At 45.3% G+C, this 144,179-nt stretch overlaps 2 protein-coding genes across 7 annotated transcripts; both read left to right on the plus strand.

The window, feature by feature from the left end:
- Positions 1-1,114: 1,114 nt before the first annotated feature.
- On the plus strand, positions 1,115-49,250 carry ACHE (acetylcholinesterase (Yt blood group)). Of its 6 annotated transcripts, none has more exons than XM_077261775.1 (5): positions 1,115-1,231; positions 29,947-31,479; positions 31,569-31,738; positions 33,285-33,350; positions 41,539-42,667. In XM_077261775.1, the coding sequence occupies exons 2-4, from the start codon at positions 29,969-29,971 to the stop codon at positions 33,344-33,346; spliced, it is 1,743 nt and encodes a 580-aa protein (XP_077117890.1). In that variant the 5' UTR covers positions 1,115-1,231; positions 29,947-29,968; the 3' UTR covers positions 33,347-33,350; positions 41,539-42,667. The 6 variants fall into 6 exon arrangements, with proteins under 6 accessions (XP_077117890.1, XP_077117887.1, XP_077117889.1 ...); XM_077261774.1 differs by lacking the exon at positions 1,115-1,231 and adding an exon at positions 3,364-3,518 and having other exon boundaries at positions 41,539-41,792; XM_077261773.1 differs by lacking the exon at positions 1,115-1,231 and adding an exon at positions 22,378-22,513 and having other exon boundaries at positions 41,539-41,792.
- Positions 49,251-102,424: 53,174 nt separating this feature from the next.
- LOC143773279 (P2Y purinoceptor 4-like) lies at positions 102,425-104,324 on the plus strand. The gene has a single exon (XM_077260764.1). The coding sequence runs from the start codon at positions 102,425-102,427 to the stop codon at positions 103,499-103,501; it is 1,077 nt and encodes a 358-aa protein (XP_077116879.1). The 3' UTR covers positions 103,502-104,324.
- Positions 104,325-144,179: the final 39,855 nt, after the last annotated feature.

Genomic DNA, 144,179 nt, shown 5'->3' on the forward strand with positions numbered 1-144,179 from the left:
GTTACGAGAGATGAAGGAGGCTGGGGTAATCAGAGATAGTTGTAGCCCCTGGGCAGCTCCATTAGTTCTCGTCAGGAAAAACGATGGTAAAATGAGGATGTGTGTTGATTACAGGCAGACAAACCGCATTACACACAAGGATGCATACCCACTGCCAGAATCGAAGACTCATTAGCTGCTTTAAAATCTGCTATTTCTCCACCTTAGATCTCACTAGTGGGTATTGGCAGGTTCCCGTCGCAGAGGCGGATAAGGAAAGACTGCCTTCACGACACCAATGGGCCTCTATGAATTCAACTACATGCCGTTTGGACTGTGCAACGCACCAGGAACATTCCAGAGGATGATGGAGTGCTGTCTCGGACACAAGAATTTTGAGACCGTCCTGTTGTGCCTGGATGATGTCATCGTCTTCTCCAACACATATGAAGACCACCTGAAGCACCTGGCCGAGGTGTTTGAAGCTCTGTCTAACTTTGGCCTGAAGGTAAATCCAGCAAGCTTCTTCCCTTTGCAAAGCTTGGACCTAAGTGTATGATGTTTCCCGGCGGTAAAAAAAATTCTATGCTTTAAGAGATGCCAGCGGTTTCTTTTTGATTTTTTCTCCTGGAGAGTTTTTGCAAATGTTTTTGTTTGGCGTTCTCTTTTTTTTTTTTTGTGGTGGAAGGAGGAGGATAATTTTTGGATGTTTTTCTCAAATATAGTAACCATTTATTAATACTAGCATTTTTCGAGGCATAAACACTCGGGCATCTTTTGAGCATTTGTTGTAAAAAAAAAAAAATGGAATGCCTTCATAGCAGAAAACCTCTGAACAGGGGTCATGTCGCCTCTTTTAGCCCCTTGGCATTTTTTGGAAGAACTCAACAGCTTGAAAGTATAAACAGCTATGTCCATTCTCACTAGAAATGAATGAGAAGATTATTTCTGGGCCATAGTACAGGCGTTCTTTGGTGCGGATTTGCTAAAAAAAAAAAAACCTGCAAAAAAACCATAAAAATTATGAAAAAAAAGCATTTCCTAAAAATATTGCTTGAAAAATCAGTTATTTAAATTAAAAAAAAAAAACAAAACTTCTCAGCCTAAACATAGCCGTGTGGCCGCTAGTGAGTGCAGGGGGCAGGGGGCCGCGCAGACGAGGTGCAGCTGTCCTGACTCAGGAGCAGTGAGGAGGGGGTATAATTGGAGTGAGAGGGCATGTTGTGCTGAGACCTGATTTTCTGTAGGACTGGTAAGTAGAGCTGCAGGGTTTTAATGTTTGAGGGAAAAAGGCCTGGACTTTGGAAGCTCATGTGTCCTTATCAATAGCAGGAAGTATCAAAAGCAATGCAGCTTTATTTAAAATTATGTTAACGAGAGATGAGAAAAATGCACCAAACTTGATGGGGGCAAAAAAAATAAATCTGTGGGATCGGTCAGACATGTGGATGTGTGAAAAGCACCTGCTGGCGTGATCCAGAACAAGGGAGGATCGAGGGTCTAATCATGGCGGGTCGGCGCTGATTATTAAAGGGACTGTACACGGCTAATGCAGATTGTACGGGGAGCCAGTGGTTAACCCCTCTGTGATAACTGATGCCCATTCTATACCGCCATACTGGGCCGGTCTCAGCTGTGTCATACAGACAGCAGCCACTACAGAGCGCTCTGATCACTGCTGGTTAACCGTTTAGCTGCTGTTGTCGACGCTAACCGCATTAAATGTGGCACTCGCCCGTGTGTGTTCACTCTGCCGCTCACCTGGCGCAATGCAAGGTACTGACGCCCTGCCATGGACTGGTTGGAGCGCCCTCTGGCCGCCATCTTGGTACCCCCTTTTGACAGCAGCTGACTTACTGTTTTGTACAGCCGACATGTGCGCACAATGAGCGCTGAGCGGAATCGCGATCCGCCCGTGTCCTTTAACTAGTTAAATGCCACTGACAGCAGCATTTAACTAGCGCGGCCGAAAGTGCTCGCACCACTGACCCCCGTCACATGATCAGGGGTCATCGGTGCATTGCCATAACAACCAGGGGTCTCCTTGAGGCCTCTATGGTTGTTGATGGCTGATTGCTTTGAGCGCCACCCTGTGGTCGGCGTTCAAAGTAACCCAGCATTTCTGCTACATAGAGGTGATCTGTGCTTCACCTCTGTGTAGCAGAGCCGATCGTGTAGTCGTGCATGCTTCTAGCCCCGTATGGAGGCTATTGAAGCATGCCAAAATTTTTAAAAAAGTGTTTAAAAATATAAAAAAATAAAAAATATATAAAAGTTCAATTCACCCCCCTTTCGCCCCAATCAAAATAAAACAATATATTAAAAAAAATCAAACCTACACATATTTGGTATCGCCGCATTCAAATTCGCCCGATCTATCAATAAAAATAAAGGATTAACCTGATCGCTAAATGGCGTAGCGAGAAAAAAAAATCAAAACGCCAAAATTACGTTCTTTTGGTTGCCGCAACATTGCATGAAAATGCAATAACAGGCGATCAAAAGAACGTATCTGCACCAAAATGGTATAATTAAAAACATCAGCTCGGCACGCAAAAAATAAGCCCTAACCCGACCCCAGATCACAAAAATTGGAGAGGCTACCGTTATCGGAAATTGCGCAATTTTGTTTTGTTTTTTTTCTAGCAAAATTTGGAACTTTTTTTTTACCACTTAGATAAAAGAGAACCTAGTCATGTTAGGTGTCTATGAACTCGTAATGACCTGGAGAATCACAATGGCAGGTCAGGTTTAGCATTTAGTGAACCTAGCAAAAAAAAGCCAAACAAAAAACAAGTGTGGGATTGCACTTTTTTTGCAATTTCATCGCACTTGGAATTTTTTTTTTCCCGTTTTGTGTTACACGACATGGTAAAACCAATGGTGTCGTTCAAAAGTACATCTCGTCCCGCAAAAAATAAGCCCTCACATGGCCATATTGACGGAAAAATAAAAAAGTTATGAATCTGGAAAAAAGGGGAGTGAAAAACAAACACGGAAAAAGCTCCGGAAGTGAAGGGGTTAAGGATGTCGCCCCACCAGAAACCCTCAATTTTTTTTAATTTTTTTTTTTTGCTGCAAAAAAAATGGAAGTCGGCTAATGTCACAAGTACTATACAAAAGAATCCTGTAACCTGGCTGCATTCCCCACACACTGAATACAGCCCAAAAAAGCAGAAGTGCAGAATGAAGGGGGGAAGGCTCAGGTGTCCCGGAGCTGAAGGAGTTAATGCCGCCCACATATACAGTAACGTCCCCAGCTGTGTGATCAGTCACTGGGAATTCCCACTATCGCAGGACACTAGTACTGACTGAGATCTCTACTAAGAACACCCCCCTCTTCTATGGAATGGTCCAGTCCAAAAGTTTCTGATTGGCTAGAAAGTTGTAGAAACTTTTGTGACAAGCCCAGCAGAGAGTAAAATGGAGCCGGTGAGACCTAGGGCAGCAGCCAGTCCAGGGCCCCCGTGTGTGGGAGCAGGCAGGGGGCTGGGCTGGAGGACCCCCAGTGCAGGCTGCTGGGAGTGACCCCGCCACAGGTGAGGAGGCTGAGCTCTTCTGGTTCTTCATTTACTGAGAACAAGCTCCTAGTTTGCTCTGTAAAGAGGTTCTGCAGCAGCTAGTACCTGCCTTAGTTTAGTCTTAAACATCTGAATTGGACTAACTCTGAGTAACTTCCCTCAGCTGCTTCAGAGACTCTCTAGAATCAGTCACTACACTGCAGCTGCTGCAGAACTTCTTGCATCCCTTTTTTATAGTGAGACCTCTCAGATATAAATCTAATATGGGGGTGGAGTTATAATAAAATTCCTTTTAACCCCTTCACGATGCGCGCCGTGCATGTCTGTTCAGCTCCTGACATTTGCCTGTAACAGCTGCGGGTGGAATGGCGATCCACCCACGGCTGTTATCATGTTAAATGCCGCTGACCATCTGAGAGCGGCATTTAACATTCACACCATGGAAGCTCGTCAGGTGACCGCAGGTTGCCATGACAACCCGGAGTCTGCAGGAGACCCTTTACAGCTGGATAGCTATGAGCGCCACCCAGTGGCCAGGGCTCATACAGGTGATCATTGTAGCTACACACAGCAGGGCTGCCGCTCTACGTGTAGCACAGGCGATCGTATGATCGCAGCTTCTGGTCTCCCATGGAGACTATATTGTAGCATGTGGGGAAAAAAAATGTAAATATTTAAAAAAAAAAAAAAAAAAAAAAAAAAAAAGTTAACCCCTTTCTGACATCGGGCGTAATAGTAGGCCGATGTCTGACTCCCTCCCTTTGATGCGGCCTCCGGTGCTGAGCCCACATGTTTCCCAGCACATGTCAGCTGTTTTGAACAGCTGACATGTGCCGCTAATAGCCATGGGTGGAATCGCGATCCTCCCGCGGCTGTTAACCCGTTAAATGCCGCTGTCAAACTCTGACAGTGGCATTTAACACGCGCTTCCAGCAAGCGCATGGGAAATCCCACCCTTTGGCTGTCACATGACCACGGGTCGCCGATGGGTCGGCATGACAACCAGACGTCTCCAGCAAACCTCTGTGGCTGTCACTTGGATTTCTATGAACGTCATAGGAAGTGAAGAATTCTGCTACGTACAGGCAGGGCTGGTTTTGGGCAAAGTGGGGTCCTCGGCAAAAAGTTTAAAAAGGGCCCCAAATGCTGACATATTGCAGATCACACAGAAGCATTTCTGCTGTATTTACAAGCGCTGATCTCAGGCCGCTAAACGAGTGCGATCGACAATAGTGAAGCCGTTCGTTTCCCGGCCTCTTTCCACCATCTGAGGAAGAATGATGGGACAGAACGATCACTAATAGATCACTAACAGATCCCCATACAGTATCATGTTATCAGCAGCACATCTACAGTTTACACCGGCGGTGTGCTGCCGAGAACAAGGATTTCTGTTCCAGCATAACCAATCCAATCACTCGATGAATAGGCAGCATTTTACTTGTTTAGTATAATACACCCCATAGTCCTCCATATATTATAATGCACGCCCCGTAGTCCTCCACATTGCATAATGCACTCCCCGTAGTCCTCCACATTGCATAATGCACTCCCCGTAGTCCTCCACGTAGCATAATGTAGTCCTTGATAGAGTACAATGTAGCCCCCTCAGACTATAATTCAGCCCCACAGTCCAGTACTTAATCACTGATATATTTAAAACAAAAAAACCCACACAATCCCCTCCTCTCCTCCTCGTTGCCTGCTCTGCTCCCGGCTCGGCTTTGGGCTCAGCATCTGCAGGCAGATGGGAATGATGGGAGAGGGAGCGTCATCTGGTGCTCTCTCCTCTAGCATTGAATGCGGCACCGGGGGGGTAATCGGTGCTGGGCGGGCCCCCTGACTGATGGGCCCCAGAGTGGCTGTGTGGTGTGCTGCTATTAGCAACACGTCACTGGCTGGGGGCCCTAGGCAGCTGCCTAGTCTGCCTGCCGCTAACACTGGCCCTGCATAGAGGTGATCTGATCATGGCCTGATTGCCTCTGCTACATACAGGCAAAGGCACCTTCTAGTCTCCATGGAGACTATTGAAGCATGCCAAAAGTGAAAAGTTTTTAAAAATATTATAATGCAATAACGGGCGATCAAAAGAATGTATCTGCTCCAAAATGGTATCATTAAAAATGTCAGCTCAAAAATGGAGATGCTACTGGTATTGGAAAATGGCACTATGTGTTTATTTTTTTTTTAAACGAACTTTGGAATTTTTTTCACCACTTAGCTAAAAAAAGAACTTGGACATGTTTGGTGTCTATGAACTCGTGATGACCTGGAGAATCATAATGGCCGGTCAGATTTGGCATTTGGTGAACATGGTGGGGAAAAAAAAAAAGTGGAATTGGGCTTTTTTTCTTTGCAATTTCACCAAACTTGGATTTTGTTTTCCCATTTTCCAGCGCATTATGTGGTGTTGGTCAAAAGTACAACTCGTCCCACAAAAAATAAGTCCTCACATGGCCATGTTGGTGGGAAAACTAAAGCTATGGCTCTGGGAAGGAGGTGGGGGATGGGGAAAATAGCCCTGAAGTGAAGGAGTTAATCAGGCATCTGATGATCCGGTCACGTCATCAACCTGCACCATCTTGGATTTCTCCAAAACTGGACCTGGCTAGATTAAAACTATGGCCATGCCTTTAATCCAGAGACTCCGATCGGACGGTGTGATCTACAAGTTCTCCGAACTAAACCAAGGCCCAGATTCAAAGAATAATTTCTAAAAAGAAATAAAAAAAAAAAAAGAACCTCCACTAATCCATAACACATCATTTCCAAATAATCCCAGTTGGCTCATTTCCTATCCCTGTAACCGAGGCCTGCGCACACGTTTGCCCAACAGGGAGCGATGGTGAGCGCAGAGGGAAGCTCCTCCTCCTGCCCAGACGGTATGAAATCTCCACTTCCTGAGGTATGCTGGGAGTTCTTTAGGATGAAAAATAATGGCGTTTATGGCGTTTAGCGGATCTCCTCATTAAACCGATGTTTCATTACTGCTCGGAGATGATTCCTGCAACAGCGGTGATGATATGAAGTGCGGGTGGAGTTGCCCTTTAAATTAGTTTGCGCTGCTCTGCTCAGGACGTGATTGTTGTCTGTTTATTCAGATCCGTCATTGGGGGCTTTATTCTATTGTTTTCTTTCCTTGATGTGAGACTTCTGGTGATTTACGGCAGATTAGGTGTTTTGCTCTTCGGCCTGGTGGATTTCTTCTAGGTGTCTGCCCTGTAAATCTGGTGATTAGCTGTACGGTCTCATACAGGGGTCTATTACCGGCCTCCCTCATTCAGGGGGATTCACTGTCCGCACATCTGCACCGCCAATATTGGCTTAAACATTGGTGTGTGTGTATACTGTATATATAACATATATATATATATATATATATATATATATATATATATATATATATATATATATATATATATATAGTACAGACCAAAAGTTTGGACACACCTTCTCATTTTAAAGATTCTTCTGTATTTTCATGACTATGAAAATTGTACATTCACACTGAAGGCATCAAAACTATGAACTAAGACGTGGAATTATATACTTAAACGGCCACTGTCACCCCCTCCAGCCGTTATAAACTAAAAGAGCCATCTTGTGCAGCAGTAATGCTGCATTCTAACAAGGTGGCTCTTTTAGTTTTTGGTTCAAGTATTCCCAAAATAAAGCGTTTTGAAACTTATCCAAAATACCTGTCTTTAGCCAGGGAGGCGGGTCCTCACTCCCCAGCTTGAACCGCTACTCTGCCGTCACTCAAATCTTCAGAGGCTTTCGGCGCCGCCCCCTCCGCGCTTTTTTCGCTTCAAAACCGGCGCCTGCGCTGTGTTTAAGCTCTGGCCGTCTGACGTCCCAGCCAGGCTTGCAGACTGCGCCTGTGCGGGCAGTGCGGTCACCCTGCTACTGAATCCCCGCCCCGCAGTGTGTTATACATTATGCACAGTGCGGGGCTGCGATTCCTAGGCACGGCACAGGCGCAGTCCGGAACCCGGCATGTGAGCTGACGGCCAATGCTCAATGCGCCTGCCCCAGGCAGAAGAGCACAGCGCAGGCGCCGGATTTCAGAGGTAAACATCGCTGAGGGGGCGGCGACCAGCGCCCCAGAAGAGATGACTGACGGCAGTTGGGCGCTTCAAAGAGGGGGGGGGGTTCAGACCCGCCTCCCTGGATAAAGACAGGTATTTTGGATAAGTTTCAAAACGCTTTATTTTGGGAATACTTGAACCAAGTATAGTATCTTTGAACTAAAAGAGCCACCTTGTTAGAATGCAGCATTACTGCTGCACAAGGTGGCTCTTTTAGTTTATAACAGCTGAAGGGGGGTGACAGTGGCCCTTTAACAAAAAAGCGAAACAAATGAAATTATGTCTTATATTCTAGGCTCTTCAAAGTAGCCACCTTTTGCTTTGATGACTGCTTTGCACACTCTTGGCATTCTCTTGATGAGCTTCAAGAGGCAGTCACCGGAAATGGTCTTCCAACAGTCGTGAAGGAGTTCCCAGAGATGCGTAGCACTTGTTGGCCCTTTTGCCTTCACTCTGTGGTCCAGCTCACCCCAAACCATCTCGATTGGGTTCAGGTCTGGTGACTGGAGGCCAGGTCATCTGGCGTAGCACCCCATCACTCTCCTTCTTGGTCAAATAGCCCTTACACAGCCTGGAGGTGTGTTTGGGGTCATTGATCTGTTGAAAAATAAATGATGGTCCAACTAAACACAAACCGGATGGAATAGCAAGCCGCTGCAAGATGCTGTAGTAGCCATGCTGGTTCAGTATGCCTTCAATTTTGAATAAATCCCCAACAGTGTCACCAGCAAAGCACCATCACACCTCCTCCTCCATGCTTCACGGTGGGAACCAGGCATGTAGAGTCCATCCGTTCACCTTTTCTGCGTCGCACAAAGACACGGTGGTTGGAACCAAAGATCTCAAATTTGGACTCATCAGACCAAAGCACAGATTTCCACTGGTCTAATGTCCATTCCTTGTGTTCTTTAGCCCAAACAAGTCTCTTCTGCTTGTTGCCTGTCTTTAGCAGTGGTTTCCTAGCAGCTATTTTACCATGAAGGCCTGCTGCACAAAGTCTCCTCTTAGCAGTTGTTGTAGAGATGTGTCTGCTGCTAGAACTCTGTGTGGCATTGACCTGGTCTCTAATCTGAGCTGCTGGTAACCTGCGATTTCTGAGGCTGGTGACTCGGATAAACTTATCCTCAGAAGCAGAGGTGACTCTTGGTCTTCCTTTCCTGGTGCGGTTCTCATGTGAGCCAGGTTCTTTGTAGCGCTTGATGGTTTTTGCCACTGCACTTGGGGACACTTTCAAAGTTTGTCCAATTTTTCGGACTGACTGACCTTCATTTCTTAAAGTAATGATGGCCACTCGTTTTTCTTTACTTAGCTGCTTTTTTTCTTGCCATAATACAAATTCTAACCGTCTATTCGGTAGGACTATCAGCTGTGTATCCACCAGCCTTCTGCACAACACCACTGATGGTCCCAACCCCATTTATAAGGCAAGAAATCCCACTTATTAACCCTGACAGGGCACACCTGTGAAGTGAAAACCATTCCCGGTGACTACCTCTTGAAACTCATCAAGAGAATGCCAAGAGTGTGCAAAGCAGTCATCAAAGCAAAAGGTGGCTACTATGAAGAACCTAGAATATAAGACAGAATTTCAGTTTCACACTTTTTTGTTAAGTATATAATTCCACATGTGTTAATTCATAGTTTTGATGCCTTCAGTGTGAATACAGAAAAATCTTTATAGATGCATATATCCATCCAGTTATTAGTTGTATAGTCTCATACAGGGGTCTATTACCAGCCTCCCTCATTCAGGGGGATAATGATATTATATATAATACACACATGCAATATATTTTTTTTCTTTTTCCCTCTCCAGCGCTGATCTTCCTTATCTGCCCCAAAGTGGCCAGTAATTAATGCCCACCTCGTAGCAGTAATAGCCCCCTGAGGGAGCTGATGGACAGATCCTGCATGGCCCCTCAGTGACTGAGAGCTCAGATGTGCGAGACGCTGCCTGTCTTTGTCCTGCAGAGGGCGCTGTCATCTTTTCTATAAAGATAGAATATATTTTCCTTTTGGATGAGCCGGATCCCACGCCTGTCCTGGTAACTGACCTGCACCATGAGATCTGCCCTGACGAAGGCTTCCTGGGGGGAAAAGGGTCAGATCAGAAGAACCCACCTGAATATGCACAACTGTGAGGAATCACCCTGGGGGTCTAGAGGTGCCTGAATGCAAAGTATAGCGAGCCAGACCGACAGATCTATACTATGATCCTTTCTGTCTAGAATCTAGAATCTATATTTACACACAGATGAGCACACTATAGATCTCGGTAGGTCTGGTCCACTACCCCGTGCACCTCCACCTATAAAATATTCCTAATCCGTTTAGTGATGGGTAAAAGTGTGTGCACCCCTGATCAAAATTACTGTTGTGAACACTTGAGCAAGCTGAAGATGAAATGATGTCTGACAGGTCTAAAGTTACAGATGACACACTTCCTCTGTAACTTGGCAAAAAAAAGTTAAGAAAAAAAAAAAAAGAGCCGATGCAGAAGTTTTGAGTAAAAATTGGCGATATGGGCACCAATAGGAGGAGGTAATGACTTGCGTCCATGTCAGTCTGACAGCGGCACTTAACATGCCAACAGCCGCAGGTGAATCAGGATTCCACTCCCGGCTGTTCCAGGCACATGTCAGCTGCCATGTGCCGGAAAAGGTGCAGGCTCAACACCGGAGCCCACACCAAACGGGGGAGGTGTCCAATGAGGGACTCTGTCCATCATAGGACATCAAGGGGTTAAGTGATGTAACAGCTCAATATTACTTTGTTTTTAATGTAAAATTTGGCTGGTTTTTAAATAACATCATTAGTAATACTCTTATACATAGGAGTAGTATTATAGTAGTTATATTCTTGTACATAGGGGCAGTATTATAGTAGTTATATTCTTGTACATAGGGGCAGTATAATAGTAGTTATATTCTTGTACATAGGGGCAGTATTATAGTAGTTATATTCTTGTACATAGGGGCAGTATTATAGTAGTTATATTCTTGTACATAGGGGGCAGTATTATAGTAGTTATATTCTTGTACATAGGAGCAGTATTATAGTAGTTATATTCTTGTACATAGGAGCAGTATTATAGTAGTTATATTCTTGTACATAGGGGCAGTACTATAGTAGTTATATTCTTGTACATAGGGGCAGTATTATAGTAGTTATATTCTTGTACATAGGAGCAGTATTATAGTAGTTATATTCTTGTACATAGGGGCAGTATTATAGTAGTTATATTCTTGTACATAGGGGCAGTATTATAGTAGTTATATTCTTGTACATAGGAGCAGTATTATAGTAGTTATATTCTTGTACATAGGGGCAGTATTATAGTAGTTATATTCTTGTACATAGGGGCAGTATTATAGTAGTTATATTCTTGTACATAGGGGCAGTATTATAGTAGTTATATTCTTGTACATAGGAGCAGTATTATAGTAGTTATATTCTTGTACATAGGGGCAGTATTATAGTAGTTATATTCTTGTACATAGGGGCAGTATTATAGTAGTTATATTCTTGTACATAGGGGCAGTATTATAGTAGTTATATTCTTGTACATAGGGGCAGTATTATAGTAATTATATTCTTGTACATAGGGGGCAGTATTATAGTAGTTATATCTTGTACATAGGAGCAGTATTATAGTAGTTATATTCTTATACATAGGAGGCAGTATTATAGTAGTTATATTCTTGTACATAGGGGCAGTATTATAGTAGTTATATTCTTGTACATAGGAGCAGTATTATAGTAGTTATATTCTTGTACATAGGAGCAGTATTATAGTAGTTATATTGTTGTACATAGGAGGCAGTATTATAGTAGTTATATTCTTGTATATATGGGGCAGTATTATAGTAGTTATATTCTTGTATATATGGGGCAGTATTATAGTAGTTATATTCTTGTACATAGGAGCAGTATTATAGTAGTTATATTCTTGTACATAGGAGCAGTATTATAGTAGTTATATTCTTGTACATTGGAGAGAGTATTAACCCCTTACTGACATCGGACGGTATAGTACGTCCGAGGTCAGATCCCCTGCTTTGATGCAGGGCTCCGCGGTGAGCCCGCATCAAAGCCGGGACATGTCAGCTGTTTTGAACAGCTGACATGTGCCCGCAATAGCGGCGGGTGAAATCGCGCTTCACCCGCTGCTATTAACTAGTTAAATGCCGCTGTCAAACGCAGACAGCGGCATTTAACTACCGCATCCGGCCGGAAATTACGTAATCGCCGACCCCCGTCACATGATTGGGGGTCGGCGATGTGTCAGGACAGTAACCATAGAGGTCCATGAGACCTCTATGGTTACTGATCGCCGGTAGCTGTGAGCGCCACCCTGTGGTCGGCGCTCACAGCACACCTCATTTTCTACTACATAGCAGCGAACAGCAGATCGCTGCTATGTAGCAGAGCCGATCGTGCTGTGCCTGCTTCTAGCCTCCTATGGAGGCTATAAAAACATGGCAAAAGTAAATAAAAAAAAAAAAAAAGTTTAAAAAAAAATATAAAAGTTTAAATCACCCCCCTTTCGCCCCAATCAAAATAAATTAAAAAAAAAAAATATATCAAACCTACACATTTGGTATCGCCACGTTCAGAATCGCCCGATCTATCAATAAAAAAAAGCATTAACCTGATCACTAAACGGCGTAACGAGAAAAAATCGAAACGCCAGAATTACGTTTTTTTGATCGCCGCAACATTGCATTAAAATGCAATAACGGGCGATCAAAAGAACATATCTGCACCGAATTGGAATCATTAAAAACGCCAGCTCAGCACGCAAAAAATAAGCTCTCAACCGACCCCAGATCATGAAAAATGGAGACGCTACGAGTATCGGAAAATGGCGCAAATTTTTTATTTTTTTTTTGCAAAGTTTGGAATTTTTTTCACCACTTAGGTAAAAAATAACCTAGACATGTTAGGTGTCTATGAACTCATAATGACCTGGAGAATCATAATGGCAGGTCAGTTTTAGCATTTAGTGAACCTAGCAAAAAACCAGTGTGGGATTGCACTTTTTTTGCAATTTCACCGCACTTGGAATTTTTTTCCCGTTTTCTAGTACACGACATGGTAAAACCAATGATGTCGGTCAAAAGTACAACTTGTCCCGCAAAAAATAAGCCCTCACATGGCCAAATTGACGGAAAAATAAAAAAGTTATGGCTCTGGGAAGGAGGGGAGTGAAAAACAAACACGGAAAAACGAAAAATCCCACGGCCATGAAGGGGTTAAAGGAGCATTCCTCAAAGTTCTCTATACATTGCAATCCTATATGGCACTGTGCACATACAATTGCTCATTTTGCAGTAAAGGGGAACCTGTCACACCCCCCCCCCCCCCCCCCCCCCCCAGGCGTTTTTAAGTGAAAGAGCCAGCTTGTGCAGCTCTAATGCTGCATTCTGTCAAGGTGGCTTTTAGTTCGGGGCCCTGCAAACGCTGAAATGATCGCTTTTATAATTTGTCCCTGATTCCTGGGCATGTCTTTTCCCTCGGACAGAAACTCTTCCCAGCTGTCACTCAATACTCTGTGCGCCAGGCTCCGCCTCCTCTGCCTTCATTAACGTCCCACTGGGGCTCCCGGATTTACCGCCTTGTCGGTGACCACCGCAGTGCGTCCCTCGCTTCCCTGATGACCTTTCGCGGAGCAGCAGCCTCAACAGCTACCACTTTGAGGAAGTCAAAACGCAGCAATCGCCCGTGTGTTCTGCTGTGACCCCAGCGCCTGCGCTGTAAGTTCGAAGGGCAGCGCAAACTGCGCATGTCCTAAAAAAAAACTTACAGCGCCGGGGCCGCAGCAGAACACACGGAGGAAAAGACCTGCCCCCAGGTCTAATTCGAGGAATCAGGAAAAATACTGAAAGAGCCACCTTGACAGAATGCAGCATTAGTGCTGCGCAAGGTGGCTTTTAGTTAAAAACGCCTGGGAGGGTGACAGGTTCCCTTTAAGTAGCTCTACTGCAAACCTATATCATAGTGATTTCTGGATCTGTTCACAAGGTGTCTAGAGAAATGTTTTCTAGACCCTTAAACAATGACTTATCTCCAACCTTTCCTCCTTGAGTTAGTTTTGGCAGGACCATGTGTGTGCAAAAGGCGTCCTACAGTGCAGAGCTGTACAGAAGCTTATTTGTATAGTAATGATGGGTGCCGGGCCCAGTGTTGCCTCTGACTTCTGTGTGGGTTGGCTTGGTGTCCATCCTGTATTGGGTCTGTTAACTCTTCCTTGTCGCTGTCCAATAAAGACATGGCCAAATAAAGGGGCACCAAATCCTTACACTAACACTGGCATCCCTGGCAGGGAGAAGGAAGTGGCATGCAGGGATGTTGGCGTTGGTCTAAGGTTTTGGTGCCCCTTTAACCTCTGATAATGTGTATTTCTTTATTGGACCACAATAACAAGGTAGAATGTATGACCTACTCTCTTCAGCTCTCCTTGCAACTCCTGGGTCTCGAGTGCTGCACTGGTCTCCTGCCAGCACAATTTGGGAACGTGCCCCGCTTCTTAAGAGTAGCATGCACTCAAGTGTCTCCCAACTATTGGCTGGGGGACTCAAGTATTTAAGGCACCTTCCCCTGTAGGGAGGTGCCTGAGAAACATTTGTGTCTAGTAAGTTTTCAAGCTAAGACCCTGAGCCCGTCCTACGGTTTTGAACAAGCTCCAGCATTTTCTGGCCATGATACTGTTCCTGCACTACCAGCTACTCCGGGCCTGTACCTTTTTTAGCCCCTTGGGGTCAGCTGTTGCAGTTCTGGGGTCTGTCCTGGACTGGCACCTGTCAACCACCTAAGTCTAACCACAGTATCAGGAGCTCTAGTGAAGAACCAGGTGGTCACTTGGTTATGCCCCTCCAGGCTCTCCCCAGACTGCAGCGCAGTTGGTCCACACTTACCAGCGCGACACACACACTATGAGCATTGCAAAGGCACTATGTCTCACGAAGTGTTCCTGAAACTTGCATCCATCTTGGCCTCCACATGCTGCAAGTTTCCATTGCAAGCTGAAGCGGTGTTCCCAGTGCATAATCAAGCCACCAGCATGCTTCACTGAAGGCAGGGTGCTCTTTTCAGCGTTTGCTTCATTTCCTGCTCCAGACATACTGCTGATCCCTTGACCCTAAACATTAGTTTTATTTCATCACTGCATAGGATCCCAAAACTTCTGTCAGATTTCATATGAATTTGATCTTACAGGAGGCTTTTTTTTAATGCTTCTAGGTCAAGGTGATTCTTGAATAACTTCAGCATTTTAGTGTGTGCCTGACTGTGCGAAAGGAATCCTCCAGTGCCCACTGCCACCATCTGCTGTGGGTGTTTCTGATTATTTAGTAATCCAAGAATTGTTGGCCATGACAATTGAGCTAAGATTCCTCCAAAACCTAATGAGCTGGTGTGAATCAGGTTTGCAGCAGGTCCTAACAGCTAGAGGGGCTCTGCTAAGTACTAGAGACTGTAGTCACGAAGGGGTGAATCTCAGAACTGTCAGTAATGGTGGTGAACTTGGAGGAACCACTCTTATTTATAAGAGGGAGACCTCTTCCACAATGAGGAACACATAGACGAGCTCTCTAGTGTTCTGCTGAAACATGAATATTTACATTGAGTTCACATCTTGTTTTGTGGAATTGCCCAGAGTGGGAGGGTCATACAATAAACCGTGCACCTTATTGTGCAAACTAACACGGTGCCATTTGTGCACAGATTAATGTGTGGGCTTAAATTAATCGGCATGAATAAATGAGGGGAGAATTGTCATAAATGGCCTGGTCCTCGGTTTCCAATGTCCATGCATGCAGCCCGCCAGTATAGGGGCACAGAGCTGCGGTTCTAGTGCCGGAATCTGCTCTGCTACATCTCCTGCGGTTGCGTTTCTTCTCACTAATTCTGATATTGCAGCGCTGACCTGCAGTGCACTATGGTGCGGTGTTATTTTTTGCAATGTTGGCTGCGGCTGCTCCTTATGAATGACCCCTGCATTGCAGCCTTGGTAACAAATCCTCCACATGGAGGTGAGCTCATTACCAGAGCACTTTATTAAATTACTGCAGCAGAGAGGTCTTGTTGTGTAGCGGATGGTGGGGGGGAGTGACACGAGGCTGAAATAAGCGATGCAGGCCGCAATGCTGAATGGTTAGATGCACAGAGATAAATGAGGATGTCTGTCAGCGGGAGGGAGGCCTTGTACAGACGCTGGGGACGCTCCTCATAAACTGACACAGAAATGATTCTCCTAATATGCAGCATATAACAGGAGCTGAGGGGAGCTCCAGAAGCCATTTTGGGTAGATGCGGTTCACTCCAAATTTTTCTAATATTTTGTTCTGCCCCCTGTTGTGAGGGGCACAATGTTGGTACAGAGCACCCTGCAGGGATGCCGAAATTCTAGGAGAGTCTCTGAATATGGGGCCACTCTTTGCCCTGTCCATAGAATAGATGCAGAATGTTTGTTTTTTGCTGAAGAAACTTGTACAGATTCTTAACTGTAATTATATTGCAGCGGATCACTGCAGATCAGAATTATGGGCTTTAGTCATGGATCACTGAGTTTATGGCTTTTCAATGTGTGATTTGATCAGATAAGATGAGGGAGGAAAAATAAATAAAAACAAAGTTTGTAACTGTGCTTCATTATTCCCTGACACTCACGTTTCTATGGATACACCAGAGTGGACCATATATAAAGTTGGATCCAAAATGGCCGACTACAAAATGGCCGCCATGGTCACCACCCATCTCAAAGTTTTCCCCCTCCCATATACTAATGTGCCACAAACAGGAAGTTGCTATCACCAACCATTCTTATTTTCTTTAGGCCCACCCTGTACATAAGATATGCATGTATAACCTTTACTGATGCGCAAATGTCCTCACATAAGACGTTATCCAGCGCTCATATTTTACGAAGACACTCGGTCAGCACCCGAGCATGCCGGGTAACACATCATTTCCCCCCAACGATTAAGCCCCTTCATGCAACGATGAAGCCCATTCATGTTCCCATTACTACTCATACCACCCACCCTATACATGGTTCCATGCCCCACTATGACACTTGCCCCTTTTAGTCTATCCTATTAACCCTTATACTACCATTTCCTCTGTGTTGGGATTGTTTCACCAAGACACAAAAAAAACTATAAATGTGATCAGCGTAAGGAAATCTCCAGGAGATTCTGAGGGGAGTGGGCGCTGTGTGTGTATATATAGATGACGGATGGAGTCTGTAGGGGAGATGCTTTCTATATATAGACTGTAGTAATGGCAGGAGGTTATATAAAGACGAGGTGGAGGAGATGCCGCGCTCCGGTGTCCTCCTGGGGCTGCTCCGTATCTACCGCTCGGGCCTAGATCTACATTAGTGAATTAAGGACATGACCCTGAGGCTGCAGCTTTGGTCTGAGGATGTATAAACCAGTCGAATAGTGGGGGCACTCAGTGACCTGGGAGTCCCTCTTTGGTTGCCCTTATGTTCCTTTATTGTACTGTTATAATGCATAGGGGGCACACCGCTCCACTGTGGGGGCTGTGTACTAGTGGTTATATATGGGCACTAGGCCGTGAGTAACCGTAGTGATACTACAAACATGGCAGCACTTTAGTGGGTAATATCGAGGGGCAGCGCAGCTCCAGGATTACAAGTTCCATGTGTGATCCTGTCAGTTGTTGCTGAGTCTCCTCACTCCTTATTCTGTGCCTCCTGCTCCTGTATTGGCTTGTCCTCTCCATTATGTTATTAGGTTTTTAACTGATAAATGAGATTGAAGTCAATAATACAAATCGAAGGATAAAATCCCATAAGTGTGTAAGTTAACGGACCATTCCGATCAATGGCGACATTCACTCTAGTGGTAACATACAGGGCAAAAACTGGGGGCCTTGGATTCGGCAAATGGACCAGGGGGCAGAAAAAGTTCCAGTGAAGGGAATTCTTAATGCTTACAGGAACCAAGATGTCGCAGCCGAGCCCTGATAACAAGTCCAGAGCATTATCCTCCTCCACCATCTGTACAGCGAGCACAATGCAGTCAGGGGGTAAAATTCTCCAGAAATCTCCAAACCCTGACGCCACATGGCGAAGTGTGATCCGTCCCTGCACAGAACACTCTCTCCAGAGTCCAGTGCTGATGTTAATACCAGAGTAGGTCTGGACACTATAGTTACTATATGTGGTCAGTAAAGCGGTGGTGACTTTTCTGCCCTCAGAATATTGACCCTAAACCTGGTAACTGGCTATGCCACCACTGCCATAAACTGCGATAACCGAGTCTTGCCTCGCTATGGAGGAATTTCAGTGACTCTTTGCAGAGTATTTGGTCTATCTACAGTTGGTCTCTTGTAGCTCTGGATCTTTTCGTACCGTGTATGCTGTCCAAGCTTTGTCAGACTGGTGGGTGGACATTGTCACTCCGCAATTTCTGATCTCCATAGCGCTGACTATACAGCGGTGTTCCTCCTGATGTATCTGAGCAGCCTTCATTCCATTACAATAATTGGACGCAGTGCAGGCTCTGGATGGAGTCGCATCAGCAGAAGAGCAGGCGGGAGCCTCCCGTTAAATCACACGCCTGGCATCAAGGGTCCGTAAATCTAATCTAGAATTACATGAAGTATCGACCAGTGTCCTGACACTTCTCCAGTATGAGGCTGTGTGGGGAGTCTTCTCCTGTCATCATACAGGTGAATAATTTACCAAATTGAACACTCTTATTTACACAACCTTTATGGACACCATTTCCTAATGCATCATGGCTCAATTTTATATAGTTTTGATTGCACTTAGACTTCCTTGAACCATTCCTCTCCTGAAAATTTGATTGTGTCTTTAGTGCCGCAGAGTGGTTCCCACAGTAAAAACCTAAAATTGACCATTTCTGGCTACAAAACCACCCAAGAATAGGCATGTGCTGTCCTTAAGTTTTCCCTTGGAGGGTTTCCAACTCAAAAACCTGGCCTTTCATCTGAAGTGTTTTGCTCGATCAAGACATCAGTGCCTTTCGATGTTGACCCAAGCATATGTAGAATAGTGGTCTTCATCATTGTTACAAGGGACAGCCAGGAATGAGTTCACTCCCAAGATATTCTACAGTCATGGACAAATTTTGAGAATGAGACAAATATTAATTTTTCCAAAGTCTACTGCTTCATTTTTTCTAATGGCAATTTGCATATACTCCTGAATGTCAGAGTGATCAGCTTAACTGCAATTACTGTACTTGCAAAGTCAATATTTGCCCAGAAAATGAACTTTAACCCCCAAAACACATTTCAACATCATAGCTGCTCCTTTTAAGGCAGGACTGCAAACATCGTTTTAGTGATTGATCCATTAACACAGGTGTGGGTGTTGATGAGGACAGGGCTGGCTATCAATCAGTCATGATTAAGTAAGAATGACATCACTGGACACTTGAAAAGGAGGCTGGTGCTTGGTATCATTGTTTCTCTTCAGTTAACCATGGTTATCTCTAAAGAAACACTGCACTTCATTGCACTGCACAAAAATGGCCTAGCAGGGAAGAGTATCGCAGCTACAAAGATTGCACCTCAGTCAACAATCTATCGCATCATCAAGAACTTCAAGGAGAGAGCTTCCATTGTTGTCAAAAAGGCTCCAGGGCGCCCAAGAAAGACCAGCAAGCGCCAGGACCGTATCTTAAAACTGTTTCAGCTGCGGGATCGGACTACCAGCAGTGCCGAGCTTGCTCAGGAATGGCAGCAGGCTGGTGTGAGTGCTTCTGCACGCACTGTGAGGCGGAGACTCTTTGAGCAAGGCCTGGTTTCAAGGAGGGCAGCAAAGAAGCCACTTCTCTCCAGAAAAAACATCAGAGACCGACTGATATTCTGCAAAAGGTACAGGGAGTGGACTGCTGAGGTCTGGGGCAAAGTCATTTTCTCTGATGAATCCCCTTTTCGATTGTTTGGGACATCTGGAAAACAGCTTATTCGGAGAAGAAGAGGTGAGTGCTACCACCAGTCTTGTCTCATGCCAACTGTAAAGCATCCTGAAACCATTCATGTGTGGGGTTGCTTCTCAGCCAAGGGAATCGGCTCACTCAGTCTTTCCTAAAAACACAGCCATGAATAAAGAATGGTACGAGAATGTCCTCCAAGAGCAACTTCTCCCAACCGTCCAAGAGCAGTTTGGCGCCCAACAATGCCTTTTCCAGCATGATGGAGCACCTTGCCATAAAGCAAAGGTGATAACTAAATGGCTCATGGAACAAAACATAGAGATTTTGGGTCCATGGCCTGGAAACTCCCCAGATCTTAATCCCATTGAGAACTTGTGGTCAATCATCAAGAGACGGGTGGACAAACAAACCAACAAATTTTGGCAAAATGCAAGCATTGATTATGCAAGAATGGAGTGCTATCAGTCAGGATTTGGTCCAGAAGTTGATTGAGAGCATGCCAGGGAGAATTGCAGAGGTCTTGAAGGGTCAACACTGCAAATATTGACATGCTGCATTAACTCATTCTAACTGTCAATATGACCTATTGGTACTCATGATATGATTGCAATTATATTTATGTATGTGATATAAACATCAGACAAACACTAATAAAAACCAGAGGGCAGCAGATCATGTGAAAATATAATTTTGGTGTCATTCTCAAAACTTTTGGCCATGACTGTACCTATGGAAGGGTACAGAGATGATAGTTTAGACGCTGCCTTAGAAACATAATTCATGTTTAACTTTTCATCTTTGTCTAAAAGACAAAAAAACCTGACCCTAACCTGAGGGCATTATAAAGGATGACCTGCAGAGAATAATCTAATTGACCACCAGCATAGATTCATGAAGAATGTCATGGCTAACACAGGGGTGGATGATTTCCTCAGTACACAACATTGTGGGCTATCATTATTTTAGTGACAAAATGAACAATTGGAAGAGAGGTTGAACTTGATGGACCAAGGTTTTTTTTTTTTTTTTTTTTGGGTTGGTTTGTCTTCCCCTGACCTGTGTGAACATGCCTTACCACCCACCCAAACATTGACTGTACAAAGAATTTCAACATGGGTAAGAACAAGAACCTAGAGTTGGGCCAAATGGCAAAAACACTGTCTGGAGCTGTCCCTAGTGCTGAATGCTCCCTATTTCTTGAGTTTTGGATGGTTAAGATTTGGAGACCTTCCTCCTTTCTTCCCTGTTATTATATTTGGGCCCTGACCCCCACACTGTTATACTGGAGGTCTCTTAACTCATAAATTCAGCACTTCGAGAACTTTTAGGACCTTCATAAAGCTAAAAAGAACCTAGTAAGTGTAGACTCACTGTGTTGGCACTCTTGGGATCCACTGAAGTACCATTATGGGACAAGTAATTCCCAGATGGGTTAACAGTGAGCCTAGATGAAATCTTACTGAAGGTTCCCAAAAAAAAAAAAAGCTTCATTACTGAACACGAGAATCCTTTCTTTAACGTGACACCATATACGACCCCCCTCTTGTTAGGCGCAGTCCATCCGCCTCAGTATTCCAGTGCTCATGATTTATAGCGGCACATGGGAGCGCAGGAACCATTACTCATTATTCATTTTGCCATCCCTCAATTGCTTTTTGCTCACATTGATGACACCCAAGACAGTTCTGTGACTGACAATGCCGGGAGCTCTCTTCCTGTCTAAATCAGTATACTATGAAATTCATTTCTCAGTAGAACGGTCTCTAAGGAAGATGTCTATCTTCAGCTGTCTAACCAAAGTCTACATCTGTCTATTTTTTTAGCCATCTATATCAGACTACAGCAGTCTCTCACTTTGGCAGTCTAGTGTTGGCCCACTGGAATATGAATGGTCTCTTTTGTCTGTCCACACACGAGCGCTCTGTTCTATTCTAGCTGTTATATAGAAGAGCACTCTCTCATCCTGCAAGACTAGCTGTCCAAATAGAAATGAGTGCAACAGACACTCGGTGTGGTGTCTCTGAGATGGCGGTCATTATATAGTGGCTGTTCGGCTGTCTGCCTGTCTCTCTATTGTCAAGAACAGTCCTGAATGCAGTGTCTCAATACAGAGGTTCATTATTTTGCCGGCTTTTTGCATCCCAGTCTTGTCCTGAAAAGATGGCATCCTAATACTAACAGAAGTTGCACTTTAGACCTCTCCGTATCAAAAGCCCCAAATCATTAGCTTGGGGTTCTGTGTGGGGTTTTTTTCTTTAGGGATTTTGTACTAAATTAATGGTTATGGTTGAGACATGTAAAGCATTGTTCAAGACAAGTGAAAAAAAAAAAAAATAATTCTGACCCATTTTGTAACTGTAGCACAAACATAAGGCCAAAGCTGGAAGAATCTAAAATAACGCCAGGAAGGCCTGGAGTATAGTCGCACTAAATTTTTAAACTTTCCTTTTGACCAAATGGTGACACATTTGGAAAATACAAACTGATGTAAAAATTAAAACTAAAGCAAAGATGCTGTAGCTCTAAAAGAAAAACTAATAAACACTAAAATGACCATCGAATGCCATTAAGACAAATTAGAAACAGGTCAATTTTGTCACTAAGATGCATCCTTGCTGAAACATGTCTACGGTGGACCTGATGACTGCACTCTTGGTGTCCTATAGAGGAAGGAGGCCATCGAGCCGTCCAGACTGCGGTGTCTATACTCTGCCTCTCTATCGGTCTTTATACCGGAAGGTGCTGCGTCCTCCTATGTGCTCTATAGTTGCCTGGCATTTTGTGTGCGGCTAGGTGCTCTAGCTGTCTTTCTGGCTGCTGTCTCTTCAGCCACTGCAGGGAGGGAGCGATGGAGGCAAAGGAGGAGTTATCCAGAGGCTGGAGAGAGTAAGACACAGAGATAAGCAGAAGGAGGGATAGACTGAGGGAGGGAGAGCAGATGCAGAGCTAGAGAACCATCCACAGGCAAGATCTGTTCAGATTGTCTCAGGTAAGAACGGACTATAACAGTATGTATTGGTATGTGGGCATCTTAACTGGTTCTTCGGACTTGTACGCGATGGTTTAGGTTGTTAAGCTCTGTGGAGTTCTTATATTTCATGTTAAGCCTTGATCAATGTGTTTGGTCATGCATGGGGTCATTATTGGGTCATCCGTTGACCAACATCTGTTGGACACGCAAGTGTTTTTCACTGCAAGTGTCAACAATCAAGGATGACGTGCCTACATGATGGAAATATAATGGAGGCTCTCCAATATATATCATCTGGGGGTGTGGAGTTGCCCTGTAATGACAGTGACTTGCATTATTTGTGTGCCATGATGGACAGCTCCTGGGGGAGAAGGTGGCATGGATGCTGAGCATCGCTGCTCAAGTGACATTGATGGGCAGCGTTTTGATGGAAGTGTCATCTATTACTACTTAGTTTTTGTACTGGAGATCTTGGCATAGAAGTCGCCTTGATGTTTGATACTGCGTATGCATACATATAGGATATCGTGTGGCTACATGTTGGTTAGTGGTTTCACACGTAAGATCAAAATAGTATAAACCCATGTGTTGGAGATAGGGTGGCCATGATTTGTAATCTGTTCATGTGATGGTGGCCTCTAAATCATGGATGGCTGATTATTATGGCTTGTCAGTCCATGGGAACCTCAGAAACTAGGTGTTCTAATGGCGAGATGACCACACTTTTACCAATCAGCTTATTTTGATTTTTGGAAGTTAATAACTATCAAAGCACAACTGAGGTCTCCACCCACACCCCCATATATTTTGGGGACCTAATCAAATGATTTTGCTCATTATAGGTGTTTGAGCCCCACACTACATGGAGAACTAGAGTATCACTTGCTCTTTATGCATTACGTGAAAGCTGACAGCTATGTCGGATTGTATGACACTGGCCGGAAGTCTTGAAGATTAGATGACACAAGCCATACCTTCTGGACAGAGTGTCTGTTTGGGGTTAGGTTACTACCCCTAGAAGTGGCTACGGTGCTTGGAATCAGTCCCACCGGCCATCAGAATTTCGTCTTGTCGGTGAAGGAGTTGGTTGTAAAGGGAACACAGATGTAGAATGTTGGGATAGTTTCTGGTTGTGTTTGGTAGTTTGTGAGTATTTAATTATAGGTGGCGCTGGTCCAAGGAGTCTATTAATAATTCAATTGTAAACACAGCTGGTAACTATCAATGTGCAAGGCTGCAATCTTAAGACCAGGGACGCAGCAAGATCAATCCCATGGGCAGCTTGTGCATTTGGGATACTCGGTAGGCATCCAACTTGGCTTTAAAAGGAAAGTAGGTCACGTGACCTCCTGAGTTCCTGGCTTGAAATGACCTTGTTTCTGTTTAAATCATGTATATTCATGGTCACTAGAAGTGTTTTGAGTCCAGAAAGTAAAAACTATGACATAAGGGAAGCATCCTTCTCTCATTTTTTAAAGTTTGCTAATCTCTGGGATGGAGGAATCTCCCACCCTGCTACCTACTACTCTGCAATGTCATGGCAGAAAAAATATTCTCCCATGCTCTAGTCGCTTCCTATCTCGCCCCAAATGAAAACTCCAAAGAGGATGAATCTGTTTTCACTCAACCTTCGGATTGCAGAATGGCTACAAACATAACATTTATAGTAAGTCCTGAAGTCTAGTTGCCACTTCTAATTACCCTATAGCTACACCCCTGGGTGTTGGAAAAGACCAGTATCAAGTTACCAGACACCATCAACTTCCAAGTAAGCCACCTTCTATGGAGACATAAAGAAAGGGAGGCCAGGTCAGTGGATGTTCTCATCCACTGGCCCGGGATCGCATGGACCAGTAAGCATCCCACTGAATGCTCGCTCTCCTCCTATTTCTGTGGGTATACTCCGACACAGGGTGAGGGTAAAACAGTGTGGCAATAATTAATTAAACCGCAAAACAGACAATGACCTATAGAACAGTCCCAGCAAAATACCCAAGGTGGTGCAAAAATGGTCTGACTTGCCTGGATTACAGCTCTTGGTGAGCACCCACGGAGGTAACAACAAGCTTCAGAAGCTGACAGTCCATTACGGTACATGACCAAAGGGTCACAACCCGGCTTCTCCAAATGTCTCCATGGAGCAAGGTGACTGTGGGTCCCAATCCTGGCTTCCCCCAAATGTATCCATTTGTTCAGTGATGTCATTGGAGCAGATCTGTAGTCTTTCAGTTGGGACTGTGGTCCCCTAAGCTGACATCACATAGAAAATCAAATCCGTGGCCTTGATGGAGCCATGTTGTCCTAGTAGTGTTTCTTTATGGTGTCCTGGCTGTTCTGTCAAGTCACTTGTTTCTCCTTGCAGAATGTTAAAAATCCCTATTTATAACTAAATCTGTGGCTCAGGTCATCATCCACAGATCTGGGGAAAGTGGGATGAATTCAAATCTCACTGTTTGATTAAATACTCTGCGTAGCATGTCCTTCTGTTTTGCAGGTCCACAGACTAGCTAGCCTGGTACAATATGTAATCAACATATTAACAAACATCTATTCATTTACCCGATGTCCCTGTCCTCCAGAGAACTGAAAATAAGTTAAACAAACCAACTCAAAAGTCAATATCCAGACCCCTACAAGTAGTCTGTTTCTTAATCGTATGTCTCATGAACATCTGGATAACTAAGATGAAATGCTGTGTCGTCACACCTTCTATATGTCCTAGTGGACTATATGGGGACAATTCTGATGTGTTAAAGCTACTGTACAATCGCACATCAAGCCGGAGGGGTGAAGAGAAATATCCTCCCAATTCCTCAGGTAGTTACTGAAGGATGTAATTAAGTATTAATGGATCCTGTTCTGCTTCCTACTTTTAGACAGTTCAGAATGTCAACTAATAATGTCCCAACGCTCTTCTCTACAGCCCGCAAAAAATACCGCCATACAGTGTCATGGTTATTCAATCGTGTCCAATCCACATCATGCTACTTTTAACATCAAATAACTGCTGTTAAGTCATGAGTGATGGTTTTCTTCCTTGGATTACGGTCCATGAGCGTTGAGTAGAAGACTTTACTGGACCAATGTGTCTGCAGACAATGCTAGTCCTTGGCTGTCATTCCCCCTACCTGACCTGGCACAACATCATCATCATTGCGGTGTGATGCCCTCCCAATTCCATCCACCATGACATCTTGCTGGGGCTACAAATTGGGCAGCAGGTGGTTCACCCAGCTCTGGTCTGGTGATTAGACTACAGAGATGGTCCTGAGAATTTTTGCTAAACTCCATTAGCCAGGTTTCCATCCCCTTAACTTCTTCTTTTTGGGTTCCACTTGGGCAGGGTTGTCAAACTCAAATACAGAGGGACAAAATTCAAAGCTTGGACAAAGTCGGGGAGCCGAACTTGATATTTATTAAAGTCTACAATTGAAGTTTGCTTACCAAATATAACAACATTTTATAAACCATCTATATTTTAATATATGTTTGACTAAAATATTGGAATAATGCTATGTAAAACAGTAAATCATATGGGCTAATTTAAATATGTAATAAAGTATAAAACAAAAAAACCTTTAAGTAATACAGATAAAGGTTGATACCCACAATTGCCTCAAACACTGTATGACTCCTCTATACCCAGGGTATGATGACCCTACTATAACCCCAACAAATGGTGACCACATCACGCTGATTCTTCAACTGTAATCTCCGCACGGCCCTCCATTCAGTATAATAGCCAAAGTGTTCTGTACAGTATGGATCCACCTAGTCGTCCATGCAGTATAATGGACTCCATAATTTATAATAAAAAACCTCTCCTTGCCATTTCCACTGCTGTTCCAATGTCTTCAAATCCTCCACATCTCGGTACAGCGGGTGCGTTGTAATGACATCATCGTGCCCACTGTACTGAGATTTCAGCTGACACTCCCTCATCAATCATTGCTTTCAACTGTATTGGCATCTAGGATGTCGATATAGTTGAAAGTGCGTCGCTGGTCAAATATACATACTGAGGGCCAGATTTGGCCCTCGGGCCAGAATGTGACATGTGATTTGGAGTCTAGTTGCCCCACCCAAAAAAAAATGGAATGAAGACCCTAGTCCAAACTATAGTCAAGGGCTCCTTCTTGTCATTCTGCATTTTCTGGAATGACACCCTGTCAATTCTTCTGCAGTGTGGTGGATTTTCCCTCTTCTCCCGCTCCTCCTTGCAGCTTCTCTCCTCCCTCCCTCTTGCTCTCTGTCCAGCTATTTCATTCATTTCATTAGCCACGTAGGGAACCTGCTACACTTCCCCTATTAGTGATGCATTTGCAGAGGCCTCGCTCTGACGGCTTGCAGTTCATATTCGCATCTGCAGCCTCCAACACAACACAGATCCCTCTCGTAATGGTGTTGGTGTGGAATCCATGCAATAGTCTTGTGTCTCCTGCGCAGTGACAGGCCTCACTATCTGTGAAGGGTTTCCTGCTCTTCAACAAGCTGCTGTTTTCTATCATCTCACTAATTGCCTTATGTTTACTTCAACACTGAGCAAACAGTAGGCAGTAATGACTCTCGAGCTTCTGCGTTGGATGACCGAAGGAAGATTACTGTTCTTAAGATATTTTAAGGGTGTTGGGCCCATGAAAATAAAAAAAAAACAATTGTGTGTGTGACAAGTCATCCAGGTGGGTTCAGTAGCATGTTATATAGGTCCCATGGCATCAGATATGCCACTGGAGAAGATGGAGCTGCACACAGGATCTTCTTGGTTAGAGAACCACATAAGATACCTTGGTGCAAAGTAGCGGAGTGGTCACAAGGAGCCTTAGGGCTCATACTCACTTGCGTGAAAATCGGATGAGTCTTGCATGTTCATACCAGCGCTGCTGCCAGCACTCAGATCAGAGCGTGAGGCCGCATAGGAATACATGCAACCGCACGCTCCGCTCCTGAGTGCCGGCAGCAGCGCCGGGTGTTAACATGCGAGACTCATCCAAGTTTCACGCAAGTGAGTATGAGCCCTTAGGTAATCTCTGAATGCCATCTATGATTCTGGAGAAGGCCAAAGTCAAGAATGAGCCTGGCCTCTTCTGGTCCCTTGCATTTTGTGGAGACCAGGTCAGGATACCTAATAAAAAAAACATCAAAACTTCCCGAATGTCCACTCATCCCTACAAGAGATGATTCAGGTTCCAATTCAAAGCCTCAATATCATGGCCTTCTAGATAAAATTATCACTGATGCTTTTGACTCTTGTACTAGCAAAGGAAAATGAGTGGTCTTGCACCCCTGAATAATGTGATGGCCATGTCTATGCGGTTGCACCACCACTAGATATTCCTGTAATTAAATTGACGTTTCCTAGTGATGGATTACCCTTTATCAGCTCCTGAAATCTGGCATGTAAATGACAATCCAAAACGACAAGGTCTGTACACTCTGCGAGCAGTGAGGCATATACAACGTTGGTGTGTGTATATATGTGCATGTTTATTGAAACGTTATCTGTGAGCTGGCCCGAAATAGACAAGAGACAGCTGCTGGATATGTCTTGCTCCCTGTCTTTCTATCTAGCCCCCCACCACCAGCTGAAGCTGACAGTGAAAACATTCAAGGGTGGCTAGGAGGATAACCTGGGTCAGTACTTGTCAGAAATCACACACCGTAATATCCCCTTGATGTCTCTAAATGGTGGTGATTTTACAAAGTGTTCATCAAGGGGGATTCGAAAGGACACCACGGCATATACATGCCGATAATATCCACATATTGGCTTGCACCCTGACCCCTAGTGTTATGATTGTTTTTAGAAATGGGACATTTTGTTTTAGCTAATGTCTGCAAAATTACTCTATCCTTACCTCTAGCCCTAAACCAACCCTAGTAAAAATCGGGTTTAGACAGGCAGATCTGGGTTACAATATTTGGACATTGGTCTCAGACATGAGTCTGTAAGATCATGTCAGGAGACCTGTGGTCAGTTCAGGAATTGTGGTCCATAAACGGACAGTGAAATGCCCATTTGAGGCTGGCTGTAGTGTAAAGATGTAAAAGAAGCTCTTGGTAAGGAAACAAGGTAAGATTGAATAATGTACAGATGCTCATTCTGCCATCTTGGCTGCTGTTTATGCAGAGCACAGAATAGAAGATGACTAACTTGGTCTTAACTGCTGCTATTGTGTTGACATTGGGGATAGGCCCATGGACTCTTGTGTCTAGGATAACCATTCCTTGTCGTCAACTGCCAACAATGCACAACTGGTCCCTTTAACAAGTTGGCCATACATTTTGGTGATATGCTAGCTCAACTTGGTGATTTTTGATGGCATCAAAGAACTTTTGCCAGCGTGTAGCATTTCCCAACTTTCTGATGGCCATTATTAAAGGAAAGAAAGATTTGAGTAAAATGAATTTTTCATCTTACCCAATCATCCTGTACAGTATATGAACGATGAGCTGATGCCAGAGGGGGTTTTATTTCCCTCACTGACTGAAGTCACTATGCATTAAAATGAATGGATTTTGAAAAGACCCAGATACCCTGGCAATTCTGACTCCCATCAGGGCCATACTGTTCAGTTCAAGCTGGGTGACGCAACAGACCTTAGATTATGGAGAATATCAGATCATAAATTTTATAGACTGCGAAAGATCCATGTTGCACTGTATCCATCATGAGATGATGCCTTGGATTCCTACTCTAGTGATATCCCTGTCGAATTTTTGTCTCTAACTTAAGTGGGCATACACTCTGTTTTCCACCATGTGAGGTGACCATAGTATTAGGCATAGTCTATAAAGTCTCTCATTGGCTCAAATATCCATTCAATATCATGCTAAATCCACATGGTTTGTGGTGATGAAAAACTGGACTAGGTAGCCATGAACATCTTACATTTTTCTGGACCTCAAAGGTGCCCTCCTGAGTTCTGAGATAAGAGGCACCCTACATTCTCCTCCCTTAACTTCACACGCCCTCCTCTAATGCTCTCCATAAACCTCCTGTAGCTGTGTCTAACACTGTATGTACATGGTGAGGTCGCAGCTGTTGCAAGGTTCTTGGAAGTGAGGAGAGCCACAAGTTGGTGGGAAAGGGAAGAAACACAAAATTAAAAAGATTAGAAGGTGAGAATGTTGGAGATGGGCATATGAACATCTGACTAGCACTGGGTTTTTAATGTCTTGTGTTAGTTTGTTGTGGCTTTGGTAGGTTATCCATCTATGTCTTGTCCTCCTCAAGCTTCTCCCCTGCCCTGTCTTCCCCTCTTTATCTCCATGCAACAAATTCTCCTTATCTCTCAACCACTTATGATGTTCTAGGAAATCTGTCCATTTCCCAGTGCGTTATACATTTATTTTTTACTTTTTGGTTCTGGTCTAATTTTGTTGTCTTTTTGTAACGTGAGATGACTCCTGCTAATACAGAATTTTTATTTTTTCTGCTTGCTCTTTCTCAGGTACCTTCAGTGAGAACCAGTCATGCAGTTCTTGTCTTTTGCAGTGTTTGGTTTCTGCACCCTCTCTCTCCTCTTGTCTCATGTGCTCTGCCAAAGTGATTCTGAACTTCTGATCACCACCCGTTCAGGTAAAGTGAGAGGTACGCGGCTAAATGTCCTCTCCAGCCACGTCACCGGATTTCTGGGAATTCCATTTGCCGAACCACCTGTTGATAAGCTAAGATTTCGACGGACAGAACCAAAAAAGCCATGGAGTGATGTTTTTGATGCCACCAGCTATCCTAATGCGTGTTACCAATACTTTGACACCTTGTATCCTGAATTCCCTGGAATGGAAATGTGGAATCCTAATACTCCCATGAGTGAGGACTGTCTGTACCTTAATGTTTGGGTCCCTAACCCACGCCCCACAAATGCAACTGTCATGGTCTGGATCTACGGTGGTGGTTTCTACAGTGGATCTTCTGCTCTTGATGTCTATGATGGTCGTTACCTATGTCACACTGAAAATGTCATAGTGGTTAGCATGAACTACCGCGTGGGTGCATTTGGTTTCCTGACATTGACACCAGGAAATGCAGATGCTCCAGGGAACATGGGCTTATTTGACCAACGCTTGGCACTCCAGTGGGTTCAAGATAACATTGTATTTTTTGGTGGTGACCCTAGAACAGTTACTATCTTTGGAGAGAGTGCTGGGGGTGCCTCTGTTGGCATGCATGTGATCTCTCCAGGTAGCCATCAATTGTTCTCCAAAGGTGTACTGCAGAGTGGCGCTCCAAACAGTCCATGGGCAACTGTTACACCCCAAGAGGGTCGACGCCGGGCTGAGCTGTTGGGAAAGTTGCTCGACTGTAAACAGGGTAATGACACAGAACTGTTGATCTGCCTCCGGACAAAACAACCACAGCAACTAATTGACCATGAGTTTTCTGTCTTTCCAGCACCAGGTGTGTTCCGTTTTGCCTTTGTCCCTGTGGCTGATGGAGACTTTTTTCCAGATGCCCCTGAAACTCTAATTAATACGGGCAGCTATAAGCCTTGCCCACTGATTGTAGGTGTCAACCAGAATGAAGGGTCTTACTTCCTTATATACGGTGCTCCCGGCTTCACCAAGAACAACGAGAGCTTGATCACTCGGGAACAGTTCCTTGGTGGGGTGAGAATGAGTGTCCCTGAAGCCAACGACATTGCTCTGGAAGCAGTCGTGATGCAATATACAGACTGGGCAGATGAGCACGATACACTAAAAAATCGAAAAGCTCTGGACCAAATTGTGGGAGACCATAATGTAATTTGCCCCGTTACTCACTTTGCTGGAAAGGCGTCAGAGTTTGGCAACAGGGTTTACGCTTATTACTTCGACCATAGAGCATCAAACATCGCTTGGCCAGAATGGATGGGTGTTCCACACGGGTACGAAATTGAGTTCGTTTTTGGTCTTCCTCTGGAGCCGAAACTAAACTACACCAAACAAGAGGCAGAACTGAGCCGTCGGATGATGCGATACTGGGCAAACTTTGCACGGACAGGGTGAGAATAAGCACTGCAAAATCTGTGTTTAAGGAGATGATGTGAAAATACTATGGATTTACTTTAATGTTTTTTTATTTTCCTAATAGGGATCCTAATGAGAAAATTAATAGCCGCCAGTCAAAATGGCCTTTGTACACTGCAACAGACCAAAGCTATTTGGAACTGAATAACAAGCCCTTCCAGAACCTGCAGGGAATAAGGGTGCAGACATGCACCTTCTGGAACCGTTTCCTGCCCAAGCTCCTGAACATCACAGGTATGGTAGACCTTCATCCTATGTCTATGCTAAGCAAAGTCTATGGACCACACTCGTCAATGCTTTTATGCCAGTATTTGGGCTTCAAAAAGTTGAGGGTTGCATAATTTGACATGATAAAATTTGACTGGTGCTTTCGTGACCTTTTCATACAGCTCCAAGTGGGTGAAGTTAGGACGGGTTAATGGCAACCAACACTCACCAAATTAGCGAAAACCCGCACTTGCCGACCCACATGTCTTTCTCCATTCCCTGGAAGAGTTAAAAAGATCTGTGGTGAGGCACGTGCACACATGTACACCACTTTACACCTCTTCATGAATCAGGAGAGTGACGAGATTGGATTCCAACCGATCTCAAGACCTGCGTGAACAATGCCAGTCTCGCTGAATCTGGCCTGGAATTCGCAATTGGTGTTGACTAAGCCTTTTCACTTGCCTATAGAAGTTGAAACTGCCATCAAGATTTAGTTAAAATATTAGTCAGGAACTACAGTTATCACTGATCAAACCAAAAACTAATGTATACAGATTGGCTCACAAAATTGTATTGTGTGTACCCTGCTTCTCGGGAGTGCCTATCTAGTCTTGGGCAGTATGGACACCAGATCTTGTCATAACTGGAGATCTTCCAGTTGAGCAGAAATACGGCGTGCCCGCTAGACCCCTCCCAATCTCTGGCTGTTATCAGTTTAGTCTTGAGTACTGACTGGGACTAGATGGGAAAGTCTTACACTGAGGCTTTAAATTGATTGACAAGGCCTGGCAAAATTTGATTTCTGCCAATAAAGGTCTTAAGATCTACTACCAGTTTGCTGTGCCTATGGACTGTCCTTTCTGCTATTGATAGTCTTGCCTATCTAGTCCCAAGCAATAAAAGACCTGCTCTTGGCCTTAGTAGATATTAGAGATTTGTTGGTGGACCCCATTAATTTTAACAGTGATTACACACGAAACTCTCCATAAGATGCGGGCTTACGTGTGTGGTGTTAATGCTGCCTATCTTTTCTTCAGCAATATATTACACTATTAAAGTGTGTATAAAACCACTTGTATAATTGTGAGGGGTTCCATTTGTATATCTCCTCCGTATCTTGTCTTTAGCAGCATTTTGTTTTGCTATTGTAATACTGGCATGGCATTAATCAACGTTCCTATACTAACTATGCACTAACACTTATCACCTCTTAATTTTATGGATGCTCATGACTGCTTCTCTTAACCCCTTTATGGCAGAGCTGATTTCAGTTTTTTGATTTTTCTGGTTAGTCCCCTTAGGGGACTTGAAGATTTGTCCGATTGCTTGTGCTATGTACAGCGATGCCGTAGTATTGCTGCATATGGTGAAGGTCACCATCATTATGGAGCTCCTTGGGTTATGACACGGGTCACCAGCTGACACCACAAGCCATCAGCGATGTGTTACGGTGGATTTCGTGAAGGGGTTAGAGAGAACCTGTCTGCACTGTTTTGCAATATAAAGTGAAGATCTGTCTATAAATGTGCTTATTCTCCAGCCTAAGGGGGGCCCTTTTTGCTTTCTGTAGAGCCCTGCTTGATACCAGTGAAGCTGGACTGTGCATGTGACTTGGCGCTACGTTGGCCTTAAATGCGTAAGCTTTGTGTTTTCCTGATTCTGGGGATGTTCTCCTGTTCTTGCATCTCTCCGTTCTTGCACTCGTTTCCCTCCTTTATATCTACTTCTGTTATCCACAAGAGTTGAGGACCACACCCCCTTGACTATCTTATTGAGGACACACCCACTTGACTCACAGGCCATATCTCTGGTCCGTAGAGTCACAGTAACAAAGGAGCAACAGCGCCGGACTCTGGAGAAGAGCAGCGTTTACCCCCTGAGGGGAAGACTATTTATATGGCAAGTGGCGTCCTCGAAGAATAGATTACGGAGTTTTCTTTTCTGTAACATCCCATAATTCATTTCCCATGACTTCGCTGGCTGGCGATGTTAATCTTTAACATGTGCTGCGGAACAAAAACGGTTCTAAATCTTTATAGCGCAATCCAAGATATTTTAGGAATCCTTCACCCAATCCCATCTGTTAGTCCAGGGATGATGTCTCTTTTGGAGAGCCCATAGTCTGACATTCTCCCTATTAAAGGGGAAATTTACCCCCCACCCCATGAGCACGCACATCTAATATTGAATTCTCTTTCCAGCTGTCTTTGTTCCTCATGCTTTATACTGCAGCTCTGCTTTTTGTTTTTTCCAGCTCTTCTATTTTATAAAGTACCTGCTGCACTGCACATATATTGAGGGTAACCAGCCTCACTATGGGGAATATTGGGCGTTAAAGGGCCAGGCTGCAAATAACATGCATCCATTTTATATCCTGGAAATCCTGCTGATTTTGCAAGTTTTCCCACCTACAAAGAATGGAGAGGTCTGTAAATTGTATCGTAGGTACACTTCATCTGTGAGACAATCTTGGGTAAAAAGTAAAAAAAAATTCCTGTAGTTCTTGACCAGGTTTGCACACAGATTTTGGCCCACTCCTCCATACAGATCTTTCAGGGCTGTCACTGGGCAACACTGAGTTTCAGCTCCCTTCATAGATTTCTATTGCGTTCAGGTCTCGAGACTGGCTAGGCCACTCCAGGACCTTGATATACTTCTTACTGAGCCAATCCTTGGTTTCTCTGGCTGTGTTTCGGGTCATTATCGTGCTGGAAGACCCAGTCACAACCCAACTTCAATGCTCTTACTGAGGTAAGAAGGAGGTTGGCCAAAATCTTCCAATACCCCATCCAGCCTCTCTTCAATACTGTGCATCTGTCCTGTGCCCTTTTCAGAAAAGCCCCCCTAAAGTGTGTTTTTTTTTGTTTTGTTTTTTTTTCCACCATGCTTCACAGTTGGAGGGGTGTTCTTGGAATTGTACTCATCAATCTTCCTCAGCACTGCGAATGAACTACCAAATAGTTCTATTTTCGCTTCACACATGACAGCACACCTGAGGAATCTGCCCAGCTAGGACAGGAAACCTACTTAAATAAAAGGGCAGTACCTCTCCCCTTCCCCGCTTCAATCGGTTTCCTGTCCTGGAAAGGAACCCTCATGCTGAAACCCAGTTGGTTGAAGAGTTTTGTGGTATTTGGACTTTTCCAGTACTGAGACAGGAGAGGGGGAGCAGACTGTGGTCTGGCCTTCATGTGGTGGATGCACAGTCCATGGGTCCTGGTAGGGCCTTAGTGTATGTACGGGCAGCACAGATGTTTATGTGGAGCATGTCTGGATCTGCTGCGCTGCTCTCCATCTTCGGCCACAGTCTCTGTGGTGAGTTAGGCTTTCAGGGGTGTGCTCCACTGGCATCACAAGTAAAGCACCCTGGGAATGGGCATGCCCGGGTGACATCAGAGGTGGCAGGCCGGAAGCAAAAAGGGCAGCACCCTGGGAAAGAATGCCATCCAGGACACATAGGGATTCAGCGAGTCTTGGCTGAGGCTGTTTGGAGGGGAGAGGGGCATATTTTTGGGACCAGAGGAGAAGCGCTGTGGATCCACCATAAAGAGCCATAAGAAGGCGCTTATGTCTAGGATCACGCCATCATGGAGGACTTGAGAATGCGGCAGCATGCACCGATACCATTGCCCATTCACCAGCATGGGCATACTAAAGCGAACAGCTGCTCAAGTAGGAGTGGAAGGTCACAGTACTCCTCAGTATCCACAAGGTATGTCGTATGTACCCCGATCAGTCTCAGAATCTGGTACCGTTGATGTGATAGCGGGTGGTGAGTGATCTACGTGAATGTCACCTGTTTTAATAGGTCCATTTTTCTTGCTTAAATCACTAGGGTGTCTAGGAAGGCTATCGCAAAGAAGAAAAATAGTGTGCCCTATGTAAGACCTCCACTGGCACTCTGCTCAGATTGCATCCAAAAAACTATCATGGATGAGACCCCCTGACTCTGCCACAAGCCTTAGGTCTATGATCAAGGCTGAGGTGGAAGGTTCCCTAAAAACCCTGTTAAAGAGTAAGAAAAGAGCTAAGGCGGTTGCTAAGGAGTCTGATGGTTTTCCACAGTCGGAGGGAAAATATCATGGTGAATCCACGTCCTCCTCGGACAGTGATAGAGGGCATGCCATGTTTAACTGCTGAGAATACAGATGGGCTAGTCAGAGCTGTTGGGTAAACAGTGGGCCTGAAGGCAGAGAGAACACCTAAGTCCCTGGAGGATATAATGTTCAGCGGGTTGGAGGAAAGGAAAAAAACGCACCTTTCCAGTTAATGGCAAGATACAAGCACTCGTAATTAAGGAGTGGGGGAAAAAGCTGGAACGGTCTGGTACCTTGCCCTCAGGAAAGAGGAAATGCCCCTTTGAGGAAAAGGACTCGGATCTGGAATAAAGTCCCGAAAATTGCCAGAGCAGTGGCTAAATCTTCAGAGGTCAGCTATTCCCTTTGAAGATTGTGTGGTGCTAAGGGATCCACTAGACAAAAAAAAGCGATGGTTTTCTTAAGCACACCTGGGAGGTAGCTGCTGGGGGTCTAAAGCCAGTAATAGCTGGAACCTGTACTGCCCGCTCCCTTATGATCTGGCTGCAAAAAAAAAAATAAAAAAATTGAGGAGCAGCTTAAAGACCAGACCCTAAGATTAAAATTCTGGCCAATATGCCTGTTACACAGTGGCAGCTCTTCTTTCAGACGCTTCTACAGACTCGGTGAGACTAGCTGCTAGGTCACTGGGCCTTTTAAATGCATCTAGACTGGCCATATAGCTTAAGGGATGTCCTGGGGATCTGCAGTCGAAAAATCGACATTGCTCCATCCCATGTGACGGCAAATTTCTTTTTGGACAGAAATTTGACAACCTTTTGGAAAAAGCTAATGACAAAAAGGCTTTCCTGTACTCCATACAGAGACTAGTTTGCCTTCATTTTATAGAAGGAAATTCAATAGGGGACATCATCCGGGAGAAAATGGAAAGTGGGAGTCCAACGGCAGAAAGGAGTCGGTGTCTATGTTCGGTGGGCCTTCTACATCTTCCAAAAAGCCCTCCCAGTGACCTCATGTCAGAGTTCTGGGGGGAGGCTCTACCTTTCCTGTCTGGGTGAACCTTTTCCCCCAGTCGTTGGGCCTTGAGTCTCGTGAAGGAGGGTCTGAAACTTTGTCTGCCTCGTCAGACCTTCAAAATAACATAACACCCCTCAAGAAGTCACAAAAGAAGAATTTGCCCTGGAAACAGATCATGGGACTCTTAGGAAAAACTGGTTCTGTGCGAGATCTCAGAGGTAGGATTTTATTTCTCAAAAAAATGAATAAAACCGGATGGTTCCTTCAGAACTATCAATCTCAGGAACCTCCATTGGTGAATTGTAAATTGCTCCTTCAAGATGGAATTGGTGAACACAGCTATAAAGCTGTTACTCCACAATTGGTTCATGTCAGTCATCAATTTGAAGGATGCATATCACAGACCATCAAGTTTGAGGGTGGCTCTGTATGTCCATGGACAGGTCAGGCATTACTAGTGCACAGCTCTTCTGTTCGGCCTGTCAGTAGCTCAGAGAATTTTCACTAAGGCAATATCGGAGGTAATGGCTTGGCTTCGTACTTGGAACACTGTTGTTGTCCCTTATCTAAACGACTTCCTTATTGTTAAAAGGTCAGAACACTGTGCAGAGCAGCTGAGGGATGTAACAGTGGTCCTGGAGGAGCTTGTCTGCATGGTAAATTCCCTCTAGTCAAGACTAAAACCAGAAAGGATACAGTCCTTCCTGGGCCTGGTTTTAAACTCCGAACACCAAATCTGTCTCTTACCAGAGGACAAAATCATGAACCTGGCACGGTCTGCAATAGATCAGCCAAGGATGACCAGGAGAAAAGCAATGTCCTTGCTAGGATCCCTGACATGCTGCATCCTGGCAGTAAGATGGGCCTGATTTCACCTGAGGCAGCTGCAGTGGGAGGTTGTCCGCACAAAGGTCATTAAAACGACATGTAGAGGGAAAGTTAAATCTTTGGCAGGAAGCGATTCCGTTTCTTGGTGGACAGACAGGGGAAACTTTGTCATCAGGGGTCCAGTGGGTAAGACCCATATAGGACTATAATCACAACAGAGGCAAGCAACTCTGCTCGGGGGGGGCACACTTGAGGAATCGCAAAGTTCAGGGGACCTCGTCTTCGCTAGAAAGAGGCCAGGGCTTAAACTTGAAAGCTGTGGGTTGTGGAAAGGGCTTTAAGAGACTTTCTTCCCTTCCTCTAGGTTCACAGGGTCTAGGTAATGTCTGACAACCTAGCAACTGTGGCTTATCAACCACCAATGGGGAACAAGGTCCCATACCCTAATGATGGCAGCAGACAATCTTCTCCTGCTAGCATATTAATACCTGTTGTCCCTTACAGCACTTCACAAAAGGGAGTAGAGAATACAAAAGCAGACTTCATGAGCCGCGAGAGACGGAAACATTGAGAATGGTATTTAAATTCCCAGATCTTCCAGCCAAACTCTCTGGCTGCCCCAAGCATGAACTATTTGCCAGCTTACACAACAAGAAAGTGAGGAACCTCTGTTCGATAAACCCAAGGGAAAAAAACATTTGTGGTGGATGCTCTTCAGATTCCTTGGAAATTCAGGATTGCCAATGCATTTCCTGCAATAGCGATTATTCCAACAGTGGTGAGGAGGATCAGGCAAGGGTTGTTTTTGTTTTTTGTTTATTTGTTTTTTTTAATTGCTCCATTTTAGCCAAGGAGACCATGGTTTTCCCTCCTAAGGTTAATGTGTGTCAGATCCATGAAACCTGCCGTAGATCCTGTATGCCACTCATGAAGGGCTTTCATCTAGCATAGCAGGATGGAATTTGAGAGGACATTACGCAGTCAGAAAAGTTTCTCTCCAGGGTTAGTCTCCACCCTGTTAGTAGGAACCCAATAACCTCAAAAATTTACAGCAGGACATGAAAGAAACTTATGAAATTTTCAGGGCTGCCTCTAGAGATAGGGCTCCAGTGGGATCCATTCTAGAGTTCCTGCAATCAAGACTGCAGCTGGGGTTGGCAACAAACACCCTTGAGGTACAGGTCTCAGCCTTGGGTGCCCTATATAACTGTATTCTGGCAGTAAATAGATGGGTGTGATTTATAAAATCCCGTGATAGGTCCAGAAGGGTTATAGTCCCAAAAATTCCACTGTGGTATCTAAATCTAGTACTAGAGGCGCTAACTAAAGACCTGTTTTGACCCCTCACAGGATTTATCTGGCAAGCTCCTCATGCTTAAGACCATTTTACTAGTGGCTCTGACATTGGCCTGCAGGGTTAGCAATATACAGGCCCTCTCCATATGTCCGTCAGCAGCAACTCCCCCCCCCCCCCCCCCCCCCCCTCCCTATACACAAGTGTAAGGATAGGCTGGGTCAGGTCTTAGTACAATCCTTTCTTCCCAAAGTAGCTCTTAAGTTCCATAGGAGCCAACAGATTATTTTGCCCTATTTCTGTAATAGCCCTAGGAATCCAGGAGAGGAGCGATTCCATAGCTTAGATGTGAGGAGGTCTCTGGAGTGTATGTCCATGATCAGTCCCTGTTTGGAGTATGTCCAGTGGAGGAAGGATTAGTCCCTGTTTGTAGCCTTTCAGGGTCGTAGCAGAAATGGGTATGGGGGTATCCAAGGGTACCATTGCCATATGGATCAGGGAGGCCATTATTTTACCTTGCTCTACAAGTGATGCTCTGGTTCCTGAAGGCATCAACGCTCACTCCTCAAGAGCTGTGGCAACCTCCTGGGCAGAAAAAGTGGAGGTATCGATTAGATCTGTAAGGCCGTTACCTGGTCCTCATCTACTTTCTTTAAGCACTACAGACAGAATCTCTCCTCTGCAGACTTAACCTTTGGTATAAGGGTGCTGTAAGGCTACTTTCACACTAGCGTTAACTGCAATACGTCGCAATGCATCGTTTTGCCGAAAAAACGCATCCTGCAAAAGTGCTTGCAGGATGCGTTTTTTCTGCATTGACTAACATTAGCGACGCATTTGCGACGGTTGCGCCGTGTTGTGGCGGACCGTTGGGAGCAAAAAACGTTACATGTAACGTTTTTTGCTCCCGACGGTCCGCTTTTTGCGACCGCGCATGCGCGGCCGGAACTCCGCCCCCACCTCCCCGCACTTCCCCGCACCTCACAATGGGGCAGCCGATGCGCTGGAAAAATGCATCCGCTGCCCCCGTTGTGCGGCGCAGAGAACGCTAGCGTCGGTAACCTCGACCTAGTGTGAAAGTAGCCTTAGCGGTGGTCCCTCCTGAAAGATTTCTGGACAATTGAAACACCTTACGGTGTGCGGTCATGGGTGAAGGGAAAACACCAAGGTAACTTACCAGTAGCCGTGTGTTTTGTTTGTTTGTTTGTTTTCAGAACCATGACAGCGCACACAATTCCCCCTCCTTCTTTACTCACATTTATGGGTGTGCACTATAGTTTGTATGTTTTATAATGTGGTGTTTGTGTAAATTAACCCGGAGGTCCTCTCATGCTCTGTAACCCAACTGAAGTAGGGGAGAGATCGCCCTTCCATTTCAGTAGGTTTCCTGTCCTAGCTGGGCAGATCCCTCTCAGGTTTGCTGTCATGGGTTGTGAAGAAAATGGCTACCGGTAAGTAATCTTGGTGTTTTTGGTGTCATCTGACCAATTGACCTTGTCCTAGGTCTCCTCCGGATCGTTCAGATTGTCATTGGTGAGCAGGGGGTCCTTGTGTGCCCTGCAGGGTTTTAATCCATGACCCTATAGTGTGATACTAACTATAATGTTTGAGACACTGGTCCCAGCTTTCTTCAGGTCACTGACCAGGTTCTCCTGTGTAGTTCTGGGCTGGTTCCTGACCTTTCTTAGAATCCTCCTTACCCCACAAAGCAAGAACACATGGAGCCTAAGACTGAGGAAGATTGAGAGTCAGCACAATTATTAAAAAATGGAAGAAACAAGATAACAGTTGTTGCCTTCTCATCAAGCTGCTTGCCTATTGTCCTGTAGCCCATCCTAGCCTTGTGCAGGTCTACAATTTTGTCCCTGGTGTCCTTTGACAGCTCTTCGGTCTTGGCCGTGGTGGAGAGGTTGGAGTGAGTGTGGACAGGTGTCTTTTATACAGGTAATGAGTTTCTTTAAGAAGCCTCTTATTCTGCACTAACCAGTCTGTGAGAGCCAGAATTCTTGCTGGTTGGTTGATGATCAATGACATATTTCGTGCAATAAAATGCAAATTAATTATGTAAGAATCAGATAATGTGATTTTTCTGGATTTTATTGTTTTTTAGATTCTCACAGGTAAAGTGTACCTATGATAAAAATTAGACCTCTCCATTCTTTGTAGGTGGGAAAACTTGCAAAATCAGCAGTGTGCCGAATACTTCTTCTAAGCTCCGATCCCTTTAAAGACAGTGCAGAAAATTAAGTTTTTCCAACACCCCCCCCCCCCCCTTGTGTCTTTAAAATTACAGAAACTGTGTCGCTGTGATAACACTACATGTCCCCATGTGCTGGCAGCCCATTGCTTTAGGGCCCATAGGAGCCAACATTTAGGACCCATCTTTGAAGACCTGAAACAAGAGGACCATGTTTTGTGGGGGGGGGGTTGGACAACCTTGTGCAGCAAGAGCACTGGGATGAAGTGTTATCATGGGGATACAAACTGTTCTCATTGGATAGTGGGTGATTTAATATAGATACTGACTATCACTGCGAGAGGTTTTAGAATCCTGAGAAAATTGTTAGGAAAAATTCACAGCTTTCTCCATTTTTTTGCAATTGTTCTGTTTCTGATCTGACATCTGACTTTCTCCCTCCCTCTTATAGCGACTGGTGGGCCCTGCTCAAACTGCCTCCAGAACGGCCCCTTTGTGGTGCTGGTCACACTCTGTGCGTTTCTAGTGCAGTTTAGAAAGGGCTAAATGCGAAGTCCCAACTACAATGGACTGACAGCAGCACAAGAAAAGTTCCTCCAAGCAGATACATATATCCCTGCATGCTTCTTCATCTGTTTGGTGCCTATCAAAGTTCATTTCTTTTATGCATTCAATAAATTTTACCTTCTTTTTATGCTTTTAACTATTTTGGCTTTTATGTTTTTGTTTTTTTTCTTACCATTTCACCTTCCTAAAATGACTAAAATATGCACGGATCATCTGATTCGTTCATCAATTTGCATGCGTGTATTAACCCCATGTGCAGTACGAGCTCCTTGTGTTAGAAGCGGCGCCACCTAGTGGTCACTCGGCAATGATTTTCAGGACCCCGGTGGTCCATTTTCTGCACTTGCTCCCATGGCCACAGACTCCCAGACCCTGCAAATCTCCCCCTGGCTGCCATTATCCCCTTTATACCTCTTTTTTATTGTTAGATGCTGTGATGTCGTGGATGTTCTCACTCACACAGCAGCAATGGTGATGAGCTAGGGATGCTGGCGTGGGCCTCTTTAAAAAAATTGCCTTTTTTTTTTTTTAATCAAGCAGACTAGTAACATTACTCAGACCCCCATTATCCCCAAAAAGTGTGTAAGTGTGCTAAACAGCATAGAAGCGCTACAGATTCCTTGTCTCATTGCTAGCAGAGATCTAGAGGCAGAACCCTCCCTGAGAATGAACACAAGAGCTGGCCCTCACCTGCGGCGGGGTTACAAAAGGGCGGACACCAGCACCATGGGGATTCGCTGCTGCTTCAATGAAACTGCAGTGAGCTCCCTCTAGTGGTGGCTGCAGACAGCAAATAAGATTATGGAAAAATCCCCATTTTAAATCCTACATATTTAACAGATATTTTTGGATTTTCAATGCCTTTTATCCAAATTTTATTATATAACATAACTTTGTTTTGGTGGTGCCCACTTCAAGCAGTTAAAATCCCAATAAAATGCATTATGTGATATACCGACACAAACTCGCAAGTATTTGAAGTGTCAAGGAAAATAAATGGTTTTCTGAATGTGGTTTGGTTTCAGCACACAAGTCAATATTTTTATAAGGCTTTTTTTTTTTTTTTTTTCATCCCCCTTCCCCTGGGGTCTGTCTCTACCAGCTTTACTCATCTAGAGGTGGTGACTTTTAGGGTATGTGCACACGTCCAGAATGCATGCAGAATTTTCCTGACATAAACCCCAGGCTTTCCGTACGAATTCTGCATGCGTTTTTTTCGCACGGATTTGGCGCTTTTTTGGGAGGGATTTTTTGCATTTTCCCTGACACTCCAAAACAATGGGAAATCCGCAAAAAGAATGAACATGATGCTTCTTTCCCCACAATGCGGGGTTTTTTTTTTTGGCGGGAAAAAAACACATCATGCGCACAAAAATTGCGGAATGCATTCTAAATGATAGGATGCATATCTAAGCATTTTTTTTTTTATAGCGAAAAAACGCACAAAAATTCCAGAACGTGTGCACATACCCTGACCCTTCTTTGCACACATGCTGGTCAGACATCTCCATCTACCTTTCACATCTTGTCACAGATTCTCAATGGGATTTAAGTCTGGACTGTGACCGCGCCCTTCACACACATGGATATGCTTTTATCTAAACCCTCCATTGTAGCTGTGGCAGGCTGTTTAGGGTGTAGGTTCTCAATCCAGAAGGACTACGACAAGTCTTTTGCAGACTAACAGGTTTTATTCCAGGATTGTCCCATATTTGGCTCCATCCATCAACTCTTAACAAGCTTCCCTGCCTCTGCTGACGAAAAGCCTCCCCACAGCATGATGCTGCCACCAACATGTGGGGATGCCGGTTTCTGGTTGATGTGCAGTTTTAGTTTTCCGCTGCTCAAAACACTGCACCTTGGAAACACCATCCATGCTGTCACACATGGTGGCAGCATCATACTAGGGGGAGGCTTTGTCAGCAAGGGTAGGGAAGCTTGTCAGATGGAGCTGAATATGGGACCATCCTGGAGGAAAACCTGTTAGAGGCTGCAATAGAACTGAGACACTGGTGTAGCTTCACTTTCCAGCAGAACAACCCTGAGCTTGCTACCAGAGAGATACAATGGCTTTATATCAAGGATGTACAACTTGAGTCCTAAAGTGCATGGTTTCTGGATTTCCTTAGCGTTGGAATACTTGGGAAATCTAGAAAACATGCACTGTTTGGTTGCCCTTGGAGTTGTTTTAGAGTAACATATATGAGTGTAAATGGCTTGGCGTATCTACACGTAAAACCCATCGAGAAGCTGAGAAAAGAATACATTGATCAGAGGTGTCATCCAATCTCAGAGCAAGTGTGCAAACAACAAGGAGCAAAAAAGTAAACATTTTAGATGTGCAAAGTAGTAGAGACAAACCATTCCTCCACCATGCCAAACTGACTGCAGGGCAAGGTGGTCCTAAAATTTATTGTTGTGGAGGTGAATACAAATCGCTTTCAGATACATGTATCTAGAAACCATGTACCACAAATACTTGCTGCTGTGTATTGCTAGATCACATAATTGTAGCATCCACTTACGCTTGTACGAGTAATGTGGAAAAGTTCGGAGTATGAATACTTTATCTGGGCTGTGAATGTGTACATGTCCAAAAGTTAAATAACTATCCTAAAGATGCTTGAAACTGACACCGCCTCAAAAAAAAAAAAAAAAAAAGTAAATGGAATCCTAAAAAAATATTCCATGTCTGAGTTATTTAGTTTGTACTCAAATAATCCTCTTGCATGTCTATCATCATTCTTTCATCTATTTTCTTATGCTGCCATCTCATGATTTTCGTGACCTATCCCCCTTACACGTCATAAAACAGTGCAATAAAAGGAGGAACACTAGAACCGTTTTTTTTATGTACATGTGTAGAAGCTCCTGCCACTGTTCTGTTGTGGAACACTCTGACAGGTGTGTAGGTCCAGCTGACATTGTCCATCCAACATCCCTACCTATAAAGGGTAAATCGGAACTAGACCGCTCATGAATGGAATTTTATATACTCCAGTTCCTCATAAAAACTTGATTACCAGGGCAGGACGTTCTCACTCTGGTGTCAGATTGGTCTTGACTTGGGTAATATTGAAAGCTTGGTTACCAGCGTCTTGTGCCCCTAGCATTTAGACTGTCAGAGGCTTTACAGTACTCCCGCAGTGTCAAGTCACGCCTCGTTATGTGCTATTACTGAGTTTTCTGTAACCTTCATGTGGAGATGTGTTGCAAACACTGCTTTAGTAATGTCAGTATTGGTATCCCAGTAGCAACCACGTAGAAGACAGTTTTACAGACCTTTTACGAACCGTGCACTGAGATTATCCAGGCTAAAAAAATAGGTCCAAAAATTATCCCTTTTTAGGCAGTTGTAATTGGGCAGGCTACTCAGAAGTTTCCACAGATCAGAATAAACATGGTATAAAAACAAAGAATACACACCTCTCCTTGGCATTCCATGTCAAATTCTACTTGTCTAGAAAGGTGTTCTTAAAAGCAGAAAGAAATAAAAATGTTCTCGCTCTACCTCATCAGCTCTCAATATCTTAACCCAACTCCCTGTTTTGGTCTGCTTTTCTTCATGTCATGGGGCTTGTCAGGCCTCGTCTCCTTCAAAGCCTACTGCCATCATGATGCCGCGAGAGGCTTTATGCATCGGGCCGTGACTTTGCGAGAACAAGTTGACACTGAAGAACTAACAGGACCAATAATGTGATGAAGGCCTGGGAATTAATACTGACTGAAAAATGGCAAGCGGTGACCTGTGCCGAGACGTCTGCGGGAGACAGGAGTATTAGCGTTGTTGCGGGATCTAGTCCATTGGGCCTTTCAGCAACTTGTGGCCACGGGACGGGAGCCTTGAAAACCACCTCTCGCCTGGTGGTATGGATGACTTTTCATTTGATTAACCAACCTGGTGAGAAAAATGTCGGGCCAGGATGGCTAATCAAAAGAAAAGTCGTGGAGAGTCAGGTCAAAGGTGGTTTTCGGGGCTCCATTCGAGAGCCCCAGGTTACTTATATGGCTGATTAGGACCAGGTTCTGCACATTGTTCATATCAAGTAGTGAGTTACTAAATTTATTGCTGTATATGTAATTTTTTTTTTTAATTATTTGAAGTGATTTTCTCTTCTCTAGTGACCACCTACCTTTCCAAGACCTGTTTAGTGCATTCCCTTCTCTTTCAGGATTGTGGGATACGTCGTCTTGTCCTCCTTGTTACGTCTTTTTCTTATGCTGTTCTTCCCTCTCTTCCTCTTTCCCATTTCCTACGTTCCCACCAGATAACATCGATGAAGCCGAGCGCCAATGGAAGGTGGAGTTCCATCGTTGGAGCGCTTACATGATGCGATGGAAGAACCAGTTTGACCATTACAGCAAGCAAGAGCGCTGCAGCGAGCTGTGACCTTACCGACTCAATCCTGCTGCTCTTCTAGCAAAAAAATAATTGACAACATCACTACTCTGACTCTATAGCGAGAGTCCAGGGGGCGGGGTTTGTAGACACCTGTGTCCTTACTGCCCCCTTGGGTGATGTCACACATAAGGACATTAACACATTACCACACACGCAAGTCACGTGATTTGTTCCCATCCTTTGTACTGTACGTTTCCCAAAGTCCAATCACCCTACCCCCCATTCTGCGTGGTGGAGGGCATATCCCTGTATGACGCTGTGACCCCTTGTCCGCATGTCCAAATGTATATAGTGTTTGATGATATAAAGATATATAAATATATAATATAAACATATTTCTAATATATATGGAGGGAGATTTATGTGTAAACTATTTATTTGTGATGCTGTGAACGTTGTCCCCTCTACCAGGGGCCTGAATTGTGGGTTACCCGGCAGAAGAGGGCAGATGTGCCCCCCATCCCATAGAAGATACTGTACTGCAATACTCACCAGTCTCATAAGCTACTTGCTTTTATACAAACCTACACTAAAACGGCTGTCTGTGTTAAAGGGGAAGTTCACTTTTAATTCTGTGCCCCCCGCTGTTAAGGAGGCACCACCTTAATCCTCAGCCATAATCCTGATGATATGCTCTAGTCATACATTAGGGAATCTTCTAGCATTCAGTTGCTCAGCCTCATGATCTTCAGTTAAAGTGGACTCCCCCTTGAAATCGCACCATCCTAAGTGGGTTCTTACAGAAAGCCATAGGTTCCTTTAGATCTGCTGCAAGCCATACGTCATTTATGGTCTAACCCAACCTTTTATGCACTTAGTCCTTCATCGGTGATATGATAACAAAGATTTAGGAACCTTGGTTCTCTGGCTATGAGGGTACTACAAGTCCCAGCATTATTGTATGTGCGTTACCACTATGTTATACGTAAATTACATTTTTATTTTGTTACTGTCTATATTTCTATGATTACACAAAATCTATATAAATGAGTCGGGGGGCCCCTTTAAAATGACGGTGTTGGCCGGTGAATGTACACCCATAACATCCAATCAGATCTCAGCATTCATGTGATCCTATGTAACAATCGTGACGTTTTACCAAATTTAAAGGGGAATTCCATGTAAATTTATAGAACGCTATTAGATGGCATAGGGGGTCTACAGTGAAGGAGAGTTCTCCCAGCCTCTTTGACATCGCTCCGCTACTTCCATTACTCAAATTACACCTACATTGTTGGAGAACGAGGACTCTGAAGACAGCTGTCTGTTCGAGCTGTATAAAGAGATTTGGTTGCGTCCAACCTCTCTCAATGCACTTGCCAGACGTCTCCTTCCCACCTTACCATAGCACACAACTTTTCTCATCCATTAGGTTGACTCACATTGAGGTTTCTTATTAGTTGTGGGCATATTTTTTTATTTTTTTGGAAGTCCTTTCAGTTTTCTGATATAAATATCATATAGACTCGAAGGCACGTGCGAGAGGTTTCTCTTCTGGCTGGTTTCTTTTGGGGACCTCAAGTCCAGTGGTGACAGACCGCTCTCCACCATCTTTTGATTTTGTCTACAGATTCTTCCAGGGGTTCTTCTGGAAGGCACCCTCCTGGGCTTCTCCTCCTGGGCTTCTCCTCTTGGGCTTCTTCTTCTGGGCTTCTCCTGGCCAGCTCTCCAATAGTTGGAGAAAGGGAACACCTTCCCTGTAGACTTGGAGACCATGTAGATGATTTTTCAGTTTTCTTATATAAATATCATATAGACTCGAAGGCACTTGCGAGAGGTTTCTCTTCTGGCTTGTTTCTTTTGGGGACCTAAAGTCCAGTAATGACAGACCGCTCTCCACTCACCATCTTTTGATTTTTGTCTACAGATTCTTCCAGGGGTTCTTCTGGAAGGCACCCTCCTGGGCTTCTCCTCCTGGGCTTCTCCTCTTGGGCTTCTTCGTCTGGGCTTCTCCTGGCCAGCTCTCCAGTAGTTGGAGAAAGAGAACACCTTCCCTGTAGACTGGAGACCATGTAGATGATTTTTTCGTGGTGGTTTTTTGAGAAACGCAGTAGAGCAGATTCTGGAGGGTTGATAAGATGGGCAATGTGATAGTGGTTTACAAAAGTCACGGGATAAGAGGTTAGATTCGGCGTGTGGCCCCGAGTGCAAGGAACCAAGAAAAATTGCCGAACAAAAGGAGGTAACATTGCAGTATAGAGCCAAAACAATATTTACAAGCAACACTTAGCCAAGTCCTTCGTACTTCATTCAGTATACTAATAAATCTTATGATGGCGTCATTGATGACAATGTGGACATTTATTCCTTTTCTGCGACCATTTCTGTGAACATAACTGGTCCTTGAACCTATTCCGATAATTTTTTTTGTTCCGAATCCCCTATTATATCTCACATTATCACGGAAATTATATTACGGAATATACTACTCTATTTTTTAGAAGATATTGAACGCAAAAAGCCATTAAACCTTAAGTAATTTTATAAGTTTTTCAAGATTTTAATTTAAAGTCAGATATGTAAGGTGACCTAATAGGGACAATACATATTTATAGCTGGATTTCCCCTTTAAATCCTGAATTTACACACAATCATGACTGTTATATTGACTGTTAGATCCTAATTTTGCCCAGATATGCAAATATAACCAATTCAGCCAATAATAAACTATAAACTAGTAAACAAATGATTGGCTGCTGATGGTTTGCTCTGCTGAAGAAAAAAAAGGATCTGGTTGTGATCTTTTGGGTGTTTTCTGTACTGTTCCATGTGAATTTATGACCGTCAGTAATGATATATTTATAAGATGTGCAGTATTAAATTATATTACAGATTCTAAAGATATATACATAGATTCTAGATCTATATTTAACTACACTTGAAATCACTTCTACAACAGTTCCAGATACTGGTCAAGTTCTTGAAGACGAGCGCCACCAAAGGCCTTCTAACTTGGGTCCTCCAAGATCAGGTTCAGAGATCTACTGCTTGAGACTTTAGTCTCGAGAAAGAAAAGGTAATAAGTGTAATACTGATGGTGCCCAGAACTGGGAACTAACAGTTATTGGCCAACCTGAATGCTGTGGTTACAAACAGGGAAATGAGACCTTCCTTTTAAGTGTGTGCTGATGAGGAAAAGGCATTGTATGTGCATCGTTCAATAAAGAACATGAAATATTCTGAGTTTTGTAAAATGTGTCGTGTTTAATTTTTTGGGTTTGGTATTCTCCTCCTCTTTACTCAATTCCTGATGGGTAGCCAGCTATCTTATTACTCTCCTCATAATAGTATCACACATTTATTCCTCTCCATATTCTTTGGTCTCCTGTAGTTAACTCATAACTTTCATCCTCTACTCCTTTCCTATCTCCATATGCCTCTTACGCTTTAATTTTTTTAATAACTTTCCTCCTCTACATGTTCTTCCTACACTTTCATTTTATTTGTTACTTTCCTCCTCTTAATTTTCTTCTTAATCTGCAAATTGTTTTATAACTTATTTTTTTTCAACCTTCCTCTCTTGTTCTTCTAGTTCTCTCATGATTTTCTTCTGTCCATGTTCTTCTTACTCCTCCAGCTTGTTACTTCACTCTGGTCAATGTTCTTCTTACTCCTCAAGCTTGTTACTTCACTCTGGTCAATGCTCTTCTTACTCCTCCAGCTTGTTACTTCACTCTGGTCAATGTTCTTCTTACTCCTCAAGCTTGTTACTTCACTCTGGCCAATGCTCTTCTTACTCCTCAAGCTTGTTACTTCACTCTGGTCAATGTTCTTCTTACTCCTCAAGCTTGTTACTTCACTCTGGTCAATGCTCTTCTTACTCCTCCAGCTTGTTACTTCACTCTGGTCAATGCTCTTCTTAGGCTACTTTCACACTAGCGTCGGGAACAACCCGTCGCTGCGCGTCGGGCCGACGTTCCCGACGCTAGTGTGGTCTCCGCCGCACAACGGGGGCAGCGGATGCATTTTTCCCACGCATCCGCTGCCCCATTGTGAGGTGCGGGGAGGTGGGGGCGGAGTTCCGGCCGCGCATGCGCGGTCGGAAAAAGCGGACCGTCGGGAGCAAAAAACGTTGCATGTAACGTTTTTTTTCCCGACGGTCCGCTACCACACGCCCAAGCGTCGCAAAACGGACGCGACGTGTGGCAATGCGTCGCAAATGCGTCGCTAATGTTAGTCTATGACGAAAAAACGCATCCAGCAAGAACTTTTGCTGGATGCGTATTTTCAGCAAAACGACACATTTGCGACGTATTGCAGTTAACGCTAGTGTGAAAGTAGCCTTACTCCTCCAGCTTGTTACTTCACTCTGGTCAATGTTCTTCTTACTCCTCCAGCTTGTTACTTCACTCTGGTCAATGCTCTTCTTACTCCTCCAGCTTGTTACTTCACTCTGGTCAATGTTCTTCTTACTCCTCCAGCTTGTTACTTCACTCTGGTCAATGTTCTTCTTACTCCTCCACTTGCCTCATAGATCTCTTCTTCTCAACTTCCCTCTCATCTCATTCTTCCAGTTGTCGTTTTACTCTCCTCGGTCACAACTTCTTTTTTTTTTGTCCTCTATAAGGTTTCTGGGTGCCTCTGATACACACCTTCCTGTCCTGGTTACAATTTATCCAAATTCCCCTCTTCTGTTTGTTCTTAATCCTCCGATTGTCTCGGAATTTCTTTCTCTCCAACTTCCTCCCTTATTGTTCTTCTCACTGTCACCCAGTGACCCCCTTGTTTATCATCTTGTCCTTGGTAACTGGTATCCTGTAACTCTTCTCCATTTTTGATCTTCTCAATGTTCTCTTTGTAAGGTGGCTTTGTCAGTGGTCGCCGGACAGCTCTAAAATGGCTACCACAAACAGTCTTTGCGTAAGTTACTCTGCTTCCTAGAGCCCTGTGGTTGCCATGACCTTCACCCTTTAACCCCTATACAGAGATCTGGACATACACAGGGGTCTCGGCAAGGGCCACAGCGTCAACTGCTGTTTGATTGCTCAAGCTGCTATGAAGAATAATCAGGTAACCTGGTAAAAAACAAGATTGGCAGCAAAGTTATAAATCATCAGGCAAGAGAAACGTCAATAAACAAGCTGAGGTGAAAAAGGAAAGCACAAACATAGTAGCAGAACCGACAGACCTAAACCAGGGAAGCACAAAGATATATTGGACAGCTTCCAGCAGTAAGCTAGAAGGTTAAGTAGGGTGTGGTGCTCTCCAATTGGCTTTAGCAGGAAGCAGATACACCCATACTGCCAGATTGGACAGCACTGCAGGTCTAAGCCACCCAAACGGAGCCCTCCAGAGCTTATTGTTCCAACGACTTTACTCTTGCCGGCGCCGTCCACAGAATGAAAATGGTGGCACCTGACAGAAGCACATGTCGTAGGAGCAGGTCCTGGTGGATATGCTACATATGCTACAGTACTCCTCCCTTTAAGAGGGTCCTCCAGACACAACCAGGTTTATTTGGATATAGAATATGAAACTTCCTGATAAGATTTTGGCACTGATATTACTCTTCGGAACATAGGATCTCTCTTCGGTGCCATAACCTTTCCAATGCACCAGATATTGCACAGACCCTCTCACCATAAGAGGATTCTCTGCACCTTGTACTCCAAATTGCCTTTAACTAGAACAAGAGGAAGATTTCTTACTGGGTGAAACGGCAAACGAAATTACTTGAGGAGGGACTTATGAAACAAACTGGGTATCTTAAAAGATGGAAGAAGTTACAGGCGGAAAGCTGTAGGGTTAATTACCTCAATTATCTCATAAGGGCCAATAAATCTAGGACCCAGCTTGGTAGAATGATATTTTTTGTGGATGACCATACCTTGTTCTCTACTGCCAAGCTTGGGCGTCTAGAGTGTCTCTTATTAACAAAATCTATAATAAGGCCAACACCTACAGATGAATGTGAAGGTGCAAGGATAAGTAAAGTAGGTTCAGTGCCAAAAGTCATGAAAATCATACAAGAAAAAGAACCAAGAAGAGAACCAAATAATCATAAAATGTAGAAACTTTATTGAAAACAAACTATATAAAACCATGCAACTAAGAGTAAATAGGGATATGACAGAGGTGAGCCAAGTGGGGTGGGACCACAGAGTCAGCTAGCCAGCAAGCATATAAAAAGTAAACAATTTTGCTCAAAGAATGCAAGTGCATAAGTGCAATATACCCAATACTATAGCCTGGAAAATAATTGTCCAGATCAGGGAATGAAGCAGATATCCAAGAGGACTGTATACCTCATCAAGGAAAAAAGGGATGAAAGCAGATAATGCAACATCTGCCTAGAAGGTACCTGAGACTCTGTGGTGCCACCCACCCCAACGCGCGTTTATTAGCAGCTGAGGTTGATCACTCTCAGCCCGCTTCAAGTTTCCTCTGACTTCAGACCAGATAAACTAGTTTATCCACAGATTTTCAACCTCTGGAGTATTTATCACATTGATTGACAAGGAACTAAAATGAGGATGCAATCCAAGATTACATAAAAATAGTACTTTTAATGGATTTTTGATACTGATTATTAATAGAAAATTCAGCTAACAGCAGAGGTTCCACCCAGTCAGACTGATGATCAGACACATAACACAAGATATTGCTCGAATGTTTGATTAGTATGTTCTGTCTGACCATTGGTCTATGGGTGATAGGCAGAAGAAAAAGACAACTCAATATTGATATTTTTACAGAATGCCCTCTAAAATTTGGAAATAAACTGGGTCCCCTTGTTGGAAACTACAGTGCCTTGCAAAAGTATTCGGCCCCCTGGAACTTTTCAACCTTTTCCCACCTTTGGTGTCTTTAAACATAAAGATACCAAATGTAAATTTTTGGTGAAGAATCAACAACAAGTGGAACACAATTGTGAAGTTAAACGAAATTTATTGGTTATTTTAAAATTTTTGTGGAAATTCAAAAACTGAAAACTGGGGCGTGCAATATTATTTGGCCCCTTTAACTTAATACTTTGTTGCGCCACCTTTTGCTGCGATTACAGCTGCAGTCCCTTGGGGTATGTCTCTATCAGTTTTGTACATGGAGAGACTGAAATTCTTGCCCATTCTTCCTTGGCAAACAGCTCGAGCTCAGTGAGGTTTGATGGAGATTGTTTGTGAACAGCAGTTTTCAGCTCTTTCCACAGTTTCTCGATTGGATTGAGGTCTGGACTCTGACTTGGCCATTCTAACACCAGGATACATTTATTTGTGAACCATTCCATTGTAGATTTTGCTTTATGTTTGGGATCATTGTCTTGTTGGAAGACAAATCTCCGTCCCAGTCTCAGGTCTTTTGCAGACTCCAACAGATTTTCTTCAAGAATGGTCCTGTATTTGGCTCCATCCATCATCCCATCAATTTTAACCATCCTCCCTGTCCCTGCTGAAGAAAAGCAGGCCTAAACCATGATGCTGCCACCACCATGTTTAACATTGGGGATGGTGTGTTCATGGTGATGAGCTGTGTTGCCTTTACACCAAACATATCGTTTGGCATTGTTGCCAAAAAGTTCGATTTTGGTTTCATCTGACCAGAGCACCTTCTTCCACATGTTTGGTGTGTCTCCCAGGTGGCTTGTTGCAAACTGTAAACAACACTTTTTATGGATATCTTTGAGAAATGGCTTTCTTCTTGCCATTCTTCCATAAAGGCCAGATTTGTGCAGTGTACGACTGATTGTTGTCCTATGGACAGACTGTCCCACCTCAGCTGTAGATCTCTGCAGTTCATCCAGTGATCATGGGCCTCTTGGCTGCATCTCTGATCAGTCTTCTCCTTGTTTGAGATGAAAGTTTATAGGGACGGCCGGGTCTTGGTAGATTTGCAGTGGTGTGATACTCCTTCCATTTCAATATGATCGCTTGCACTGTGCTCCTTGGGATGTTTATAGTTTTGGAAATCATTTTGTATCCAAATCCGGCTTTAAACTTCTCCACAAAAGTATCACGGACCTGCCTGTTGTGTTCCTTGGTCTTCATGATGCTCTCTGTGCTTCAAACAGAACCCTGAGACTATCACAGAGCAGGAGCATTTATACGGAGACTTGATTACACACAGGTGGATTCTATTTATCATCATTAGGCATTTAGAACAACATTGGATCATTCAGAGATCCACAATGAACTTCTGGAGTGAGTTTGCTGCTCTGAAAGTAAAGGGGCCGAATAATATTGCACGCCCCACTTTTCAGTTTTTGAATTTCTACAAAAATGTAAAATAACCAATAAATTTCGTTCAACTTCACAATTATGTTCCACTTGTTGATTCTTCACCAAAAATTTACATTTGGTATCTTTATGTTTGAAGCATGATATGTGGGAAAAGGTTGGAAAGTTCCAGGGGGCCGAATACTTTTGCAAGGCACTGTATGTTTTCCAGAACACAATGTAACCGCACAATGCGATTAATGAATAGTTTCAGAGTTAAGCAACCCAAAGGGATGAAATTACACTGTTAACTGTACCTGTCGAGCACCACCCAAATAACAGTATTTCCTTCTTAGGGTCGGAGGTCAATAATGAAGGCCATGGAGAGGTGGGTTCAAGGACTCTTAAGAACAGGTGGGGGTTGGAAAATGCTCGTGGGACAGGATCGGGGCATCTTGACCAAAGCACAAGTTTCCCTAGTAATCACGTATTTCCTACAGTCTTTAACAAAGGTTAACCACCAAAAACTCCTGGTTACGAGTCAGACAGTAATGTCAATACCAGTGTGACTTGCTAGCACCGAACCATGAGACTCCTGAAGAATATGTAGGCAAAACTGAGGAAAAACAAATATATTTTGGGTAGGAGTTGAGTCAGGAGTTTGCTTTGGGATCTATGGATCTCTTCACTAAGGAAACAGACGACACAACTATACCTTCAGCTAGAATAGGAAGTGGTTCAGAGTTTTCATACTCGCACGGACAGAAACTTCAGGAGGGTGTGTCATCTTTTATACTTTTAGTTCCAGGTCTAAACGTCTCCAAAAAAATAAAATCTAGAATAGTATAGATAGCCCATCTAGCTTGCCTGGGGTTGAGTCTTTTAGTTTATTCCAAATAAGTCCAATTTTTGTTGTCCGTAATAACAGTGATTTTATGTTTGGTACCTTCAAAGAAGTGTTGCCATTCCTCAAAGGCCCACTTAATTGTCAACAGTTCACAATTTCTGATGTCATATATCCTCTCGGCAGATGGAAATTTTCGTGAAAAAAGGCACCATGATGAAGATGAGTGAGAGATGGGGTACTTGGCGATAGCACAGCTCGAACTCCAACCTCAGAGGCATCGACCTCCACGATAAAAGGACGCTCTAGATCGGGCTGAAATAATATTGGGTCAGACGAAAAAACGTTCTTTTAACTCAGTGCAGGCATGTATTGCTTCAGGCTTCCAATTAAACACATCTGCCCCTTTTTTAGTTAAGTCAGTCAGTGGTTGGACAATTTTGTAAACCTTTTTAATAAATTTACGATAACAATTTTCAAACCCAAGAAAACGTTGCATGGCCTTCACAGACTTGAGCTTTACCCACTCCTTTATGGGTGGGTCCTTAAAGAAGTGCATACAGAAAACCTTTAGCATCCAAAATATACTGAAGGAATTTTGCATCTTGAACTAAAAAGAAAAAAACAGTTTTCAAGTTTTGCAAATAAGGAATTGTCTCCAAGTCTTTTGAAGTACAGTTCATGCATGTCGAATATGAAAAAACCCAAGATGTCATCCACATAGTCACAAAAAATGAATCCACCAATCCAAAAATACTAAATATAAGCAGGGTGTGACTATAACTAAAATATAACTTCTAATAAATAAGTTTAAAAATGGTATAGTAAACCAATATAAACACACAAAAACGGACTCACAGAAAAATCACATTCATTGGAATGTAAAACTACAACAATCACCGAGATTTTATGCCTCCATTTCAATTTAACAATCTCATAGGGGAAAAAGGATTCTCATAAACATGAGAGTCACAATACAAAAGTAATCAACCATCGCATGTCTCTCAGAATTTTTGCTTAGCCCCAATGTAAAGAAACCATTGGGAAATGGTTTCTTTACTTTGGGGCTAAGCAAAAATTCTCTTGGCAGCGTGGGTAGATGGATGTGTGGCTGGAATGTGCCCCCCCTCCCGGATGCAACGCCAACAGTGAGCAGTCTTATCCATAGCAAAGAAAGAGAACTTTGAGGTGAGATCGTTCCATTTGCGTATGTCAATCACCACTACTGTGTCTCCATTCCACAAAAAGGTATTGGGAATATGAGACATGCGATGGTTGATTACTTTTGTATTGTGACTCTCATGTTTATGAGAATCCTTTTTCCCCTATGAGATTGTTAAATTGAAATGGAGGCATAAAATCTCGGTGATTGTTGTAGTTTTACATTCCAATGAATGTGATTTTTATGTGAGTCCGTTTTTGTGTGTTTATATTGGTTTACTATACCATTTTTAAACTTATTTATTAGAAGTTATATTTTAGTTATAGTCACACCCTGCTTATATTTAGTTTTGTCATCCACATAGTCAACAGTATGTTACATGCCATCTTCCATTCATCTCCTTCTCTTATATGGATCAGATTATATGCACCCCTGAGATCCAGGTTGGTGAACCTACGGGGTCCCAGCAGCTGGTTATACAGATCAGAGATGAGTGGCAGAGAATTCTGATTCTTCAGAGTAATTTGCTAAATTCCCGATGGTCAATACATGGTCTGAGACAACCATCCTTTATATTAACAAAAAGGAATCCGGCACCTACTGGTGACGTAGACGGTCTGACGAACCCTTTTTGCAGACTGTCTGCTAGTTAATCATTTATGGCCTGACATTCTGGACTAGAAAGATTATATATTTTACCCCTGGGGAGACAGGAGTTTGGTACTATAAGATTTTCTTGCTCTTTACTTCTGGCTTTGCAAGTAGTCCGGCATACTCCCATGTGTTGTATTTCCTAGGTCTATATAAGACGTCTCAATACCCACACCTGTGTCTTGGTACTGTAATAAGACTTTCTACTAACTCTTTTAGTTTGTCTGTGCACAGTACCTGTCCACAGGCTCCACGGCATCTCTGGTCGCCTGTGGTTTCCAGTCCCTGAGTTCTTCAGGACTTCCAGGAACCCTGCTGCTTGGCAGTGGTCTTCAGGACTTCACCTGCTGGTCTGCAGAATTCAGTAACCCTGATGCCTGTCAGTGGTTTTCAGGACTTCACCTGTTTGTCTGCGGCTTCCAGTAATCTTGCTACCTGTTAGTGTTCTTCATGACTTCACCTGTTTGTCTGCGGCTTCCAGTACCCTGCAGCTTGTCAGTGGTCTTCAGGACTTCACTTGTTTGTTTGCGGCTTCCATTAACCCTGTTGCCTGTCAGTGTTCTTCAGGACTTCTCTGGTTTGTCTGTGGCTTCCATTAACTATGCTGTCAGTGAAGGACTTCACCTGTGTGTCTGTGGTTTCCAGTAACTCTGCTATGTGTCAGTGGAGGACTTTACCTGTTTGTCTGCAGCTTCCAGTAACCCTGCTACCTGTCAGTGTTCTTCAGGATTTCACCTGTTTGTCTGCGGCTTCCAGTAATCCTGCTACCTGTTAGTGTTCTTCATGACCTCACCTGTTTGTCTGCGGCTTCCAGTACCCTACAGCCTGTCAGTGGTCTTCAGGACTTCACTTGTTTGTTTGCAGCTTCCAGTAACCCTGTTGCCTGTCATTGTTCTTCAGGACTTCACCTGTTTGTCTGTGGCTTCCAATAATCTTGCTACCTGTCAGTGTTCTTCATGACTTCACCTGTTTGTCTGCGGCTTCCAGTACCCTGCAGCCTGTCAGTGTTCTTCAGGACTTCACTTGTTTGTTTGCAGCTTCCAGTAACCCTGTTGCCTGTCAGTGTTCTTCAGGACTTCACCTGTTTGTCTGCGGCTTCCAGTAATCTTGCTACCCTATTATGCCCTTAGCAGTAACACAGAGGACCGTGACGGACAAAAGAGCCAATGTAGGAAACAGTTCCTCTGACAACAAAGTGATATCTTAAAAAATATGTTTTTTATTCAGCAATAAATTAAAAAAAAAAACATGATAAAAAAGGAGATGACAACAACACATACTTGTAAGAAAATGAAAAAGCCACTGTGCAGGAGTTATAATGGAGATCACTTCACTTCTGAGAGATTATATATATGCAGAGCATGATACTGGTAAACACCTTTAAGTTAATTGAAATAATCGCTGTAATCTTATTTACACTAGCAACATAACACTCATCTTTTTATTGCCCCTGGCCTGTCTGCTGGCAGAGGGTTTGGCATTATACTATTATAGCTTTATCTCTGATTTCCGAACCCTCTGCTCTGCACCACACACTTGGGATAGGTTCCAGCATTGCATTTATATATCAAGCACTTAGCTCTTTATTACTCCCATACCTTTATTTTGTATACCATTTTTTTCCTTTTGAAATGTTCATGATGACGCGTGTTATGTTTCTAGTGTAAATAAGATTACAGCGATTATTTCAATTAACGTTAAGGTGTTTACCAGTATCATGCTCTGCATATATAATCTCTCAGAATTGAAGTGATCTCCATTATTACTCCTGCACAGTGGTTTTCTTTCAAGTATGTGTTGTCATCTCCTTTTTAATAATTTTTTGTATTTATTGCTGAATAAATACATGTTTTTAAGATATCACTCTGTTGTTGGAGGCTCTGTTTCCGACATCGGTTCTTTAATGTTGCTACCCTGTCAGTGGAGGATTTCACTAGTTTGCGTTTTCCAATAACTCACTACCTGTCAGTGTGGACATCACCAGTTTGTCTGCGGTTTCCAGTAACCCACTACCTGTCAGTGGAGGACTTCACCAGTTTGTCTCCAGTTTCCAGTAACCATGCTATCTGTCTGTGGTCTTCAGGACTTAACCTGTTTGCCTGCAGCTTCCATGGGATTCGAAGTTTCTAGTTACTCTGGAGATCTTTCTGCTATCTGTTTCCGGTCTTCTAGGACCTCTGCTGCATGTCTGGCGGATTCCACTACGTCTCATAGCCGCCTGCGGCTTCCGTGGTATTTAGACTTTCTTGTTACTCTGGAGTTTTGTTTCCTACCTTTCTGCAGTCTCCAGGACTCCGTTAAGACCTTCCATGTCCACCTGCAGCTTCCGGGACGTCCCCTACTCGCTTGCGGATTCCAGGAGCCCTATTAAGACTTTTAGCTTGCCTCCAGTAACTTTGCTGTTTCCCATGTGCAACATCCGCCTGTGGCACTGACGCCCATGCGTCCACCCGAACCTTGGGCTTAGAAGATGCACCTCACCTAGTGTTCCCGCTTTCTGTAATAATGCGACAATCATAATTTCTGTGTCGGGGTAATTTTTCAGATTCGGACACAGAAAATGCATCAGAAAATTTTGGAATACATGAGTACACATTGGGTATGGCTTTAGACCAATTCACAGATAAAGACATGCATTTGTTCTGACACTCAGGGCTTCAACACACAAAATCACCCTGGTGCCAGTCAATGACCGGGTAATGTTTATGTAACCATGACATGCCGAGGACCACAGCTGCGGACAAGTTCTCAAGGACAAAAAATGACACAGATTCAAAATGTAAAGCTCCAACAAGCAGGGACACCTCCTTAGTAATCTACTTCACCACGCCCTGGGTGAAAGGCGTATCGTCAATTACAGTGACCTTAATTGGAAAACATAATTTTAGTAAGGGTAAATCACGATCCTTTGCCACCTTGACATTAACAAAATTTGCTGCAGAACCTCAAATAATAAAGGTCTGGAACCACACAGATTTTTCAAGGTAAGATAAACAGGTACCAATAATTTTGCAGAATCACAGGAAAATACCTGTGTGCCTAGTTGGGCATCCTAGTGCCCACCTAGACGCTGGCACTTTACTGGTGGCAGTTGTCTTGGGTAGGAAGACCTCTGACTTCCAGACTCTCCACAGTGGTCACTAAAATCCGGCTTGCGTTGCTTGATACCTTGAAGTCGATGGGAGTAAGTTACCTCAATCTGCATGGGTTCTTCAGTGAGGGTAATAGGTGTGTAAAGTGTTTGAGAGCGGTCATCGTGACCGAGCTGCTGTCCGGTTTCGCTCTGGCACTTTAAAGATGAGGAGTGTCCTAGTTCCAGTGTGCTATAGGGTGTGGGTGCATCATACTCACTTGTAGGCCTCAGTTGATACCTCCGGCTGTACAGCGGACACACCAATAGTGCCAGATTGGACAGTACCGAAAGTCCCAGTCATCTAAATCTAAGACAGAGCCGGCGCTTTCCAGAGCTTCTGGGTCCAAAGTCTCTTCTATCAGCAGCTCGCCCACAGAATGAATATGGTGGCACATGGCCACTGAAGCAGATGTCTCAGGAGTAGGTCCTGGTGGAGATGTTACACTCTTTATCTGCTCTTTCCTAGTTGTCCCGCTCAATTACTCTTCTTTCTAGTTACATTTTATCTTTTCTTTCCTCCTTGCCTACAACTTCTCTTTCATTGGATGAATTTTCAGTCTTGTTCACTCTCTCCATGTCTACTTTACTTTCTACATGTAGATCTGTCTTTCATTATCTGTCCACTTTATTTTTCCTCCAGTTGTCTACAAATATTTTCCATCCGTATCATTTATGTTGTGGGCACTCATGTAGTTGACTTGTAAACCTTCTCCTCTCCAGCTAGCATTCTTCATGTTCTTTTCACTCTTCTACTCATAATCAATTTTGTGTATATATATATATTTTTTTGTTCTTCACCCTTTTCTATAATGACCACCACCTTTACTACTCAGGCCGTATATTTTCTTTTCACTCACCAAAGAGTCTACTGACTTTCCAGCTCTCCCACTGAACCCTTGATACCACGTTTTCCAAGTTTCTAGAGTAGATACTTCTCTACTGGATCTCTTCACCACCTATTTATTTTGGCAGGTCCCTCTTTGCCTTCTATTTCATCTTTCTCTTCCCATTTTCTGATCTTTTTTCTCAACATCTTCTAATATTCCCTTGTCCGATAATCTCCTTCCCGTTTGTATGTTGGATGTTTCTCTTTTGAGTGTTCCTAACACTTCATCCAAATCTCCCCTTTACCTTCATGTCTTTTGCTTTTCTTCACTTTTTATTGGGTTTCTTTGACTTTTGGTTTTCCTTGACTGTTCTCCATTATTCCGGTTTAATAGGTCTTTCACTTTGTGCCGTTCACTTTATTTTTCACTTGTCTGTCTACTTCATCGCTTGTTTATATTGATGTAATCCAGTTCCCTAGTTCTGGTACTCTCAAGTTCTTCAGGTTTTGTCTTTATTTAGTTTTGTAGGTTTTATTTATGTTCACAAATTGTATAATGACTTCCCAAAATTGCTGTCCTTTTAATTACCCTTTGTGATGAGCTGGCTACTTACTAAAGACTATAGGACGAATGGTCATAGAGTGGAGTCCATGGCTCTACGGGATGCAGACTTTTCCAGCATAGAGCTCTGGTTATGTTGATATTATTGTTTTTTATTCGAGATTAGAGAATAGCTTGCTCGTCAGTTCATCCTCAGGAGTCAGTGACTGCAAGCATAGGAGGACATGCAGGCTGGAACTTGTGTATATCTAAGGCCAGATAGGAGATTGCTAAAGGCAAAGCAATCATTCTATTAATCTCATCAGTATCTCAGGGGCCTCAATTCCTTGTTCTCCCAGACCCTATGCCCATTGTGTGGATGGGGATTGTAGACCCAGGGAAGTCATCACCACAGAGGGTCTCACATGCAGTCCTAGGTGATGGGTTAATAGAATATGCTTCATTCTTTGAGCAAATGTTTAAAAGGGAGGGTGTGAACACTTCTGCCCCTTCAGTGGGCTGATCTCAGGGAGGGAGGAAGAAGCCACCTGTTTAGTCAGTGAGTTGGGGAGAGTGATGACGAAGAGAGAGGATCGAGAATGATGTCCTGGAGCACATTCATGGATGGCCAAAGGAGTTTGGAGATCGGTTGCCAGATGGGCTGAACACACACCCTACTTTTGAGGGATTTGTTATCTGGATTTCAGGAACTTTCTTAACTGGAACTGTTGCTGCTGGACACATGGGCTTTGGTTGTGTTACCTGTCATTTGGAGGAGCCTGGACTTTGACTACAGACTATATTGGTGGGAGATACGAAATCTGTGGAACAACCAGAAGTTGAGCATCACCTGGTACAGGGGTCATTGGGACTACCGGCCCTGGGGAGGGGATCGTGTGGACTGGGGGTAATGTATTTTGGCCATATAGCCGGAGTTATTGTAAAACCAAGGACGTAAAGAATAAAAAATAGTTGCATCGCTTACCTGTCTAGGTGATTATTACAACCCACAACCTGAGATCCTCACACCTTGTCTTCCAAAAACTGTAATAAAAGCAAAGTAAAAAGTAATCTAAAATAGTCAACCATTCCCCGCCAAATAAAAAGCCATCGTACAGCTACATTGATGCAAAATTGAAAATTATAGCTACGAAATACAACAATCTAAATGAAAGAAAAGGGAAGATAAAATCACTACATTTTTAATGGGGTTTTCCCTGACTTTAAAAGTTGTTGTCAATTGTCCCATGTTTGGGTAATAAAAAAATAAAATTCTATATTCTCTTCCTATAACTATTCAACTAGTCTTCAGTCGCTACTGTGTCTACCACCAGTTTTGGACCATCAACATCTGAAGTGGGGCGTCATGCAGCCAATCGATGGTAACACATCGACTTCATTCACATTCCATCCAAGCGGAAGAAGGTCATGCAATGCCCTATTTGGATGTTTATCCCTCTGAGACCAGCTAGGGACAGGCTAGCAAAAGCTGACGAAGCCTTGGGTGAAACGTGCGTTGGGGCCAGGGGTCCACTATACAGTCACTAAACTATAGTCCATCATTGTATGTAAGTACTACGCCTATTCTTTGTACAGCTCACTTTCTAGCATACCATCTTTAGTGTAGAGTTTTTTAGGTGACACACAGTTGTGTTGATATACTTTTTATGAGATCCATTAGCGTCTACTTGTACTGGTGTATAGTGTCATTCCGCTCATTTTTTGGCTTTATTTTACATTTAGGATTTTTTCATTATTGTTTTAATATGTTTCAATAAACTATATATTTTAATGAGACTAAGTTGGCACTTCATCTCTTTTGTTGGTATTTAGTTCTTTACTTGGTGCGTCTCCATACATGTTTTTTATTAAAAAAAAATTCTGAGTCTTGTTGGTACTAAGGCTAGTAAAAGCGAAGAAACAGTGCCACCTCATTCACTTTGAGTTTGGAAGGAAAAATCTCTTTCACGCCAAAGCTATTTGAGATTTTAAGTATTTTACCTATTTGCACCAGTTTAGGGGTTTGCACGGGGTAAGGTAAAGGATGAGCTGGATATCCGAACAATAAAGTACACTACCAGCTTATTTTAGAACTTGATGTAATAATTTTGATGCCTGAACTGAGTCAAATACTAAAAACTTGTATGTAATTGTCCCCATCTGTTGTAGTCAACGGTACAAGTAAGATTAAAATAGTGGGTACGAGAGATTGTCTAAGAAACAGCTACATTCAAGGCCATGAAGATTTCAAACAGCACTCCTAGTGGCTTGGAGGACTTATCTCAAGAATGGAGAAATGCAGGAATAAAAGAAAACCAATGCCAGGTTCAGAAGAACAGCGGCATTAACACCAGGTAAGAAAACCATCACATATTTATGGCAAGTCGCAGGTCCTCTTTAAGGAGGAGAAACTCAGATCTTAAACATAGAACCTGATACTTTTCGGAGGAGCTCTGACTATGTCCTCAGAAGTCACATCAAAGGAAAAGAGCAGCGAGATAAGATGTCACATAAAAGAGTAAGACAGCTGCGTACGGAATCAGGCCTGATCTCCAGATACTCGCCACATGGCAGTGTAATCAAACATGGTAACAGCCGTGCTGCATCGACACAATTATGTTCTGCCCTTATCCGGGTGCTAATAAAAAACTGATGCCAACAAGACGCAAATTCACTATGTGTCACAGAATCTGAAATGCACAAGTGGCAGGTTTATTAACCCTTAGAAAGACTTCTTCACCCTCTGTGTAATAAAGTATTCACACATCAGTGCATATAGGACTATCAAGTCTCTGGCTGGATTAAAGAGGGCCTGTCAACAGGGCAAAAGTGACCAGTTTTCGCTCTTATGTTATTACTGCTGAGTATTACCCTGAGTATTCTGTTTTTTGTGTTTTTTTTATCTGCCATATGGTTCCAGAGATATGCACTTTTTTTTAGTGATCATTTTTACGATCTTTATTAAGGGGGCACTGTTGCGGAGAGCCATAAGATCAAATACTTAGTTAACCTCTAGAAATAAGAGATTGAGAGAAGCAACCCATAACGTGTATCATTTAACCTTACATAAGCTTTCTCAGATCAAAGTGAGACACTAAAGATGGCTGCCATTTCCTGTATCAGCATGCCATGTGCTGATATACAAGACTAGCTATTGAACCCGTTCTACGCCCGGGTGGCGAGCATTTATATTGGTATATGGTCTCCATCCTGGTATGTGCTGCTCCCATCTTGCTCTCCCATTCTGTCATGTGCTGCTCCATCCTGCGCCCCCATCCTGTCATGTGCTGCTCCATACTGCGCCCCCATCCTGTCATGTGCTGCTCCATCCTGAGTCTCCATCCTGTCATGTGCTCCCATCCTGCGCCCCCATCCTGTCATATGCTGCTCCATCCTACATCCCCATCCTGTCATGTGTGTGCCCCCATTCTGTTATGTGCTGCTCCCATCCTGTGCCCCCATTCTGTCATGCGCTGCTCCCATCCTGTCATGTGCTCCCATCCTGTGCCCCATCCTGTCATGTGCTCCCATCCTGCACCCCCATCCTGTCATGTGTGCGCCCCCATTCTGTCATGTGCTGCTCCCATCCTGCGCCCCCATTCTGTCATGTGCTACTCCCATCCTGTGCCCCCATTCTGTCATGTGCTGCTCCCATCCTGTGCCCCCTGTGCTGAGTGCGGGCAGCTGTGCGTGGCGGTGCTGAGTGCAGGTGGCTGTGCATGGCGGTGCTGAGTGCGGGCGGCTGTGCGTGGCTGTGGTGAGTGCGGGCAGCTGTGCGTGGCTGTGGTGAGTGCGGGCGGCTGTGCGTGGCTGTGGTGAGTGCGGGCGGCTGTGCGTGGCTGTGGTGAGTGCGGACGGCTGTGCGTGGCTGTGGTGAGTGCGGACGGCTGTGCGTGGCTGTGGTGAGTGCGGATGGCTGTGCGTGGCTGTGGTGAGTGCGGGCGGCTGTGCGTGGCGGTGCTGAGTGCGGGCGGCTGTGCGTGGCGGTGCTGAGTGCGGGCGGCTGTGCGTGGCGGTGCTGAGTGCGGGCGGCTGTGCGTGGCGGTGCTGAGTGCAGGCGGCTGTGCTGAGTGTGGGCGGCTGTGCGTGGCGGTGCTGAGTACGGGCGGCTGTGCGTGGCGGTGCTGAGTGCGGGCGGCTGTGCGTGGCTGTGGTGAGTGCGGGCGGCTGTGCGTGGCTGTGGTGAGTGCGGGCGGCTGTGCGTGGCTGTGGTGAGTGCGGGCGGCTGTGCGTGGCTTTGGTGAGTGCGGACGGCTGTGCGTGGCTGTGGTGAGTGCGGACGGCTGTGCGTGGCTGTGGTGAGTGCAGACGGCTGTGCGTGGCTGTGGTGAGTGCGGGCGGCTGTGCGTGGCGGTGCTGAGTGCGGGCGGCTGTGCGTGGCGGTGCTGAGTGCGGGCGGCTGTGCGTGGCGGTGCTGAGTGCGGGCGGCTGTGCTGAGTGCGGGCGGCTGTGCGTGGCGGTGCTGAGTGCGGGCGGCTGCGTGGCGGTGCTGAGTGGGGGCGGCTGTGCGTGGCGGTGCTGAGTGCGGGCGGCTGTGCGTGACGGTGCTGAGTGCGGGTGGCTGTGCATGGCGGTGCTGAGTGCGGGCGGCTGTGCGTGGCGGTGCTGAGTGCGGGCGGCTGTGCTGAGTGCGGGCGGCTGTGCGTGGCGGTGCTGAGTGCGGGCGGCTGTGAGTGGCGTTGCTGAGTGCGGGCGGCTGTGCGTGGCGGTGCTGAGTGCGGGCGGCTGTGCGTGGCTGTGGTGAGTGCGGGCGGCTGTGCGTGGCTGTGGTGAGTGCGGGCGGCTGTGCGTGGCTGTGGTGAGTGCGGGCGGCTGTGCGTGGCTGTGGTGAGTGCGGACGGCTGTGCGTGGCTGTGCTGGGTGCCGAGTGCTGGGGGCCTGAGCAGGCGGGGACACCGGCGCGCTGTGGGGGTCAGGTGCCGTAGTCGCCGATAGCTCAGGCCCCCGGCACTTGCTATATTCACCTGTCCCGGCGTTCCACCGATGCGTGCTGCTCCATCCTCCACATCCTCTGGCTGTGACTGTTCAGTCAGAGGGCGGCGCGCATTAAGCGCGTCATCGCGCCCTCTGAACTGAACGTCACAGGCAGAGGATGGAGCAGCGCGCATCGGTGGAACACCGGGACAGGTAAATATTGCATACTCACCCTCCTGGCTCGTCCCTGCTTCTCCGTTGGAGATCACGGTGTGCGTTCAGTGCTTACGCATACCACGATCTCCTGGAAGCGTCACTCTGTGGGGTCCAGACTGCGCCGGCGCTTGCGCTTGCGCAGTCTATAAAGGCTTCGGACAGAGTGTCGCTCCCAGCGTTATATTATAGATGACGCCCACCCTGATGACCTCATGGATCCACCCACAGTGATGCCCACCTTGATGACCTCATGGACCAACCCACCCTGATGACCTCATGGATCCACACACAGACTTGCTCTATGCCCAATCCATTAACCAATGGAATACACACGAGCACTCCCATTTTAGAGCTAACCGAGCCCCCTTACAGGGGTTATATAAACCTGTGTTCTGACTAAATAAAGCCCTTGGAGATGAGCCTTAGATTGATCAAGGAGAGTTTACATCTGACTGTGTGTTGTCATATGTTATTTCTTACTGCACACCTGATCAATATCCATTAGGCCAGGAGTAGGCAACTGGAGTGAACATTTATTAATTGCTCAACCTAACAGCATCACTTATAGGGTAATAATTAGTGTTGAGTATTCCGATACCGCAAGTATCGGGTATCGGCCGATACTTGCGGTATCGGAATTCCGATACCGAGTTCCGATATTTTTGTGATATTGGAAATCGGAATCGGAAGTGTGCGGTGCGTATGGTTCCCAGGGTCTGGAGGAGAGGAGACTCTCCTTCAGGCCCTGGGATCCATATTCATGTATAAAATAATTAATAAAAATAAAAAATATTGATATACTCACCCGTCCGGCGGCCCCTGCTCTTAGCGGTGCCTCCGTTCCTAAGAATACAGGGGTGAAAGACCTTCGATGACGTCGCGGCTTGTGATTGGTCGCGTGAGCGGTCACATGAGCGCTCACGCGACCAATCACAAGCCGCGACGTCATCGAAGGTCCTTCACGCGCTCATTCTTAGGAACGGAGGCTGCCGGTTAAAGCGGTTACTACCAGGGCACGTCCGAGGGAGTATATCCCTATTTTTTATTTTTATTCTTTATTTTACACATGAATATGGATCCCAGGGCCTGAAGGAGAGTTTCCTCTCCTTCAGACCCTGGGAACCATCCAGGATACCTTCCGATACTTGTGTCCCATTGACTTGTATTGGTATCGGGTATCGGTATCGGCGATATCCGATATTTTTCGGATATCGGCCGATACTATCCGATACCGATACTTTCAAGTATCGGAAGGTATCGCTCAACACTAGTAATAATATAAAGCAATCTAAAGACATGCCCCAGAGGATCCTGTGAGTCATGTCCCCTTAGGAAAAAACAAAAATGATCAGCCCCATATCACTGGAACCATGTGCCTATATAACAGGTAATGGGACTAGTGGACTTTGGAAGTGGGAAGAACGCCCACAAATTTGTCAGGAATCAGCTGGTGGGGAAGTGTAGCACTGATCTGGATCACCAAACTTCCCGAGTCCAAAAGACCAAGTACCATTACCACATTAACCAACACAGTACACGTGTCATGCTGGGTGAAGTATAAGTATGTGCACAACAATGGGAAGAGGGAAGGAGAGTCCAAACACTAGGGAAGAGGGGAGTGGAAACCACTAGGCAGATCTAAAATCTCCCTGTCTGCCCTAAATGTCCCTATATAGGTTCTGCGCCTATCGCCGATCAGGAACCTATTCCTTGCCTGACCCTAGCGACAGGCCCTACATAGGGAGGGGATAGGGTGCGCACTACTTAGTCCCCACTAAACTAAAGACAGAATGGTAGACAGATGTGGGGCAAACACTTAGCTTTGAGAAGAAGACCGAGATATCACGACAGCAATTCTCCAAGGGTCCTCAGGTAAGACACTAACCAACTGCTAGAGCTTCAAACAAGGATGAGGCAAGTATGAGCTAACACCCACTCCATGCTGCAGCAATTGAATGTGTTTAAACATTCAGCACAAGTGTATGATTAGCAGCAGAAGGTGGAGTTAACTATTGAGTCCTAGAGGGAGAATGATATCGCTCCTTAACAGAGATGCAAAAATCAAGAACGTGCTTGAGCTAAACTCAAAGACCTACGGTGTTGTGAACTCTGTTTTCAGGCTCCCTCTTGTGGTCACTGGTGGTATGGTGTGACTTTTGCTTTGGGCTCCCCCTGGTGGCTTTGTTTGTTATCCTGCTGGTCTCTGGCTATCAGCTGGTTCGTTATCCTCTGGGAGGTTCCTATATAGCTCTGTTTTGCTTTCACTTGTTGCCGGCTGTCGATGTAATCAGTGCTACTCAGATTCCTTCTGACTACCTTGCTCCCAGTCCATCCAGGACAAGCTAAGTTTTGTTTGCTCATTTTTTGATCAGCAGTGTTTATCATGTTTTCTTGTCCAGCTTGCTAAAATGTGATTCCCTCGCTTGCTGGATGCTCCAGTGGACTGAGTTTCTCCCCACACACCATTAGTTGGTGCGTGGGTTCTTGAAATCTCAGGATGGATATTTTGTAAGGGTTTTTTATTGATCGCATAGACCCCTGCTCTATTTTCTGCTTTCTAGTACTAGTGGGCCTCTTTTGCTGAATCTGATTTCATCCCTACGTATGTGCCTTCTTCTTACTTCACCGTTAATATTTGTTGGGGGCTTCTATATCTTTGGGGATTATTTCTCTGGAGGCAAGCGAGGTCTTTCTTTCTCTTTAGGGGTAGCTAGTTCCTCAGGCTGGCTCGAGACGTCTAGGAATTTTTTAGGCACGTTCACCGGCTACCTCTAGTTGTGTTGGATAGGTTCAGATTTGCGATCAGTCCAGTTACCATCTCCCTAGAGCTTGTCCTTAGTTTATTCACTTGCTGGTCTATTCGTGATCCTCAGCCACTAAGGATCATAACAGTACAGCCGGCCAATAAAGTGTTAAATTGCATGGCAGAAGCAGGAGAAAAGAAACCTTGAGAATTTTTTTTTTTTTTTTTTTTTGCCGTGTGTCTAGCTGCTGTGGCTAGCTTCTCTCCTCCTCTTAATCTTGGTGTGGCTCTGAGTTCAGCTGCTGACATGGATGTCCAGAGCTTGGCTTCCAGTCTGGATCATCTTGCTGCTAGGGTTCAAAGTATTCAGGATTTTGTTGTTCACAGTCCTATGTCTGAGCCTAGAATACGTATTCCGGAGTTGTTTTCTGGAGATAGATCTAGGTTCCTGAATTTTAGGAACAATTGTAAGTTGTTTCTTTCTTTGAAACCTCGTTCCTCTGGTGATGCCGTTCAGCAAGTTAAGATTATCATTTCCTTTTTGCGGGGTGACCCTCAAGATTGGGCCTTCGCATTGGCGCCAGGGGATCCTGCATTGCTTAGTGTAGATGCGTTTTTTCTAGCCCTTGGATTGCTCTATGAGGAACCTAATCTTGAGAACCAGGCTGAAAAAACGTTATTGGCCCTCTCGCAGGGGCAAGATGAAGCAGAGGTGTACTGCCAGAAATTTCGGAAATGGTCGGTGCTTACTCAGTGGAATGAGTGTGCCCTGGCTGCAAATTTCAGAGAAGGTCTTTCTGAAGCCATTAAGAATGTCATGGTGGGGTTCCCTACGCCTGCAGGTCTGAATGAGTCAATGACTCTGGCCATTCAGATTGATCGGCGTTTGCGGGAGCGCAAACCTGTGCACCATTTGGCGGTGTCTTCTGAACAGACACCTGAGTCTATGCAATGTGACAGAATTCTGACCAGAAGTGAACGGCAAAATTATAGACGGCAAAATGGGTTGTGCTTTTACTGTGGTGACTCAGCTCATGTTATCTCAGCATGCTCTAAGCGCAAAAAAAGGTTGATAAATCTGTCACCATTGGTACTTTACAGCCTAAGTTCATTTTGTCTGTTACCCTGATTTGTTCCCTGTCATCTTACCTGGTTAATGCTTTTGTAGATTCAGGTGCCGCCCTGAGTCTGATGGATTGGTCATTTGCCAGGCGCTGTGGTTTTGATTTGGAGCCTTTAAAATTCCCTATTCCACTAAGGGGAATTGATTCTACACCATTGGCTACGAATAGACCTCAGTACTGGACACAAGTGACCATGTGCATGACTCCTGTTCATCAGGAGGTGATTCGCTTTCTTGTACTGCATAATTTGCATGATGTCGTCGTGTTGGGTCTACCATAGTTGCAGACTCATAATCCAGTCCTCGATTGGAAAGCAATGTCTGTGTCAAGTTGGGGTTGTCAGGGAATTCATGGTGACGCTCCTGTGGTGTCAATTGCTTCGTCCACTCCTTCTGAAGTCCCTACGTTTTTGTCAGACTACCAGGATGTATTTGAGGAGCCCAAACTCAATTCTCTACCTCCTCATAGGGACTGTGATTGTGCTATAAATTTGATTCCTGGTAGTAAGTTTCCTAAGGGACGACTTTTCAATTTATCTGTGCCGGAGCATGCTGCCATGCGGAGTTATATAAAGGAGTCTTTAGAGAAGGGACATATTCGCCCGTCCTCATCCCCTCTTGGTGCAGGATTCTTTTTTGTGGCTAAAAAGGATGGTTCCCTGAGACCCTGTATTGATTATCGCCTTTTGAATAAAATCACGGTCAAATTTCAGTATCCTTTGCCATTGTTAACTGATTTGTTTGCTCGCATTAGGGGGTCTAGTTGGTTCACCAAGATAGATCTTCGTGGTGCGTATAACCTTGTGCGTATAAAACAGGGCGATGAATGGAAAACTGCATTTAATACGCCTGAAGGCCATTTTGAGTACTTGGTGATGCCTTTTGGACTTTCTAATGCTCCTTCAGTCTTTCAGTCCTTTATGCATGACATCTTCCGTGAATATCTGGATAAGTTTATGATTGTGTATCTGGATGATATTCTGGTTTTTTCGGATGATTGGGAGTCTCATGTTAAGCAGGTCAGGATGGTCTTTCAGGTCCTGCGTGACAATGCTTTATTTGTGAAGGGCTCAAAATGTATTTTTGGAGTCCAGAAGATTTCTTTTTTGGGTTTCATTTTTTCTCCTTCTACTATTGAGATGGACCCAGTCAAGGTTCAGGCTATTCATGACTGGACGCAGCCTACATCTGTTAAGAGTGTTCAGAAGTTCTTGGGTTTTGCTAATTTTTACCGTCGCTTCATAGCTAATTTTTCTGGCGTTGTTAAGCCTTTGACGGATTTGACCAAGAAGGGTTCTGATGTGACTAATTGGTCTTCTGCGGCTGTGGAGGCCTTTCGGGAGCTGAAGCGTCGGTTTTCTTCGGCTCCGGTCTTGTGTCAGCCAGATGTCTCACTTCCCTTCCAGGTGGAGGTTGATGCTTCCGAGATTGGAGCGGGGGCTGTTTTGTCGCAGAGAAGCCCCGATGGCTCTGTGATGAAGCCATGTGCTTTCTTTTCAAGAAAGTTTTCGCCTGCCGAGCGGAATTATGATGTCGGTAATCGGGAGCTGTTGGCTATGAAGTGGGCATTTGAGGAGTGGCGACATTGGCTCGAGGGAGCTAAACATCGTGTGGTGGTCTTGACTGATCACAAGAATTTGATTTATCTCGAGTCGGCCAAGCGGCTGAATCCCAGACAGGCTCGTTGGTCGTTGTTTTTCTCTCGTTTTGATTTCATGGTCTCGTACCTGCCGGGTTCGAAGAATGTGAAGGCTGATGCTCTTTCTAGGAGTTTTGTGCCTGACTCTCCTGGAGATTCAGAGCCGGCTGGTATCCTTAGAGAAGGGGTGATTTTGTCTGCCATCTCCCCAGATTTGCGACGTGTGCTGCAAGAGTTTCAGGCGGATAGACCTGACCGCTGTCCACCGGAGAGACTGTTTGTCCCGGATAGATGGACCAACAGAGTCATCTCCGAGGTTCATTCTTCGGTGTTGGCGGGCCATCCTGGAATATTTGGTACCAGAGACTTGGTGGCCAGGTCTTTTTGGTGGCCTTCCTTGTCGCGGGATGTGCGTTCCTTTGTGCAGTCTTGTGGAATTTGTGCTCAAGCGAAGCCTTGCTGTTCTCGTGCCAGTGGTTTGCTGTTACCTTTGCCTGTCCCGAAGAGGCCTTGGACGCACATTTCCATGGATTTTATTTCAGATCTCCCTGTCTCTCAGAGAATGTCTGTCATCTGGGTGGTGTATGATCGTTTTTCTAAGATGGTCCATTTGGTGCCCTTGCCTAAGTTGCCTTCCTCCTCCGAGTTGGTTCCACTGTTTTTTCAAAATGTGGTTCGTTTGCATGGGATTCCTGAGAACATTGTTTCTGACAGAGGATCCCAGTTTGTGTCTAGATTTTGGCGGACCTTTTGTGCTAAGTTGGGCATTGAATTGTCTTTTTCGTCGGCCTTCCATCCTCAGACGAATGGCCAAACCGAGCGAACTAATCAGACCTTGGAGACTTATTTAAGATGTTTTGTTTCTGCTGACCAGGACGACTGGGTTACTTTTTTGCCGTTGGCCGAGTTTGCCCTTAATAATCGGGCTTTGGTTTCTCCTTTTTTTTGCAATTCGGGGTTTCATCCTCGTTTTTCCTCGGGTCAGGTGGAGCCTTCTGACTGTCCTGGAGTGGATGTTGTGGTGGATAGGTTGCATCAGATTTGGAATCATGTGGTGGACAATTTGAAGTTGTCACAAGAGAAGGCTCAGCTCTTTGCCAACCGCCGTTGCTGTGTGGGTCCCCGACTTCGCGTTGGGGACTTGGTGTGGTTGTCTTCTCGCTTCGTTCCTATGAAGGTCTCCTCTCCTAAGTTCAAGCCTCGGTTTATCGGTCCTTATAAGATTCTGGAAGTCCTTGGCCCTGTGTCATTCCGTCTGGACCTCCCGGCATCATTTGCTATTCATAATGCGTTCCATCGCTCGTTGTTGCGGAGGTATGTGGTACCTGTGGTTCCTCCGGTTGAGCCTCCTACCCCGGTGCTGGTTGAGGGAGAATTGGAATACGTGGTGGAGAAGATCTTGGATTCTCGTGTTTCTAGACGGAGGCTCCAGTATTTGGTCAAGTGGAAGGGCTATGGTCAGGAGGATAATTCTTGGGTTGTCGCCTCTGATGTTCATGCGGCCGATTTGGTTCGTGCCTTCCATGTGGCTCATCCTGATCGCCCTGGGGGTTTTCATGAGGGTTCGGTGACCCCTCCTTAAGGGGGGGTACTGTTGTGAACTCTGTTTTCAGGCTCCCTCTTGTGGTCACTGGTGGTATGGTGTGACTTTTGCTTTGGGCTCCCCCTGGTGGCTTTGTTTGTTATCCTGCTGGTCTCTGGCTATCAGCTGGTTCGTTATCCTCTGGGAGGTTCCTATATAGCTCTGTTTTGCTTTCACTTGTTGCCGGCTGTCGATGTAATCAGTGCTACTCAGATTCCTTCTGACTACCTTGCTCCCAGTCCATCCAGGACAAGCTAAGTTTTCTTTGCTCATTTTTTGATCAGCAGTGTTTATCATGTTTTCTTGTCCAGCTTGCTAAAATGTGATTCCCTCGCTTGCTGGATGCTCCAGTGGACTGAGTTTCTCCCCACACACCATTAGTTGGTGCGTGGGTTCTTGAAATCTCAGGATGGATATTTTGTAAGGGTTTTTTATTGATCGCATAGACCCCTGCTCTATTTTCTGCTTTCTAGTACTAGTGGGCCTCTTTTGCTGAATCTGATTTCATCCCTACGTATGTGCCTTCTTCTTACTTCACCGTTAATATTTGTTGGGGGCTTCTATATCTTTGGGGATTATTTCTCTGGAGGCAAGCGAGGTCTTTCTTTCTCTTTAGGGGTAGCTAGTTCCTCAGGCTGGCTCGAGACGTCTAGGAATTTTTTAGGCACGTTCACCGGCTACCTCTAGTTGTGTTGGATAGGTTCAGATTTGCGATCAGTCCAGTTACCATCTCCCTAGAGCTTGTCCTTAGTTTATTCACTTGCTGGTCTATTCGTGATCCTCAGCCACTAAGGATCATAACAGTACAGCCGGCCAATAAAGTGTTAAATTGCATGGCAGAAGCAGGAGAAAAGAAACCTTGAGAATCTTTTTTTTTTTTTTTTTGCCGTGTGTCTAGCTGCTGTGGCTAGCTTCTCTCCTCCTCTTAATCTTGGTGTGGCTCTGAGTTCAGCTGCTGACATGGATGTCCAGAGCTTGGCTTCCAGTCTGGATCATCTTGCTGCTAGGGTTCAAAGTATTCAGGATTTTGTTGTTCACAGTCCTATGTCTGAGCCTAGAATACGTATTCCGGAGTTGTTTTCTGGAGATAGATCTAGGTTCCTGAATTTTAGGAACAATTGTAAGTTGTTTCTTTCTTTGAAACCTCGTTCCTCTGGTGATGCCGTTCAGCAAGTTAAGATTATCATTTCCTTTTTGCGGGGTGACCCTCAAGATTGGGCCTTCGCATTGGCGCCAGGGGATCCTGCATTGCTTAGTGTAGATGCGTTTTTTCTAGCCCTTGGATTGCTCTATGAGGAACCTAATCTTGAGAACCAGGCTGAAAAAACGTTATTGGCCCTCTCGCAGAGGCAAGATGAAGCAGAGGTGTACTGCCAGAAATTTCGGAAATGGTCGGTGCTTACTCAGTGGAATGAGTGTGCCCTGGCTGCAAATTTCAGAGAAGGTCTTTCTGAAGCCATTAAGAATGTCATGGTGGGGTTCCCTACGCCTGCAGGTCTGAATGAGTCAATGACTCTGGCCATTCAGATTGATCGGCGTTTGCGGGAGCGCAAACCTGTGCACCATTTGGCGGTGTCTTCTGAACAGACACCTGAGTCTATGCAATGTGACAGAATTCTGACCAGAAGTGAACGGCAAAATTATAGACGGCAAAATGGGTTGTGCTTTTACTGTGGTGACTCAGCTCATGTTATCTCAGCATGCTCTAAGCGCAAAAAAAGGTTGATAAATCTGTCACCATTGGTACTTTACAGCCTAAGTTCATTTTGTCTGTTACCCTGATTTGTTCCCTGTCATCTTACCCGGTTAATGCTTTTGTAGATTCAGGTGCCGCCCTGAGTCTGATGGATTGGTCATTTGCCAGGCGCTGTGGTTTTGATTTGGAGCCTTTAAAATTCCCTATTCCACTAAGGGGAATTGATTCTACACCATTGGCTACGAATAGACCTCAGTACTGGACACAAGTGACCATGTGCATGACTCCTGTTCATCAGGAGGTGATTCGCTTTCTTGTACTGCATAATTTGCATGATGTCGTCGTGTTGGGTCTACCATAGTTGCAGACTCATAATCCAGTCCTCGATTGGAAAGCAATGTCTGTGTCAAGTTGGGGTTGTCAGGGAATTCATGGTGACGCTCCTGTGGTGTCAATTGCTTCGTCCACTCCTTCTGAAGTCCCTACGTTTTTGTCAGACTACCAGGATGTATTTGAGGAGCCCAAACTCAATTCTCTACCTCCTCATAGGGACTGTGATTGTGCTATAAATTTGATTCCTGGTAGTAAGTTTCCTAAGGGACGACTTTTCAATTTATCTGTGCTGGAGCATGCTGCCATGCGGAGTTATATAAAGGAGTCATTTGCTATTCATAATGTGTTCCATCGCTCGTTGTTGCGGAGGTATGTGGTACCTGTGGTTCCTCCGGTTGAGCCTCCTACCCCGGTGCTGGTTGAGGGAGAATTGGAATACGTGGTGGAGAAGATCTTGGATTCTCGTGTTTCTAGACGGAGGCTCCAGTATTTGGTCAAGTGGAAGGGCTATGGTCAGGAGGATAATTCTTGGGTTGTCGCCTCTGATGTTCATGCGGCCGATTTGGTTCGTGCCTTCCATGTGGCTCATCCTGATCGCCCTGGGGGTTTTCATGAGGGTTCGGTGACCCCTCCTTAAGGGGGGGGTACTGTTGTGAACTCTGTTTTCAGGCTCCCTCTTGTGGTCACTGGTGGTATGGTGTGACTTTTGCTTTGGGCTCCCCCTGGTGGCTTTGTTTGTTATCCTGCTGGTCTCTGGCTATCAGCTGGTTCGTTATCCTCTGGGAGGTTCCTATATAGCTCTGTTTTGCTTTCACTTGTTGCCGGCTGTCGATGTAATCAGTGCTACTCAGATTCCTTCTGACTACCTTGCTCCCAGTCCATCCAGGACAAGCTAAGTTTTGTTTGCTCATTTTTTGATCAGCAGTGTTTATCATGTTTTCTTGTCCAGCTTGCTAAAATGTGATTCCCTCGCTTGCTGGATGCTCCAGTGGACTGAGTTTCTCCCCACACACCATTAGTTGGTGCGTGGGTTCTTGAAATCTCAGGATGGATATTTTGTAAGGGTTTTTTATTGATCGCATAGACCCCTGCTCTATTTTCTGCTTTCTAGTACTAGTGGGCCTCTTTTGCTGAATCTGATTTCATCCCTACGTATGTGCCTTCTTCTTACTTCACCATTAATATTTGTTGGGGGCTTCTATATCTTTGGGGATTATTTCTCTGGAGGCAAGCGAGGTCTTTCTTTCTCTTTAGGGGTAGCTAGTTCCTCAGGCTGGCTCGAGACGTCTAGGAATTTTTTAGGCACGTTCACCGGCTACCTCTAGTTGTGTTGAATAGGTTCAGATTTGCGATCAGTCCAGTTACCATCTCCCTAGAGCTTGTCCTTAGTTTATTCACTTGCTGGTCTATTCGTGATCCTCAGCCACTAAGGATCATAACACTACGGCCAGATCCAGGATGACCGTATGTCACACCTGACACACCTGTAACAACATGCCTGCAACCCTTGCTGGGTTGACACTCCACATTACAGGCGGTATAGACATAATAGGAACAACACCGCCCTATGTTGCAGTCCATTGATTCAAGGGACATGATACACGGTGCAGCTATATGTTCAGAATTGTGACATCGCCAAGAGATCGCATCCTTAACAGTAGCCTTCGGCAGACCTTCAGCGAAAATTGGACGCCCCCAATTTGTGGCTCTAGTTCCCTTCCATGGTGAGCCTGCCCCCTTTTAGGTATTCCAGTATGGGAAAGTGATAGTGTCCTGTTTCCCTAGGGATTTGTCAACAACCTAATACCTCTCAACTGGGACAACCAGGTCATTCACGTTCCGAGGGTCGCCCTGGGCAACCCAAGTCTGTACCAGCCTGGAAAGAGAGTGGATGAATCTGTCTATCACCACACGCTCAAACATCTGGGCAGGAGTGGAAGATTCTGGCTGCAACCACTTTTGGGGTAGATGTAAGAAGTCAAACATCTGCAAGTGAGGGGGTTTGTTGCCATCATATGCCAAGTGGTGGACTCCTTGGGTGCTAACCGACATAGGTACTCCCAGGCATGTCAAGATTTTGGTCTTTAACTTGGTGTCAAATATGATGCCAGCACCTCTGCTCACTCTGGCGGATGTCTAGGAGCAACCCTCTGAAAAAACATCAGAAAGGCTCCCACATCATCCCCTGGGGTCATCTTCTACATGGCCCGTCTTACCGCCTTTCGGACATGTGTGTCATTTGCCGGATCTGGGGATGGGGCAGTCAATCTGCCCTGGATGGCGTTTGCCAGAAGCTGCTTCTGCTGCCACTTCAGATGCTGTTGCTGCTGCTGTTGAATCTGTTGTGACAACAGCTTGTTCATCTCTTGCTGCAGCTGCTGCTGCATCTGGACCAGGTGTTTAATTAACTCCTTCATGCTGCCGGACATCTCTCGATCCCCAAGACTTTTGGGTGAATACTCTATGGACTGACGAGACAAAATTTGAACTTTTTGGAAGGTGTATGTCCCATTACATCTGGTGTACAAGTAACACAGCATTTCAGAAAAGGAACATCATACCAACAGTAAAATATGGTGGTGGTAGAGTGATGGTCTTGGGCTGTATCTCTGCTTCTAGACCTGGAAGACTTGCTGTGGTAAATGGAAGCATGAATTATGCTGTCTACCAAAAAAACCTGAGGAAGAATGTCTGGCCAGCTGTTCATGACCTCAAGCTGAAGCGCACATGGGTTATGCAGCAGGACAATGATCAAAACACACCAGCAAGTCCACCGGTGAATGGCATAAGAAATACAAAATTAAGACTTTGGAGTGGCCTACTCAAAGTCCTGACCTTAATCCGAGTGAGATCCTGTTGCATGACCTTAAAAAGGTGGTTCATGCTCGGACACCCTTCATTGTGGCTGAATAACAACAATTCTGCAGAGATGAGTGGGCCAACATTTTTCTAGAGTGTTGTAAAAGACTCATTTCTAATTATCGCAAACACTTGATTGTGCAGTTGTTTCTACTAAGGGTGGCCCAACCAGTTATTAGGTTTAGGGGACAATCAATTTTTCACACGACCCTGTAGGTTTGGATTTCTTTTTCATTAATAATAAATATCTACATTTAAAAACTGAATTTTGTGTTTACTTGTTATCTTTGTCTAATATTTAAATTTGTTTGGTGATCTGAAACATTTAAGTTGCTCTTTCCTCAGTTCGAAATGTTATTAAGAAATGGGAGTTAACTGGAACAGTGGAGGTCAAGATAAGGTTTGGAAGACAAGCAAAATTTCAGTGACAACTGCTCATAAGGGTACTGTCACACTCTGCAACTTTCCAACGATCACGACCAGCGATACGACCTGGCCGTGATCATTGGTAAGTGGTTGTGTGGTCGCTGGGGAGCTGTCACACAGACCGCTCTCCAGCGACCAACGATGCCGAAGGCCCCGGGCAACCAGGGTAAACATCGGGTTACTAAGCACAGGGCCGCGCTTAGTAACCCGATGTTTACCCTGGTTACCAGCGTAAAAGTAAAAAACAAACAAACCGTACATACTCACATTCCGGTGTCCTTCAGGTCCCTTGCCGTCTGCTTCCCGCTCTGACTGAGTGCCGCCGTAAAGTGAAAGCAGATCACAGCGGTGACGTCACCGCTGTGCTCTGTACTGCCTTACGGCCGGGAGTCAGTCAGAGCGGGAAGCAGACGGCAAGGGACCTGACGGACACCGGAATGTGAGTATGTACTTTTTTTTTTTTTTTACTTTTACGCTGGTAACCAGGGTAAACATCGGGTTACTAAGTGCGGCCCTGCGTTTAGTAACCCGATGTTTACCCTGGTTACAAGCGAACGCATAGCTGGATCGCTGTCACACACAACGATCCAGCGATGACAGCGGGAGATCCAGCGACGAAATAAAGTTCCAAACGATCTGCTACGACGTACGATTCTCAGCAGGATCCCTGATCGCTGCTGCGTGTCAGACACAGCGATATCGTATGGATATCGCTGGAACGTCACAGATCGTACCGTCGTAGCGACAAAAGTGCCACTGTGAGACAGTACCCTAAGTTTGCTAGAGAAGAAATCAGAACCCTCGCTTGACAGCAAAAGATCTTCAGAAAGATTTAACAGACTTTGGAGTTGTGGTAAATTGTTCTACTGTCCAGAGACATCTGCACAAATATGGCCTTCATGGAAGAGTCGTCAGAAGAAAATATCTCCTGCATCCTCACCATAAAATTCAGTGTCAGGAGTATACAAAAGGACATCTAATTAAGCCTGGTGCCTTTTGGAAACAAGTTCTGTGGACCGATGGGGTTAAAATAGAACTCTTTGGCCACAATGATCAAAGATCATAGGTGTGGAGGAAAAGGGCACAGAATTTCAGGAAAAGAACATCTTGCCAACCATTAAGCATGGGGGTGGATTAATCATGCTTTGTGATTGTGTTGCAGCCAATGGCACGGGGAACATTTCACGGGTAGACAGAAGAATGGAATAAATGAGATTTCAACAAATTCTTGATGCAAACATAACACCATCTGAAAAAGGCTGAAATTGAAAAGAGGAAGAGGGTGGCTTCTACAAATGGATAATGATCCTAAACACACGCCAAAATCCATAATAGACGACCTCAAAAGGCGCAAGATGAAGGTTTACAATGGTCCTCACAGTCCCCTGATCTGAACATCATTGAAAATCTGTGGCTAGACCTCAAAATAGCAGAGGAGGCAACATAGCCCAGGAATCTCACAGAAATAGAAAAATGTCCAAGGAAGAATGGAGGAAAATCCCTCAAACAAAAATTGAAAGACTCTTGGCTGACCACAAAAAAGGTGTTTACAAGTTGTGATACTTCCAAAAAGGGGCACTATTAGGTACTAACCATGCAGAGTGCCCAAACTTTTGCATATGACCATTTTCCTTTTTAAAATGTAAAAAATTACATTATATATATTTTTTTTTGTTGTTGCCTAAAATAGAAAGGAAATTTGTCATCTGTAACTGAACTTTAGGCCTTTTAGAGATCATTTCATCTTCAACGTGCTTAACTTTTCACAATAACAATAATTTTAACCAGGGGTGCCCAAACTTTTACATGCCACTGTAGATAGATAAATGGATGGATAGATAGCTAATAGATAGATAGATAGATAGATAGATAGATAGATAGATAGATAGATAGATAGATAGATAATAGTAGATGAAGAACTAGTCAGCTTGGCCAGGCCTTTGACCATCTGTAATAGACGCACAGAGATGTGACCCGACTTCCCCTGGCGGTGCAGAGTATAAGGTGGCTGTGATAATTCCTGGGCAAGGCTCCAAGGAACCTCTAGCATTTTCTGAATGGGTTTCTTGAGAGGACAGCAGAGAGAACTGAGAGCTATAGAAGAGGAAAGATTCTTCTGCCATACTTAGGAAGGAAAATGAAAGTCCGGTCATGGGTTAATGATTAAGCAAAGCTCTTCAAAGAAACTTTCTTTACAAAAGAGAATGTTTTCTTCCTAAAAAATCCTGGCAATATTACAGATTTTTGTATACCAGCAGATACCCAGGTTATACCAGTTGTACATATATAATTATATACAGGAGATGCCCAGGTTATATCAGCTATACATATATAATTATATACAGAAGATGCCCAGGTTATACCAGCTGTACATATATAATTATATACAGAAGATGCCCAGGTTATATCAGCTGTACATATATAATTATATACAACAGATGCCCAGGTTATACCAGCTGTACATATATAATTATATACAGAAGATGCCCAGGTTATATCAGCTGTACATATATAATTATATACAGAAGATGCCCAGGTTATACCAGCTGTACATATAATAATTATATACAGGAGATGCCCAGGTTATATCAGCTATACATATATAATTATATACAACAGATGCCCAGGCTATACCAGCTATACATATATAATTATATACAGAAGATGCCCAGGTTATACCAGCTGTACATATATAATTATATACAGAAGATGCCCAGGTTATATCAGCTGTACATATATAATTATATACAGAAGATGCCCAGGTTATACCAGCTGTACATATATAATTATATACAGAAGATGCCCAGGTTATATCAGCTGTACATATATAATTATATACAGAAGATGCCCAGGTTATACCAGCTGTACATATAATAATTATATACAGGAGATGCCCAGGTTATACCAGCTGTACATATATAACTATATACCGGATATGCCCAGGTTATACCAGCTGTACATATATAATTATATACAGGAGATGCCCAGGTTATACCAGCTGTACATACAGTATATAATTATATACAGGAGATGCCCAGGTTATACCAGCTGTACATATATAATTATATACAGAAGATGCCCAGGTTATACCAGCTGTACATATAATAATTATATACAGGAGATGCCCAGGTTATACCAGCTGTACATACACTCACCGGCCACTTTATTAGGTACACCTGTCCAACTTCTTGTTAACACTTAATTTCTAATCAGCCAATCACATGGCGGCAACTCAGTGCATTTAGGCATGTAGACATGGTCAAGACAATCTCCTGCAGTTCAAACCGAGCATCAGTATGGGGAAGAAAGGTGATTTGAGTGCCTTTGAACGTGGCATGGTTGTTGGTGCCAGAAGGGCTGGTCTGAGTATTTCAGAAACTGCTGATCTACTGGGATTTTCACGCACAACCATCTCTAGGGTTTACAGAGAATGGTCCGAAAAAGAAAAAAAATCCAGTGAGCGGCAGTTCTGTGGGCGGAAATGCCTTGTTGATGCCAGAGGTCAGAGGAGAATGGGCAGACTGGTTCGAGCTGATAGAAAGGCAACAGTGACTCAAATCGCCACCCGTTACAACCAAGGTAGGCCTAAGAGCATCTCTGAACGCACAGTGCGTCGAACTTTGAGGCAGATGGGCTACAGCAGCAGAAGACCACACCGGGTACCACTCCTTTCAGCTAAGAACAGGAAACTGAGGCTACAATTTGTACAAGCTCATCGAAATTGGACAGTAGAAGATTGGAAAAACGTTGCTTGGTCTGATGAGTCTCGATTTCTGCTGCGACATTCGGATGGTAGGGTCAGAATTTGGCGTAAACAACATGAAAGCATGGATCCATCCTGCCTTGTATGGAGCATCTTTGGGATGTGCAGCCGACAAATCTGCGGCAACTGTGTGATGCCATCATGTCAATATGGACCAAAATCTCTGAGGAATGCTTCCAGCACCTTGTTGAATCTATGCCACGAAGAATTGAGGCAGTTCTGAAGGCAAAAGGGGGTCCAACCCGTTACTAGCATGGTGTACCTAATAAAGTGGCCGGTGAGTGTATATAACTATATATCAGAGATGCCCACGTTATACCAGCTGTACATATATAATTATATACAGGAGATGCCCAGGTTATAGCAGCTGTACATATATAATTATATACAGAAGATGCCCAGGTTATACCAGCTGTACATATAATAATTATATACAGGAGATGCCCAGGTTATACCAGCTGTACATACAGTATATAATTATATACAGAAGATGCCCAGGTTATACCAGCTGTACATACAGTATATAATTATATACAGAAGATGCCCAGGTTATGCCAGCTGTACATATATAATTATATACAGAAGATGCCCAGGTTATACCAGCTGTACATATATAATTATATACCGGAGATGCCCAGGTCATACCAGCTGTACATATAATAATTATATACAGGAGATGCCCAGGTTATACCAGCTGTACATATATAATTATATACAGGAGATGCCCAGGTTATACCAGCTGTACATATATAATTATATACAGAAGATGCCCAGGTTATACCAGCTGTACATATATAACTATATACAGAATATACCTAGGTTATATCAGCTGCATAGATATACTGTAATTATATTCATATGATGAAGAAACCAGCTAATACTTTTCTATTAATCTTCACTTTAATTACTGCAGGATCCTTTCCTTCCGTGGCTCGGAGCTGCAGTGTTGTCCGGTGGAGGATTATATCGCTCGCTATCGCGCTCACATCCTTGGATTCATCTGTGTGGAGGACAATCCCTTCCTGGATTAAATAAGAAGCTGTCACCCTGTGCAGGCCTTAGTCCAGACAAAGCCGGCATGACACAGGCAAAGATGATGGACACACCTATAACATTAGTTTACAGCCACACAGCCATGATGTGTCCAAGGTGGCCGAGCATCGCTGGTAACTGGCCACACAGATGGTGGACACTATCTTGTCCTTCTATTTGTTGTCTCGTGAGATAGTCGCTCCATCCATTTTGCTGCCATTTGTGTAGGGAACAAGAAACGGTCTACTGTAAAGCCACTTAATGAGATCGGCTGAAGGTCATGAAGAAGAGTCAGTGAGATTACAGAGCTCGTTCAGTCAGCAGTTCCTCCACCACAAGAGCTTACCATCTAAATAACCACTCCGATGAAGTACCCAATGATTAGAAGCAAAATGTGGACTACAAATGAGTGCATTGCACTTCCTTGTAGGCCGCAGGCCTCAGATCTCTCCAGGTGTTCAGTTTCAGGAGAAACTGCACATGGATCAGAGGACACCCAGTTCATTTCATCATAAAGAATTTTACTCGACAGTTCGGGTGCAACATATTGCAGCTCGTAGTATTGGGCACAACACTTTCCATTCCTCGCATTTACAGCATAACAGACCTCCAGAGTTTCCTTCCACTTTACCTGGACTACCTCTGCTGGCCCTGCTTCTGTCAGTCTCAGGAATTTCTAGCCCAGTCCTGCAGAACGTCCGAGGTCCATTACTTCTCCCACACTCATCTCCGTTCATCTTCCTCTGTACAGAAGGGGTTAAAGTGCTCACCATAGCGCTAGAATCAAGCCTTGAGCTCCAGTTGTTACATTAGCCCAATCAACCTGATTGGGCATAGGGTCTTCCATTCTCCATTCCCCCAAACATTGGTCCCTGTGGCCAGCGTCGGACTGGAGCACCTTGGGCCCACCAGAAAAAATAATTCTTGAGGCCCACTATGTAGGTACATAGAAATAAATTCAAGACCATCAATTGTGTGGTAAAACACGCTAATATCTTATAATATAAGGTAGTACACGTCTTAACTATGTAGCAGGGGTTGGGGTAGCCCCCCTTATAGAATATAAAGTAGCCCCTCTCATAGAATATAATGTAGCCTCCCTCATGGAATATAATGCAGCCCCCCTCATAGAGTATAAAACAGCACCCCACAAAATATAATTCAGCCCCCCTCATACGGTATAATGCAGCTCCCCATAGAATATAATGTAGTACCCTCATATGGCATAATGCAGCCCCCTCATATAGTATAATGCAGCCCCTCCACAGAATATAATGTAGCCCCCTCAGAGTATAATGCAACCCCCTCATAAGGCAGCCCTATAGAATATACTGTAGCCCCCTCATAGAGCATAATGCAGCTCCCCTCATATAGTATGATGTAGCCCCCTGAGAGAATAATGCAGCCCCCACAGAATTATAATGTAGCCCCCTCATAGGGTGTAATGCAGCCCCCCTGAAAGGGTATAATGCAGCCCCCCTCCACCACTATCACTGTTCTCCCTCTCTACCCCCATCATTGTAATCACCACCTCCATCATTGTCTCCTCCCCACCACCATTATCTTTTCCACCACTACCATCTTTGTCCTTTTCACCACAACCATCATTGCCTTCTCCCCATCATTGCCCATTCCACCACCTCCATCATTGCCTCCCCCACCACCATCATCATTGCCTTCTCCCCACCACCTCATCATTGCCCATTTCACCACCTCCATCATTGCCTCTCCCACCACCATCATCATTGCCTCCTCCACCACCATTATCATTGCCTCCACCACTATCATCATTGCCTCCCCACCACCATAATCATTGCCTCCCCCCACCACCTTCATTGCCTTCTCCCCCACAACCCCCATCACCCACATCATTTCCAATCTCCAATATCTCCAATACACACACCCACAACACCACTATCACACATACAGCACCACGCACAGACAGCACCGCACCACTCTCACACACACACACAAAGCACCGCACCGCACCACATACACACACAGCCGCACACACGCAGGCGGGCAGAGATACACACACACAGCACCCACTCACCTCTCCGCACATTCCCAACAGTCATAGCACATCTCCGCAGCTTTCTCTCTGAAACAACCACGCTGAATGATGACGGAATCCAGCCGCACTGAGTCAGACAGGAAGTGCCGGTCAGGCGGGCAGGAAGGAGGAAGGTGTCGGATCCCTTCAGCTCCGCTCCGGTCCCAAGCTGCAGGGATCGCAATCAGGGTTTGCCACCCTTTAGGGGCCCACCTCCGGGGCCCCGATTCAGCAGCACCGGTGGGCAGTGTTAGCCTCAGCCTGCGGCTAACGCTGCCCGCTATTGAAGTGAAATAGTTTTCACTCCTCGTATTCATTTCTCTTTAGCTCCTGTCTCCAGCTGCTGCTCTCTGTCTCTGGGAGGGCCCCCCTTGACTCAGGGGCCCCATAGTAGCTGGGTGTGCCGCTATTAGTGACACGCCACTGGCTGGGGGGCCCCTGGAGCAGTGGGGGCTCTAGGCAGCTGCTGTCCAATAATGCCAGCAGGTGTCAGTGCCTGGGCCCACCAGAGAATCCTCCGGTTCTCCAGTGGGTCAGTATGACCCTGCTTGTGGCAAGGACACAGTCCATAAAATCCTGACCCGGCTGGAACATCGGGTCGTCCATCTCCTCCGCTTCCCCATTTGTGAGCAACAGTCTCATTGTTTGCAAAGTGGTGCGCCCACATGGAAGACTCACAGTCCCTTAGGTCAAAGTTCAAGGCAACATGGAACAGAATCCAGAGGTGAATGGGGAAGGGCCCAGAGGTAAAGTGCAAAGTCCAGAAGTACCAAAAGGGTTTGGGACCCTTTAGCAGTTCTCATTCCCATAATTCAGCAGCGGGGTGTGCAAAATAAAACAGGCGGGATATACAAAATTTTTGTCTACTTACAGCCCACGTCAGGAGTCCTGGTTCATGCAGGGTCTTCTCTCGCAGCCCACAGGAATGCGGAACAGTTGCCAATTTACTTTTTTTTTTTAAGTGCAACGAGCATAAATGAGCTTTACAAGGCAGACCCCTCACTTCCGACAACCATACTGTAAACTGCGGACGCTTTTAGACCCATGTCTCCTTTGCCTACACTCTTCCTACATAAATGTCTGACTATGGACATTTGAGCCGCATACACTGTGGCTAGAGAACTTTCCATTTGTGATAGGCCTGAGGCGTTTGTACCTGCAGTGGAGGCTGAGGCGCAGGAGCCAGTCTCTATCTGAGGCATTGTTCTATCTGAGCCATCCTGTAGATATTGGAGGTGTAGGGGCTCTGGCTGTGGGCATCTCCCACCGAGGTTGGGAGGCCACCTGGGGATCCCCATTTTCCGACCGCATCTGTGGCACCGCAAAACCATCCCCACTGCCTATCTTTTTTCATGAATTGGACTCAGTCTACCTGCTGCAAAATGGATCCATATCCACACCCTTCCCAAACATTTCCTGCTTCCATTTCATCCACTTCAACAACCATGGTGCTGACCCACACTGATGTAGACGTTCTTCTCCACTGCTCCACCTCTTCCGCCCTTTTTCCATTGACTCACTACAGCAGGCGGGATTTCTTTTCCTTCCTCACCAGAGGCCAACTTCTCCAAACAGGGTCCTTCCCAGGCAGGACAAATCTTTGCACATTTTGGTGTTCCAAATACCACAAAGGATGGAGCTTCCTCCTCCCTCTGTGCTGTCGTCCCCCATCTTTGACCACGCCACAGTCACCATCTTTCTAATCACAGGAGTCCTCACTGCATCTGACAATGTTTTTTTATGCATTGCTCGATCCTGCCGACTACGCCACTTGTAAGGTGCCAGGGGCTGGACACCACCCATATCCTGCATATGGAGATGTGGTGCCCCATAAATTTTCTTCGCAACTGTAAGAAAGGAATGTATAACCAAGAAAAACTGGGAGCCCAAAGAATACAACTATTATACTATATAATATATAATACTGCTCCTATGTACAAGAATACAGTTGTGCTCAAAACATACCCGGCAGAATTTTTGCTTTCTTGTCCTTTTTTCAGAGAATATGAATGATAACACCAAATCTTTTTCTCAGCTCATGGTTAGAGGTTGGATGAAGCCATTTATTGTCAAACTACTGTGTTTTCTCTTTTAAATCATAATGACAACCCAAAACATCCAAATGACCCTGATCAAAAGTTCACATACCCTGGTGATTTTGGCCTGATAACATGCACAGAAGTTGACACAAATTGATTTGAATGGCTACTAAAGGTAACATCCTCACCTATGACCTGTTTGCTTGTAATCAGTGTGTGTGCATAAAAGCTGAGTGAGTTTCTGGGATCCAGACAGACTCTTGCATCTTTCATCCAGCCTCTGATGTTTCTGGATTGTGAGTCATGGGGAAGCAAAAGAATTGTCAACTGATCTATGGGAAAAGGTAGTTGAACTGTATAAAACAGGAAAGGGATACAAACATATATCCAACAAATTGATAATGCCAGTCCGCAGCATTCACACTGTGATTAACAAATGGAAAATCAGGGGCTCTGTAAAAACAAAACCACGGTCAGGTGGACCAACAAACATTTTGTCCACAACTGCCAGGAAAATTGTTCAGGCTGCAAAGAAAAACCCACAAATAACATCAGCTGAAATACAGAACTCTCTGAAAACTAGCAGTGTGACTGTTTCAAGATTCACAATAAGGAGGCACATGAAGAAAAATGGACTGCATGGTCGAGTCACCAGAAGAAAGTCATTACTGTGCAAATGCCACAAAGTATCTCACCTACAATACGTAAAACAGCACAGAGACAAACCTCAAAACTTCTGGAACAAGGTAATTTGGAGTGATGAGACCAATATTGAACTTTTTGGCCACAACCATAAACGTTACATTTGGAGAGAGGTCAACAAGGCCTATGATGAAAGGAACACCATTCCTACTGTAAAGCACGGAGGTGGATTGCCAATATTTTCGGGATGTATGAGCTACACGGCATTGGAAACTTGGTCAAAGTTGAAGGAAAGATGAATGCAGCATGTTATCAGCAAATACTGGAGGCAAATTTGCAATCATCAGCCCAAAAGCTGCACATGGGATGCACTTGGACGTTCCAACATGACAACGATCCAAAACACAAGGCAAAGTCGACCTGTCATTGGCTACAGCAGAACAAAGTGGAGGTCCTGGAGTGGCCATCTCAGTCTCCTGACCTCAATATCATTGAGCCACTCTGGGGAGATCTCAAGCTCGCAGTTCATGCTAGACAGCCCAGGGATTTACAAGAACTGGAGGCTTTTTGCCAAGAAGAGTGGGCAGCTTTACCATCTGAGACAATAAAGAACCTCATCCACAACTACCACAAAAGACTTCAAGCTGTCATTGATGTTAGAGGGGGCAATACACGATATTAAGAAATGGGGTATGTGAACTTTTGATCAGGGTCATTTGGATGTTTTGGGTTGACATTATGATTTAAAAAGAGAAAACAGTAGTTTGACAATAAATGGCTTCACCCAACCACTAACCATGAGTGGAGAAAAAGTTTTGGTGTTATTATTCATATTCTCTGAAAAAAGGCCAAGAAAGCAAAAATTCTGCCGGCGTACGTAAACTTTTGAGCACAACTGTATAAGTGCTATAATACTACACATATGTATAAGAATATAGCTTCTATAGTACTGTCCCTTATGTACAAGAATATAACTACTATAATACTCACCCTATGTACAGGAATATAACTACTATAATACTGCTCCTATGTACAAGAATATAACTACTATAATACTGACCCCTATGTACAAGAATATAACTACTATAATACTGCTCCTATGTACAAGAATATAACTACTATAATACTGCCCCTATGTACAAGAGTATAACTGCTATAATACTGCTCCTATGTACAAGAATATAACTACTATAATACCGCCCCTATGTACAAGAATATAACTACTATAATACTGCCCCCAATGTACAAGAATATAACTACTATAATACTGCCCCTATGCACAAAAATATAACTACTATAATACTGCTCCCTATGTACAAGAATATAACTACTATAATACTGCTCCTAGGTACAAGAATATAACTACTATAATACTGCCCCTATATACAAGAATATAACTACTATAACACTGCCCCTATGTACAAGAATATAACTACTGTAATACTGCCACCTATGTGCAAGAATATAACTACTATAATACTGCTCCTATGTACAAGAATATAACTACTATAATACTGCCCCTATGCACAAAAATATAACTACTATAATACTGCTCCCTATGTACAAGAATATAACTACTATAATACTGCTCCTATGTACAAGAATATATGTAGCGCCCCCACTGCCGCAGGGCCGAGGGGTACCCGGTACCGGGCCTCTGAGTCTCTGCTCTGGGGTTGTCACGGTGGCTAGGCCCGATCCGTGACCCTGCCGAGGGGCGCACAGTCAGTGGTAGATATGATGGATAATGGTGGTGGTGCGGTGCAGTAAATAACGAGGACACCAGGTTGCAGTCTCTTTACCTCTTTACTGAAGATCTCTGGGTCCTCAGTCCAGAATACGGTTCACCAGGCTGCGCAAGTCCGGCCGGTCCGATGGCACCTCCAGAGTTCTCTTAACAGGTGGAAATCTGTGCCTTCCTTCTTGCGCTATGTGTTGCGGTCCTTCCCTGCTGTGCTTACGGAAAGTCCCCACAACTGTTGTGTCTGTTTCTTAAGTTCCCTCACAACTCGATTAGATGATGTTCTGCTAATCCTCCGTCCCTCCCTGATGTTACGGTTAGGACGGCACCCGTTTGACGGGTAGGCTCGGAGCTCTTCCGGGACCCTAGAGTCGCCCCTCTCCACAAGTTGCCCCCCAAGACTGCATAGGTGATTTAAGTGAGACAGCCCGCCTGAGACTGACTGTCCTGCCGTAGGTTCAAAGTATTGCCTGAAGCTGTATATAGAAATACTTCCTTCGGCGTTCCGGCCACCGGTTGTTTGCGCCTCAGTAGGATGTTGCCTCGATCTTACAGCACGACCCCTACTGGTATTCTCCTTGTTGCTTTGATCTCGTTTCTCACTCAGCACAATCTATCTCGCTTCTAGTCCTTCCTTGGGCACCGCCGCTATACTGAGCAGGCACGGTCCCGTTACATTCTCTCAGTTTGCCAAGCCTCTGTCAGGATCCCACCCCTGACAGAGACCCTACCGAATCTTCTCCTGCAACACCCTCTGCCACAAGGTGTTGCCTGGCTCCAACCCAGTCAGCTTTCTGTCTAACTTCCTGCCTGACCCCCAGTTTTACCAGTGTTGTGGAGAGTGGCCTAGTAAATAGAACCCTTAGCTCCCCCTGGAGGCCCGGCGGTGAAATGTATTGGTGTCTGTGATACCTGCTCAGATGAACTCCTTCAGTGCCATCAGACGTACCATAGCTCCCCTTAGTGGCGGAGCCACAGTACTGCAACGACCAGGACTCTGGGGCGCTGCACTCCCCCCCGGTTAAATCCAGTACTCCGGGACTGGGAAGAAAACAACAATACAGATTAGCAAAAAGACATACAATTTGATGAGTGCAAATAACAATACGTATACTTGAACAGAGCTTCCCTTTATGGGAGGTGAGGACACTTGAATGTTACAAACATGGTTAAATATCATAGCAACATGCTATAAGTAACTTTTCTTACCCAACCGGGTATTCTACTTAGTACAAATTCTTGAACAATAATTTAACATCGCCTTTAAGGACGTACACTCAATATCCGCTAAAGACCCTCTTATAATCACATTATAAGGCAGTTTAACTTTTTCATTCTCCTTCTTTAAATCTGCAGGACCGCCTGTCCTAACGGCACCAGACCTACTGCCTCTCCTTTCTTACAGGACCGCTCCTTTCAGCCCGAGCCTTCTGTCTTTTCAACTACTATACACAGTATACACTCACCGGCCACTTTATTAGGTACACCATGCTAGTAACGGGTTGGACCCCTTTTGCCTTCAGAACTGCCTCAATTCTTCGTGGCATAGATTCAACAAGGTGCTGGAAGCATTCCTCAGAGATTTTGGTCCATATTGACATGATGGCATCACACAGTTGCCGCAGATTTGTCGGCTGCACATCCCAAAGATGCTCCATACAAGGCAGGATGGATCCATGCTTTCATGTTGTTTACGCCAAATTCTGACCCTACCATCCGAATGTCGCAGCAGAAATCGAGACTCATCAGACCAAGCAACGTTTTTCCAATCTTCTACTGTCCAATTTCGATGAGCTTGTGCAAATTGTAGCCTCAGTTTCCTGTTCTTAGCTGAAAGGAGTGGTACCCGGTGTGGTCTTCTGCTGCTGTAGCCCATCTGCCTCAAAGTTCGACGCACTGTGCGTTCAGAGATGCTCTTAGGCCTACCTTGGTTGTAACGGGTGGCGATTTGAGTCACTGTTGCCTTTCTATTAGCTCGAACCAGTCTGCCCATTCTCCTCTGACCTCTGGCATCAACAAGGCATTTCCGCCCACAGAACTGCCGCTCACTGGATTTTCTTTCTTTTTCGGACCATTCTCTGTAAACCCTAGAGATGGTTGTGCGTGAAAATCCCAGTAGATCAGCAGTTTCTGAAATACTCAGACCAGCCCTTCGGGCACCAACAACCATGCCACGTTCAAAGGCACTCAAATCACCTTTCTTCCCCATACTGATGCTCGGTTTGAACTGCAGGAGATTGTCTTGACCATGTCTACATGCCTAAATGCACTGAGTTGCCGCCATGTGATTGGCTGATTAGAAATTAAGTGTTAACAAGAAGTTGGACAGGTGTACCTAATAAAGTGGCCAGTGAGTGTAGAACATAACATTACTTTCAGTTTAGGAACACTGGGCCATCTTCATATGGCTCCTAGGAGGACTCATGGTTCACCTTCTATCCTCATTTTCTATCAACGTTATCAACATTTTCTTAAAGCATTAACTTCCATCATTACTTTCTTACTAGCAACTATGCAGGACACTACGTCTACCCCTACGGGCCCACTGCATCTTTCTTCTAACTTTCACTTTCCTTCGGGAAACATTATCAGCATTCTTTTACAATTAACTAGTTCAATACATATAACTTTTACATGTAAACATTATCATTTTCTTTCAAGGCATCATTATCACTTTACTGTTCTAAGGCAGTATTACTCACAAGTACACAGATGGACATCCCCTTTAAGAGGGGACCAAGTCTTTATGAGGTAGCATATCTTCTCAGGCTACCAGTCCATACTCATCAAAGGCTCCGGTGCGGTATCTTCGCAAAGAGTCTCTCTTTAAGTAAAACCAGTAGGGTGCACCTTTAAGAAGGTGCAAACTATTTACAAAAAGTTTGTATCATGCACTGTTCATGATTCCAGCAGTTCTTTCAATGACGAATAAACAGGAAACAAAAGCAAAAAGCAAAAGAAGGGATCCCGGGTAAACATAGGGATCCCTTTAAGAGTTTAACCCTAGTCGGGTTTAAAGCAGCAAAAAGCAGGGAAGCAAACAGTTAACTATTTACAATCTTCAGTTCTCCGAGGTTTAGTTGGACGGCTTCCAGGGCTGCACCTGGCACTTAACCCTTCTTGGCCTGGGAAAAGTGAGGTCCAGGGTTTCACCCAGTGCTGGACACACGCCGTTAATACGTCTTTCATGTACGGTTAAATTGGGCGCAGCAATGGAGGTCTGCGCAGCTTGAGTAGGGGCATTTGCTGCAGCAGAGGTAGCGGCTGCTGCAAGATCAGTCACTAGAACGGAGTCAGCAGCTGTGGCACTAACAGTCACTGGAGGGGTGTCGGTTGTCAGGGCAGGGTCATTCTTCATACCTGCTTCAGATGCGGTCCCTCCGGTGCCGGTCTGCTCCGTCTCCGCTGGGGTCTGGAACGCTGGTTGTGGGGCCTTGTGCGGCGGCGTTGTCATCTCTGCATGCAGCATACCGCTTTCCGGCAGGGCCTTGCTTTCCAGCTTCGGACCAAGCGAGGCTGCCGACAGGTGTCTGGTGAGGCTCCCGATGATGGTCTTCTTCCACCCGGCCTCAGTGCTCAGCTGTGTCTGCAGGAGTTGGTGGGTCAGCTCGTCCGCTCCGATCTGCAGGAGGTCAGCGTCAGCTGCGGAGGTCTGGCTGCGGTGCATCTCCGGGTAGCTGGGGGAGTCCTCGGCTCCGACCCCACGCTCCGGCTCCAGGCGGCTGGCCATGGCGTCCTCCATGTCGTTGACTTCTTCTTCCTGGTCCTTTTCCCGCTCTCTCCTTCGTGGGTGGTTTCGTTTTCTTTGTCTCTGCCCACCATTGAGGATCAGGAGGCGGATCTCGGCTGCTGATGGACACGTCCTCAAGGGGCCAAAATATTTAGACTGGGCGGCCATTGTCTTTCGCGCTCTTCCGCTTGTTCACGCCCACTTCCACGCCCTTCTTCTCCTGCTCTCTCCTTAGCGCTGTAATGGCGGCGGTTTTGGCGGGAACTTTTGGCGGCAAGTGGCAATCCAGTCCTTGCAATAAAGTACAGTCCAAACACAGTAAATCACAGTTCCAAGGCACACATGACCTGATTCTTCAGGCTTAAGTAGATCCTGTTCGTGATGCCAAGTTGTAGCGCCCCCACTGCCGCAGGGCCGAGGGGTACCTGGTACCGGGCCTCTGAGTCTCTGCTCTGGGGTCGTCACGGTGGCTAGGCCCGATCTGTGACCCTGCCAAGGGGCGCACAGTCAGTGGTAGATATGATGGATAATGGTGGTGGTGCGGTGCAGTAAATAACGAGGACACCAGGTTGCAGTCTCTTTACCTCTTTACTGAAGATCTCTGGGTCCTCAGTCCAGAATACGGTTCACCAGGCTGCGCAAGTCCGGCCGGTCCGATGGCACCTCCAGAGTTCTCTTAACAGGTGGAAATCTGTGCCTTCCTTCTTGCGCTATGTGTTGCGGTCCTTCCCTGCTGTGCTTACGGAAAGTCCCCACAACTGTTGTGTCTGTTTCTTAAGTTCCCTCACAACTCGATTAGATGATGTTCTGCTAATCCTCCATCCCTCCCTGATGTTACGGTTAGGACGGTACCCGTTTGACGGGTAGGCTCGGAGCTCTTCCTGGACCCTAGAGTCGCCCCTCTCCACAAGTTGCCCCCCAAGACTGCATAGGTGATTTAAGTGAGACAGCCCGCCTGAGACTGACTGTCCTGCCGTAGGTTCAAAGTATTGCCTGAAGCTGTATATAGAAATACTTCCTTCGGCGTTCCGGCCACCAGTTGTTTGCGCCTCAGTAGGATGTTGCCTCGATCTTACAGCACGACCCCTACTGGTATTCTCCTTGTTGCTTTGATCTCGTTTCTCACTCAGCACAATCTATCTCGCTTCTAGTCCTTCCTTGGGCACCGCCACTATACTGAGCAGGCACGGTCCCGTTACGTTCTCTCAGTTTGCCAAGCCTCTGTCAGGATCCCACCCCTGACAGAGACCCTACCGAATCTTCTCCTGCAACACCCTCTGCCACAAGGTGTTGCCTGGCTCCAACCCAGTCAGCTTTCTGTCTAACTTCCTGCCTGACCCCCAGTTTTATCAGTGTTGTGGAGAGTGGCCTAGTAAATAGAACCCTTAGCTCCCCCTGGAGGCCCGGCAGTGAAATATATTGGTGTCTGTGATACCTGCTCAGATGAACTCCTTCAGTGCCATCAGACGTACCATAGCTCCCCTTAGTGGCGGAGCCACAGTACTGCAACGACCAGGACTCTGGGGCGCTGCATATAACTACTATAATACTGCCCCTATGCACAAGAATATAACTACTTATAATACTGCCCTTATGTACAAGAATATAACTACTATAATACTGCTCCTATGTACCAGAATATAACTACTATAATACTGCCTGCTATGTACAAGAATATAACTACTATAATACTGCCCCTATGTACAAGAATATAACTACTATAATACTGCTCCTATGTACAAGAATATAACTACTATAATACTGCCCCTATGTACAAGAGTATAACTACTATAATACTGCCCCTATGTACAAGAATATAACTACTATAATAGTGCCCCTATGTACAAGAATATAACTACTATAATACTGCTCCTATGTACCAGAATATAACTACTATAATACTGCCTGCTATGTACAAGAATATAACTACTATAATACTGCTTCTATGTACATGAATATAACTACTATAATACTGCCCCCTATGTACAAGAATATAACTACTATAATACTGCCCCCTATGTACAAGAATATAACTACTATAATACTGCCTGCTATGTACAAGAATATAACTACTATAATACTGCCCCTATGTACAAGAATATAACTACTATAATAGTGCCCCTATGTACAAGAATATAACTACTATAATACTGCTCCTATGTACCAGAATATAACTACTATAATACTGCCTGCTATGTACAAGAATATAACTACTATAATACTGCTCCTATGTACAAGAATATAACTACTATAATACTGCCCCTATGTACAAGAGTATAACTACTATAATACTGCCCCTATGTACAAGAATATAACTACTATAATAGTGCCCCTATGTACAAGAATATAACTACTATAATACTGCTCCTATGTACCAGAATATAACTACTATAATACTGCCTGCTATGTACAAGAATATAACTACTATAATACTGCTCCTATGTACAAGAATATAACTACTATAATACTGCTCCTATGTACAAGAATATAACTACTATAATACTGCTCCTATATACAAGAATATAACTACTATAATACTGCCTGCTATGTACAAGAATATAACTACTATAATACTGCTTCTATGTACATGAATATAACTACTATAATACTGCCCCCTATGTACAAGAATATAACTACTATAATACTGCCCCCTATGTACAAGAATATAACTACTATAATACTGCCTGCTATGTACAAGAATATAACTACTATAATACTGCCCCTATGTACAAGAATATAACTACTATAATAGTGCCCCTATGTACAAGAATATAACTACTATAATACTGCTCCTATGTACCAGAATATAACTACTATAATAGTGCCCCTATGTACAAGAATATAACTACTATAATACTGCTCCTATATACAAGAATATAACTACTATAATACTGCCTGCTATGTACAAGAATATAACTACTATAATACTGCTTCTATGTACATGAATATAACTACTATAATACTGCCCCCTATGTACAAGAATATAACTACTATAATACTGCCCCCTATGTACAAGAATATAACTACTATAATACTGCCTGCTATGTACAAGAATATAGCTACTATAATACTGCCCCTATGTACAAGAATATAACTACTATAATACTGCCCCCTATGTACAAGAATATAACTACTATAATACTGCCTGCTATGTACCACATATTTATGGTTAACATAGAAACAGGACCATTTCCTCATCCAGAACCTTTGTAGTACTTGGCCCAATAAAATGTGAGAAACACCATTGAATGTCTAATGGTCAGTACTGATCAGGACTTTGTTCATACATTGTTGTTTGACATATTTCACAGTGTTCCCGTCTGAGATTCTGCAAGCCTGGAATGCCACAGGTCTAATCCGTGTAAATGATCCATTGGATGACGGCCTTCAGTTAGTTGGACAGTTCATTGGCAATGACTTTATAGTCCAAAGGAGGTGGGACACCATTTTTTTAAAATCCCATCTCTCGGGTTTATTCCTTTCCTTAATGAGAGAGGCATTTTGTCATCCACCACCAACTTCTCGTAAAGGTCCAATAAGTCTTGGCCAATGTGGTTCACATCTGTGAGAATGTCACTGACCGATCTCCCTCCAGACTTGATGGATTTAGGCTGGAGTCCTATATGGTCAAGCTTGCTTCCAGAACCCATTTGTCTGCAGGATCAAGGGTGAGAACTGACAGTATCTTATCAGTCTCTGTGTAGAGGTTGCTCTAGTATCTCGAACGACCTGTCATGATGTTTTCAGAATCTTTTCGCATCTCTAACACTCTGTTATGGATATGTGGCTGGAGTGGAGCTTCCCCAAACAGAAAAAGTTACACTTCTCCAGGTACTCTTCTTTGGAATGAAAGATGATGAGGTTTGACTCATGCCCAACGTGTATTTTTGAGCCCTTCTTCATCTCCCTTAGGTCATTATTGATGCCTGAAGCTTAATGCTCCTGTCATCAGAAAAGGGAGAGGGGACCATGGAGTACCTAAGATGTTGAGCTCATGAGATTTGATAAATTCTTTGTGACCCAGCCGGGGGACATCAAGGCAACTCCAACTGTAGTTCACAAAGAAAGCCCCCATCGAGCATTTTTGTGTCAACATATCAAAGAATAGTTTAGAATAAGCATCCTAGTTAGGTTTTCCTGAGGTGTGCCTATCTTCTACAGTGTCCAACACTATGACTAGCTCAGAGATGTAAAATCTCCAAACACTTGAAGTCTAACCAATACCTATTGCCTCCTCTAGAAAGACATTTTCTACTTCTGAAGAAGAGCTACTGGTATGGTAAAAAACTTTAACACTTTGGTTAGCGGCTTGAATTCCTTCAAAGTTATCAGGACCTTCAAGATTTGGTGTAATGATGAAGTTAACATGCTTAAATTTTCTGTTTCTTAGCCGTCATCAAACCTGTTATGAAGGCTCGATAATGGTTTGAAGCTCATGGGTGGGTTCAGTACTTGCTTCAAATTTCAAAACTTTCCTTATGACTAAATGAATTTCATATGGTGGAACCAGATGTGATAGTTATGAGAGAAATATGTCTATTAATCTTTGTAGACACTACGACAATTGTTAAAGTGATGTTTTAGTTGGTTTGTTGGCCTTCTTATAGGGATAGTGTGTCTTGATAAACTTGTTGAAGGCCACACATTTGGCATGGTTATGTTTATTTACCAGTTTGATAGGATGACTGGTCAACCAAAAAAGCACCGTTGAGGGTACTTTTGAAACATTAATCAGGCTCCACGAAGTGGTGCTCAGGGTTCCAGAGAGGAACACTGTAAGTTTTGCGGACACCTGCCTTTAGCCTCAACCTCTAAAATGCAGGATGAGAAGTGTAGTGTACTTTGTTTGAAGATGTCCACTTATATTGATATTGACATTTATCCGATATCTATACTCCTGGTAGCATAATTCTGCATTTTCCTTAGTCATCAAAGTGCAGAGAACATTGCAAAATAGGGGTCCCCATCTGTGAACCCGTGACCTCACTGACATGTGAATGGGTTCAGGAGTAGAAGATGCCACCTGTATTTTGTAAAGAGCAGAGAGTTTACTCAAGAAGGCCGACAATGGAAGGGGGACTGAGACAATTTATCCAATGGGAAGACAAGAAGCTAATGAGATGTACTGACATTCAGTGATCCTGAAAGAGCAAAGTACAAGAAGGAGCACAGCAGAAAAAGTGACAAGAAGGAAAAAACTGCGGGAATCAGAGGAGACAACATTGGGCAAACAGGAGGAGGAGGAGGCTGGAGATAAAGCTCCATACCTGAAAAGCAGCAGAAACAATAGTCATTACTTCAGGTGATGCTGCTCCTGATGACCTGAACTCGCCTTTATCAAAGGCAGTGATCATGCAGGTAAGAGAAGGATGAGTTCTCGGGAGGGAATTGGAAACTAGACAAGTTTTTTCTTTTGTCTTTATTCCGCTGGCCATTGTAGTAGTCACCTAGGTAAACAATCCTGTCCACTTATAGCTGACAATAATGACTACTGAGCGGGAGACATCTGCTCGTTCGAAACTGAGGATACAGAAATTAATCTCATAGAACTGATTTCACTGTGTAAGTCTGTTCTGTAGTCTTTAAAAATAATTACAGTCAGGAAAGTTCTAATGGTAGATATCTGCTTTGGTCACTTGCATTATTTGGGTTCTGAGAAGAAGAAACTCTTCACCCCTAGAGATAAATTCGGCAATGTATATGTCCAGTTCCATGAGTGAGGTGTAGATTCGTCCACGTGAGTCATATGGCATGACTAGGTACAACATGTGAAGTCTAGTGAACAGAGGTTAGTCATTGTCGGGAACTCTCCAGTGACCCCTTCAAGCTAGTCCCTTGTTTGATCCTTGCCCATCAATCCTATTTTGCCTACTTGGAAAATTAAGAAAGAAGCTTACATAAAGAACACCCTACATTTATGGCCATCTAGGTTGACCAAACTGACGATATTTACCATCTCACAACTAAAATTGGTCAACATCATTGTTTTGCATCTCTACATAGGTAAAAATTGATGCCAATTTCAAGTCTTTCCAGTTTTCGATCTGCCTAACATTAAGATGCTAAAGACAAGTCACGTTGATAGGTTTACGATCAAAGCGATTGGCTGAGGAGTCAAGGGATCTTGTGAATTAGATCAATTTTCTCATCCTTATAAGTATGGGGTCAATTTTGTGTGTTTAATCTCATGGGCAATATTGGCATGACCACCCATTTGGTTTCAAGAAAAATATTTTTACCAAAAGGGTTTTTGAGCTAACATTTTAATTTATTAATGTATGGTAAGGATGACTTACACGTAGCTCATACGTACGTCCAGCCCAAGCTGGTAAACCTAGTCAGGGTATGACCTCATGAAATTACCAAACAAGAGCGGGAGAAACGACCAGAGGGTCAAACCCGAGAGGAGATGTGGAGTAAATAAGTGGTAGACTTTGGAGTCCTTGATGGACCTTTTGTTGTGAACCATTAATACTTAGATTTGTTGTTTTAGGTACAGGGCTCCTTGGCTTTATGAGTTTTCTTTTCCATCTTTACCCTAATTTTTCTGAATCTCACTGATGACAGACACGTTCAGTGCCCACATTACCGGGTGATTACCATTTACATAGTACAAGCTAAACACATCGTAAGACAATTAATCATTTTAATGATCCATTTGTTTCCATAGATGCACAGATTATTTGTGCCAACGCTTGGCATCAATCTTACTGTCTGAATCATCTCTATCTTCCTGGTCAATTGTTATGCTTTTTCTGTTTTATTGAATGCCTTCCTTCTTGGCTCTCCGGCACCGAGGAGGTCAATCCATAAAACTTTTAACTCGCCACGATGCTGGTTGTAGGAGGATTTTAGGTATCGGGGTAAATAATCTGGGATCTGTGCACAATATACAGTGATTGACTATAACTGATACCAAGAAAATAGGCGGGGGGGTGTAGAAGGGTCATGGTGGCCGCAGCTTCGTTACACATTAAGAGGAATTAATGAAGTGGAAATGCTGACAAAGGAAGAAGCATAGTGTTTAACGGAGACAAATATGTGTTTTGGTACTATGTGCGTATGTCAAGGCGTGGTTTCCGTGTTCAGGGGTAAAAGATTGCATGTTGTTATGTTGGGGTCCTATCTGGACCTATATTATTATAAGGTGAACAGCCAACACTTCCTCAAGAGGTTGACTACTCTCACCCACGTGATCATCCAGGACCCACAACGGGAGGTCCTCCAAGTAACACATTTCGGAACTGGATTACCACTAGGACTTTCATTGAGTTCTGAGAAGTGATGAGACGTGACAACTGTAATTGTCAGGATTACTGATGAGCGCAAGTGCTCGTTACTCGAGCTTGCCTAGGGTGCTTGGGTATGCATCGAGTACCACGGGGGCAGACAGGTTCGAGACCCAATTGCCACATGTTTTGTGGCTCTTAGCCAGCCACAAAACATGCGGGCAGTGACTGTTCTTGTCAGGCAATCCCCGCATGTTTCGTGGCTGTCTAACAAGCTCGAAACGTGCGGCTACGAGGACTCGAACAAGTCAGTCGAGCACCCGTGATACTTGATGTATACCCGAGCATTCTAAGCAAATTAACGAGCACTTGTGCTCATCACTAGTCAGGATGATTTGGTTTTCTCCAGTTTTAGGACGTATCCATGATATACCGAGATTTCAGGGAACTCCTTAGTGAAATCCTCATCAAATCCACTAACAATCTGTATCCAAATGCAAAGAGACTTTTGCCCAAACCGTAGAAAAAAAAATCCAAAAGAAGTAATACCATACTACATATATTTGACAATTCCACTTAGAAAAGCCCTCAGTTTAGCCCGACGTAAATTAATCTTATTGAAAGTGGTTAAAGGGTTTCTGTCAGCAAGTTTTTTCTATGTAATCTGAGAGTAGCATAATGTAGGGGAAGAGAGCTTGATTTCATCTGGGTCATTTACTAGGCTGTGTTTTATAATCAGTGTTTTATCAGCAGGAGGTTATCCCTTGAGGACAACTGCCCTCGTGCCTCCTAGTCCAACCCCCCCACTGATTAGCAGCTTTCTGTCAATATACAGTGTACACAGAAAATAGCCAATCAGTGTTGTGGGCAGAGTTATAAACAGCTCTGCATTTGAGTTCTGCTAGATCCACAGCAGAGAAAACTGTGACTCTATCACAGCTTTTGCACCCAGTAACTAAGTGACACATCGCTGGAATCAGGGTCTCTGACCCTACATCATGCTGATGTCAGATTACATAACAAAAACCTGGTGACAGATTCCTTTCAATCTTTAGCCCTGCGATAAACATTGAAGCACAAACAAATCCAACATGTACAAATGTTTCCAAAAATACAGTGAATGGGTAATGGAAAGAAAGGAATTTAGGGGCAAAATGGGTATTTTGTGCATATAATATTAGTAATTGTGTCTTTTATTTTCCTTCTCTTCCATCCCCATCTTTCTGTCTCTCCAGACTTTCCTCAGTTCTACTACACTGTGATGCTGAGACCTCCATAACATTGTAAACACCCGATCCAGCATGCCCTCCTCTTCCTTCACCCCTTTTCTGAACTCCTCAGCTCCAACTTCATCCTCATCACCAGGTTCATCATGCCAACTGGATGAGTCCTACAAGCACATCTTCCTGCCCACCTGCTACCTCATCACCTTCCTGCTCAGCTTGGCTTTGAACTCCATTGTGCTCACACGCTGCCTACGACGACCTTGGAACCCATCTTTGGTTTATATGTTCAACCTGGCACTCAGTGACCTCATGTACAGCTTGTCCTTGCCCTTCCTTATTGCCAGTTACATCTCTCAAGACCGATGGTTGTTTGGAGACCCCATGTGTCGTCTGGTTCGGTTCCTCTTCTACTTCAACCTTTATTGCAGCATCTTCTTCTTGACGTGTATCTCGTTCCACCGATACCTTGGCATCTGCCATCCCATGCGTTCCATGAGGCTGGAGACTATGCGTTGGGTGAGGGCAACCATCCTACTGGTATGGGCCATGGTGTTTGCAATGACCTCCCCTATACTTCTATTTGCCCGTACCGGCCCTCTCGAAGGTCCAGAAGATGGAGTGACTTGTTGGGATGATGCCATAGATGCGGATCTTCATCGTTACATGCCATACGGACTTTTTCTACATGCAGCAGGTTTTTTCTTGCCCTTTTCACTGACTGCCTGGTGCTACTCAAGAGTGGTGCGTACTCTGTGCCGAACTCTCCGTGGAGGTGTTGTCCCGGGGCCAGTGCCAGGTGTGACCCAGAGACGCAAGTCTATCCGGACCATTGTCACCATCACGTTGCTGTTTGCTCTTTGCTTCCTGCCTTTCCATGTCACCCGTACTATTTTTTTGACGATGCGGGCTGGTGGCGCAGCTTTAGGCGGATGTCGTGCCTTGGGAGTGGTGGCAGTCTGCTATAAAGTAACCCGGCCTCTGGCCAGTGCCAATTCTTTTCTCAACGCCCTGTTGTATTTTTTGACCAAGGAACCTTGTGGTCGGGGCCTGAGGAACAAGAAAGAGAGAGATCAAATGGGTAAGGGTGACAAAAAGAGGCCTACCAAGAACGGACAACCCTGGAGTAACTTTTACCCACAATTGCCAAGATAATTTAAGAAATGATGCAAAGAAGTAACTTTTTTTTAGAGATGGTGAACATTGCAAAACCTAATTCTGGGTCCTTGAGTCATTTCTTGTTCTTGCAGTAAAAATTCTATTCATGTCATGGATATCTGGGTGACAAGCAATATGTCCGTCCATGCAGTTGACATAATGGTTTTTTACTGTGCTGTGCTTTACTAAGCTGAAATTTGCCAGAGGTGTGGTAATGGGGGTCACAGTCACCCCTGGACACTATGGAGCCATAACACCCGGTCACAGGCCACTTTAGGAGTGTGCCAAAGCTGAGAAAACTCCAATACCTGGACTGGTGGCCATTGTAGTTGTCATCCAGATTTTCTAGACAAGATGACCAAAAAGATTTCAAAGACACAAAACCTCAAGGAATTATTTACTGGAGATTTTTTTTTGTTTGATGGGGGATGTGGTGAAATATATTATTCTATTTATCACACTGGGCTGAAGACATGCAAACATATATCTGGCACAGATGGGAAAGTGATAGTAACGTAAATGACACAGTGCAGCCCGTAACTTTTGTACGAACTCTACGAAACTTTGCTCTAAAAAGGACTGACGTTATTTCATATACTGAGAAAAGGACAAAGAATATATATCTTTTCTGATGACAAATCTATGCTCCCATATACTGTACATGGGATACAACTTTCTGCTACTTTAGGCTTCTGTATTTTTCTTTACAAATTGGGCACTAGGTGGCGCTTTTGTCATTTGTATTTAAGCAATGCAAAAACACAGGGAAATAGGATTCTCTGTGATGAACTGTTTGTGTTTTATTAAATAAAGATCTTACTGGCTGAATGTATGAATAAGGGATACCTCTGATATATAACGATCAGGAAACTATATCAGTCTGATTATAGCTGTTATACCATAGGTGATATCTGCGCTACTCCGTTACTGATCCATCATTGATCTGGTGTTATTTCTAATCATGCCTTCCTTGATATTATGGTATGTATTTGTATATTGTAGCCTATCGCAGAAAGAACAGCTGCAGTGTAAAGCATTGGGATAAGTAGGTCAGCCTCATTTAAGGCAAAAAGGTGGTTTTAGTCTAAGTCAGATGCCAATGGGCAATGCAGCTAATCTGGAGTCAGCTATCATAGCTGCTCCATAATGTAATGACTGCAAATACAATCTTTATATGGTGTCGTTAATGGACCTTAGTCTTCAGGCTATGTGCCCACATTGCAGAATATAAGCAGAATTTTCCTCATCAAAACAGAACTCCCTTGCCAGGAAATCCGCGCGCGTTTCTATAGCATTTTTTTACGTGTTTTTTTTCTCGCTTTTTTTTCCATGCGTCCCAATACAATTATATAGCGGCAAAATCGCCGCAATTCCGCAAAATTAATAAACATACTGTGTTTTTTTCTGCAATGCGTTTCCGCTGCAGAAAAAAAAAAGCAGTACGGGCACAAGAATGCGGAATTCCATTAAAAAGAATGTGATGCCTTCTGTAAGCGTTTTTTAAGCATTTCCGCAGCGGAAAAACGTGGAAAAAAAACGCTTAAAAACGCAACGTGGGAACATAGCCTCAGTGTTGTGTTTTTAAAGGGGATCTGCTGCCACAATTCACAAAACAAACTGTAACCATTAGAAAATTGATCCATTAGATCTGATATTGATGATACATTCACTTAAAAAAATAATTCTGAATCACTAAAATCCTCAATGAAAGTTTAACAGTCTCTGCCCACCTTGCCTGACTGCCAGCTCCTCAGTGTCCCTCCTCCCTGCTGCCTAATCTCTGCCCACCATGCCTGACTGGCAGCTCCTCAGTGTCCCTCCTTCCTTCTGCTCAATCTCTGCCCACCATGCCTGACTGGCAGCTCCTCAGTGTCCCTCCTTCCTTCTGCTCAATCTCTGCCCACCATGCCTGACTGGCAGCTCCTCAGTGTCCCTCCTTCCTGCTGCTCAATCTCTGCCCACATTGCCTGACTGACAGCTCCTCAGTGTCCCTCCTCCCTGCTGCCTAATCTCTGCCCACCTTGCCTGACTGGCAGCTCCTCAGTGCCCCTCCTTCCTGCTGCTCAATCTCTGCCCACATTGCCTGACTGACAGCTCCTCAGTACCCCTCCTTCCTGCTGCTCAATCCCTGCCTACAAGATGAACAATCCCTCAGTGTCCCTCCTCAATGATGCTGAATCTCTGTCCACCTAGCCGAATTGACAGCTTCTCAGTGTCCCTCTCCTCTGCTACTAAATTTCTCTCTACTTAGGCTGATTGTCAACAACTTGGTGTCCCTTCCGCCTGAGACTGCTGGATCTATGTCCAACTATCCTGATAGATAGCTAATCAGTGTCCCTCCTACATGCTGCTGAATCTCTGTCTGCTTAGCCTGATTGACTTCTCCTGTATGTCCTCTCCATTCTGCTGTATTTGCATATCTGTCCACTTAGCTTTATTGACAGCTCTAGTGTCCCTCCACCCTGCTGCTGAACTTTTGTCTATTTAGACTGATTGATAGCACCTCGGTGTTCCTTTACCTGGTTGCTGCTGAACCTCCATCCACCTGCCTGGATTGATAGCTCCTCAGTGTCACCCCTCCCTGATGAATCTTCATCCACCTGCCTTGATTGATAGCTCCTTTGTGTCACCCCTCCCTGATGAATCTTCATCCACCTGCCTTGATTGGTAGCTCCTCAGTGTCTCTCATCCCTTCTGAATTTCCTTCCTCCTGCCTTGATTGATAGCTCCTCAGTGTCTCTCCTCCCCACTGAATGTCCATCCACCTGCCTTGACAGCTCCTCAGTATCTCCCCTCCCTTCACTTGAAAAAACTGACAGTCACATCCATACACAGACCAAGTGTGAACAGGTGCTAAACCTAGAGTCGCCAACTCCTATACATTCAAGCAAATAAGGCAGCACACTGTAGCGCTGAAACATGCAAACATGAAACATGAAAATTTAACTGCATTACTGCACTAGAAATATGAAAAATGAGAGCGTTTAGCGCATAAAAAAAGGCCAATTTTATGTGTACCTGGTAGCCACTTTACGGCATCTCTCTTATACCAGGTCCTACGATTTCCTTCCTCACTGAGAATAAACATCTCCATCTAAATGGGTGCCTATGAAAACCTCTTGTGAGACTACCATTCTCTCTCTCTGTGGAGGGGTAATGAACCTGCTGCAATTCAAACACCTGTGACTAGGAGGCGGAGTGCTCGGTCAGAAGGCTAAATAATACATTTGAAAAAACTGACCGTCACATCCATACACAGACCAAGTGTGAACAGGTGCTAAACCTAGAGTCGCCAACTCCTATACATTCAAGCAAAAAAGGTAGCACACTGCAGCGCTGAAACATGCAAACCTCCATCCACTTGCCTTGATTGATAGCTCCTCAGTGTTTGTCCTTTATGATGAATCTTGATCCACCTGCTTGATTGATAGCTCCTCATTGTCTCCCCTCCTTATAGAGTCTCAATCCACCTGCCTTGATTGATAGCTCCTCATTGTCTCCTCTCCCTGCGGAATCTCCATCCACTTGACTTGATTGATAGCTCCTCATTGTTTCCCCTCCCTGATGAATCTTCATTCACCTGTCTTGATTGATAGCTCCTCATTGTCTCCCCTCCCTGTTGAGTCTCCATCCACTTGCATTGATTGATACCTCCTCATTGTTTCCCCTCCTTAGGGTACTGTCACACAGTGCAATTTTGATCGCTACGACGGTACGATTCGTGACGTTCTATCGTTACGATATCGCAGTGTCTGACACGCAGCAGCGATCAGGGACCCTGCTGAGAATCGTACGTCGTAGCAGATCGTTTGGAACTTTCTTTCGTCGCTTGATCACCCGCTGACATCGCTGGATCGTTGTGTGTGACAGCGATCCAGCGATGTGTTTTAATGTAACCAGGGTAAACATCGGGTTACTAAGCGCAGGGCCGCGCTTAGTAACCCGATGTTTACCCTGGTTACCAGCGTAAACGTAAAAAAAACAAACAGTACATACTTACATTCCGGTATCTGTCCTCCGGCGTCTCAGCTTCTCTGCACTGTGAGCGCCGGCCAGCCAGAAAGCGAGCACAGCGGTGACGTCTGACGTCACCGCTGTGCTTTCCGGCTATGGCGCTTACACAGTGCAGAGAAGCTGAGACGCCGGGGGACAGACACCGGAATGTAAGTATGTACTGTTTGTTTTTTTTACGTTTACGCTGGTAACCAGGGTAAACATCGGGTTACTAAGCGCGGCCCTGCGCTTAGTAACCCGATGTTTACCCTGGTTACCCGGGGACTTCGGCATCGCTCCAGCACCGTGATTGCAACGTGTGACCGCAGTCTACGACGCTGGAGCGATAATCATACGACGCTGCTACGTCACGGATCTTGCCGTCGTAGCGATCAAAATTGCACTGTGTGACAGTACCCTTACAGAGTCTCCATCCACCTGCCTTAATTGATAGCTTCTCAGTGTCTCCCCTCCCTGATGAATCTTCATTCACCTGCTTGATTGATAGCTCCTCATTGTCTCCCCTCCCTGTTGAGTCTCCATCCACTCGCATTGATTGATACCTCCTCATTGTTTCCCCTCCTCATAGTCTCCACCTGCCTTGATTGATAGCTCCTCATTGTCTCCCCTCCTTACAGAGTCTCCATCCACCTGCCTTGATTGATAGCTTCTCATTGTCTCCTCTCCCTGCTGAATCTCCATCCACCTGTGATGCTTGATAGTCCCTCAGTGGCTCCCCTCACTGCTGAATGTTTGTCCACCTGCCTTGGTTGATAGCTCTTCAGTGTCTCCCCTCCCTGCTGAATCTGTATCCACCTGCCTTGATTGATAGCTACAGTACTAAGTGTCTCCTTTCACTGTTTAATCTTCGGCCACCTGCCTTGAATGATAACTACTCAGTGTCTCCCCTCCTTGCTGAATCTCCATTCATTTGCTTTGATTGATAGCTCCTCAGTGTCTCCCCTCCTTGCTGAATCTCCATTCATCTGCTTTGATTGATAGCTTCTCAGTGTCTGCCCTCACTGCTGAATCTTCATCCACCTGCCTTGGTTGATAGCTCCTCAGTGTTCCTCCTCCCTGCTGCTGGTGGGTCTCCACCCACCTTGCTTAAATGATAGCTTCTGGTTGCCAAATTTCTGCTGATTATCGGCACCCCAGTATCCCTCCCCTCTGCTGCTGCTGTTGAATCTATGTCTTTTTAGCCTGATTGACAGCTCCTCTGTGTCCCATTCTCTACTTGTACTGAAATTCTTTCCACTTACATTGTCAGCTCCTCGATGTCCCTCCTCCCTGCTGCTGCTGCTTATTCTCCCCCAACCTTGATCGATAGCTCCTTAGTGCCTCTTTTCCCTGCTGATAAATCTTTGTGCACCTTGTCTAATTTCTGCCCATCTAACATGATTGACAAGTCCTCAGTCTTTCCTGCTGCAGAATCTTTGTCAGCTTCTTGTGTTTGATATTTCCTTAGGGTCTCTCCACTCAGGTGCTGCTGAATCGGTGTCCTTTCCGCCTCTTCAACAGCTCCTCAGTGCACCTCCTCTCTGCTGCGGCAGAATCTCTACCCAGTCTGATTGACAGAGCCATAGTGTTAATCCTTTCTGCTTCTGCTGCTGAACCTCTGTCCATCTATCCAGATTGAGAGGTTTTCAGTGACCCTCCTGCTGCTGAGATCTCACACTGCTAAGTACAAGCTGCTAAATGCAAGCTGTGTAAGGAAGACTTCACATATTAGGGGACAAATTTATTAAGACTGACATTGTACATGCCAATCTTAATTAAGGGCTTCCTGGAGTATGATGTGACGAATTTATTAAAAAATGCACGCCACTTAATAAATTTAGAGCACCTTCTGTGGGGTGCACTCTGCCAGAAATGCTACTCTGGTAAGTGTCTGTAGTAGCATTTTTGCTGTAAAAAATGCCTGAATTTGACAAGTGGGCATAGCTTTGCCCCATACTGCCCTGTGACATTCTTATGTAGATTTTCAAAATAAGTACACCAGCCTCACCAAGTCATCACAAGTCTATTTCATATTGTATGCAATTAGTAATGTTAAATCTGGCAACAAATCCTTTATATGAACGTTAAGAAGAAAAGCTCCAAGACCTCGTCTCTCGGGACACACATTGAAAATAGTTGAGCAAAGGAAAAAAAAATCATAATAAAAAAATAAAAGAAATAGGATGCCCAGCCTTCAACATAGTGACCTGATGTGGGCATATTTTAAAGTATCTGAAAAAAAAATATTTTATATGAATTTGTTTTAGGGGTTTTTTTTTATGTATTTGAGCAAAAACAATTTAATGAATAGAAAAATACATATATTTTTTTCAAACAATAAAAGGTCTGTATTGCACAAAAAAAACAAAGCAACTGGTAAAAACGAAAACATAGGAAAAAAGTAAAGCACAGAACTTCATTCATTCATTGCACGTTAGCTGAAGCAGCCACTAGAGGGAGCTCACCGCATACAGATGTGTACAGCCACCACTAGAGGGAGCTCACTGCATACAGATGTGTACAGCCACCACTAGAGGGAGCTCACCGCATACAGATGTGTACAGCCACCACTAGAGGGACCTCACTGCATACAGATGTGTACAGCCACCACTAGAGGGAGCTCACCGCATACAGATGTGTACAGCCACCACTAGAGGGAGCTCACCGCATACAGATGTGTACAGCCACCACTAGAGGGAGCTCACTGCATACAGATGTGTACAGCCACCACTAGAGGGAGCTCACTGCATACAGATGTGTACAGCCACCACTAGAGGGAGCTCACTGCATACAGATGTGTACAGCCACCACTAGAGGGAGCTCACTGCATACAGATGTGTACAGCCACCACTAGAGGGAGCTCACTGCATACAGATGTGTACAGCTTACATTGAGTTGAGCTACTTTGTATGCAGGGAGCTCCCCCTAGTGGTGGCTGCAGACAATTATCTATTACCTTTTCTTCTGCTGCATTCTCTATTATCTGTCACGTCTCCTCATTGCGGATGTATTATTCTTCCTGTGAACCACACAAGGATCGACCTTAGCACTCTGCCTTCATGTAACATCCTCAGTTTACTTGGAAATCTCCTGAAGTGAAGGTCATAGTGAGACGGGAGTCTGCAATTATTTCCTATCTGGTTACGGATTAATGGAAGACCCGCGCCGGATGCAGCCATGTTCCCAGGGGCGATGTTTGGAGGGAACATTCCGATTCCACAATCCTTCACATTTAGTCTAGATTTTCTTATATAATAAAACCAGAAGAAGTTATGCAGGAAGGATAGAGATGTCAGCAGGGCAGGAATCCAAGTCTTGTTTACTGGCATCTGTCATCAGAAAAATCAATATTTCTGCTAAATGTATTTTTTTAGATGTTCAGCATTTGTCTCCCCTATTTTCTATACCTTTATCTAATAAAAAGAAAAATTAGAATTCACTTAATTCAAGAAAAAGACGTCCTGTACAAAAGACTACACGTGCTACATCAATATATCGCCATTCACTACAGGTGATGTCACAGCTCACCTCCTCCTCCTTTACAATGACTGATAACACCTCTATATACAGCAGATAACACAAGATCCACCATTCACAATAGGTGATGTCACAGCCCACCTCCTCCTCCTGTACAATGACTGATAACACCTCTATATACAGCAGATAAGACAAGATCCACCATTCACAATAGGTGATGTCACAGCTCACCTCCTCCTCCTGTACAATGACTGATAACACCTCTATATACAGTAGATAACAACACAGGATCCACCATTCACAATAGGTGATGTCACAGCTCACCTCCTCCTCCTGTACAATGACTGATGACACCTCTATATACAGTAGATAACTGTTATGATCCTGGTGGCAAGGATAGCAAACTGACCTGCTAAGTAACAGAAATCCTTAGGACAAGCTCTGGGGATGTGGGAGCTATACTGACCGCAACCCTGATTCTATCAATACACACTATAGGCAGCCGTGGAGCGTTACCTAAAATCCTAGACGCCTCGTCACAGCCTGAGAAACTAGCTACCCCTAGAGAGAAGGCAAGCCTCCCTTGCCTCAGAGAAATCACCCCAAAGTTTTAGACAGCCCCCCACAAATAATAACGGTGAGTTAAGGGGAAAACACAAACATAGAAATGAAAACAGGTTTTTAGCAAATGAGGCCCGCTAACACTAAATAGTAAGAAGACAGCAAGGGATCTGTGCGGTCAGTATAAAATGCTATCAAAAATAATCCACGCAGAAATTACAAGAACCCCCACACCGACTCACGATGTGAGGGGCGCAACTCTGCACCCCAGAACTTCCAGCAAGCGAAAATATTACATATAAGCAAGATGGACAGAACTCATCATATACAGAGAAACATTTTCAAGGAAATAATGAGCAAACATAAACTAGCAAGACTTAGCTTCTCTGGAGGAGACAGGTAACAAGGAAAGTCCAGAGAGAACAGAACCAGTACTGAATACAACGACAGCAGGCAAAAAGTGAAGGTCCAGGTGGAGTTAAATAGAGGCCAGACTAGCAGAAACGAGGCAGCTGGATTCCAGCTACAGACCCGCAGTAAGCACTAAAGGCCACCAGAGGGAGCCCAAGAACAGAACTCACACAATACCACTCATGACCACAGGAGGGAGCCCGAGAACGGAATTCACAACAGTACCCCACCCTTGAGGAGGGGTCACCGAACCCTCACCAGAGCCCCCAGGCCGATCCGGACGAGCCAGATGAAGGGCACGAACCAAATCAGCCGCATGGACATCAGAGGCGACAACCCAGGAATTATCCTCCTGACCATAGCCCTTCCACTTAACCAAGTACTGAAGCTTCCGTCTCGAAATACGAGAATCCAAGATCTTCTCCATCACATACTCCAATTCTCCCTCAACCAACACCGGAGCAGGAGGATCAACAGAAGGAACCACAGGCACCACATACCTCCGCAATAATGACCTATGGAACACATTATGAATGGCAAACGATGCTGGGAGGTCCAAACGAAATGACACAGGGTTAAGGATTTCTAAAATCTTATAAGGACCGATGAAACGAGGCTTGAACTTAGGAGAGGAAACCTTCATAGGAACGAAACGAGAAGACAGCCATACCAAATCCCCAACACGAAGTCGGGGACCCACACAGCGACAGCGGTTAGCAAAGCGCTGAGCCTTCTCTTGTGACAATGTCAAATTGTCCACTACGTGGTTCCAAATCTGTTGCAACCTATCCACCACAGAATCCACCCCAGGACAGTCCGAAGGCTCAACCTGACCTGAGGAAAAACGAGGATGAAAACCAGAATTGCAAAAAAAAGGTGAAACCAAAGTAGCAGAACTAGCCCGATTATTGAGGGCGAACTCAGCCAATGGCAAAATGGACACCCAATTATCCTGATCAGCCGAAACAAAACATCTCAGATAAGTTTCCAAGGTCTGATTAGTTCGTTCAGTTTGGCCATTCGTCTGAGGATGGAAGGCCGACGAAAACGACAAATCAATGTCCATCTTAGCACAAAAGGACCGCCAAAATCTGGACACAAACTGGGATCCTCTGTCAGACACAATGTTCTCCGGAATCCCATGCAAACGAACCACATTCTGAAAAAACAGCGGCACCAAATCGGAGGAGGAAGGCAGCTTAGGCAAGGGCACCAAATGGACCATTTTAGAAAAACGATCACAAACCACCCAGATGACAGACATCCTCTGAGAGACTGGAAGATCCGAAATAAAATCCATGGAAATATGCGTCCAAGGCCTCTTTGGGACAGGCAAAGGCAAAAGCAAACCACTGGCACGAGAACAGCAAGGCTTGGCCCGAGCACAAATCCCACAGGACTGCACAAAGGAACGCACATCCCGCGACAAGGACGGCCACCAAAAGGACCTAGCCACCAAATCCCTGGTACCAAAAATTCCAGGATGACCCGCCAACACCGAAGAATGAACCTCGGAAATAACTCTACTGGTCCATCTATCCGGGACAAACAGTCTCTCCGGTGGACAACGGTCAGGTTTATTGGCCTGAAATTCCTGCAGCACCCGCCGCAAATCAGGGGAGATGGCAGACAGAATCACCCCCTCTCTGAGGATACCAGCCGGTTCAGAAACTCCCGGAGAGTCAGGCACAAAACTCCTAGAAAGGGCATCAGCCTTCACGTTCTTTGAACCCGGAAGGTATGAAACCACGAAATTGAAACGGGAGAAAAACAGCGACCATCGAGCCTGTCTAGGATTTAACCGTTTGGCAGACTCGCGATAAGTCAAATTCTTGTGATCCGTCAAGACCACCACACGATGTTTGGCTCCCTCAAGCCAATGTCGCCACTCCTCAAATGCCCACTTCATTGCCAACATCTCCCGATTACCAACATCATAATTCCGCTCGGCAGGCGAAAACTTTCTTGAAAAGAAAGCACATGGCCTCATCATAGAGCCATCAGAGTTTTTCTGCGACAAAACAGCCCCTGCTCCTATCTCAGAGGCATCAACCTCGACCTGGAAAGGAAGAGAGACATCCGGCTGACGCAAGACAGGAGCCGAAGAAAACCGACGTTTCAGCTCCTGAAAGGCCTCCACGGCCGCAGGAGACCAATTCGTCACATCAGAACCCTTCTTGGTCAAATCCGTCAAAGGCTTAACCACAATAGAGAAATTAGTGATGAAGCGACAGTAAAAATTAGCAAAGCCCAAGAACTTCTGAAGACTCTTCACAGATGTAGGTTGAGTCCAGTCATAAATAGCCTGGACCTTAACTGGATCCATCTCAATAGTGGAAGGAGAAAAAATAAAACCCAAAAAGGAAACCTTCTGAACTCCGAAGAGACATTTAGAGCCCTTCACAAATAAGGCATTGGCACGCAGGACCTGAAATACCATCCTGACCTGCTTCACATGGGATTCCCAATCGTCAGAAAATACCAAAATATCATCCAGATACACAATCATAAATCTATCCAGATACTCTCGGAAGATGTCGTGCATAAAGGACTGAAACACGGAAGGTGCATTAGAGAGCCCAAAAGGCATCACCAAGTACTCAAAATGGCCTTCGGGCGTATTAAATGCCGTTTTCCATTCATCGCCCTGTTTTATACGCACAAGATTATACGCTCCTCGAAGATCTATCTTGGTGAACCAACTGGACCCCCTAATCCGAGCAAACAGATCAGACAGCAATGGCAATGGATACTGAAATTTGACCGTGATGTTATTTAGGAGGCGATAATCTATACAGGGTCTCAGAGAACCATCCTTCTTGGCCACAAAAAAGAACCCCGCACCCAAAGGGGACGAGGACGGGCGAATATGCCCCTTCTCCAAGGACTCCTTTATATAACTCCGCATAGCGGCATGTTCTGGTACAGATAAATTGAAAAGTCGTCCCTTAGGGAACTTACTACCAGGAATCAAATTTATAGCACAATCACAATCCCTATGAGGAGGTAGGGCACTGGATTTGGGCTCATCAAATACATCCTGGTAGTCCGACAGAAATTCAGGGACTTCAGAAGGAGTAGAAGCAGCAATTGACACCAAAGGAGCATCGCCATGAATCCCCTGGCAACCCCAACTTGACACAGACATTGCTTTCCAATCCAGGACTGGATTATGAGCCTGCAGCCATGGCAGACCCAACACGACAACATCATGCAAATTATGTAACACAAGAAAACGAATCACCTCCTGATGTGCAGGAGTCATGCACATAGTCACTTGAGTCCAGTACTGAGGCTTATTCTTGGCCAATGGCGTAGCATCAATTCCCTTTAGTGGAATAGGAAATTGCAAAGGCTCCAAGATAAAACCACAGCGCCTGGCAAATGACAAATCCATCAAGTTCAGGGCAGCACCTGAATCCACAAAAGCCATAACTGAGTAGGATGACAGGGAGCAAATCAAAGTAACAGACAAAATGAATTTGGGCTGTACAGTACCAATGGTGACAGATCTAGCGAACCTATTTGTGCGCTTAGAACAATCAGAGATAACATGAGTTGAGTCACCACAGTAAAAGCACAACCCATTCTGACGTCTGTGATTCTGCCGTTCAATTCTGGTCAGAATCCTGTCACATTGCATAGACTCAGGCTTCTGCTCAGAAAATACCGCCAGATGGTGCACAGGGTTGCGCTCCCGCAAACGCCGATCAATCTGAATGGCCAACGACATAGACTCATTCAGACCCGCAGGCGTGGGAAACCCCACCATAACATCCTTAACGGCTTCAGAAAGACCCTTTCTGAAAACGCTGCCAGGGCACACTCATTCCACTGAGTGAGCACAGACCATTTCCTAAACTTCTGACAGTAAACCTCTGCTTCATCCAGACCCTGAGAGAGAGCCAGCAAAACCTTTTCTGCCTGGTCTACTAGATTAGGTTCCTCATAAAGCAATCCAAGCGCCAGAAAAAACGCATCCACATTTAGTAATGCAGGATCTCCTGGCGGCAGAGAGAATGCCCAATCTTGAGGGTCACCACGTAACAAAGAAATAATAATTTTAACTTGCTGAACAGGGTCACCAGAGGAACGAGGTCTCAGAGAAAGGAATAATTTACAATTATTTTTGAAATTCAAAAACCTAGATCTATCTCCAGAGAATAACTCAGGAATTGGTATTTTAGGCTCTGACATAGGACTGTGAACTACATAATCCTGGATACCTTGTACCCTTGCAGTGAGATGATCCAGACTAGAGGACAGACTCTGAATGTCCATGTCTGCAGCTGAATTCTGAACCACCCAGAGATTAAGGGGAGGAGAGAGGCTAGCCACACTGCAGAGGAAAAAAAAATGAACTCAGGATCTCTCTTATCCCTCTTTTGCGATGCATTAACTCTTTTTTGGCCTGCTGTACTGTTATGATCCTGGTGGCAAGGATAGCAAACTGACCTGCTAAGTAACAGAAATCCTTAGGACAAGCTCTGGGGATGTGGGAGCTATACTGACCGCAACCCTGATTCTATCAATACACACTATAGGCAGCCGTGGAGCGTTACCTAAAATCCTAGACGTCTCGTCACAGCCTGAGAAACTAGCTACCCCTAGAGAGAAGGCAAGCCTCCCTTGCCTCAGAGAAATCACCCCAAAGTTTTAGACAGCCCCCCACAAATAATAACGGTGAGTTAAGGGGAAAACACAAACATAGAAATGAAAACAGGTTTTTAGCAAATGAGGCCCGCTAACACTAAATAGTAAGAAGACAGCAAGGGATCTGTGCGGTCAGTATAAAATGCTATCAAAAATAATCCACGCAGAAATTACAAGAACCCCCACACCGACTCACGATGTGAGGGGCGCAACTCTGCACCCCAGAACTTCCAGCAAGCGAAAATATTACATATAAGCAAGATGGACAGAACTCATCATATACAGAGAAACATTTTCAAGGAAATAATGAGCAAACATAAACTAGCAAGACTTAGCTTCTCTGGAGGAGACAGGTAACAAGGAAAGTCCAGAGAGAACAGAACCAGTACTGAATACAACGACAGCAGGCAAAAAGTGAAGGTCCAGGTGGAGTTAAATAGAGGCCAGACTAGCAGAAACGAGGCAGCTGGATTCCAGCTACAGACCCGCAGTAAGCACTAAAGGCCACCAGAGGGAGCCCAAGAGCAGAACTCACACAATACCACTCATGACCACAGGAGGGAGCCCGAGAACGGAATTCACAACAGATAACACAGGATCCACCATTCACAATAGGTGATGTCACAGCTCACCTCCTCCTCCTGTACAATGACTGATGACACCTCTATATACAGTAGATAACACAGGATCCACCATTCACAATAGGTGATGTCACAGCTCACCTCCTCCTGCTCCTGTACTAGGACTGATAACACCTCTATATACAGTAGATAACACAGGATCCACCATTCACAATAGGTGATGTCACAGCTCACCTCCTCCTGTACAATGACTGATAACACCTCTATATACAGTACATAATACAGGATCCACCATTCACAATACGTGATGTCACAGCTCACCTCCTCCTCCTGTACAATGACTGATAACACCTATATATACAGCAGATAACAGGATCCACCATTCACAATAGGTGATGTTGCAGCTCACCTCCTCCTCCTGTACAATGACTGATGATAACATTTCTATATACAGTAGATAACACATGATCCACCATTCACAATAGGTGATGTCACAGCTCACCTCCTCCTCCTGTACAATGACTGATAACACCTCTATATACAGTAGATAACACAGGATCCACCATACACAATAGGTGACATCACAGTTCACCTCCTCCCCCTGTACAATGACTGATAACACCTCTATATACAGTAGATAACACAGGACCCACCATTCACAATAGGTGATATCACAGCTCACCTCCTCCTCCTGTACAATGACTGATAACACCTCTATATACAGTAGATAACACAGGATCCACCATTCACAATAGGTGATGTCACAGCTCACCTCCTCCTCTCCCTGTACAATAATTGAACCTACAAAGCAAACCTCAGAGCTACCAGAGGACAACCCCCGTAAGCCACTGCATATGAACCAAAAAAAGAACCTTAACGATAATGGATAAATAATATAGCTAGAAATTATAATAAATCAATGTGATAATACACAAAATCCATAGCAGACGGGGGTAGACATAAATATAAAGTTTATTTAGAAAGAACTAATACTTATAATGAAATAATACACAAGAGACAGCAATGAAACGTGAGTAGTGACAGCTAAAAAAACAGCACATAAGATGTGATGAAAAAAATGCGCTGTAAGACAGCACAAAGAAACTGAAATCACTGCTGCAAAACCCGCAATACCTGAAGCAGTGGTGCCAAAAATGAGAACAGCCAAATATCAGTGCAATCACATAAAGAGTAACAGCTACGATGCCAACTAATAACACTATGACTGGATATCCAGGGTGCTGGAGTACTGCACCGTAGGATAATAAACAAGATAACTCTAATGCAAGGTTGTGCCAAATTAGGCTACATACTGATACCTTGGGACATCACGGCAACAGGATGCGGGCATGCACGCAGGAAAAGGGCCTCAACGCACGTTTCACCGCCTTGGCTTAGTCAGGAGGTGTAATGACTGATAACACCACTGTATACAGTAGATAACACAGGATCCACCATTCACAATAGGTGATATCACAGCTCACCTCCTCCTCCTGTACAATGACAGATAACACCTCTATATACAGTAGATAACACAGGATCCACCATTCACAATAGGTGGTGTCACAGCTCACCTCCTCCTTCTGTACAATGACTGATAACACCTCTCTATACAGTAGATAACACAGCATCCGCCATTCACAATAGGTGATGTCACAGCTCACCTCCTCCTCCTGTACAATGACTGATAACACCTCTATATAGAGTAGATAACTCAGGATCCACCATTCACAATAGGTGATGTCACAGCTCACCTCCTCCTCCTGTACAATGACTGATAACACCTCTATACACAGTAGATAACACATGATCCAACATTCACAATAGGTGATGTCACAGCTCACCTCCTCCTTCAGTGCAATGACTGATAACACCTCTCTACACAGTAGATAACACAGGATCCGCCATTCACAATAGGTGATGTCACAGCTCACCTCCTCCTCCTGTACAATGACTGATAACACCTCTGTATACAGTAGATAACACAGGGTCCACCATTCACAATAGGTGATGTCACAGCTCACCTCCTATTCCTGTACAATGACTGATAACACCTTTATATACAGTAAATAACACAGGGTCCACCATTCACAATAGGTGATGTCACAGCTCACCTCCTCCTCCTGTACAATGACTGATAACACCTTTATATACAGTAAATAACACAGGATCCACCATTCACAATAGGTGATATCACAGCTCACCTCCTCCTCCTGTACAATGACTGAAACACCTCTATATACAGTAGATAACTCAGGATCCACCATTCACAATAGATGATGTCACAGCTCACCTCCTCCTCCTGTACAATGACTGATAACACCTCTATATACAGTAGATAACACAGGGTCCACCATTCACAATAGGTGATATCACAGCTCACCTCCTCCTCCTGTACAATGACTGAAACACCTCTATATACAGTAGATAACTCAGGATCCACCATTCACAATAGATGATGTCACAGCTCACCTCCTCCTCCTGTACAATGACTGAAAACACCTCTATATACAGTAGATAACTCAGGATCCACCAATCACAATAGGTGATGTCACAGCTCACCTCCTCCTCCTGTACAATGACTGATAACACCTCTATATAGAGTAGATAACTCAGGATCCACCATTCACAATAGGTGATGTCACAGCTCACCTCCTCCTCCTGTACAATGACTGATAACACCTCTATACACAGTAGATAACACAGGATCCAACATTCACAATAGGTGATGTCACAGCTCACCTCCTCCTTCAGTACAATGACTGATAACACCTCTCTATACAGTAGTTAACACAGGATCCGCCATTCACAATAGGTGATGTCACAGCTCACCTCCTCCTCCTGTACAATGACTGATAACACCTCTGTATACAGTAGATAATACAGGATCCACCATTCACAATAGGTGATGTCACAGCTCACCTCCTATTCCTGTACAATGACTGATAACACCTTTATATACAGTAAATAACACAGGGTCCACCATTCACAATAGGTGATGTCACAGCTCACCTCCTATTCCTGTACAATGACTGATAACACCTTTATATACAGTAAATAACACAGGATCCACCATTCACAATAGGTGATATCACAGCTCACCTCCTCCTCCTGTACAATGACTGAAACACCTCTATATACAGTAGATAACTCAGGATCCACCATTCACAATAGATGATGTCACAGCTCACCTCCTCCTCCTGTACAATGACTGATAACACCTCTATATACAGTAGATAACACAGGGTCCACCATTCACAATAGGTGATATCACAGCTCACCTCCTCCTCCTGTACAATGACTGAAACACCTCTATATACAGTAGATAACTCAGGATCCACCATTCACAATAGATGATGTCACAGCTCACCTCCTCCTCCTGTACAATGACTGAAAACACCTCTATATACAGTAGGTAACACAGGGCCCACCATTCACAATCGATGATATCACAGCTCACCTCCTCCTCCTGTACAATGACTGAAAACACCTCTATATACAGTAGATAACTCAGGATCCACCAATCACAATAGGTGATGTCACAGCTCACCTCCTCCTCCTGTACAGTGATTGATAACACCTCTATATACAGTAGATAACACAGGGTCCACCATTCACAATAGGTGATGTCACAGCTCACCTCCTCCTCCTGTACAATGACTGTTAACACCTCTATATACAGTAGATAACACAGAGTCCACCATTCACAATAGGTGATGTCACAGCTCACCTCCTCCTCCTGTACAATGACTGATAACACCTCTGAATACAGTAGATAACACAGGATCCACCATTCACAATAGGTGATGTCACAGCTCACCTCCTCCTCCTGTACAATGACTGATAACACCTCTGAATACAGTAGATAACACAGGATCCACCATTCACAATAGGTGATGTCACAGCTCACCTCCTCCTCCTGTACAATGAATGACTGATAACACCTCTATATACAGTAGATAACACAGGATCCGCTATTCACAATAGGTGATGTCACAGCTCACCTCCTCCTCCTGTACAATGACTGATGACACCTCTATATACAGTAGATAACACAGGATCCACCATTCACAATAGAAGATATCACAGCTCACCTCCTCCTCCTGTACAATGACTGATAACACCTTTATATACAGTAAATAACACAGGATCCACCATTCACAATAGGGGATGTCACAGCTCACCTCCTCCTCCTGTACAATGACTGATAACAGCTCTATATACAGTAAATAACACAGGATTCATCATTCACTATAGGTAATGTCACAGCTCACCTCCTCCTCCCCCTGTACAATGACTGATAACACCTCTATATACAGTAGATAACACAGGATCCACCATTTACAATAGATGATGTCACAGCTCACCTCCTCCTCCTGTACAATGACTGATAACACCTATGAATACAGTAGATAACACAGGATCCACCATTCACAATAGGTGATGTCACAGCTCACCTCCTCCTCCTGTACAATGAATGACTGATAACACCTCTATATACAGTAGATAACACAGGATCCGCTATTCACAATAGGTGATGTCACAGCTCACCTCCTCCTCCTCCTGTACAATGACTGATGACACCTCTATATACAGTAGATAACACAGGATCCACCATTCACAATAGATGATATCACAGCTCACCTCCTCCTCCTGTACAATGACTGATAACACCTCTATATACAGTAAATAACACAGGATTCACCATTCACAATAGGGGATGTCACAGCTCACCTCCTCCTCCTGTACAATGACTGATAACAGCTCTATATACAGTAAATAACACAGGATTCATCATTCACTATAGGTAATGTCACAGCTCACCTCCTCCTCCCCCTGTACAATGACTGATAACACCTCTATATACAGTAGATAACACAGGATCCACCATTTACAATAGATGATGTCACAGCTCACCTCCTCCTCCTGTACAATGACTGATAACACCTCTGTATACATTAGATAACACAGGATCCACCATTCACAATAGGGGATTTCACAGCTCACCTCCTCCTCCTTTACAGTGATTGATAACACCTCTATATACAGTAGATAACACAGGATCCGCCATTCACAATAGGTGATGTCACAGCTCACCTCCTCCTCCTGTACAATGACTGATAACACCTCTATATACAGTAGATTACACAGGATCCACCATTCACAATAGGTGATGTCACAGCTCACCTCCTCCTCCTGTACAATGACTGATAACACCTCTATATACAGTAGATAACACAGGATCCACCATTCACAATAGGTGATGTCACAGCTCACCTCCTCCTCCCCCTGTACAATGACTGGTAACACCTCTATATACAGTAGATAACACAGGATCCACCATTTACAATAGATGATGTCACAGCTCACCTCCTCCTCCTCTACAATGACTGATAACACCTCTATATACAGTAGATAGCACAGGATTCACCATTCACAATAGGTGATGTCACAGCTCACCTCCTCCTCCTGTACAATGACTGATAACACCTCTATATACAGTAGATAACACAGGATCCACCATTCACAATAGGTGATGTCACAGCTCACCTCCTCCTCCCCCTGTACAATGACTGGTAACACCTCTATATACAGTAGATAACACAGGATCCACCATTTACAATAGATGATGTCACAGCTCACCTCCTCCTCTACAATGACTGATAACACCTCTATATACAGTAGATAGCACAGGATTCACCATTCACAATAGGTAATGTCACAGCTCACCTCCTCCTGTACAATGACTGATAACACCTCTACAAACAATAGATAACACAGGATCCACCATTCACAATAGGTGTTATCACAGCTCACCTCCTCCTTCTGTACAATGACTGATAACACCTCTATATACAGTAGATAACACAGGATTCACCATTCACAATAGGTGATGTCACAGCTCACCTCCTCCTCCTGTACAATGACTGATAACACCTCTATATAGAGTAGATAACACTGGATTCACCATTCACAATAGGTGATGTCACAGCTCACCTCCTCCTCCTCCTGTACAATGACTGATAACACCTCTATATACAGTAGATAACACAGGATTCACCATTCACAATAGGTGATGTCACAGCTCACCTCCTCCTCCTGTACAATGACTGATAACACCTCTATATAGAGTAGATAACACTGGATGTGCCACCCACAATGTCTGTGGGGAAAAAAAGGTTGTGAGTCTTGGAAAAAAATATATAAAAAGGCGCAAAATTAAAATATCATCTGGTTGGGAAGAGGTTAAAGCATTTTTATTTGACCACTAGAGGTCACTGTTGCAATGCAGTACAGTACATGGCTACTAAAAGTACAGGAGAAAACATGTATGCGATAGTGTTGCCCCCTAGTGGTGGAAAATCTCTGGCTCCTACTCTGCTTACTAGATTTTTGCTGCAGAAGTCGCTGTCAGTAGATTATCATAGTGCATACAGCAGGTACACTACGGTTCCAAAGTTTAGCGTCACCTAGACAATTTTGTGTTTTCCATGAAAACTCATACTTGTATTAATCAAATGAGTTGCCAAATGACCTGAACATCTAGTCCTGACATTGACAAGGTTCGAAAAAAAGATTTTTATTTGAAATAATAATTTTCTCCTTCAATCTTTGATCCCTTTGCAGCAATTCCAGCATTGCAGACCTTTGGCATTCTAGCAGTTTAGCGTCAGGCACTCTTCCAGCATCTTTTCAGTTGTTCTGCGTCTCACAAATGTTCTTCTGTGTGATCCAAACACCTCACACTTGGATTCTCCTGTCCATGACACTTTTTTCCAATCGTCCTCTGTCCAATGTCTGTGTTCTTTTGCCCATATTAATCTTTTCCTTTTATTAGCCAGTCTCAGATATGGCTTTTTCTTTGCCTCTCTGCCCTGAAGGCCAGCATCCCGGAGTCGCCTCTTCACTGTAGACGTTGACACTGGCGTTTTGCGTGTACTATTTAATGAAGCTGCCAATTGAGGACCTGTGAGGCGTCGATTTCTGAAACTACTGACTCTAATGTACTTGTTGCTCAGTTGTGCAGCGCGGCCTCCCACTTATCTTTCTACTCTGGTTAGAGCCTGTTTGTGCTCTCCTCTGAAGGGAGTAGGACACACCGTTGTAGGAAATCTTCAGTTTTTTGGCAATTTCTCGCATGGAATAGCCTTGATTTCTAAGAATAAGAATGGACTGTTGAGTTTCACATGAAAGTTCTTTTTTTCTGGCCATTTTGAGAGTTTAATGGAACCAACAAATGTAATGCTTCAGATTCACAAATAGCTCAAAGGAAGATCAGGTTTATAGGTTCTCTAATCAGCCAAACTGTTTTCAGCTGTGCTAACATACTTGCACAAGGGTTTTCCAGGGTATTCTAACCGTCCATTAGCCTTCTTACACAGTTAGCAAACAGAAAGTACCATAAGAACACTGGAGTGATGGTTGTTGGAAATGGGCCTCTATACACCTATGAAGATATTGCATTACAAACCAGACGTTTGCAGCTAGAATAGTCATTTACCACATTAACAATGTATAGAGTGTATTTCTGAATCATTTAATGTCAGGTCAATAGTTGGTGCTGGGCTGTAGTGATGTGGGGGTTAATAGTCAGTGCTGGGCCGTGGTGATGCATGCGTCGGGTCAATAGCTGGTGCTGGCCCGTGGTGATGTGGAGTTTAATAGTCGGTGCTGGGCTGTGGTGATGTGGGAGTTAATAGTCGGTGCTGGGCCGTTCTGATGTGGGGGTCAATAGTTGGTGCTGGGCCGTTGTGATGTGGGGGTTAATAGTCGGTGCTGGGCTGTGGTGATGCATGGGTCGGGTCAATAGTTGGTGCTGGGCCGTTGTGATGTGGGGGTTAATAGTCGGTGCTGGGCCGTGGTGATGCATGGGTCGGGTTAATAGTCGGTGCTGGGCTGTGGTGATGCATGGGTCGGGTTAATAGTCGGTGATGGGCTGTGGTGATGCATGGGTCGGGTTAATAGTTGGTGCCGGGCTGTGGTGATGCATGGGTCGGGTTAATAGTCGGTGCTGGGCTGTGGTGATGCATGGGTCGGGTCAATAGTTGGTGCTGGGCTGTGGTAATGCATGGGTCGGGTTAATAGTCGGTGCTGGGCTGTGGTGATGCATGGGTCGGGTCAATAGTCGGTGCTGGGCTGTGGTGATGCATGGGTCGGGTTAATAGTGCTGGGCTGTGGAGATGCATGGGTCGGGTTAATAGTCGGTGCTGGGCTGTGGTGATGCATGGGTCGGGTCAATAGTCGGTGCTGGGCTGTGGTGATGCATGGGTCGGGTTAATAGTCGGTGCTGGGCTGTGGTGATGCATGGGTCGGGTCAATAGTCAGTGCTGGGCTGTGGTGATGCATGGGTCGGTGTTATGAACTGGTGGCCTAGGAGCAGCATGGACGAGCTCTGGAGTAGGTGGCCTCTATACTGACCGCAGACCCTGAACTTATCACATCAACTAGAAGTAGCCGTGGGATGTTCCTGTCACTCCCTAGACACCTCGTCACGGCCGGAGGACTAATTATACCTAAAGAAAGAAACAGGAATACTATCTTGCTTCAGAGAAAATTCCCAAAGGAAAGGCAGCCCCCCACAAATATTGACTGTGAGAGGAGAGGGAAATTACAAACGCAGATTGAAAACAGAATTTAGCAAAGGAGGCCACGCTACCTAGAAAGAAAAGACAGGAAAGAGTACTGTGCGGTCAGTATAAAAAATACTACAAAATCCACCACAGAGAATACAAAAATCTCCACACCTAACTAAAGGCATGGAGGGTAACTCTGTGACTCCAGAGCTTCCAGCTTGGCTGAGTAAATCTTAACACAGACAAAGCTGGACAAGAAAAAACATAGCACTTCACAGAACTATTAAGTCCACCGCATGTGGACTGCAAAAACAGAGCCAGGACTTACAGTATCTTTGATGATTTGGACAATCCAGAAGGAGAAACCAAGCAGAGATGTGGATCCCTAGAAAACAATGGACAACTGGCACTCACTAAAGGAAGGAGCCAGACTAAATAGCCCCGTCCAAAGTGGAAGCAGCTGATGACTGTTGTGAAGGACAAACAGCAGCACTACCACTTATAACCACCGGAGGGAGCCTAAGAGCAGAACCCACAACAGAATTCACAACAGTACCCCCCCTTGAGGACGGGTCACCGAACCCTCACCAGAGCCCCCAGGCCGATCCGGACGAGCCAAATGGAAGGCACGAACCAAATCGTCAGCATGAACATCGGAGGCAACAACCCAAGAATTATCCTCCTGGCCATAACCCTTCCACTTGACAAGATACTGAAGCCGCTGTCTAGAAAAACGAGAATCCAAGATCTTCTCCACAACATACTCCAACTCCCCATCAATCAACACCGGGGCAGGAGGATCAACAGAGGGAACCACGGGCACCACATATTTCCGCAACAAAGATCTATGAAAAACATTATGGATGGAAAAAGAGGCTGGAAGGGCCAAACGAAAAGACACTGGATTGATAATCTCAGAAATCCTATAAGGACCAATAAACCGAGGCTTGAACTTCGGGGAAGAAACCTTCATAGGAACATGACGAGAAGACAACCAGACCAAATCCCCAACCCGAAGCCGGGAACCCACACGCCGACGACGGTTGGCAAAACGCTGAGCCTCCTCCTGAGACAACACCAAATTGTCCACAACATGAGCCCAAATCTGCTGCAACCTGTCAACCACAGAGTCCACCCCAGGACAATCAGAAGACTCAACCTGCCCTGAAGAAAAACGAGGATGAAACCCAGAATTACAAAACAATGGTGACATCAAGGTAGCAGAACTAGCCCGATTATTAAGGGCAAACTCGGCCAATGGCAAGAAAGCCACCCAATCATCCTGATCGACAGACACAAAGCATCTCAAATAAGTTTCCAAAGTCTGGTTAGTTCGCTCGGTTTGGCCGTTTGTCTGAGGATGAAATGCGGAAGAAAAAGACAAATCAATGCCCAGCCTAGCACAAAAGGCCCGCCAAAACCTAGAAACAAACTGGGAACCTCTGTCGGATACAATATTCTCCGGAATGCCATGCAAACGAACCACATGCTGAAAAAACAACGGAACCAACTCAGAAGAGGAAGGCAACTTAGGCAAAGGTACCAAATGAACCATCTTAGAAAACCGGTCACAGACCACCCAGATAACAGACATCCTCTGGGAAACAGGAAGATCCGAAATAAAATCCATAGAAATATGCGTCCAAGGCCTCTCAGGGACCGGCAAAGGCAAAAGCAACCCACTGGCGCGGGAGCAGCAAGGGTTGGCCCGCGCACAAGTCCCACAGGACTGCACAAAAGAACGCACATCCCGTGACAAAGAAGGCCACCAAAAGGACCTACTAACCAAATCTCTGGTACCAAAAATCCCAAGATGGCCAGCCAACACAGAACAGTGAACCTCAGAAATCACTTTACTAGTCCATCTGTCAGGAACAAACAGTTTCCCCGCTGGACAGCGATCAGGTTTATCAGCCTGAAACTCCTGAAGAGCACGTCGCAAATCAGGGGAGATGGAAGAAAGAATCACCCCCTCCTTAAGAATACCAACCGGCTCAAGAATCCCAGGGGAATCAGGCAAGAAACTCCTAGAGAGGGCATCAGCCTTAACATTCTTAGAACCTGGAAGATGCGAGACAACAAAATCAAAACGGGAGAAAAACAGGGACCATCGGGCCTGTCTAGGATTCAGCCGTTTGGCAGACTCGAGGTAAATCAGATTCTTATGATCGGTCAAGACCACAATACGGTGCTTGGCCCCCTCAAGCCAATGTCGCCACTCCTCAAATGCCCACTTCATAGCCAACAACTCACGATTGCCGACATCATAATTGCGTTCCGCAGGCAAAAACTTTCGAGAAAAGAAGGCACACGGTTTCATCAAGGAACCATCAGAATTGCTCTGAGACAAAACGGCCCCTGCCCCAATCTCAGAAGCGTCAACCTCAACCTGAAAAGGAAGAGAAACGCAACACAGGGGCAGAAGTAAATCGGCGCTTAAGCTCCTGAAAGGCAGAAACGGCCTCAGAGGACCAATTAGCTACATCAGCGCCCTTCCTCGTCAAATCGGTCAGGGTTTTAACCACACTGGAGAAGTTGGCAATGAAACGACGATAAAAATTAGCAAAGCCCAAAAATTTCTGAAGGCTCTTCACGGATGTGGGCTGGATCCAATCATGAATGGCCTGAACCTTAGCCGGATCCATTTCTATAGATGATGGAGAAAAAATGAAGCCCAAAAAAGAAACCTTCTGTACTCCAAAGAGGCACTTAGACCCCTTCACAAACAAGGCATTGTCACGAAGGACCTGAAATACCATCCTGACTTGTTTCACATGAGACTCCCAATCATCTGAAAAAATCAAAATATCATCCAAATATACAATCATGAATTTATCAAGATAATTCCGAAAAATATCATGCATGAAGGACTGAAACACAGATGGGGCATTAGAGAGTCCGAATGGCATCACAAGATACTCAAAATGGCCCTCGGGCGTATTAAACGCAGTTTTCCATTCGTCACCCTGCTTAATACGAACCAGATTATATGCCCCTCGAAGGTCAATCTTAGTAAACCAAGTAGCACCCTTAATCCTGGCAAACAAATCAGAGAGCAAAGGCAAAGGGTATTGGAATTTGACCGTGATCTTATTCAAGAGGCGATAATCAATACAGGGTCTCAAGGAGCCATCCTTCTTGGCAACAAAAAAAAAACCTGCTCCTAATGGAGAAGAAGATGGCCGAATATGCCCCTTCTCCAAAGACTCCCTTACATAGCTCCGCATGGCGGCATGTTCAGGCACAGACAGGTTGAAAAGTCGGCCCTTAGGAAACTTACAGCCTGGAATCAAATCAATAGCACAATCACAGTCCCTGTGCGGTGGAAGGGAACTGGACTTGGGCTCATCGAAAACGTCCGGGAAATCTGACAGAAACTCAGGAATTTCAGAAGAGGGGGAGGAGGAAATTGACATCAGAGGAACGTCATTGTGAACCCCTTGACAACCCCAACTAGTCACAGACATAGATTTCCAATCCAACACCGGATTATGTACCTGTAACCATGGAAACCCCAGCACAACAGCATCATGCAAATTATGTAACACCAGGAAGCGACAATCTTCCTGATGGGCTGGCGCCATGCACATGGTTAACTGTGTCCAAAACTGAGGTTTATTTTTAGCCAATGGTGTCGCATCAATTCCCGTCAAAGGGATAGGACTCTGCAAAGGCTGTAAGGGAAACCCACAACGTCTGGCAAATTCTAAGTCCATTAAATTTAAAGCTGCGCCTGAATCCACAAATGCCATGACAGAGAATGACGATAATGAGCAGATCAGGGTCACAGATAACAGAAATTTAGGTTGTACAGTACTGATAGTAACGGAATTAGCGATTCTCTTGGCACGCTTAGGGCAATCAGAAATAACATGAGCAGAATCGCCGCAGTAAAAGCACAACCTATTCTGACGTCTGAATCCTTGTCGTTCAGCTCTAGACACAATCCTATCACACTGCATAGGCTCAGGACTCCGCTCGGGAGACAACGCCATAGTGTGCACAACTCTGCGCTCACGCAAGCGCCGATCAATTTGAATGGCCAGAGACATAGAATCACTCAGACCATCAGGCGTGGGAAACCCCACCATAACATCTTTAACAGATTCAGAAAGACCCTTTCTGAAAATTGCCGCCAAAGCATCCTCATTCCATTTAGTCAACACAGACCATTTTCTAAATTTCTGGCAATATGATTCTGCCGATTCTTGACCCTGACACAGGGCCAACAAGGTCTTCTCAGCATGATCCACAGAATTAGGTTCATCATACAATAACCCAAGCGCCTGAAAAAAGGTGTCTACATTAAGCAAGGCCGGATTCCCAGATTCCAGGGAAAATGCCCAATCCTGCGGGTCACCGCGCAACAGAGAAATGACAATTTTTACCTGCTGGATGGGATCACCAGAGGAACGGGGCTTAAGAGCAAAAAACAGTTTACAGTTATTTTTAAAGCTCAAAAATTTGGACCTGTCCCCGAAGAACAGATCGGGGGTAGGAATTCTAGGCTCTAAAACAGGAGTCTGCACGATATAATCAGAAATACCCTGTACTCTAGCAGCAAGTTGATCCACCCGAGAAGCAAGTCCCTGAACATCCATGTCAACGCCTAACTCCTGAGCCACCCAGAAGTGAAGAGGGAAAAAAAACACAACAGAGTACAGAAAAAAAAATGGCCCAGCACTTTCTTTCCCTTCTTTTGAGATGTGGTTAACTCATTGTTGGCCAGTTGTACTGTTATGATCTGGTGGCCTAGGAGCAGCATGGACGAGCTCTGGAGTAGGTGGCCTCTATACTGACCGCAGACCCTGAACTTAACACATCAACTATAAGTAGCCGTGGGATGTTCCTGTCACTCCCTCGACACCTCGTCACGGCCGGAGGACTAATTATACCTAAAGAAAGAAACATGAATACTATCTTGCCTCAGAGAAAATTCCCAAAGGAAAGGCAGCCCCCCACAAATATTGACTGTGAGAGGAGAGGGAAATTACAAATGCAGATTGAAAACAGAATTTAGCAAAGGAGGCCACGCTACCTAGAAAGAAAAGACAGGACAGAGTACTGTGCGGTCAGTATAAAAAATACTACAAAATCCACCACAGAGAATACAAAAATCTCCAAACCTAACTAAAGGCATGGAGGGTAACTCTGTGACTCCAGAGCTTCCAACTTGGATGAGTAAATCTTAACACAGACAAAGCTGGACAAGAAAAAACATAGCACTTCACAGAACTATTAAGTCCACCGCATGTGGACTGCAAAAACAGAGCCAGGACATATCTTTGATGATTTGGACAATCCAGAAGGAGAAACCAAGCAGAGATGTGGATCCCTAGAAAACAATGGACAACTGGCACTCACTAAAGGAAGGAGCCAGACTAAATAGCCCCGTCCAAAGTGGAAGCAGCTGATGACTGTTGTGAAGGACAAACAGCAGCACTACCACTTATAACCACCGGAGGGAGCCTAAGAGCAGAACCCACAACAGAATTCACAACAGGTCGGGTTAATAGTCAGTGCTGGGCTGTGGTGATGCATGGGTCGGGTTCAGTAGCGTAGCTACTGGGGGGGCAGAGGGGGCCATCGCCCCGGGCCCTGTCACATGAAGGGGCCCACCGGGAGCCAGGGCCACTACTGTGAGGAGGCAGAACACCGCATAGGAGCAGAGCAGTATAATGTCTGCTCCCGTCTGAGGAAGACTCTGCACGCTGGTAGCACAGTGGCCGCTGCTAGCACAGTGGCCGACTGCAGAGTCTCCCTCCTGCAGTGAATGGTTTCGCCCGTCTGACCTGATCATGAAGCTTTTCCTGGCTGCAGTTTTCTACACTCTGTGCACGCTGGGATTGGCTCAGGCACGCTGGGTCCTAGCGCCCACCTTGCATTTCACCTAGACACTTCCTGGTCCTGCCTGCAAACTTCATCAGTAAGTGGGGATGGAACTTATTAGGTTTATTAGATTCAGGTATGTCACTGTGATGTGAATGTGAGACCATTGGGGTATTGTGGGCGCTGAAAGTGGGTGAGGGGGGCAGGGCACTGAGGGGGTGGATGTGAGATGATGGGGTATTGGGTACTGAAGTGGGGTAGGGGAGACAGGGCACTGGGGGCTGAATATTATAATGTTTTGTTATGATATTACCGTATATGTGATCGATCACATGTAATATTTGCTGGCTGGAGATGGGGGGATGGTAGGGGGCTGTTGATACGTACCACCTGGGTCTTTATGAGTATTAGTATAAGGAGCCGCATACAGTAACCAAGAGCTGCATCACATTTACAGCACCACTCCAGCATTATTTTTTATTTCATTGCTGGAGCGGTGCTGAAAATCCTCGTCCCCTGCCCCCTGTCTGATACTCACCTTCTGGCGTTTTCATCTGTTTTTGTCTCCCCTCAGCTCCGTCTCCTGCAGTTTGTGACCCGTCCAAGGCTCCAGTGTTTTATGGAGCAGCGCAGAGGTCACTAATCAGAGTGAGTCTATGAGAGGCTCGTTCTGGCCTCTTTCTCAATCTCAGGCTATGTGCACACGGTGCGGATTCACAGCAGTTTTCCATGCGGTGTACAGTACCATGTAAACCTATGGAAAACCAAATCCGCAGTGCACATGGTGCGGAAAATACCACACGGAAACGCTGCATTGTATTTTCCGCAGCATGTCAATTCTTTGTGCGGATTCCGCAGCGTTTTACACCTGCTCTATAATAGGAATCCGCAGGTGTAAAAATGCAGGCGAAATCCTCACAAAAAACGCAGGAAATCCACAGTAAATACACAGGTAAAACACAGCACATTTTACCTGTGGATTTTGCATAAACGGTGCGGAAAAATCCGCACACGAATCCGCAACGTGGTCACATAGCCTCATAGTCTTACATTGAGCGCTTGTGACATAGCTTCTCACTTCTGGCCAGTCAGAAGCTGCACTCACAAGTTTGAGCCGTGGGACTGCAGCAGTGCCACAAAATAGTGAATACGCCGGAGGATGAGTAACTGACCAGGGCAGGGGACTTGTGCTTAAAACACCACTCCAGCGGTGGAAAAAAACCTGCTAGAGTGGTGCTTTAATAATTTAATAATAAGCAATTTATTACTATAAAGTTCATAAAGGCTTGGAATAAATGTCTGCAGTCACTTTATGTGACTGCAGACTGCCAACTCATGACAGGGAGCTGCGGGCCCATCATACTGTGTATAAGGGAGCTGCGGGCCCATCATACTGTGTATAAGGGAGCTGCGGGCCCATCATACTGTGTATAAGGGAGCTGCGGGCCCATCATACTGTGTATAAGGGAGCTGCGGGCCCATCATACTGTGTATAAGAGAGCTGTGGGCCCATCATACTGTGTATAAGAGAGCTGCGGGCCCATCATACTGTGTATAAGAGAGCTGTGGGCCCATCATACTGTGTATAAGAGAGCTGCGGGCCCATCATACTGTGTATAAGGGAGCTGCGGGCCCATCATACTGTGGTAAGGGAGCTGTGAGCCCATCATACTGTGTATAAGGGAGCTGCGGGCGGGCCCATCATACTGTGTATAAGAGAGCTGCGGGCTCATCATACTGTGTATAAGAGAGCTGTGGGCCCATCATACTGTGTATAAGAGAGCTGCGGGCCCATCATACTGTGTATAAGGGAGCTGCGGGCCCATCATACTGTGGTAAGGGAGCTGTGGGCTCATCATACTGTGATAAGGGAGCTGTGGCCCCCTCATACTGTGTACAGGGGAACTGAGGGACATCATACTATTTGACAGAAGCTGCAGGCCCATCATACTGTGTATAGTGAACTGTGAAGGCATATTGTGCATATGGGAGCTGATGGCCCATTACACTGTATATAGGGGAGCTCTGGGGGGCATTATACTTTCTATAGTGGAGCTCTGTCAGCATTATACTGTGTAAAGAGGAGCAGTGAGAACATCATACGGTGTATCGGGGAGTTATAGAATCATCATACTGTGTATAGGGGAGCTGTGGGGGCCTTATACTGTGTATATGGAAGCTTTGAGCTCACCATACTGTGTATAATGGAGGAGTACATGAGGGAACTTAGGGGACATTATTAAATGTAAAGTGGGCACTTAAGCATTACTGTATTGTTATAGGGGCACTCAGAGTATTGCAACCATCAAAGTTGCATATCGTCACAATATGGCGGTAAAATCATATAGATAGATTTATTTTCAATAACAGTAGGGTCATATTCTGAGGTTCCCCTATATTCACAATAAGTGCGCAACCGTCACTGTAATCAGGGTTAACTGGTTAGGGGCCCACTCAGATGTTTCGCCCCCCCTAAGTTGAAACCCTAGCTACGCCTCTGGTCGGGTTAATAGTCGGTGCTGGGCTGTGGTGATGCATGGGTCGGGTTAATAGTTGGTGCTGGGCTGTGGTGATGCATGGGTCGGGTCAATAGTCGGTGCTGGGCTGTGGTGATGCATGGGTCGGGTTAATAGTTGGTGCCGGGCTGTGGTGATGCATGGGTCGGGTTAATAGTTGGTGCCGGGCTGTGGTGATGCATGGGTCGGGTCAATAGTCGGTGCTGGGCTGTGGTGATGCATGGGTCGGGTCAATAGTTGGTGCTGGGCTGTGGTGATGCATGGGTCGGGTCAATAGTTGGTGCTGGGCTGTGGTGATGCATGGGTCGGGTCAATAGTCGGTGCTGGGCCGTGGTGATGCATGGGTCGGGTCAATAGTCGGTGCTGGGCTGTGGTGATGCATGGGTCGGGTCAATAGTCGGTGCTGGGCTGTGGTGATGCATGGGTCGGGTCAATAGTCAGTGCTGGGCTGTGGTGATGCATGGGTCGGGTTAATAGTTGGTGCTGGGCTGTGGTGATGCATGGGTCGGGTCAATAGTCGGTGCTGGGCCGTGGTGATGCATGGGTCGGGTCAATAGTCGGTGCTGGGCTGTGGTGATGCATGGGTCGGGTCAATAGTCGGTGCTGGGCTGTGGTGATGCATGGGTCGGGTCAATAGTCGGTGCTGGGCTGTGGTGATGCATGGGTCGGGTCAATAGTCGGTGCTGGGCTGTGGTGATGCATGGGTCGGGTCAATAGTCGGTGCTGGGCTGTGGTGATGCATGGGTCGGGTCAATAGTCGGTGCTGGGCTGTGGTGATGCATGGGTCGGGTCAATAGTCGGTGCTGGGCTGTGGTGATGCATGGGTCGGGTCAATAGTCAGTGCTGGGCTGTGGTGATGCATGGGTCGGGTTAATAGTTGGTGCTGGGCTGTGGTGATGCATGGGTCGGGTCAATAGTCGGTGCTGGGCCGTGGTGATGCATGGGTCGGGTCAATAGTCGGTGCTGGGCTGTGGTGATGCATGGGTCGGGTCAATAGTCGGTGCTGGGCTGTGGTGATGCATGGGTCGGGTCAATAGTCGGTGCTGGGCTGTGGTGATGCATGGGTCGGGTCAATAGTCGGTGCTGGGCTGTGGTGATGCATGGGTCGGGTCAATAGTCGGTGCTGGGCTGTGGTGATGCATGGGTCGGGTCAATAGTCGGTGCTGGGCTGTGGTGATGCATGGGTCGGGTCAATAGTCGGTGCTGGGCTGTGGTGATGCATGGGTCGGGTCAATAGTCGGTGCTGGGCTGTGGTGATGCATGGGTCGGGTTAATAGTCGGTGCTGGGCTGTGGTGATGCATGGGTCGGGTTAATAGTTGGTGCCGGGCTGTGGTGATTGAGGGGTTAATAGTTATAGAGCTAAGCTGTGGGTGGGGCTGTAGGCGGGGCTGTGGGGGTCTTCATGTGGTGCTCTGATTAGCTATTCATAATGCAGGCAGCTGACAGGTCACTGTCCCTCACTGCCCCGCCCCCTAGTTTACATAATGAATATATATTTGTATTGGGGGAAAAATCCCTTTCTGCCGGTGGCGCCATCTTGGAAGAGGAAATGTTTGTTTTCTGTAGGAAGATGGCGCCGTGCAGCAGCAGCTGTGGGGTCAGCTCTATATACACTGAGAGCTGCTACTGTGCAGGCGCCATTTTCAGACACTTTTGTTTTCTGATGAATTTCTTTATAGCATGATATAAAAGAATGAACTGCACATCACACATGTGATCAGAGCGCAGCGCTGCCGCCAGCAGACAGGGATTTTTTTCTCCAATACATATGAATATATTCATTATGTTAACTAGAGGGCGGAGCAGTGAGGGATCAGTGACCTATCAGCAGGCTACATTATGAATACTTAATCAGAGCACCACATGAAGCCCCGCCCACAGCCCCCCACACACACACACACACAGCCACGCCCCGGAGCACGTGCATCTCCTTAACTCACAACTGAAAATACAAATTACACAAGAACCACAAGACGGATTCCATCACCAGGTATCACTGTAATCAGTATAACGGCGCCGACCTGACACTGTCTGTAGTCACTGAGCACAATCCTGCTGACAGGTTCCCGTTATGGTCAGTGCCAGACTGAACTGACAGATTAACCCTTCTGTTGCCTGACTGCATGAAATGGACAATTCCTACCATAATAAATCATTATCTGGTAAGAATTATCATCAATGATCAGTGAGAGACGACATCTACTTAAAGGGGCAATGCACAGTTTTTCCCTAGATGCATGTATTAAACGAAAGAGTCGCCTGAGTTTTTGTTATTCAGAAGAACGCCTTTTCTCCATAAATGTAGAGTATTGCAGGAACGCTCAATGGTTCTTCTCCTGGTGACGCTGTATGGCTGTAGTGTCCTCACCAGGCAGCGCTGTATACGGAAAAGTGCAGTACCTGCAGTCACCACCAGGTGTCACTGCTGCACCTTACAGAGCAGCTCCCAGCGCACAGTACATCCGGCAGCCCCTGCCATTCATTAACAGACCAGCAGCTCCACTGCAGCTGTGGAGGTTTCCTCTGAGTTTGGGAGCGGGATGGTTTTTAGCCCCAGATATCAACTTTAGCCCGAATAGTTATGGCAGTAATGTCATTAAAAAGGATAAAAATATTAAAAATGTGCATAAATCTTTGCACCCCCGGGTGATGCTGCGTCTGTGCTTCTTTGCATTAGCGCATTTCTTTCATGTGATGTTAGAACTTTGTAATAAAAAAATTTAGAGTCTTGCAAAAAAAATTAAAAAATCACCTACCCTGACACAGCTAGAGGGAGCTCACTGCATATGGATTCATACAGCCACCACAAGAGGGAGCTCACTACATAAAGATATATTCAGCCTCCACTACACAAAGCTCACCACTAGAGGGAGCTCACTGCATATGGATTCATACAGCCACCACTATGGGAAGCTAACTGCATATTAATAGTGCCACCACTAGGGGGAGCTTATTGCATGTTTTTATTCAGCCACCACCAGAGGGAGCTCACTACATATAGATTCATACAGCCACCACTACTGGGATCTCACTATATATGGATTTACACAGGCATCACTAGTGGGATCTCACTACATATGGATTTATACAGCCACTGCTAGAGATCTCACTACATATGGATTTATACAGCCACCGCTAGAGATCTCACTACATATGGATTTATACAGCCACCGCTAGAGATCTCACTACATATGGATTTATACAGCCACCGCTAGAGATCTCACTACATATGGATTTATACAGCCACCGCTAGAGATCTCACTACATATGGACTTATAAAGCCACCGCTAGAGGGAGCTCACTACATATGGATTTATAAAGCCACCGCTAGAGATCTCACTACATATGGATTTATACAGCCACCGCTAGAGATCTCACTACATATGGACTTATAAAGCCACCGCTAGAGGGAGCTCACTACATATGGATTTATACAGCCACCGCTAGAGATCTCACTACATATGGATTTATACAGCCACCGCTAGAGATCTCACTACATATGGATTTATAAAGCCACCGCTAGAGATCTCACTACATATGGATTTATACAGCCACCGCTAGAGGGAGCTCACTACATATGGATTTATACAGCCACCGCTAGAGATCTCACTACATATGGATTTATACAGCCGCTAGAGATCTCACTACATATGGATTTATAAAGCCACCGCTAGAGATCTCACTACATATGGATTTATACAGCCACCGCTAGAGATCTCACTACATATGGATTTATACAGCCACCGCTAGAGATCTCACTACATATGGATTTATAAAGCCACCGCTAGAGATCTCACTACATATGGATTTATACAGCCACCGCTAGAGATCTCACTACATATGGATTTATAAAGCCACCGCTAGAGATCTCACTACATATGGATTTATACAGCCACCGCTAGAGATCTCACTACATATGGATTTATACAGCCACCACTAGAGGGAGCTCACTACATATGGATTTATACAGCCACCGCTAGAGATCTCACTACATATGGATTTATACAGCCACCGCTAGAGATCTCACTACATATGGATTTATACAGCCTCCGCTAGAGATCTCACTACATATGGACTTATAAAGCCACCGCTAGAGGGAGCTCACTACATATGGATTTATAAAGCCACCGCTAGAGATCTCACTACATATGGATTTATACAGCCACCGCTAGAGATCTCACTACATATGGATTTATACAGCCACCGCTAGAGATCTCACTACATATGGATTTATAAAGCCACCGCTAGAGATCTCACTACATATGGATTTATACAGCCACCGCTAGAGGGAGCTCACTACATATGGATTTATACAGCCACCGCTAGAGATCTCACTACATATGGATTTATACAGCCACCGCTAGAGATCTCACTACATATGGACTTATACAGCCACCGCTAGAGGGAGCTCACTACATATGGATTTATACAGCCACCGCTAGAGATCTCACTACATATGGATTTATACAGCCACCGCTAGAGGGAGCTCACTACATATGGATTTATACAGCCACCGCTAGAGATCTCACTACATATGGATTTATACAGCCACCGCTAGAGATCTCACTACATATGGATTTATAAAGCCACCGCTAGAGATCTCACTACATATGGATTTATACAGCCACCGCTAGAGGGAGCTCACTACATATGGATTTATACAGCCACCGCTAGAGATCTCACTACATATGGATTTATACAGCCACCGCTAGAGGGAGCTCACTACATATGGATTTATACAGCCACCGCTAGAGATCTCACTACATATGGATTTATACAGCCACCGCTAGAGGGAGCTCACTACATATGGATTTATAAAGCCACCGCTAGAGATCTCACTACATATGGATTTATACAGCCACCGCTAGAGGGAGCTCACTATATATGGATTTATACAGCCACCGCTAGAGATCTCACTACATATGGATTTATACAGCCACCGCTAGAGATCTCACTACATATGGATTTATAAAGCCACCGCTAGAGATCTCACTACATATGGATTTGTACAGCCACCGCTAGAGATCTCACTACATATGGATTTATACAGCCACCACTAGAGGGAGCTCACAACATACAGATTTATACAGCCACCACTAGGAGCCTGTAGTCTGTGGAGGAAGGTGCTGGTTTGTTCGCTCCAGGAGAGTCACCGTTTTTTTTTTCCACCCAGTAATTCCCCCCCCCCCTCTCTGACCTAGGAAAGAGAGGGGTGTAGTGGATGGACTGTGGGGCTGAGTCCCCGTCTCCCACCCCTCGGTCTAAGCCGGCGAGGGGTGGGAGCTCATTGCTACCGGCAAAGAGGGTCACCAGATCTGGCAAGGCCCAGAGCATGGAAGAGCCCAGGAAGATCCAGGAGGGCTGCAAAGCCCCTAAGGCTGAGGCGAGGGCCACTGCGGTGTCTCCTCCCGGAGGTGAGCGGAGCACTCGCAGAGGTGCAGCGGTGGCGGTGCCGAAGGACTGGGGCACTAGGGCCGCACGGGAGCCGGTTACCAGCTATGGCTCCCGCGTCCATGCGTACCTCAGCGAGTATGATGAGGCTGGGAAGACCATCAGGAGACTCCGGGAGGAGCTGAAGGAGGTGAGGCAAGCTGCAAGCAGAGCCTCCCGCACAGAGAAGTCTGCCCTAAGAGCCAGGATATCCAGCCTGGGGATCTGCATTGAGGGCATGGAAGCCCGGAGAGCGGCGATATTGAACAACAGCGGGCACTTCCGGGAAAAACTGGAAAACGAGGACCGATTTCACAACATGGCTGCTGCAAAGGAGTCAGAGGGGTCTCGGCGTCCGACCCAGGTGGAGGAGGTGGACCATGAGGAGATGGAGGAGGCACCGTACCCACCTGGGGGCTTGGTAAGTGATCTCCAGGCCACACACAGCGGGATAGATCCAGTGCAGGTCCCACTCCCATCAGACAATAGCATTTCAGAGGATGATGGGGGTGATGCGGATGATAGCAGCAGCGATAACAGCAGTAGTGGGGGTTGCCTCGTCTTGCAGCAGATCCGTCAGCTGGAGTCCCCAGTAAATTATGCCCACCTGAAGTTTGGGGATGAGGTCTGCGGGGACGAGGCAACCAGGAGGGGGAAAAAGAAAAGCAAAAAAAGGAAGAAAACATCGGAGGAGAGGTTGGTGTTTGTCCCCCTTCCTGGGACCCCCCGGTCCCGCTGTGTGGAGCCCGCTACCCACCCCGGCCCGGGACCTGCAGTGGGTCCGGTGCGAGGGAGCGGGGAGAGTACAAGTCGTATGGCGCAGGTCGCCGTCTCTGCTGGCGGTAGCAGAGGGGGTGAGAGTGGGCATGCGGCTGCAGAGCCGGACAGTGTGCATGGTCTGGAGTGTGGCCCTGTGGCGGGCAGTAATAACATCTGTGGAGGTGTCCAGGCCCGATCCTCTGTGGAAATGGGGGACGGCCTGGTGCCTGCTGCACCCGCTGACGCTCGGGGGGTGGAGGCTGTGGGTACGTTACCGGTGGTCACCGCTCCCCGCAGTGTTGGCGGTGCACTGTCAGCCGGGGCCGCATCATCGGCGGTGTGTGCTGTGGTGTCGGGGTCCCCCACATGCAGATCCGATGCTGGGTCAAAGTCCGGGACCCCGGCACCGGTTATCATCTCGGGTGCAGCTGTAATGGCTGCGGTATTGCCGGCCCGGATTGCACCCTCACCGGAGGGGGTCGCACCGCCTGGGTCCTCTGCATGTGTGTCACCTGTATCTGTGGGGGACCCGGCGGTGAAGTGCACACAGGAGCGTGGAGATGGTCTGCAGGAGAGGCTGGAGCAACAGTCTGCAGCTGCCAGCACATGCTCTGCTGAAAAGCAGGGTGTGGTAATCAAACCCTGCAGTATGGATCTTAAAGGGGCGGCTGCACTGCAAATAGTAACAACCCCAGCAGAAAGCAGAAAAAAAAATTCTAACAAAAATGTAAATAAGAATGGAAGTGGTGCAAGTGGTGTGAAAATTGTCTGTGATAATGGTGACGGGTCAGGGGTGGTTTCTGCTGGAGGTATGGTTGGTGTGAATGGTGCCAGTGCGGTGATTTCTACCAGTGAAAATGGTGAGGCTGAGGTAAGTGAGGTGGAGATGGTTGACTGTGAGGTTGAGGGTTCAGGGAATATAGGGGCTGGTCCATCGTCCCCCTCACCTGCAGCCGCCATTAGTTATGCGGATGCTGCCGCTGGGGTTCCACAGGGGTCTTCCTCATCTCTGGACCCAGGGAATGAGGCTTTTCGCCACCGTTTCCTGGAGGCCCTCAAAAAAAGGGGAGCGGACGATCAATGTAGAGGGAAGAGAGGTGGCGTTGTCCTACTGGCTAGATAAGTTTGGTCTAGCTGCCTTCCAAGAGAAAAGGGGGGGGGGGGACCGTGTGGTCCCTCCCGACAGCCGGGCAGGGGGTCTCCAGGAGAAATGTGGTTCGTCTTCGCTGGAGGGGCGATGAGGCGTGTCCATCCAGGACAAATGTGGTGAAGCTCCTCATGAAGATGGACTTCAGGGCTATTGACATCTTTGCTCTGATACATCCTTTTGGGACCTCCACCTTTGATATCAGCTTTGTTCGGCCAGAGGGCTTGGAGCTCTTTTGGTCGAATTATGAGCTGGTAAAAGAGGAGCCCGGCTGACGAGGGTTCGCCGTGGAAGCAATTTCTCGCCAAAGTGGGCCGAAGAAAGTGACCGTTTTAACATGTAATGAGTCTCTTTCTGGCGTTGACATAATGACCTGGTTGAGCCGCTACGGCGAGGTTGTGGACGTCCCTAAGAAGAACCGGGACGATTTTGGTATCTGGTCAGGAGGCTGGACCTTCATGGTAAAGTTGAAGCGTTCAGGTGGCACTGTCACCCACATCCCTTCCTCAGCTTTCCTGGGAAGGGATCGGATTCTGGTCTTCTACCAGGGGCAGCCGAAGGTATGCCACAGGTGCGGTGATCCTCGCCACTTCAGCGCAGGCTGCAAGGTGCAGAAATGTTCGTGTGGCGAGGTGGGTCACCTCGCCGCATCCTGTGGTGTCATTCGATGTCACCTGTGTGGTGATCTAGGTCACCCGTTCAGCCGCTGCCCTCGTTCCTTTTCTAATGCCATGGCCGGCCGGGCAGAGGGGAGCCGCGAGGAAGTTCCTGGCGGTGCAACTTCTGCAGGGGTTGGAGGTGGCAGCGGGGGAGGAGCTGAGGGGCCGATGAGGAATGGCAGGGCTAGGGGCCCCTCTTACCAGCGGAGGCAGGCAAGGCGTCAGGAGGGCAGGGGGCAGGAGGAGCCTCGGGAAACTGGGGTAATGCCATCCCCCTCCTCCGAGGCGACGGCCCATGTCACTGAGGCCCCGGGGGAGGAAGCGGTGAATGAGGAGATCAGACGGATGGAGAATGAGGAAGCGGCTGATCTCTCAGATGCCTCTCAATATGAAAGTTTTGATGAGGATGGAGGGGAGCAGCCTAAAGAAATGGGTGACAAGGGTACCAAGAGTGCCAAAAGTAAAAAAAAGAAGAAAAAAAGTGGAAAATCTTCTTCCCTGACCAAGGTGCCTAAGGAAGGTCCCACCGACTCCCCTCTGATCCCCCTCTCCAACCAGTTCCAAGCCCTTGACGATCCTGCTGAGACGGGAGTCCGGGGTGAGGTTCCGGAGGTAACATCGGGAGGGCCTTTGGGAGGCGGAGGAGTCCCTTCTCCAGGGGGTGTGTCTTCCTCGGGAGGTGGGGACGACCCTGGGTCCGGAGATGAAAAAGAGGTGGGAGGGATGGATACCTCCGTCTCTCTGAAAAGAAGAGGGGGGGCTTCATCGTCCGGAGATGAGCGGGCTAAGAAAAAGGGTGGGGGGAAGAAAAAGGCCATCTAACTCGATCACTCATGATGGCGGCACCCACCCCGTTGACTCTAGCGACCATTAATGTCGCTAGTATAAAGTCTGATGCGGCTAGATTTGCGGCCTTTGATTTTCTCACCCGATTTGAGGCTGAAATTTTGTTTTTGCAGGAGACCAGGCTTACGGATATGGGGGCTGTTATGGTTACCCCAATGACCATGGGAAAAAAAATACAAAACGGACTAGCTCTCAGGTGATGGAAACTAAGGTCGACCGTGACCTGAACCTGACCCAACACTTACAGTAGCCGGGGGATGTACCTACGATGCCCTAGACACCACGCGCCAGCCGGAGATCTAACTACCCCTATAAGAGGAACATACAGGCCTGCCTTACCTCCAGTGAGGAACCCCAAAGGATGATAGTAGGCCCCCACAGATATTGACGGTGAGTTCAGAGGAAATGACATACGTAGGATGAACAGCAGATTTAGCACAGTGAGGTCCGCTTACTAGATAGCAGAAGGACAGGAAAGAGTTACTTCACGGTCGACATAAAAATCACTATTCAAAAACACCATCCAGAAATTACTTTAAACTCCAGTGACAACTCATGCCACTGGAGTAGTAATTTTCTGTCCACAAGAGCTTCCAGCACTGAAGAGTCACATTACAGATAGCTGGACAAAAATAGCAAAACAAGAAACAAAATACAACTTAGCTGAACTGGAACTTGAGGCAGGTGAATGCAACAGAATGCTACTAGCACATTGTTGGCCGGCATGTGACTAACAGCCAAGCAGCCTTAAATAGGAAACTCCCCAAGAGGGTGGCGACAGGTAATCAGAGATGGAGGAAGGCACATAAGAGACACTACCATAACAGACCACCGGGGGAGCCCACAAACCGAATTCACAACAGTACCCCCCCCTTAAGGAGGGGGCACCGAACCCTCACCAGAACCACCAGGGCGACCTGGATGAGCACTATGAAATGCACGAACCAAATCGGGAGCATGAACATCGGATGCTGTCACCCAAGAATTATCCTCCTGGCCATAACCTTTCCACTTAACCAGATACTGAAGTTTCCGTCTGGAAACACGGGAGTCCAAGATCTTTTCCACCACATACTCCAATTCACCCTCAACCAACACAGGAGCAGGTGGATCAGCAGAAGGAACAACCGGTACCTCATACCTCCGCAATAATGACCGATGGAAAACATTATGGATATTAAAAGATGCTGGGAGGTCCAAACGAAAGGACACAGGATTAAGAACCTCCAGAATCCTATA

The sequence above is a fragment of the Ranitomeya variabilis genome, chromosome 5 (assembly GCF_051348905.1).
Source record: "Ranitomeya variabilis isolate aRanVar5 chromosome 5, aRanVar5.hap1, whole genome shotgun sequence".
NCBI classification, from domain to species: domain Eukaryota; kingdom Metazoa; phylum Chordata; class Amphibia; order Anura; family Dendrobatidae; genus Ranitomeya; species Ranitomeya variabilis.

Bases quoted from the DNA above. Each gene is read 5' to 3' on its own strand.
- ACHE (XM_077261772.1), top strand. From the start codon at position 29,969: ATGCAGTTCTTGTCTTTTGCAGTGTTTGGTTTCTGCACCCTCTCTCTC. The intron at 31,480-31,568 runs GTGAGAATAAGC...TTTTCCTAATAG, and splicing joins GCAAACTTTGCACGGACAGG to GGATCCTAATGAGAAAATTA. The intron at 31,739-45,922 runs GTATGGTAGACC...CGTTCCCACCAG, and splicing joins CAAGCTCCTGAACATCACAG to ATAACATCGATGAAGCCGAG.
- LOC143773279 (XM_077260764.1), top strand. From the start codon at position 102,425: ATGCCCTCCTCTTCCTTCACCCCTTTTCTGAACTCCTCAGCTCCAACT.